This window comes from Sebastes umbrosus, chromosome 3 (genome assembly GCF_015220745.1).
Source record: "Sebastes umbrosus isolate fSebUmb1 chromosome 3, fSebUmb1.pri, whole genome shotgun sequence".
In the NCBI taxonomy this organism is placed as follows: Eukaryota; Metazoa; Chordata; class Actinopteri; order Perciformes; family Sebastidae; genus Sebastes; species Sebastes umbrosus.
In genome coordinates, this window is record NC_051271.1 from 18,139,714 (window position 1) to 18,281,796 (window position 142,083).

The window sequence follows — 142,083 nt, forward strand, 5'->3', positions numbered from 1 at the left end:
TCGAGATGCACCCTGGATTAGCCAAGCAGCATGCTACGCTAAAACAGGGAGCGCAATGCAGAAAACCCCCATGAGTATACAAGAGTGGGCCCAAAGCAAGACATTGGATACCATTTTAACCTTTGAGCTATGCATGTTAGGACTCTGAACTAGAAGGGGTTGGTGGGGGCAAAGCTTTGCCAGCAGCAGCGGTGTGTAGCAGCATTGGTGTAGCAGGGAGGAGGGAGCCATATTTAAATGGACCACCTTGCTGTGAGAATGGGCTGTGATTGGTGTGTGTCTGATTGGAAACAATGGTTCGATCAGCTGGCTGTCAGATGATAACAACTGGGGCGTATGAATCCTGTGTCCTACATGAACTAACGCGATGCTTCATGAGGGAGGGGTGGTGGATTGGTCAAACAAACACAGGACTTTCAACCAGGGGGCCGGCGTTCGCGTCCCGTGTGAAACAAAAAGGCGTACTTATTTTAACCCAAACCATGATCTTTTTTCTAACCTTAACCAAGTAGTTTGTTGCCTAAACCTAACTGCGACCGTTCACAATGTTAACCACATGTTACAAACACACGCAAACCTTCTGGGCAAAGATACTACACAAACACTGCCCCCGCTGTCATTATAGTGACGCTGGGGGCTTGTGCCCAAGCGGCAAAATATGATGAGTAGGGATGAGATCACGTAGGATCTACTGGTGGCAGTAACATACCTAAAAACACAGCAATGTGTCAGCTATATGCAGGGAAGAAGACCGCTAGCAAATAAACATGGATGTAAATAATGCCGTATAAAAACATTTCAAAACAAACAGCTTTGCAGATTCCTTTTGTGGAAATGCATTCAGCCTATTTGTTAGGCTTCAAAGACACACACACACACAGAATGTGTTTAGGTGACTTTGTTTAAAAGAAAAATCTGCAGAGCACCCTTAAGTGGCATGTTTCTTCAATCTGAGTGAAAAACGTTACTGCTCCTTGCAACCATCACTCCACAGTTGACTGAAAATGACATTGGCATGATGGATATCTCATTCATTGCTGATTGGATGGGGCAAAATAACCCCCACAGCAACCAAGCAGAGAGCGGCTAAAATGTCAGAGTGAATGATGAGGTGAAAATGAAATGGCACTGATTCTGGAGAGACACATGTGACAGATGATTTTATTAAATCCTGTGAGCACCATCAACTAAATTACATTCACCAAAATTACATGTTGGGATGGCATCAGAAAAGTCAGCGACGGTTACCTCAACATCACGGAAAATTAAACCAGAACTATCTCCATGATTAGAAACCACTTAAGGCCACGTGAGAAAATATGTTTCTTGGGTGAACCGACCTTTTAAATTCCCTCTAAGTGAAGTAAACCAGCTTGTTTTTGGCCGTATTTCTGACGACCTGGTCTCACTTTCAAAAATGTGATGAACCTTAAAAAGTTATTTCATATCTAATAGCTATATGTAAGGGATAATGTACAGCGAGCCGGTCATTGTTGTGAAAGAAACCCCGACAGGGCTATGCCAAGGTCTCTCATCGCCCTAAAGGGGATTCTTTCACAACAATGACCCATTAGCTGCACATTATCCCGCTTATTACACAGCTACTTACTTAAGAAATCAATAATTTGACAAAAAGGTCTGCCAGAGTCCGACATCAGAGCTGTGGACATATCAACGGTCCGCTATAAAGAAATAACAGACCGTAGAATGCCGTGATTGACCAATCAGATTTGAGTATTCAACAAAGCCGTGTAATAACACAGAGTTATTATGTGCAAAAGCATTCACTGTACTGTGAGTTTTAGATGTTCTGCTCCATATACACTATCTATCTCATATTCCCTGCAGATCACCTGTATGACTGACTGCACACATGAACAACTGCTGCTCCAGTACATATCTTTTCACAGACTGCAGACATTGATGGTGACATTATCCTGTAAAGACCTGATACAGTGTGTTCCTACATTAGCAAAGCAATAAGAAAGAAATAGATGAACATAGATACGTCCTGCTGGGTTATTGTCTTTAGCAGATGTCAGACACGACTGTGACTAGCAGCTCAATCACTTATGATAAGACTTGCATTTTAATGGCACACTGCTTCGATCAGAGATTCTTACTTTCTAGCCCGAGGCAAAATAACCCCGAACTCTTCCCCTGCAGGAATCACTCCATCACTTCTCCCTCCAGCTGCTTTGAAAAAGCTCAACTCATCGGTGCAAACGTCAATCCTGGATCTCCTGTGCTATCGATGATACTGATATAATACTTCACAGCGAAAGAAGGAGTGTGTAGATCAGGTCAGTTTATCCTCAAGACAAACAATGGCTTATGCAAGGGATTAACCCACACTGTCCACTGCAAACTGAATCCGGAGCTGTGTGTGTTTTTGCTGCCTGCTGACAGACGAGAAACAAAATCCTCATACTTCAGATAATCTGCAGCGTTCACAGACTGGTCATATCGGTCGTCTCATCCTCCCTCTCTCCTACCAGAGAGTAGGTTTGTGATGTTTTGATTCTGTGGTGCCCGGTGTAACAGAGAGCATCTCTGCCCAGGGTAATGATGTCTCTCTTATCAGCTGACAGACTATATATTCTGTCCCCCGAATGCCTCCTCGAAGGCAGCATGTCTATTTCCACGGCCTCGATCCTTAAAGTTAATGATCCCGCGTTCTCATTCACAGAGTGTCTCCTTGTGGGCAGGAGGTCTGCTCTTTGTATGGAGTGCTGGAGCGTGTGGAGCTGGCAGGGGAACAAGGAGCTGTCACACACGCTGGGACTGGACCGACACCAGTCTGAGATACTGTGGTCGGACCCTGCTCGGCTGTCTGAACTGTCTAAGACCTTCTGCCCCAGTCCCTGGCCTCGAGCCAAGATCAACAGCCTGGGGATTGTAACGATGGATGCAGACGCCGCCACAGCAGCAGCAATATGGTGGCGCTCAGCGGCAGTCCCTCTGCTGTCTGTAATCACCGAGGCAGGAGACGCCACCGCGGCCGAGCTGGAGAATGAGGAGGAGCCGAAGAGAGCGGCGACTTTCTGGTAGTATCGCGTCCGTATCACTTTAGCCGAGCGGTACAGATCCCCTATGAAGCAGTAACAGATGGGGTTAAGGCTGGAGTTCGTGAGGCCCAGCCACTGGGCGAACGGCCGTGTCTGCAGGAGCCAAGACGGCGGCGTTTCCTCGCAGTCGATCCAAAGGTCAACCAAGTAGAGCGGCAGCCAGGATACTGCGAACAGCAGCACCAGACACACCACCATCTTGGCGATCTTCTGCCGCGTCTTGAGGCGCGAAGCGTGCAGGGCTTCGCTGCGAGGATCGAGATCGGCGAAAGCGGATTTCCTCCCTCCCCACAGCCGCCTGCCAGTTAGGAAGCCTATGGTGAGGTTAAAGGTCACCGGCAGGCAGTAGAGCATCACAAACAGCAGCACATTGTATCTGTGGAAGAAAAGTGAAACAATTAAAAATGACACACTGATTTAATTAAACAATATTAATTATTATAAACTGAAATCAGTAATGTTTTTTTAATTAAAATGTATTATATTCATCTGTATACTCTCCATACTCCAGGATATTTTCATTACAATGATGCTCCCATTGAAGTCATCAGGAACAGGAAGCAACTGCAATAGTGTTGAAAGGGGCTCATTATAAAGTCATTGTCATTTAAATCACAATGAGCTCCTCTCAATACCATCTCCTGTTTTCATCAACAAAATACCAGAATCAATATGACAATACAGAGTGAACACAATAGAAGTCATTCTGAGGCACTTGATGAGGTAAAATCTTGCAAATGCCATTAGAAGCATTATGAGGAGGCAGATTATTGTTCTCATGCACTACTGTCAGGATATAGTGACAGTTTCATAAAAAATAACTTTTTTATCATATTTTCTCAAAGTGACTGACCGCCGCTTAAAGAACCTCACAGGTTTGAATGACAAGTGGGTCCCTATATGAGAATCTAAAGGACCCTGACACACCAAACCAAACTTTAAGAACTAGTACAGGCAAACGGCAAGTGAGTGTTCAGCTTCATCTCAAGTTCCCTCAGGTTGCAAAGACTACAACCCCAACCACACAGCCAACCTGCACGTAAGTTATGCGCCTGTTTGTGATGTGTCTGATTGTATCCTCAACACATCAGTTGAAAATATGTCTGGAAAAAGGTTGTAACTAACACAGTAAAGTTTAACTTTGCTTTGCCTGGTCTGTGGTCTTTTTTGGGGGAAAAACAGAGAAGGAAGAAAATGGTTGAAATCACCGATTCAATGGTATGTCCAGCCAATCAGAGATCTCTCTCTCATTGACGGCGTCCTCCAATTCAGCATGCTCAAATCGTCATTAATAGCGAATTACTGCCAACACAGCTGGATTCAACAAAAACTACCGGTGATGGGTGGCCATGAATCTTAACCATGGCACAACAGTAGTAGTGTTTCCATTCAATTGTCAAGCAAATTTTAAGCAAACTTTTGAAATGTTACGAAAAAAGAAAGGAAATCCATCAACTGGTTTGGAGCGAATAAACTTGGCTACAGTGTAGTTTGGTCCGAAGTTGGCGCTGTAGGCTACGTGAGGCTGTAATCTGCCAGTAAACAGAGTAGAAGAAGAATTAGAGTTTGTGAACTGGAAACAAAACAAGTTGTGTTGGCCATCTAACCATCTACAAGAGAAAAATGGAGAGAGGTCTTCAGGAATTTGTTTCAATTGGGCAAGTTTTAATTGTTCTTTCATGTCAGCTAGTATTGGCCATGTTTTAAGCTGAACGGGACAAAGACAAGCATTCACACGATATGGGGACATCTGAGAAAATGGCAAAAGCGGAAACAGCTGATCAGTCATTTGAGTTAAATGTTCACTACCTCAGAATTTATTTGGCAAAGGCGTTTCCATTATCCATTTAGCGCATCAACTCTCGACAAAGGCAAAAACCACCTCAAGCGAAAGTAAAATCTTTTTTCATGTTTTATTGAATTTTGCCGTTTCCATACAGCTTTTCTAATGTGATACTTCAAAATGCAAATAAAAACGTGAATGGAAAGGCGGCTGTCCGCTTGGTGTGTCAGGCTGCATCATGGTTGTTAAGTGGACAAAAGTTCTGAAAATGAGTTGGAGAGCAGAGGATCTGGTCCTAGACTAGATCCTACTGGTCTGTTGGAGAACCTACCCCTGTTTAAGGCGATGCTGAGGCCACTTCTCCTCACAGACCAAGATGGCAAACGTCCCAAAGCTGATCGTCCTTCGCCGGTTCATCACCGCAATAGGAGCACATATAATCGAAGAGATGGTCCACACCACGGCGACGGTCGCCAAGATTCGACGGCGGGTAAACATGGAGCGAGCTCGCAGCGGTGATCGAACGCTGTAGTAGCGATTCACACTGATCACGGTAAGCGTCAACACACTGGCTGACACTGAAACCGCCTGCGTGAAGGGCACTGCCCGACAAAGGAGGTCGCCGTAGACCCAGGCGGTGTAGATCTGGCTTCCCAGGGTGATTGGCATGCACACGCAAACCACAGCCAGGTCACACACCGCCAGGTTCACCAGGAGGCTGCGCGTGGCACTGACGCCAGCCAGCCGCCGGCTCCGCCTGTTGGTGAGGACGCGCAGGGACATTAAGTTCCCAACAAATCCCAAAATGAAAGACAGACAGTACATGATGGTCAGAGCGATGGTGCTGGGCTCGTGGAGAGTCCAGAGCAGCATGCTCTCCAGGTTGGCCAAGTCATTGGAAAAAAAAGTGGACAAGGACGAAGGAAAGGAGGAGGAGGAGGAGGGTTGGTAGATAAAGGTGGACGTTTGTCGAGAGGTTGAGGTGGTGGAGAATAGAGGGGAGGAGATGAGGGAGGAGGGCAGCAGAGAGGGCAGAGGTTGATGGAGGGAGGCGGTGGGGGAGCTGAAGGTGGAGGGCAGCATTATAGAGCTGTGGAAGCTGTAGGTGTGGTTGAGTCTTTCCTGAGAGCCGTCGTACTGCAGCAGCGAAGAGAAGCTGGGCTGGACTGAGCTCCAGTCTGATTGCTGGTCCCGGGACAGATCCATGCTGCTCTCCCGGCGGGAACAAAACCACAGCAGAGAGGTATGAAAATCTCCCGACCGTACGGATTACTGTACTGGTTTCCCTTGGTCCTCATTAAAATCCATTCATAGACTCATAGGAAAAGCAAAGAAAATCCCAAAAAGGCAGGAAATCCTTAACAAAAAACATAATTTGAGGTTCCTGTCATGTGGTCTGCAGGTCCTCCTGCTCTGAGTGGAAAAACATCTTGAAATGTAAATCATACATCCTATGAGTCAGCTGGAGTCATGATGCCATTCAGCACTGGTCCCAGTGCAGTCCTTATATAACATATGTACATTCATTCCTCCAGGGAGCGGCTGACTGAATCTGATAATCCCCCACCAGCTGTTAATAGACTTTCTCACCTTCAAGGAAGGCTAACATCATGCAGACCTCTCCCTCCTCTCCCTCCTCCTCCTCCTCCTCCTCCTCCTCCTCCTCACACCTTCAGTCCATCACAGGGAGGCAATCAGATCTGTTTAGGGGAAAAACACCAGATTTCAGAGGCTGTTTCCACCTGCAGCTGTATTAATAGCTCTGTGTAGCAGACCAAACAACAGCAAATAACACATTTCCTGGATATAAAAACACTGAAAAGCTTTTAACATCTCCTTCTGGTGTGTTTGGATCAGAGCTTCTCCCACTTAGCTGGTAGAAATATTCAGTAAGGAAGTGAGGAAGGAAATTATTTGATTTATTGTAATTTTATGAATGGTGAAGAAAATGTTTTATACGTACAACAATATCAAATTATTGCTATTTAAAAACGGGGGGCATAAGTCAAATGTTGCAATACAGAAACTTAATAATTTCCACCCCAGGCTCATCCTGCAAAAGACCTATTTGAATCCTAAATGGGTAAAAGGCAGAGAGGAGTAGCTGTTCATCAAAATAATGATCTTACCCTCAGAAGAAAGCAAATCCAGCCAAATTCCAGTGACTGTTTACTGACAGTGTGTGGATCCTCGTTGATGCTGAAAGCCTGAAGATGTTGAAAATGCAGCCAGGTGTTGACTGACTGAAGGTCTGCACCACAAAAAAAAACAGAAACAATGGCAAAGTTGCTCCTGGATTGCTTACAGCAGGAAATCACGCTTTAAATAATCCGTATACAGAGAGATTGGTTGTTGGGAGAGCTCTTTGTGTCTCCGACAGCTTTTCTTTGACACTACGGGCTCCTCAGATGTCTGTGCTCCTGCCGGCAAGAGCTGCGAGTCCATCCGCTACTGCAGGACTGAATATGAGAGGAGAGTAAAGTGAGGGAGGGAGCAGCTGCTGTACACACACACACACACACACACACACACACATACCGCCACACACTCAACGGTGCAGCACCTATGCCACTTCTTAAAACCTGTAATCAATCATAAAGTGTCTGTCACTCCACTCTGCAGGCTTTACTTCATATTTTCTGAAAGGTTGACGGCTGCCTCCTTTCTTGACACTCAAGAGAATGAGGACGACTGGATTCCCTTTGATTGATTGCGACAGCCAAATAGCTTATTGATTGTAGCTTATGTTCCTGTCGTCGTTTTCACAACAACAATGATTTCTGACAAGATCAATCATCAAATAGCCTCATCAATTATTATATTATAGTATTTAGCCGCTTTTTTTTTTCAATCTGGTAGCCTAACAGTAAACACATTCCTCTTAAAATAAATGATGAAATGCTAAAGAGCAGAAACAGAAACATTGCAGGAAAGACAAACAGAAATGTGTTGAAATGTATGCTTCGTATGTTATGTAGCCTATTACGGGAAGCGTATTACTGCCACGCCAGAAAACAGATCAGTATCATGACATAGGCTTGTTGTAACAATATACTACTGAATGTTTCATTTTATAACTTTTTGTTACAACATAAAGCGTTTCATGTTATAACTAGGGCTGTCAAAGTTAACGCGATAATAACACATTAACGCAAATTCGTTTTAACGCCACTAATTTCTTTAACGCATTCACGCAACTTGCGATTTTTAGGTTGCTGCGGGCTCAGTTTCCAGGCTAGAGTGAAGATACTGGAATCTTAACTAGAAAACCTAATGAATCCATTGGTACCAACCATGTCATACTAGCTTCACAAAGGAGGCTAAATAACGCTTCAAACTTGGAAACTAGGAAAAACTGTCATGGCCATTTTCAAAGGGGTCCCTTGACCTCTAACCTCAAGATATGTGAATGAAAATGGGTTCTATTGGTACCGGTGAGTCTCCCCTTTACAGACATGCCCTCTTTATGATAATCACATGCAGTTTGGGGCAAGTCATAGTCAAGTCAGCACACTGACACACTGACAGCTGTTGTTGCCTGTTGGGCTGCAGTTTGCCGTTTTATGATTTGAGCATATTTTTTATGCTAAATGCAGTACCTGTGAGGGTTTCTGGACAATATTTGTCATTTTTTGTGTTGCTGATTGATTTCCAATAATAAATATATACATACATTTGCATAAAGCAGCATATTTGCCCACTCCCATGTTGATAAGAGTATTAAATACTTGACAAATCTCCCTTTAAGGTACATTTTGAACAGATAAAAAATGTGATTAAATACTTTAAACGATTGACAGCCCTAAATCTTAATAATGGTTGGTTAAGGTTGGCAGAGTGATATGGTGATGAGGTGATGTATCACGTTAGTTGTGAGTGTTCAGTTGTCCGACTGTGGACATGCACATTAAAGTGGCCTTGCTTTATATGTTATGTAACCTATAATGGAAGAGTATTGCTGCGCCAAAAATAACAATAGTCTATTTATCTTGTTATAACGAGAAAAACGTTTCATGTTATAATCTGATCACTAATACAGTCGTAACATGGAACATTTCACGGAGGCACCTTCACCTCGGGCCTTTCCAAACCAACCTAAAGCCGGTTGAGGCGCACCGCCACGGAGGAAATGCGCCTCGCCGAGTTGAATCCATGGATGGAAAAGAGAACTGGATACAGCGTTGGAGGCGGGGCCCCATTCATCCCTATGAAAGTTACTCAGTGGTGAATGAAGCAAAAAAAGCTTGACTTCCGAATATAAAAGAAACCCAGATCTTCCGGCGTTCTTCCACAATCATTGGGCCCATAGAGCAGGCGCAGTAGCATTTCCTTTAACACCGCCTCCCAGCCCTCGCTCCAGCCTTGGTCTCACATGAACAGAGGAAGAAGAATAACTCCCGATTCAGCTGTTAGTGCATTTTACAACTTTTAGGACCTAATAATTTAAATAAGGGCTATTTAAGTGTTCATACTGGGAAGTTGATTCACCTAAAAAAAAATGATCCACTGAGTTACAGACGTTTCTTTCCCAACATAAGTCTATGAGAAAAAGTCTTTTTGGGCCAAATGGCGTCACGTGACGGACACAGAAGTTGTAGTACCCCTGTATGGCCACTATGATAAATTTGCTTCAAAGCCCAGCACTCTTCCTCGGGGGTTGGTTGAATCCTCCGGGTAGACTTTTGAGAAGTGTGAAAATATTTTCGTTCATTATGAATCTGTGACGGGGGTAAATAATGGTCACACTGGAGCCGTCCGTGTCCCTTGCAGCTGATCAATGAGGAATGAAGGAAACACACTTGAATAACAATTCCAAACACAATGCCGGAGTGTTTCTTCTGGCCAGCGGAGCACATCCGCTCCTTCGAAACTGAACAAAGGTGAGCTCTGACCTGCGAAGCCGGCCGGAGATAACCCCGAAACAGGAAACACATGGCTGAATTTGTCCGTCATATAGGCTTCATGGGATTGAAGTGTGATGTGACCACACCTCAACAGTTTTCAAACAGAATTCAGACAATATATGCAGATACTTTGTTGAGATGAACTGTGTGTTTTTATATCCGCTGAGATAGAGCTTTATACAAAAAAATGCATAATGCATGAAGATTTGTAATAATAATCCTGGGAGGCAAAACACACACATAAAACCACACGAACATTCATCATCTATCATTATTACAGATGATTCTTACAACCTGTTACTGAGCAATGCAGACTGTGTGAAACCACTTTCATGCTTTTAACTGCTGCTGGTATTACAGAAAATGTATTTAAATCAGTCAGAGGTGATGGAATAATTGGATAGGGCCCCAGTATTGACCATAGCACACATTCTTTTGTTAATATTGATAACCAGTGGGCACAGAGATCTCTCAGAGGCACAGACCAAAGGAACAAAAGGATCAAATAGAGAGAAATGCATTTTCTGCTAATGAACTTGGGAGGTTAAATTAAAATGGCATGGACAGGTTTCCTATTTTCAGCCCAGTATCAGTGAATTAATAATTCCCTGTCATATAGCGTTTTGATCAAATGGGCTGAGTTTATGCACATGCTGCTGTCGCTCTCTCCACAGTGGACTCACTCATTTGGTCTCAGGTCGACAGGTTGCGTCTCCATTTATAGATGATGAGTTAATGGCTCGTGGCAAAATAACCGGCTCTCACATTTTTAATGTGGGCTAAACCAAGCAGCACATTTTCTCTGGCATGTCTGAACAACAAAGATGGTAAATTTAACTTGATAGGGTTTTTCATAGGTATCGTAAAAACTTCTGCCACAGCTTTGAAACTAGATGCATAATGAAATACCAGAATTCCAACTTTCACAGCAAAGGAAAAAATGTCTTATTCATTATAATAAAGCAATGAACCACTTGGTATTTGAAGAGTTTAGCTCCATCATTAGACACCCACGATGAGAAAAAAAGAAAGAAAAAGACACCCACTCTGTAATATTAACTGCTGGCATAAAAGTTGGTGTTGAAGTTATGAGTCAGCTCAAGAGATATATATTATTTAGTTCCATTTTTATAGACTGAATCATTCATGTTTTTTTCCCCCCATATTCCCCTGGTGAATCTCTTATCTGTATCCAAACAGACAGGCCAACATTGCATTTTGTAATTAAACCTTTTGTTTTTTTCTCACACAGTTTAAAGAGGATCTATTATTCTCATTTTCAGGTTCACACTTGTATTTTGGGTTTCTACTAGAACATGTTTACATGCTTTAATGTTCTAAAAACGCTTTATTTTTCTCATACTGGCCTACTCTGTTGTGATTGGTCAACCGAACCAAACTCTTCGGACTCCGCTCCAGCTCCGCTCTATAGCTTAGTTTGAGGGTGTGCCAAACTAGTCGCTAGGAAGGTATAGAGTGCTGCAGAGATGCATGGATGTATTAAGAGAACTGGATACAGCATTGGAGGCGGGGCTCCGTTCATTCCTATGAAAGTTGCTCAGTGGCGTGTGAAGCCTAAATGGCTCGACTTCCGTCTGGAAAAGTACCCGGATCTTGAGCACATGAAACATGCACAGTAGTGTCCGCTCGGTCAAATGACTCTGTCACGGGGTCCCAACGTCACGCCGTTGTCACGGCTTGTGCTCCAGCCTCGGTCTGGGTCTCATTCACATGAATGGAGGAAGAGAAATAACTCTGGATTTAGCTGTTATTAGTAGTAATATTCTACATATCTGTGAATTTGCCGACACTGTCGCCGTTGCAAGGCAACAGCGGGTACAGAGCTTCAGAGAGCCGGGGATGAGAGAGAGCAAGTGGACAGGTGTCAGCTCCGTGCAAAGCAGCGGAACAAAAACACAGACACATCTCCGACAGTATGATAATAATGCACTTTGCGTGCCTAGTCTGATAGTCTGTAGATATGTAGCCTATAAATAAGATATATTTGGTCTAACCCCAGACCACCTCTGAATGTGGTCTGAGCGTTCAGATCTCAATGCGTCTTGAGTGCGTTCACATCTGTACTTAGAGCTTTCCACTTGTAATCCGATCACTCAGGATGCATGTTAATGCCACGTCTGTACAGGGTCTTAGGATTCATGTACCACTCTATTATGCAAATGTGTTACTTGATGACATCATCACATTACAGAACAAAAGGCAGGACTTCAATCGAGGTGTTTCAGGCAGTTCAGGGGCAGTGTTTTTGTGGGGGAGAGTAACTCCCGTTGGTGTGGACTTGGTAATTTGCAGACCTTTTACATGCACAAAAAACTTGATAACACACTAAAGGAAAGGGAAAAAGCACAAAAGCAATAGGTCCTCTTTAAATAGTTTCCGCATTCATCAACAAGATCAAATTGCCAGTCAATACTCAGGTATTTTTGGGGGTACATACCCCTCTGAAAATGATATGTTTGTAATTCACTTTGAGGACACTTTCACCTGACACTAAGACCAAAAGTTCTATAAACATATGGTTGATGTAATTAGATTAGTGTAGTTCATTTAACAATATTGTGGGTTCAAACTGTTTCCAGCTTCCTCCGTGTAGGTTTCATAAGTATTTTTTTGCCATTGAGCTGCAGGTATTCTTTCTGTAAGAGCAGAAAGCAGCAGTGTTTACTTTTACGAAGACGATGAACACATTCCTGTGGCCTTGAATTGCTGACTAATGAGAACTGTGAAAGATAAGTGTGTGCCAAGATGCTGCAGAGTAAATGCCGGTTGGACTCTCTATAGCTCTTCCGGTGATGAGAAGTATAAGCAGCAGCATTCAGAAACGCTCTTTGTGTTTCAGCCTGTAAAGAGCAGCACAACAAAAGGGCAGCAGCATTCGCCCACATCCTCATGAACACCCGTGAGCTTATGCCCACGTTACAAAAGAAACATGTTTTCTCATGTATCTCTAGTGGTATAAAATCATACGATCATTCATCATAGCTTTATGGTATGGAGCCAGTGACTAAAACTGAAATGAAAAAGAATAATAAGTTATAAGATTGTAAGTGTAAAGTGTGTTACATTCAGTCTTTATTGGAAGCTGTTTTTTATTTTTCAGTGCCAAGTTTTTTGCCAATGCCAATAAAACTTTTTTCAGTTCAGGTTTTGTTTTCAATGCCAGAAACTGACGTCCCTGTCCTGGCTCCATATTATGTGTCCAGGTTTTGATATATTTCTGCCTTCACCCCAACAATAGTTTGTTGTGAAAAATGATATTTGAAAAACAAAAACAAAAAAAACTTTCTAAATAAACAGTGTCCCCACTGAACAGTTTTCATTGAAACTACTTTAAACTGAACCAATTTTTGCAGCAAATGTTCTCACAACATGACTGTTTGTTCATTCATCGATGTCCAACAGATTTGTCATTGTATCATTATCTTCATTGTGCCTTCATTCTGCTCAGTGACGCACCGAGTGAGCTTTGGTGATCAAAAGGTATCTGTCTCCTTTTGAAATGAATTGTGTTCCCATGTACCAACGTGCTCATTGTGTAAATCGTTGCATGCAAAACATTTTTATATACTTATATACTTGTATCAATGTCTGTTCATTACTTTTTCACCATTTCCATATTTATCACTATTAGTTTGTTGTTAATATATGTTGTTGATGTATGTACGACAGGGTCCGGAGGAATAGTTTAGATACTCTGTCTCCCTCCACATGCCACTACAGATGTTTAAAGGGTTCTTGGGTATATGTCATTATGATTGTATATTGTATTTTACATTATGGGTACAGCTAAACGCAACCTCATTCACATTTTTTTTTTATTTTTCTAGGTGTGTATTCCATGTATAGGCGAGTGGGACGGGTGGGTGGACATGTTGTTTGTTTTATATGTATATTTTAGAGCTGTCAAAATCAACGGGATAATAACACATTAACGCAAATTCCTTTTAACGGCACTAATTTCCTTAACGCATTAACACAATCGATCTTTCGGAGGTTATAGTGGGCTAAGCTTTAAAGCTAGGGTGAAGATACTGGTATCATATGAAACTATAAAACCTAAGTAATCCATTGGTACCAAGCATGTCATACTAGCTTGTCGAAAAGGAGGCTGAATAATGCTCCAAACTTGCGCTAAGTTTTGGCGAGGAAAAACTGTCATGGCCATTTTCAAAGGGGACCTTTGACCTCTCACCTCAAAATATGTGAATATAAATGGGTTCTATGGGTACCCACGAGTCTCCCCTTTACAGACATGCCCACTTTATGATAATCACATGCAGTTTGGGGCAAGTCATAGTCAAGTCAGCACACTGACACACTGACAGCTGTTGTTGCTTTCCATTTCCAATAATAAATATACACATATGTTTGCATAAGCAGCATATTTGTCCACTCCCATGTTGACAAGAGTATTAAATACTTGACAAATCTCCCTTTAAGGTACATTTTGGACTGATAAAAATGGTGTGATTAATTTGTGATTAATCATGGACAATCATGTGTTAATCATTTAAATATTCTAATGTAAAAATGTAAATATTATTTTAAGTATGTTTCCACTACATACATGCATGTAGATTCACAGAACAAAAGAACACGTCAAATACCACAAATAATTGCAAAGAAAGCAATAAGCTAAAAACAAAATGTACCTTATTGGTTGACAAAGGTTCACCATCTGAGACTTGAATAGCTTCAGAGTCTGTTCTTCTAATCAACCTCTTAGATTTAAAACAGAGATAAAGTAAAACCGTCTCCAGGCATTTCCTCAAAGAGGGGAGCTGCTGCCAGAATCATCCCTAACAATGTTCAGAGCCTTCTGGTGAAGCCAAACTTTGTAAACTGAAGAGAGAGACTGGAGGAAGTGACCAGGGATTTAAAATGCAGTACATTTAGCTTACAGGTCCAGTTTAGGAACTCATTTAAAATGGATCTGACACAAGTGAATGATGGCAGTCCCCTCGTTGATATCTACTGTGTGGGTTTTGATAGTTCGGCGTCGGATTTCACCTGTTAACAGCAACACTACACAACTGAATTGTATGTTAATGGGCTGCATTGTGCTTTTTTTTCTCCACAGCAACTATGTTCACATCTTTCCCTACATTGTGATATAGTATGGCGACAATGCTACGACATATTTTCATATTTTCAACTAGAGTTACATCCAGGTATCTTCTATTTCATCTTGTCTCCCGTCCGAGGACGACCCAATGATATCAATTCCGATTAGTTGTATTATCACTCTTTTACATCCACTGCTATTGATCCCCCAACCGGTCACGGCAGATGGCCGCCCACCCAGAGCCCGGTTCTGCTCCAGGTTTCTTCCCGCTAAACGGGGAGTTTTTCCTGGCCACAGCGAGCTTGGTGGGTCTTGTTGGGTCTCTAAACTATGGTGTACGGTCTAAGACCTGCTCGATATATAAAGCGTCTCGAGATAACTTCTGTTATGATTTGACGCTATACAAAAATAAATTGAATTGAATTACTAAAATTGAGACAACCGCCGTGCAGTTTCTGTGATCAAGTCCTTTCATTCACAGCGAGCAGCAACTGCAGCGAGCAGAAGGTTTGCAGTTTTCAACATGTAGTCAAGGAAAAGATAAGAGTGGACACATATTTGCTGAGGCGAAGAAGACGCATCTGCACGAGTTGCAAATGTTTCAACTTGAGTGAAAAATCCACACCTAGGGCTGTTTGAAGCTATAGCATTACTTCAGAGCGGCACAGAAATAAGATGGAGAAGGAGAAAGATTGGAGGAAAATAACAGGAAGATGGAGTTCATGGTGAGCTCTGAGATCAGTCAGAGGCTCATCTGACACACAAACGCACACACACTCTTACCTGCAAGCTAGCTTACAACTAATGCCGAAGACAGGCTGCTGCACACTTCTGACTCTGTCTTTAACTTCCTTATTTTCTTTCTCGACAATCTCTCTATTCTCTGCTTGTAGGGAAACTTGTCAGAAACTTGGAAAGAGAAAACACAAAGCAGCAAATCACAGCTGTTGCAGTCCCTACAAGGTAGTAACGCCATAACCCCTTAATGCACACATTATGGGAACTAAAGCCCCTTTTCCATCAAATAGGTCTTGGTAATTTTAGTCCCTGGAACTCCTGTTCCAGGAACTAAAAGGTCCCTTCAGCCCACTGTCGTCTGCGTTTCCACCTCGGTCTAAAGACCTCCAAAGTTTAGGCAAATTAGTCCGTTGACGTATGAAAAAGCAACATGACATGGGACGAGGGCTGCTGGTGGTTGCGGTAAACACAATGCAGTTCAGTATGTCCGCCCGTTTCATCTAAAAAATACAGAAAAACATAAACGGAACCGCTGTGAAACAAACATAACTTTTTTTCTCTCTCTCATTCACAGCACCGCCACGCTGTCTCCCTCTTCAAACATTACTGCCCTCGCGATCTCTCTCTCCCTACATCCCTCCGTCTGTCTTTATTTCTAATGAGTCGACAGCAGAGCCTAGCTTTACTTTTAATGTTATCAAACAAAGAGACATGTTCTCCCCTCGTCCTAAAATGGACCTAAATTGATACTAGAGTACTTCCTTGTTTATGAATGAATCGTGAGCTGAAGCCGTGTGTTTGACCAATCAGCGATGGTCATCCCTGCAAACTCCACCCCGGAAGTTCTGACACTTTCAGTCAGAAAGTACTACCCCCCGACCAGGGCCTTTTTGGGGGGTAAAAAATGTCCCGGAACTTAATTTAGACTCTGGTCCCTGCATGAATGTATTAAGAGAACTGAATACAGCGTTGGAGGCGGGGCCCCGTTCATTCCTATGAGAGTTGCTCAGTGGCTCATGATGCCAAAATGGCTCAACTTCCGAATGGAAAAGTACCCGGATCTTCCGGCGATCTTCCGCATCCATTGGGCCCATGGAGCAGACGCAGTAGCGGTCACATAGCTCGGTTACGGGGTCACAAACATCACATTGTCGTCACGGCTTGCTTCCTCCGTCTCATTCACATGAACGGAGGAAAAGAAATAAATCTGGATTCATCTATTAGTGCATTTTACAAGTTTTAGGACCTAGTGATTTAATTAAGGGCTATTCAAGTGTTCATACTGGGAAGTTGATTCACCTAGAAAAAATGATCCTCTGAGTTGCAGACGTCACTTTCCAAATGTAAGTATATGAGGAAAAGTCTTTTTGAGCCCAATGGCATCACGTGACGGACACAGAAGTTGTGGTACCAGCCACTACGAAAATTGGGATCAACGACCAGCGCTCTTCCTGGGTTCTAGGGTCCCTGCTGTCGAAACACAATGAGTTCCTCTAAAGGTTCTTAGTTCCGGGATAACGTGGAAACAGGGTTTAAGAGAACCACAGATGAACCACCAACATGTGCTATGAAAACTCTTTTGAAATAGCACTGTATTATCTACGCTGACATGCACAAAAAATCTTGAAGGCCATGTTTTTCATTTGAGGCGAGAGGTGATTTATTTACTGTAAGTAAAACTGATGTGACAACTAAGCAAAAACGGGGTGACAACACGAGTTCTTAGCAGTAACTGTAACGCAGTTTGACAGTCATAATCCAGCTGAAAGCCCTCTTCATGGATGTGAAAGTGTAATTCATCGACTGACACAGTGTTCATTCTCTGCACAGCTGAAACAAGCTGTCTTGATTGCTTGAGTCAATAACTTTCACCCTAACACAAGTGTGCTGTGGGTTTCTACAAAGTGGTTAATGGGTTTTTCAGAGATACACATCCACTCATGCGGCCCCAAGGACTTATGGAAACAGACGCGATCATTTAAATGAGGCAAAAGAAGAAAGTAAAACCATCCATTTTCATTCTGAGTGGACATTTATTCTCTCCAGGGTCCACTTCAAAGACAGTGGCTGGTGTGCGAGTGCGTGTGTGTGTGTGTGAGTGTGTGTGTGTGTGTCTGACAAACTGATCCTTTACATGTGTGTGATGACCAGAATCCTTTTGTTTCTGTACGCTGGCGCTGTTAACATGAAGACGTGCTTTGAAGTTGCCAAAGTAAAGGATGTAGATGTGCACACACACACACCGACCCACCAACTCAGTATTATGCCAAAGTGTGTAATAGACCCGCCTGTCCACAAGAGAAAAGCATGTCAGCGTCACATTTTTGCTTCACCGAGGCCTGAATATTACACGCGTGTATGAAGGTGCAGTACCAGCAGGGGGCAGGTTTAAGAAAAACATCATGGTTGGGCTTAAAATAAGTACGTAGACTAAGTAGCCTACAATACATACGGAAATAACGTAACATAAGAACGGAAAACGCATCACAAACATCAATAAAAAACATGCCACTAACGTAACAAAACAAAACACCCGTCTCGAACAGCGGTTGCCTGGTTGAAAGTCCTGTGTTTGTTGGACCCATCCGATTCCCCTACTGCCCTCCATAAGCCTTCTTTCGCCCTGTTTATTCACTAGCTCTGAGCATATTTACATTTACATTGCAGTCAGTACAAACTGCATGGCGTACAAATGACACACCAAAAGCAAGAACATCGTATCTCTTATCGCACACTTTTGTCTTGAACATTATCGTATCATCCATATGCCTTTTTCATGCGACCGGGCTGAACCAGTGGATGACGTAATACAGTGTTCCCCACAGGATTTTATGAGACTGTGGTGGGTGAGCCCCAGACCTTCTAGGGGGGTCCAGGGGCATGGTGCCCCAGAAGAAAAATGTGTACATTTTAAAGTTAAATTCATCAATCTGGTGCAGTTTGACAGCAAAATTAAGAGGCTAGGTCTATGAAGAACTTTGTGCTCTAGTAAACAATTTAATCATAAACACATATGTGTCGATATCGCCACAGACCCTGATGCACTGAGGACAGTCCGCCTCAGTTAACAGTCGCACCCGCAGGGAGAGAGGGCGCACTGCTCAACAAGCACTCCACAGCCCCAGGAAGCGGCGAGGTAAATCACGGTTGAAGACCGAGCCACCCTCACCTTTCCAAGCCGACCTAGAGCCGGTCCGCTAGAGGAAATGCGATGCGATGGCCAGCCAGCAGACTGCACGGACCCCACCCGTTGAGAAGTGTAAAACTGTTTTCAGCTCATTATGAAACTGTGTCGGGCTGGATGTCAGATCACTTTGATTTTATTTGAATTAGGCTACACAATGGTTGATTATGATTGGATAAAGGTCCAACGTGTTACGCCAATTACACATTATCGCCAAGGTTCTATGACCGTAATACCTGGCTTAGACGTTACCACTTTATGACCATAGTCTACCAAGAAACGGTCATGAGCTGGTCAGAGTCTGGCCAGTGTTACAGTCTATTTTGTATTCAAGATAAGACTTTGCTTTCAAATATTCACGTATGCTAACACACATCATGCAAAATAATGAAACCTTCAGAGAATCAACATGCCAGAGTGTTTGGAAATATAAAATTGAATGGATTTTTTTATGCGGATGAAATGATTTGATGAGGAAGTGAGTAAACAAAAATATATTTCCTCCTGTTGGTTTATTCAGTCTTTCATTCCAGTGAATCTATACACTGATGCGATCCATGTGTCACACAGCACAAACCAAACATCATGGTACGGAGCGCAGACAAAACAAACTGATTGATTTTCATCTGCAGGAGGTGAACATGCTAGCAGGACGCTTCCTTACACACACACACACACACACACACGCACACACACACGCACACACACACACACTGAGTTATTGACATGATGCCTCTGTGATAATAACTGGAAACACATTACACAGAGATCTCTGAACTCTCACTGTTGGAAGTAAAACACACACTCATCCCTCCACTGCGCACCATTACTCTGATGCCAGATTTATATTCCAGTGGCCGTGCGCCTCTGCATTCTGTACGGGCACCTCTCGTGCACGCCAGACATACATACATAGTACTGCAGCATATTGCTCATAGCATGTCATTTATTTTTCTTCAATCGTTCCATATAAGTTTGGCCCAACACCACGAAGGAGTATTAGGGCAACACTGAGGGAAAAAAAAAATTGAGATTTCAAGAATAAAGTCATAATATTACGAGAAAAAAGTTGGAATTAATAAGAATAAAGTCATACTATTTCAAGAAAAAAAAGGTTGTAATATTACGAGAACAAAATCATAACTTTACGAGAAAAAAAGTAATTTCCTCCTCCACAAAAGAGGCAGCTTCCCCATCAGGTCAGTGTGGTTCTTTCTTCAGAATAAACGCAGTTTCTTGCACAATCTTTTCCAGATCCTGATACTGATGAAAATGTGATGCTGATGTGCCAAAAGATTAAATATTTTGTTATTTGTGAAAGTATAACTTCACAAGATGCTCCATGTTCCTCATTTTCACACAGCTGCTCTATTTCCCCTCTAAAATTACACGTAAATTTACTACTTTGTAATATTTTGACTTTATTCTCATAATATTACGACTTTTTTTCTCATAAACCGATGACTTTATCCTCGTAATATTATGACTTGAATCTCGAAATCTCCAATTTATTTTTTTTTCCCTCAATGTGGCCCTAATACTCCGTCGTATAACACAACTTCACGGCTGGAAAACAAATTATGGAAGCGTTAGATGATGAGGATGAACTCTTGTGCCTAGTAGTGTTGCACAGTATAACGATACAAGAAAGGCATCACGATACCCTGCCGTTAAAAACGGTACAATACCCCGTTTTATTAGTACGGACACTTTAAGAATGACCGTGTTTTAATACGAGCCGTGAGTTGCATCGATGTGCGACGGCGGGGTCGTGTGTGTGCAGCGCTCGACTTTGGAGGACGCCATTAAGATTGGGATCCAGCGCGAGCAGGCACTTCTAACTTTGCTGATCGGTTGCTAACGGGACAATTAGTTCACACAATTTATTGAAAAGACACATTTGTACGATCAACTCACATAACCGTCTGCAAACCATGTAGCAGTTGATAATTCAATAAATAAAATAAAGTGGGTGGTGCAACACAGCTAATAAGCTACAACAAGCTCCGTCTATTTTGTGTTGAACTTGACTCAAAGGATGTGCACAGATTTCCTTCGGCCCTGTGACTGATTTATTGCGGCAATGCCATTGAAATTAATTTCCAAATATCCTTGTGTTGTGCTGACCGAGTCTTAAGACAGAAGGATGGGCCGGGTTGATCAAGCAAAGAACTGAATTCATCAGATCAATTTCTCAGTGTTTTTTTCATGAATAACACATCGTCTGTTTTATATGCTGTTCACAGGTTGTTTTTATTTTCTTCGTTTTGTGTTTCTGTATGTGCATATTTGATGTCGGTTTGAATCTGTGAGCTATTAATTAAAAGATAAGATAATGGGTGAGATAAATGATGGAAAACAAATGTCTGCATAACATGTCATCACTTTGCACCATTTTCCCCCCTCAGACAGAAAAACCGAATCACTCTATTATAATGATGATAACCTTTTTGTCTTGTTCTTGTTCTGTGCAGCTGTGACATGCAGGTCGACATGTCCCTGAAAGGAAGATTAGCCTCTAGACCTCAACCAGTGACACAACCTCAGTTCACTACTCTCTCTCTCTCTCTGTTGTTCTCTCCTTTCTCTTTATCATATTTCATCTTGTGCTTCCTTTTGGGGACAGGAAGTGATTATCATAAATCATTAGAGCTTCTCTGCTTGTGGTAATGCTGGGATTCCCGCTGAAGGCACATATGAATCATGTTCGACACACGCACACACACATGCACACTGAACTGATCTAATTTCTGCTATTAATTGAATCTCTGAAAGCGTTTAACGAACCATCTCTGCCATCAGGATGTGTGTACGAGGACAATCAATTTCCAGAGGCATCACTAACCCCCTCCACACACACACACAAAAACACACACATATGAAGTACACGTATCACTCTCTCTCTCTCTCTCTCTCTCTTTATGAATACAGTCTATTTCCCTGATCTGCCTGCCTCATAATGTGACCTTTCACTGCTGCCTCTCAACCATTTCCTTTACTCGTCTCACACACACGTGTCCAACACTATTTACACCACAGCTTAAATTCAAAACCATGAAATTGGCGAGCAATACCTATTAGAGACAGCTCGAGCCCTGAAAATCCATATAACAGCACATCCCTGTACAATGGTGTCGTGACCTTTAGCATGTGCTGCCACGGCAACAACTGTCAAAGACAATGGTAAATATGTCAACATCTCAACATGTCTCACAGCTCTACAGTTGAGGCCTGGTTTTCTTTACTGAGTAACATTATACATTTTTATATTTTAGAAAAATATTTTTAAAAAAATACAATTATTTGAGGGCAGAGAGTAAATAGGCCTGAATAGCGGCTCTAGAAAAAATGTCTTTAATGAGGATGTTTTGCATGGACATAACTGTTATCAGGCTATTAAATAGGAGTTATTGTCACTTTAAATTTGATTTAAAGCCTGAAAAACATTCATCACCATGTCTGGAACTGCAAGTCAGGCAACACACTGACCGAGGTGAGTGAATTCATGAATATTCACGATAGCACCATGAATTTTGCATCATTTGCAACCGCTATATGCCCCGACTCAAGGTCTGTTTCACAGGAGATATTGGCTAATGATATTACAGTGCAAACATGCCCATTGAGTTTAGCAGCTGAGGGCAATTTGCTCTTTTTTTTGCAGAGAGAGAGGGAAGAAATAATTTATTTGTTTATATAATAACCTTATTTTTGATTTTTTTTGTCGTTTTTTTCTCGTGTATTTTCAAAAAAAAATCATTTATTTTTCATGACATCTGGTGAACAGGTAGAGAAATGGCAATGAGAGGGGAAGTGGGAATGTGGCTGAAAGGAGAGACAGAGGCAGACATCGTGACAGAGTCAGTTCAGTTTAAAGTTTGGTCCGTCCATGTACTGAACATCTCTACAGTGATAACAAACATAAAAGCATGATATGTGTTTCTCTTACACTTTATTTACTTATCTTACTTATTTACTTCTTTAGTTAGGTATCGTAGAGTAAAGGGTGGTGGGGTTCTTGTTATTCTCATCAAGATGTTGCCTGTTGAACTATTTGCTCTTACCAGACTGCTAATGACTCGGCGTCCTCAGTGTCTCACTGTTTGATCTACAATCAAAGAATCAGACATAAAACGTCCAGAAAAAAACTAAACTGAAAGAAACTGGTTAGGCGCTGATCATCCAGAGCGGGTTTTCAGGGTATATACGTCACAGATAGCTGTCATCTCATTGGTTGTGCATTGAAGGGTCGCAGATAAACAAGGTCAAAGCAGAAACTGACTGATCTATGAGCACACGAGCGAGGCATTGAAATTTGAAGGGCCTGCAATGCCCAAGGTAGCTCTGCCGCCGGGCTTAGCTCTCTTCATGGGAAAAACATGGCGTGTAGAAGGCCTTATGCAACGCTTTACAATGTTCCAAGTACATGTGAATCACAACATATTGAATATTTATAGAATAACACCACTGCACCTTATACAGTATGCCTATATGTGCTTAGCTTTACATTTTGTAGTTGGTGTTTCAGTTGTCCCCGGTGTGCTGTCGGGGTGAATGTGTGCTCAGCTCTCTGTAATTTTACATTTTCTGTCTGATTTTCTGCCTTATGAGCAAGCAAAGTGACCCGTCCTCCTCATCACAAATCCAATTTCCTGCAGGAACACCACGTAAGCCGTCTGTATCGTTGACCGGTGGAAGCGTTAGTCCAACTATGTCCGCCTGCACCCACACCGGAGCGTGTTTTTGTGCGACGTTACAGAAGAAATGCTTTTGTAATGCTCCTCAATGAGCCCGGGGCGATTCCCCGCTCCCAACCCTCTGCTTTGAATCATAAATATTTCATTCCTTCTTAAGTTATCTTTGTTCTTGCCCCCCTGCCTGTGTGCGTGGGGGAGTGTGGGAAAGGGTATGACTCTGAAATTACCTTTTCCTCGTCCTAATTGGACTACAGCTGAGAAATATTCATGTTTAAATCATTCTTCCTGTGGAATTGATATGAAGGAGTACCGTAGTGACAGCTTTTGCACTCAAGCGCTAGAGGAAAAGGAGAGTAGACAAACTTAAGATGACAGAGCCACTCGTGTCAGATTCAAAAGCCCGCGGCTGTGTACTAGGCTACGAAGTGACTATCATAAACCCAGCGCTGCATGGCAGACACGCACGCTTTGCTGTGGTAACCTGGTCATCCCTCAGTTCGGCCTTTGTCCTTCTCCCTCCAGCAGAGTCGCTCACTGTATATCTGCAGCTATAAAGCTCAAGCAACCTTTCACCTTCTCTTCACACCGTAATTTATATCCCCCCCTTATATCCTTCCTCTAACTCTCCTCACTTCTGGTCCAGTTTGAGTTCAGTTCAAGCCACAGAAACAGGATGTGGTGTGAAGATTTTGACGCAGGAAATATTGAGCAAAGCGCAACAATGGTGTCATTGAGGAAAAGCGGATATATAGAGAAGTACAATGATAGTGTAAATGTATGAGTCAAACTGCTTCAGTTTTCTCTCTGCTAGCACAGTGTAATATAAAGTATTATAATGTGACACTGCTGGGATCAATAACTCTTAAATGTTTTAGAAACAGTTTTTCATGCAATGATCAATTTTGAGATTTTGGGCTACTTTGCTTCTAACATGACTTCTTTCAGACTAGTGGAAAGAAAACATCCAAAATACACATTTAGGTGTTTATTTTACTACTTTGTCTCTACCAAACGGTCTACCAATCTCCACTTCAGTAGCACTTACATACACCAAACTTTCCAGTTTCATTCACATCTATATTCTGAAGGTTTTTACAGAGGGGGTTGTTTTGTATCATTCATAGCCTGATTTATAGAACATTTTATTCCTTAAAAAAAAATGGAGAAAATTGATTTTTTTTTATGGTTGTTGACAGTATCTTCTGATTTATTCAGTGATAAAAAAAGATATCCAATATTCCCTTTGAAAAAACCTTTGACTCTAATATGTCAACAAAATGAAACAAGAATTTTGAACCTGGCTTTATCCAATGTTCAGATTTCTGCTCTAGAAATGTATGCAAATTAGCACATATTTGTTAATAAAAACTGTGTTTCAATTACTCAGTTATGCTTTCTCTCAAGGATCCATCAGCAGACTGGGGTCTTTCTGTTTTCTGTTACAGCCTTGTCTGCCACACACATGGATTAGAGAAAAGATTGCATGGTGCCCCATTGACTCCAATCATTGCTCACCGGGTGCTAACGCTGACAAAGGCCCATGAATCAAGGCTTTAAGGACTGAGTGTGTGTTATGCTGTACAGATTGTAAAGCCCATACTGTACCTGTAGGGTGCAATCACACAGACAAGTACAGTATGTGATTTTGGGTTATATAAAGTAAATTGACTTGACCCGGCTCACAGCGCATGAGCCGTATAGAGCTCCTACCAACCTCCACCACACACTTGATGGCACCAATAGATTTGCAACTTTTCAGTTTATATTTGGGTGTCCTTCGTAGTACGTGGTAAAAATTGAGTTAATCCAAATGTTTGGTTTCCTCTTTCGTGTTCCTCTGAGCACGGGTTGTAACATGGCTAAAATCGCGATTAAATATTTTAAGCGATTGACAGTAGGGATGCTCATTTTGCAAGATGTTCTTAACCGATAACCGACCCTTGTTAACCGATTATTAACCGTTAACCGACAAGATTTGTGCCTCGTACCAGCTGCAGGAGCACAACAGATATTCGTTGACGGGAGTCCCCCGTTCACCCGTCCGGGAGTGTTAACTTAGCAGCTTAGCACTTTCCCAGTAAAAGTCTCCATCGCACATTTAGTTTAGTTTAGCAGGTTGTCAGCTGTGTGTCTGCCCGGCGTAACGATGCTTTGTCTGCCCGGCATATCTTTAGCGAGTGGCCAACAAACAGTGTGTATTTGTGCTACGTTAGCAGCTCTAGCATTGCCGGAGGCTCGCCGCAGCCGCACACGTAGTCTGCGTAACCTTAGCGAGTTTCCAACAGACCGTGTGTGTTGGCGGTGAGTGTGAGGTTGTTGGTGGCGGTATAGCTGTGAACGTAGGTGTAGCAGTGTGTGTGCAGTTTATTTCTCGGTGAATAAATGCTACGAAACAACAACTTCGCTCTCTCTCTCAGACGTATGTAGCTATATATGCTGTACATATAAAACACATGGTTGGAGAACTGTGTAGGAATGACCATAATGTTTAATGTTCAATCTTCACGCTACTTTAGTGTCCAATATTAAGCAAGTGCAGCATTGTTTTTTGCCAATTCATGTGGTCTCCTTTTTTGTGATATATTATAGCTAAAAATCTAAAACTGAAATGAATTTACGTTCAGCTTTATTTTATTTTTTATTTGTTTTTTTGAAGTTTAAAGTTTACCAAGTTTACGTCTTATGTTTGTTTGAGGTTGAGTTTTAATTTACTATAATAACCCTGCTTGGTGAGTGTCAGTATCGACTTGGAGTCGAAGTGAATATATGAATCCATTAAATTACAGGTTATAAAAATGTGAAACTGAATCATTTAAGGGAGGCTGCTATAATTAGAACTTAACCACGGGTCACATGTCATTCTGCAAGGTGACTCTTTTATATGTATCATCCTCCTTTTTCATGCTGTGCAGACACTTGCTGTGCAATAACGAGGGTAATATGGAAATACATGGAGCCTTTATTCTGTTCTTCCTCATCTCTGAATTCTACACCTCATCCTGTCCTGTAAGACAAGTTACCAACGACGTCACAGGAAAAGCACAGGCCTCTTTTATCTGTTGGCTACAGGCTATAGGTTTTTCCACACTAATTTCACCGGGCAGTTTCTGGAAGAACACTGACACAAACAGCCAGGGGGCGTTGTTACAAGCGAAAGGATGGAGGGAGGATGGAGGGAGGGGGATATAGATATGCTTGCACGTGTGTGGTGGAGGAGGAAGAGGAGGGGGGAGGCAGGACTAACAAACCGTGCCAGGGTAATTCCCCATGGCACCACAAAATGAATTTTCACTTGAGACTTTCTGTTTCACACTGACACGTCGATGAGTCCCCGTCTGTTCTCATGGAGAAGACGTGTGAGCTGCATGATGAGTAGATTACATCAGCTGCATCATTCATACACCCTCCCAGCAAGCATGTGTGACCCATCGGCTTTCTCTTTCGGTTGGATTTTCAGAGGAATAGTAATGGATTCACAAATGCCCTTCCATACATGCATTTGTCTCTGCATGAGTGTGCGTTTGCATAATGTGTGTGGGAAATAAAAAGCCTTTGAGGATTTATGTACATGAATGTGACATGCTACAGACAGAGGCTACAGCTCCATCTAGTGGGCAGAAATGCTCTGTCACATTTAAACTTCTTCTACATGTGTGAAGCAGCAGTGTTACAAGCTCCAATTACAAAAAAAAAAAGACATACCAAACTGACTTGCGTACGGAAAATATTGCCCCGGTGCATTTACATTGAGAACAGCAAGTTACAGAAATGAATACAAAAAGTGGATAAAGTCCAGTTTGGCTGAAAGTGAATCAAGATAAATAATACTTGCTGCAGATAATGACTTAAGTTCATTCACTGTAGGCACAACCCAGTCTCACTGCTAACCTGTCAAATAATTTGGTAAGTGCTCCTCGGCACCCTTTAGTGACAGTATGTGACGAACCGGGCTTTCAACTAACTCCAATGTGAACCCACCCACGGTCTGAGCAAGTGACGTAGTATTAATAGCGTGAGAGTCCGCTAAAGGTGGGCATGATGGGTGGTGGATGGGTCAAACAAACGCAAGACTTTCAACCAGGAGACCGGTGTTCATGTCCCGTGTGAAACTAAAAGTAAAGTTGACTTATTTTGTCACATCAGTTGTTAGTCACTGACTCGTCGGTATTGTCGGTCCCGTGAGTCACTTCTCAGTGAAGTCAACCACGAGCGTTTCCTAACCCTAACTAAGTGCCTAAATTTAACTTCCTGTGAAAACAGAAGTTTATATTGATAGGACACTATGCATGTAACAAGCGTATATTGACACGCCGTCCCTGGTCCGTCCAAAAGTAACGCAAGAGGGGTACCCCGTGCGTCGGTCTCTGATATCGATGAGCACTCGACTGCGATGACTCGTATTTGACGAGTTGGGAGTGAGAATGTGTTGGTGTACAATACTGCAAGAGAATAAATATGGCATATGTGTTTTTCATGTTTCACACCACCAATCTAACAAGGAGAACATACAGTATGTCTCATCTGCTGTTTGGTTTGATACAGTGACATTAAAAGAACATAAGCAGTTATTGTGTGCCAGTTCTTTGACACAGTGGCAGGTATTCTACATGCTCAATCATGTGTGTATTAAGTGATGGATTCAAATGAAATAATTTAGGAGGGATAAAATTCAAAATGTAAGTTCTCAGTATGTTTCAAACAAACTAGTTTGTATCCAACTCATTCTCACTCCCAACTTATCATCATATACCAACGCTTGGTCAGTGGCCCTACGAATCAAACTATGACACTCTAGGTACCCTTCTAGTGCGAGTTTTGTCAGTTTTTGCTCATTACATATATAGTGTCTTTTCAAAATAAACTTCCAACGTAGGTTTACAAACGTACTTGGTTAGGTTTAGGAAATGATTGTGGTTTGGGTTAAAATAAGTATGTTTGTTACGTAATTGCATACGCGGCATTTGTTAAGTACATAACAAAACTATGGTAAAACGGAACACAAACAGCTCTCCTTGTTGAAATTCCTGTGTTTGTTTGACCCATCCATCCACCCCGACCTCCTCCCTAAGCTGACTTTCTCGCTCTTTGTACTACGTCAGTTTCTCTGACCGTCTAATACTGACACGGATGGATTTACATTGGAGTTAGTTGAAAGCCCGGTGTGTCTAATACAGACACTAAAGGGTGCCTCGGCGCAGCGTCGGTATTTGGCGAGATGGGAGTGAGAACGGGTTGTTGTACAACGTTTCGTTCGACCTCGTCTAAAGGCAAAGAGGCATGATAAACTGTACAAATGGAGACAATGAAATGAAGTGATGATTGAGAATGAAATGATGAAGGGAAAAATTGGGAGAGACGTTCAAACGCTGCATACTTTCAAAACCTCTGCACACCTGTACAGGAGGTTACAGACGCTCTTAGACAGTCTTTATTTGACGCATACTGAGGCCTTTAGTGCCGGTCTAACATGCATTCAACAGCAACTTTTTAATTGGACTGTAAACAGTGTAAAGTTAAAGAAATTAGTACTTAGCTTTCGCTAGAGTTCAACTTGAATTTGGGCCATTGACCAACTTCAACACATCTTATAAGTGCTGACCTTTGGTGGGACAGAGAACCAGAGAGTCCAAAATGGAGGAAAGTGTCCACTTTAATATACCCCTGCTCTGCTGGAGTATTAACTGCTTCAGAATATGATGCAGTCGGTTGTGAGACAGGAGTGGATGGTGCTAATACATCCTGTAGTGGCCGTTTTACCATGCTCCAAGTTCCTATGCCACTTAGTCTGCAACGTATCTCAGTTACGACTCGTGTTCCAATTAATTTCAATAATTTTTTGTGAAGACCCAATTTATTCACAGGAGGCAGGGAAAAGTTGAACGAGGGTCAATTTGAGAAGCAATTACATCGTTACGGCAGGTGATTTCCATCAAAGTTACATCTCTCGGTCCACTACAGACTTGATGTTCCATCTGCTATATACGGCAGGATTAATGACAAGGTCGAAAACTTGATGCGATCCACACCTACGCAGACTTCAGACCTTGCAAATCCTTCTTTGGCCGTTGGCACTGACAAACTGCCCTAAGGCACTATATCCTGTCATAAATAATAAAATGTCTACTCTAGCTCTATAAACAGATAATGGTAAACAGCATAATCCTGCATGGTGGCTATTCAAGCTTTATGAAAACTGGTAAAAACTAGAACTTATAAAATATGTCATTCCAACATAACCAATTTTACTAAATTTAAATATGTGCATAATTGGCCCTAGACACATTCCCTTGGATTATCTAAACCTACTGTCTGATTAGCAAGCAAGAACTGTAGTCGTCACGATGTTACCGAGCTTCCAGCACCACGTATTTTGCAAGAATGCACAGATAAACTATGCTGTAACACTTTCTGTAGTCAGCGGCCCCCTATAGGCTACCTGAGCTGATTCAATTCAACAGAAATGCTGTACAAATAGCACCGCTTGTCTTATACAGTAGTCCGATAACTTGAGACTTGAAGGAGTCAGCTGGGAAAAGCATGTTGCTCTCTAAGGCCAGCTCAAATATAAAAACACAGAGTATTCCAGAGGATTGGAGCAGCTTTTGTCTACAGGGCTGTAAAGTGCCCGGGGCGAACTCCAGATATGGTCTCAGGGTCAGCTTGGATTAGTTTAATCTGACCAGAGGTTCGCCTGTAGATCTGGTCTGGTGCTCAAAGTCATCCTTTGATTGGTTTCCACTGATTCCTCTTGTCATGTTTGAGTCCTGAGGAGAGCTAAACCCATAGATGGCTTCATTTGGAGAGCTCTAGGTCTGAGGCGAGGGGTTTTTGTTTTTGGAGAAACTTTGCTTTCTTACTATAAAGGATTTTAGGGCTTAATAGACACACATTTCTGCACACATATATGCATGTGAAAATCCACAGATAGTCAATCAAACATGCACAGAATGATAAAGCAGTGCTAAAAATGATTCAACGTGTCCCCAGGGTTGTTGGCTTATCAGTGTCAGTGGAAAGTGTTGCACTGTAAGGGCAGCTTCTTTTGTGTGTGTGTGTGTGTGTGTGTGCGTGTGTGTGTGTGTGTGTGTGAGAAAGAGCTGTTCTTCTCACACTATGATGACTCATTGGTGGCACTGTTCTGGTGTATTTTGGTATCCTTGATGTGATTTGGTCTCTCTGGGAGATAACACATAGACACACACACACACACACACACACACACACACACAGTCACACTCTCACATTCACTCCCTCATGCATTAGAGGACTCTTCACATCAGGAACCCATGCGAGGATCCGAGTAACCTTGACCCCAAAGTTCAGTTTGTTTGATTAGTGTGAACACTTCGTTCCGTACTCGAGTCTCAAGTGGAAAAATGTGTTTTGTGAGGTCACAGTGACCTTGACCTTTGGCTAGGCATGTCGCGGTAGTCAGTGTTACCGGTGTTACACAGTGGTCGGGCACACACCGATTACATTACGTACCCACCGCCCCCACCGCCGTTTTGCTCTTTTCACAGAAATAAAACCCGTTTAGTTCATTTTGGTGTATCAGCGCCGTGTTATCAATACAAAGTCGGACAACAGACACTAGAAACTTGAGAGAGAGCTGACAGACAAGAAGATGCGAAGCGAAAAACCTAAGGCACCTATTTGGCAATATTTTAGATTTCAACCCAATGCTATAATGGAACCGTAACGTTAATGAGCCCATTGCCCTGTCCAGCGCACACCGGCAGCGAAAGCTCCACCGGGATGTCAGACACACAGACACCAAACGTTAAAGATCAAAGTAAGCGCTCTACATATATTGACCATCATCTTTTGTTGTAGAATGTCCGGTGTAATCGGTAACGTCTGTGTTGTCACAAGCTTATTAGCCGGTGGGAAAATTTCCTGGCCGTCACATCCCTGCCTTTGACCACCTAATTCCAATTAGTTCATCCTTGAGTCCAAGTGGACATTTGTGCCAAATTTGAAGAAACTCCCTCCAGCGGCCGAGACATGAAAATAGATTTTGCATGTAGCATCAATTTAAGGAGGAAGTAAATCAGTCGTGTACCTCCTTCTGCTATTGTAAACTACTGTATAATGATGACTGTCGTACAGTACAATACAGACGAAACAGAGTAGAATACAGATAAATGCATAGAATGGCATGTAAAGATTAAATTAGATAAAAAGCAGGAGTGTGTGTGTGACAGATGAGTAGTTAACGAGGATGTAATTGGCAGTGTGTGAGTGGAGATTTGCAGGTGTCAGACTGATGCCACACACCTCTGCTGCAGGCCTGTTTGTAGCCCGCTGATAAGATAAGACCCTGTCACCATCACATTCACACAAACTGAAAGGTGTCAGCTCCTTTCATACTGACAGATTAATGTGCTGCCATATTTGAAGAGTTATTATCGTTCACACACCAGACACACAAACATTGTCTTGTTTGGCTATGCTTGTGAGGACATTATGCTGATTTGGGTTCACCTCATTTTGTCCCGTGTGAGGTCTCAGTGGAGGAAACAGGATGGTGAATTAACTCTTCACACTGAATTCACTGATTGTCATTGTTAGTTATCAGGATTAAATAGTTATTAGGATTCATTACTACAAGAAGGTATTTTTGCAATCAGATTCCATAATCATTTTGTATGGAGCAAAATGAAAGTTTAAAATGTCTTTCTAATTGATGCCAGTGGCACTGCAGACGCTGCCGACCAGAGCTGTTTTTAAAGGATACAAATTGTGTTTTTCTGTATTTTGTTACTATCAACAAATCCCATGTAAAGATCAATTATAGCCAGCAGGGGGCGACTCCTCTGGTTGCAAAAGGAATGCTGATTGTATAGAAGTCGATGAGAAAATGACCCTACCTCTCACTTGATTTATTACCTCAGTAAACATTGTAAACATGAGTTTATGATCTCAATCACTAGTTTCAAGTCTTCTTCAATACAGCATGATGTTCATTTAGTAAATTATGGTCCCATTTAGAGTCAAATAGACCATAAAGCAGGGTATGCTTTAGGGCGTGGCTACCTTGTGATTGACAGGTCGCTACCACAGTGTTTTTGTCTTACAACTTTAACCCTTTCACAGTGTGTTTTCAGTTCATGAAAGTTAATTATAACCTTTTTGGTCGCCTGAAGATGTCTTACTCAGCATTCGGTTGTACTTAGCTCCACCCTCTCGTGTCACTTCTGGTTGCAAAAAAACAACATGGCGACGGCCTAAATGACGAACTTGAGGCTTCAAAACGGCAGTCCACAAATCAATGGGTGACGTCACGGTGACTACGTCCACTTCTTATATATAGTCTATGAGCAAAACAGTGTATATGGGATTGACTCAAGTAAATTTTATTTGTATAGCCAACTATCACAAATCACAAATTTGCCTCAGGGGCCTTAAATAAACTACAGTCAAATATCTTAAGTCACCCAGTGCAACAGCGCAGATAATGTATATGTATTTCATAGTTTCTGGACAACAGAGCTTTATGATACAGAGTAATACCGTTAGTTCTATCAGGTTTTGGCTACACAGACAATACTTAGTTAGTTAGTTAGTTAGTTAGACCAAGTCTCAAGTCCTTTAGGATAAATCCAAGTTGCATCTCAAGTCTTCACAAGAAAATTGTAAGAAACCATCGAAGTGTTTAAGGTCCTCAAATAGTGGATTTCAAAAGAAAATTCTCTCAAAGCTGTTAATGCTCGGACCAACTCTTGTCAATGCATTCAAATGAATCTTTTATAGAGTTAAATGAGTCATGCGGGAATTTTGTGCTGTAAAAAGTACTTTAGTACACTTGCTTGCTGTTTCATTTATCTAAATATTTGAGGTGAAACCATTGTGCGGCCAGCTTGGCCAATAGAACCGCAAAATGCAGGGTTACCACGCCTAGCAGATATGTCATACCAATACACAAGATAATAATATATTTAACTGCTGACTAACAAACAAAAGTTATGTTGACATTCAGTGTGTTACTCACCAAAACACACCGTGGCGATCCTTGAGGTTGGCAAACATGTTGAATGTCCTCATTAAACATTTGCAAAGATGATTTTGCTTAAAAGTTTGAAATCTGTATTGTTTACATACATGATTACTTCCCTAGCAGTCTTCTTCTTGCCTGCCTTTGTTGGCAAAATGGTGCATTTCCTGGAGCATTACCTCCACCTGTAGGTCAGTGGAATAATGTGGCAGGACCCGAACTATAACTTCAACATTTTCCCCAGATTAGGCACCAATTTTAACTCTGACTCTGAGCCTAATTTAATCATAATATAAGTCATATATGATTTATTATTGACTGTGACTCCGCAAAAGACAGATCTCAGCATTGAACACATTTTAATAATGAAGTGATGTAACTGAATGTGTTTTAGGCTTCTTCCCCAGACGTCAGGAGGCTCCAGCTGCTTGAATTATAGTTTGTTTGCAGATGCATATTTTAGTTTCATTCGTTGTCTCTGTTTTTACATACTGAGCTGGGTGATTTGTGTCGGGGAGTTTTTACAGTATTACATTTTTATAGCATGACATACTATAGATGAATATGAATCCATGTTCCCATGCAGCCACATTTACAACACACACGCTCACAGGGAGGTCACCAGTTGCCATAAGTGTCATGCGTTGCAAAATGGAAAGTCTCTTTTAGCAAGTAAAATTCAGTTCTCACACACTCTTGGGCGAGCAGACAGTTGAGCCAGATATGTATGTTTAAGATTGAATAACAGCTGTAGATTTATCACTCTGTGGAGGCAAACAAAACCTGATCGGCTGCTCCATTCCCCCCCCATCATCCTCCTCCTGTCCTCAAATGATAGACGCTGTTTCAAAGCAGAGACATCACTCTTTTACAGGCATCACTTCAATGGGGCTTTTACCTGTTTCAATTTCATATCAGCTCAGCAGATTCACTTTCCACTTTGAGACGACGACTGTGACACCGTGACGGTGCTGAGGCTCCACACACAGACCAGAGGCTCCCCTGCATTTGTCATGGCTTAGAGTTGTTTGGCTGGATTTCACAGAGCCTGAGGATGGAGTTAGAGTTTGTTGAATGTGTGAAAGTCAGTGTGTGTTGGAGGAGGTCAGGGCAGACGGTGTGGATTTCAGGGACCAGGAAAGCAGGGGTTAAGGGTGATCACTGGGGGGGAGGGGGAACAAATCAGCCGTTAGGATTCAAGGGTTGGAGGGAGAGCGCTGAGGGCAGCGTCTGGCTGAGGTGAAGGCAACAGAGTTGACGATTTTAGTTGTAAAGAAAACAAGTTTAGTCTCTTAAACCCTACTGACCAGCTGGTGGGTCATTACAAACGTATGATGTGCAGACAAACACAAAGAACTTTATTTCTAAATCTCGTGGCGGTGCAAAAGGTTTCCAAAGATGCCAACATGTGAGCTTGAATTGTAACATGCGGTCTTGGGTTTGTAATATTTCACTCGGTGTAAATATCGTAGATCAGGCTGTTCTCATACACCGTTCGTAGCTATACCAACGAAAAAGTAAATGCACTGTAATCCATATAAATGATGTCCCACAAAATCAATTTGTATGTGATCTACGTAACTGTAAACCAGGAAGTATAAAGAGCGACAAACGCCACGTATGGAGGAGGTCGGGATGGGTGGGTCAAAAAACTAGACTGGACTTTTGCCGAGGTGTTCATACCCCGTGTGAAACTAGAAGTCAACATTGATTTGTTTAAAACGTAACTTCTGTACTCAAGTTACACCACGTCCGGTGTTATTTTAACTCAAACCGTGATCTTTTCCTAAACCTAAACCATGAAGTTTTGTTGCCTAAACCTAAACAAGTCAATCTTTTCCTAAACCTAAATTGTTCTTATTTTGAAAAGACTGGAGCAGAAATTGACGCTGGACATTCGTGGGAAAACGCACGAAAAATGAGGAATAACTTTTTTTAAGAAATCATACAAACCGTTTGTATGCGGAATACGTTGTATAGCTTCAATAAAGAGTTTGAACAAGCCAATACAGGACATACAGTAAATGTAACACTGTCACAGTGTGGGGATTTTTCCAACTTTAAATCATGCTCACTTTCTGGTTGATACTTGTATTTTGGGTTTCTCCTAGAACGTATTTACATGCTTTAATGTTCAAAAAACATCGATTTTCTCATACTGTCTGCCTGAATATACCTGTATTTACCCTCTGTCTGAAACGTTCTGTTTTAGCGCCTGTTTTAGTGAGCTGCCATGCAATCCCTATGAAAAAAGCTGTGGCGGCCGCTCCCGAGCTCAATGCAGTGTGGCCGTTTTGATACTGTGGCCAAATTAAAGTTGGGAAAAGTTGAACTTTTAGGCAAAGTGCGGCCAGAGAATACCTGCAGCCAATCAGTAAACAGATCTTGTGACTCCTGTGATATGTTGACCGATGTCACAAAGAATTCCTTCCCGCCTGAAACACTTGATGACACCTCCCGGCCATAGAAAAGTGTAATTATTGCAGGCAAACTGTAAATTGCCGTTGCCTGGTGTGAATTCGGTGTGTGTCTTCCTACCGAAAAATCCCAGTCTGCTCTGATTGGCTTATAAGAAAAATACGGTGCACCTTTGCAAAGGTAGTTCTCAAGCTGTGGGTGATATATTCTAATGAGCTTGCATGTGACATAGGAAGGGGAGCCAAATCTGAATGGTTTGTTGAATCACATGTTTTCTGATCTAGACAGCCCACAAAACACTGACTGGGTTGTCTTATTTCACAGTTTGTGGATTGGTAGACACTCCAGATACCAAAATGTATGAACACAAGCACTGAAAAGGAGAGTTTTCATGATATGTCCCCTTTAAAGCTACTTAAAGGGAAATAAAAGGCAAAACCTGGATGATAAAGTGATAAACAAATATCTATCTATCTATCTATCTATTTATCTATCTATCTGTTTGTCTGTCAATCTATCTATCCTGGGAAAGTGTTTACATTTGCCACCAGACACATGAACCTCTCGCCTTTATAATCATCTGTTTTCTTTTCATTCATTTTCCCGTCACCCTTTCCCCTTTCCGTGTGTGTCTATGTGTGTGTTTCCGTACTCATGTGTGTGCAGCGATATTAATCCAGACTGATTAGATGTCTTTTGGCTCAGACCCAAATGAAACAACAGTTAATTTCCCCCTCTTCTTCCCTTCATTATTAGTCTTCTTCAGCCCTATTTGGGTCTCTCAGCCTCACTGTCACACACACACTGTGTTTCAAATTGCAATTTTTCTTTGTTTTTATCATTGTTCGGTGTTTTCATTTGTGTGTGAAGCACTTTGTAACGGTGTGTTTTAAAAGGTGCTATATAAATAAGCTTACTTACTTACTTATTAACACACACACACACACACACACACAGGGCTTTATCATGATGTCGCTGCCTTTGATGTGAGTGATAATGTAGAGTTGATGTGCAGCCTGTGGTACGATCGTGGGAGAGGTGATGGCTGGATATGAAAAAGGTGAAGAGAGAAAACCAGAAATCACATTTGACTCTCTCTGGTGTCATGTACTGCATTACAAGGTCATCAGTCTCACTAACTATTACTGTACCACGGAATGAATCAAACTTATCTGTCGCCCTTTACAACTCCACAACTACATATTTCACCCAGCGGTTCCATTTCATCAACTCCTGAGTGTCTGACAATAACTCGTTTTATTAGATCACACACACTGTTGAGAATCCTAACAGCCTCCTACGCACATTCAGAGACACACGTACCTTTAGATTTACTATACAAATCTGTCAGATCAACTTTATTTATATACTGTAGGTCAATATCACAAATTTGCCTCAAGGGGCTTTATAATCTGTACAGCATATGACATCCTCTGTCCTTTAGACCCTTGATTCAGATCAGGAAATACTCCCCCCAAAACCTCAGGAAGAGCAACTGAGGACGGATCATTCTCCCTGGACGGACGGACGGACATGCAGTAGATGTCATGTGTACAAAATAACCAACATAACATAATTATGTCTCACGGGAGGATGTATAAATACTAACATCACACGGACGCAGTTAGGTTTAGGCAAGAAAACAAACTTAGCTTCTGGCATTTATACACCTTTCCCTGCGAACGGACTGGTGTAATACACATAATGCACACAGCAGACTCATTAAAGGTGCAGTGCGTAGGATCTGGTGGCATCTAGAGGTGAGGTTGCAGATTGCAACCAACTGAAATTTCTCCCGTGTGCACAACACGTTCTCATCATAACTCGTCACATACCGCCGCTTTGTCCCGCCCCTTGGCGTCACTTAAGGTTTAGGCAAGAAAACCATTTAGTTAGGTTTAGGAAAAAACAACATGGTTGGGCTTAAAACTTGAAAATGACACTGAATGTTGTGAACACGGGACACGAACAAACAGCCGATTGTAAAGTGAAAATGAAACTTAACGCACCGGAAACAAACAGCGGTCTCCAAGAGGACAGTCCTGTGTTTGTTGGACCCATCCACCTCCATGTCCCGCCCACCCTTAATGTGTCTTTTCGCTCTTTAAACTACATTCACTCCCGGCGCACTTTTTCTGAATGCTTAATATTGACGCGGCTGGGTTTACATTGTAGTTAATGGAACGCCCGGTGCGTCTCATACTGGTGCTAAACAGTGCCTTGTGCGGCGGTACTGAACGCCATCGGCCGTGACAAGGCATAGGTTTTTGACGCCCTGGGAATGAGAACGGGCTGGCGTAACACACATAATGCACACAGCAGACTCATTAAAGGTACAGTGTGTAGGATCTGGTGGCATCTGGCTGTGAGGTTGCAGATTGCAACCAACTGAAACTTCTCCCGTTTGCCATGCGTGTTGGAGAACTACAGTGACCGACACGAAAACGCGAATGTCCCGAATGCGCCCTATCTAGAGCCGATGTTTGGTTTGTCCGTTTTGAGCTACTGTAGAAACATGGCGGCCGGCTCCGTGAAGAGGACCCGCTCCCTATGTAGATACAAACAGCTCATTCTAAGGTAACGAAAACACAACGACTCTTATTTTCAGGTGATTACACACTAACGAAAACACAATTATGAATATTATTCCATCTCTGCCAATAGATCCCCCTGAATGCTACACACTGTTCCTTTAAGTGAACTGCTGTGAAATCTTGTGATCAGGGATTCTGCGCTTCAGTTCCCCGCGGATCATACACTGTCTCCAACTCCTACACACACACAATGCAGTCAAACACATGCACACACACACACACTGGGTGGTATGTGCAGTTGCGATATCATTTAATGGACTCACATGGTCCAAGTTAATCAGCTTTACGTAAGTAGCTGCTAGGTCATCCATGAAGATTTATTCCTGTTTTAGATTCATCATATGATTATGACTCCTATTTTTTTTGTTAGTCTGGAAACTTGTGTGGCTCTGAGCGTTTTGTAATCATCATCATTATCATTATCATCATCATCATCAGCAGCAGCAGCAGCAGCAGCAGCCTCACCACACTATCATCTACACACCATGTCAGTATTATTGACATAGTTCATTATTCCAGCTGAGCTGAAACACTAATCAGATTCTTCATTAGGATGTCAACCAGCAGTAAAATCATACAAAGACCCCCCACACACAAACACACACTCACACACTCACACACACTCACACACACAGCACTAGTTTTCATTAACATATTGACTGTGCGGTATCCGTCCTTTTATCCAAAACTGAAGGGAAGTATTTTAATGAGAAGCACATGACTGTACAATCCTGGTTAAGATGACAAGACCTCTTGTTGTAGCTGCACACACACACGCACACGCACACGCACACGCACACGCACACGCACACACACACACACACACACACACACACACACACACATTCTGGAAATTGTCTAACATCCCGTATAACGAAAGGAAATTTCTCTCGTCTGTGGGTTTATTTGTTCAGGAGAAGAAGAAGGTCTCAGATAGATTAAAAACACACACTCACATATTTCACTGTTAATGCGGTCGTGATTGCTTTACAGCATGAAAACAGGCGAGTGATGTGAAACACAAGCAGCAAACGGGGAAGCCTTGGCATATGACCACACGGTCGCCTGCATCCCTCCTCCTTTGTTTCGGTGGTTCACAGTGGAAAGTACCTACCGTGGCACTGAAACAGAGAGCTGCTGAAGCACAGACGCAGGGTGAGATAATGAATGTGCTGAACTAAACTGAGTGGATGGAGAGAATTAAGAAAAGAGAGCAGGATGGATAAAAATAGAGAGAATTTAAAAAAAAAGCGCTCCATCCAGATTGTTCTCATTTGTTCTCGTCCTTGAGACTGAAACACTGTGCTTTCTGTTAAATGTTAATCGTATTCTCTTTCTCACACACACACACACACACACACACACACACTACACTAAGGCAGTGCAGGTTTTTCCTTCATCAATAAACAATGATCTCAGAGTGCGGGTGTCTGTTTGGCCCCATCTATCTGTGCTGCCTCTTTCCATGACTGTGCAGTATCTAAAGAAGATAAGTCTTAAATGAATACTCTAACAAAAATCGATATTTACTGTCGGTAGGCTGACCTTTTAGGCCGAAAGGTGACTTGGGAAAGTTTGCAGCTTGCTTTTCATGGAAGAAGGCAGCTCGGATTCACAGCAATTAATTCTAATACCACCCAAAGTCATAGCGAAAAAAACATTGCGAACCACTCCGGCAGACAATCCATCTCTCTGTTGTTGATCAATAGGTTTAATATGCTGCACTGTTTCTTGTTGTTTATCAAAAACAAAGCCAAATACATTTCTCACACATTGCCTTGGAGTAACTAAGAGATTCGATTGGAAGTGCCGTATTTAGCATTGACGATGATTGACCTTATTTAATTCCTGCCTCTAATGTGCTCCAGTGATATCAATCTTCTCCTCTAACTCTTGGCAGAAAAGCAATAATAAGTGTAGTTCACAAAAATGTCTAACTATTCCTTTAATACCACCTATTATCATGGCCTTAAGTGCATCCAACCATGTGATTCTTTAGTTTTGCATTTTTCCGATTAAAGGCCTAGACACACCAAGCCGACATCAAAGAACCAGCAGCGATGAAGGCCGACTGTTGTCTTTGTCTTGGTCAACAAGTTGCACTTAAATACACCGCAAAGACTACAGCCGGCGGCCAGTTAGCACGTACGTTCTGCGCCTGCGTGAGAGGAAATAACTCTCCACACCAGCAGGTGGTGGTAGTCTGACGGCCAACTGTCGGCTTGGTGTGTCAAGGCCTTAAGACATGGGATATGCCAATGTTATTCTGGTTTAATGAGCACTCTTTGGACATGTATACAGCGCAATCGGAATATGCGTCTCAATTGGGGTTTTTACCACAGTTTGTTGAGACACAGCCTCTTGCCTGTTTACCATCAGCTCTGTGCGTGGTACACAAACCAACTAGCCGACATTCTGCAGAGATGCAAGCTCAAAGGAAAAGCCCACATATCTCGTCGAAAGGAGAAACACACCTAGTTTATGAAAGACTTCAAATGTAAGTTATTTAAAGGGTGTAGCCGTAGGACGTACGTCATGAGGGGCATTAATCGGAGTATGCACAGCTGCATGTGAACGGGAATATTAGTGGAATATTCATTTTCATTAGCCATGTAAACAGCTTAGTAGGAATATTGTCTTTTTCAGAACTAGCGTGAAAAAAACAGAATATTTTGTGCATGTACAAAGTCGCTCCACCAGCACGGCTGAAAACCAACTGACACACAGTGCAGAGCCTCAATGGGGGTCTGAGGCTCTGAGGCAGCTGCCAGCTTTACCCGGTTGATGATTCAGCTTTGGGACTGAAACTTTGGATAAAGAGCAGAGAACAGTTTTATGTTGTTGGAGCAGTTTGAGAAGTTTCTCTAGAAGTTTTGAGAAGTTTTTCTTGATATTACTGTGGGTCTTCATTAATTACAATCCACTGTAGCTGCTGTGAATCAAAGCTGACTGCAGCTGCTGTCCTCCACACAGCAAACTAGCATCATAGCCACCTTTCAAGCCTGCTCAAAATCAAGCATTCCTTTAAGCACAAACACAGGCTCAACTACACAAGCAGATGAATTGTTTCCTGATCCTCCCTCTGAGAGAAAAGCTTTAATCAATATCACATTGTGGACCAGAATCCCCTGATATCGTGACTGATGCCACAATAGCCACAGAGCTCTGTCCCAGACTGCAACCTATCACATATCTACCTCCTCCTTGTCCTTGTCTTCCTCCTTTCCCCCCCATCCCCGATCACTTGCTCCATCCCCTCTCCCCCACCCCCCTCACCACTGCATCCTCCTCTCCTCTAGATGTGGTCTGAGAGCGATCCCTCTCTCTGGCAAGAAGAAAGGGAGAAAACATCCTTGTTGTTTGTTCTCCTTCCCACTCGCAATCACACGGTTTCTCTTTTCACGGGAATACCACATTTAAGCAGCAGTTGATCTTTGATTAATTTAAACGCGGTGATGAAAGGCACTTTTAAAACTCAAGAATGTGTAGGGGGATTTTTTTTATTGTGCAGTTTGAAGAAAGTGAGAGGAAACGGGGAAGGGAAAAGTCCCAACTTGAGGTTTGGAAAACTGTGACCTTGCACTCTGAATCCTGAAACGTATTGACGACGAGATGAAACAAGAGGAGAGAAGGGAGGGGAAACAAAGAAAGACAGGGAGAGAGAGAGAGAGAGGAGGGAGATTTGAGAAGCAGAAATCAAAGAAAGGGATTAAGCTTGGGGAAAAAACTGAGCTCGACTGTCCTTGTATGTTACTGTTGCACATATCACACACACACACAGAGAGACAAAGTGAACCATTATGCTCTAAACACAGACAAAAAGCATCACGCACGCATACACACAGCTACTGACAGCACTATAAATAGAGATTCTTCAATCCACGTCTATTCAGCAACCACAACATTCTCCAAGTGCACACTCACACACACAAACACAGCTTCAGCTCACACTGCGGCGGCGCTGATACGGTTAGAGAGGAAATTAAAGCCATCATAAAAGAGGGGAAGTTGTGTGTGAGTGTGTTTAAGTGCATGTGCAGTTCAGCTGTTGTGCGCTGCATGATCTCCAGTAGGATGAAAGTGAAGGCAGTAAGCTGCTCTTACCTTTGAAGGGACGGAAAGAATAAAGATGTTTTTCATGACAAAGACAGACAGAAGAGGACAAACAGAAGGGGAAATAATGAGAGGCCTGGCTATGCTGTCCTCCCGCTGGTTCTCTCAATATGAGTCCCTTTCTTTAAGGTATCAGCAGTGTTTCCTCTATATGTCGTACAGAAAGTTCATAATTCCAAGCAACTGTTTACACAAATCAGCAGTAGCAGGAAATCAAAGAATAAAAACACCCAGCCGATCATTGTTTGCATTAAGAAAGAACAAAACACTCCTTCACTTATATTAAATCACCACATACAAACAAAGAAATCTGGCTGAAATTTAGCTTCCAAAAAAAGGAACTAATTTAAATTAATGTAGCCTATTAACAGTAGGACTATAAAGCTAACACACCATCGCTTAAAGGTCCCATATTATAAAAAAGTGTGATTTAGGATTTCTGTCCATTCGTGATGTCACAAATATACTATATTTAGACCCTTTACAAAGATTTAAATGTAAACATTCTAAATGTGTCCCAGTTTATTCCTGGTTGCAGTGTATGTGAATGTCATCAGCTGACAGGAAGTACACATGGACCCAAGCTGTTGCCTAGCAACGCATGTCTGTTGCAATTCCGTCGAAATGCTCTTAAACGGAGCATTTCAGACAGAGGGTAAATACAGGCATATTCAGGCTGACAGTATGAGGAAAATAAAGTGTTTTTTTCTTTAACATTACAGCGTGTGAACATGTTCTAGTAGAAACACAAAATACAAGTATAATCCTGAAAATGAGCACGATATGGGACCTTTAATGTGAAATCTCTTCACGGGCTGAAACAGTGAAAATGAGTAAAACAGCAGACCTACCTCTGTTGTCTTCATGGCTTACAAAACGCCACAGAGATGATCTCATCATAGTCCAAAGAGTCACTGAGTTCCCTTTCAAAAGAGAAGAGGGCCAGCTCATATTGGCACATGAACTTGAACAGTTTCCTTTATTGAGAGCATCTGTATTATTCTCCCTGTGTCCACTAAGAGGGATGTCCTGCTTGGCACAATACAGTACAACATCCAAAATCACTTTGAGATGTTCCCCATTACTCTCGATAAATCAGTAGCACATGGTTCATTTAATTTAACACTTTCCCTGCAGTTAGGTTTGCCCTGTAGCTTTGAAACTAACCTTGTTAGGCTAACCTTCTAGTGGGCTAATGAGCCTGAAGACCCGGGCTGGGTGGACTCAGTTGATGGAGGCAATGGCGTGTCTTCTTCCTCAACTCTTGTGTTTTTTAAACAACACATTAAAGAACTTTGTTCAGCCATTCGTGTGGAGGTAACTAGCTGGCTAGCTGGCTAAAGGAAGTGGCAGCTCAGAGTGTCCTCCTGTTGATTGGACACAACCAATTAGATACGGCCAGCTGCCTTCAACAGCAACAGCCGCTGCAGCCATTTTGGACTGACCAACCGCCTCATATTTGCTTTTTTTTTTTTTATTAGACATTGATATCTCCACAGTGGCTGAATGGATTTTTACCATTCAAATTGCATTTGAAACGTCCATCTCCTTTCATTCATTTTCAATTTGAACTGTGAAGACAGCCCTTACAAATCTCTTGCAATGTTAGTTTTTATCAAGAATATAGGACCCTGGGAACATCGGGATGACCCCTGTGAAACTAATGACCAGTGGTGGATGAAGTACCTGAAAGTCACACATGCGTAAAAGTACAGATATCTAACCACAAAATGACTTTATTGAAAGTTAAAGTCACCTATTAGAATATTACTTGAGTAAAAGTCTTACAGTGTTTGATATTTACTCTACTTAAATATTAAACATAATTTTCTGATATTAAATGTAAAAGTATTGAAAGTAAAAGTCCCAAGTAAATGCTATTAATATATTAAAAAAAGTCAGCAAGTCAGAATTTTGAGATTTATGAAGTTTATGGGGTGGTCACACATGCACAAAATTAATATTTGGCTCCCATTCACTTCCATTCACCGCGAGCGAAAGCAAATTCTCATCTTTTCATTCAAAACGCAGGTCGCTTTGGTGAACTTTCAGTTCAACAATCGCCTCAGCAGGCGACGATCACTCGCCTGCATTCGCGATCGTGTGACCATGATCTTATTATTCCTCTTAACATGTAACATGTAACATGTACACCACCTTTAAAATGGAGCTTACATGCTTGAAGAAAAACGAGGTCTCCGCAACTTAAAGGATTTAAAGAGCAAAATCCAGTTTTTCAGCATGATCTGACATGCAGCTTGCCTGGACTTGAGCAGAAATCAAAACTTAACTAAGGCTTTAAGAGCACTTTATTTGCACTTGCTCATCACGTGAATGATGTAACTTGCTAACTAGGACCACTGATTCCCTAAACCTGCTTGCTTGCAATAGTAACGAAGTAACAAAGATGCTTAGGGGAAATGTATCAGAGTAAAAGTACACATTTTATTTAGGAAATGTGAAATGAAAGTGAAAGTTGACAGAAATTTAAAAACTCCAGTAAAGTACAGATACTCCCAAAAATACTTAAGTACTGTTACACCATTGCTAATGACTACTGATAATTTATGATAATTAGTTAATTTGTGGTATATAACAGAAAAAAAATGTGTCACTACAAGAAGCAGCACTGTAATCAAAAAGTAAAACAAACAAAAGTCAACTGTAAGAAAGCATTGTTAACTGCTATGGAGGTAGATGTGTGTGAATATACTTTTCCATCTTCTTTAATGTGTCTTAAAGTTCTCAGTGATCAACAGGATGATGACTAATGTTCCAGCCTGACTGATGATTAGATTGTGTGAGATAACAGTTCCCCTGACAAAACAACACATAAATGTCCGATATGTTGCACAAACGTAAGGCCAAAGATCATTGAATGTTTATTGGTTAAATTTTGAGTTTCAGTATTGAGAAGCTTTAAAGTTTTAGTCACTTGTGATACGAAATGGGAAGCATGCTGATACGCCTACTGTGTTTCCTGGTGACCTTTACTATCAGTTAAAAGAGTTCTTGGTAACATGTTGTTTATCTGAATGGTATTAAGCTACAGGATGTGAAGTCATTTCTTCATTCTACGGTATGTCGCCATACATTAGCAAAACATACACTAGCAGATACTGATTAAACATTTTAAGAATGGAAATTCATTCCTCACCTTGGAAATAGCAGTTAAATAATAAAATAATCCAAACTCAAGGTTCACTTACTGGCATTTTCCAGAGCGTTTAACCATTTCACATGATCTTCATTCAGCACATTGAGTTTGCTCACTTGTCATGGAGATGCAAACTTTTAGGCCTACTCGACCCCAACTCATGGTCTATTTACTAGCGTTTTCTTGTGTGTCGACAGGTCCCTCTCCATGACAGATATGCAACTAAAACCGCTGTTTTCTTAAAAAAAAAAAAAAAAACCTTAAACTTAATTAGATTTGTTATATACATAAAGGTACATACATAAAGTTTGACCTCTGCATTTAATCCATCCTAAGCATTAGGAGCAGTGAGCTGCTGTAAAGCTCCCGGTGAGCTACTTGGAGTTCAGCTCAAGGACACTTCGACATGCAGAGCTGGGGATCACACCTTCATCCTTGCAGTTAGAGGACGACCCGCTATACCTACTGAGCTACAGCCGCCCCACCGATTTCAAGGCCAAAAATTAACTTTCATGTTTAAAGGGACTATTTGTAACTTTCAGAAATGCTTGTTTAACAGCGACACCTGTGGCCGTGAAATCTAGGAAAGTCAGCGTCGGGCTCGCGCTTGCTCGCTCTACATAGACATGAACGAGCATCGCTCAAAACAGTGAGGCGACAGACGTCAGCTAAAACCACAATATCACTCTATATTTCACCTGCTTGGCAGTAATGTTAGCTGACCAGACGAAGGTCTCTCCATGAATCACTGCTGATCCTAGTGTTGGCTTTTCCTGCTTCAGCGCAGGCTGAGGCAGCGGGGCTCCGCTGCGAGTAACGTTGTCGTCTCCGCCCGCAGCCGGAGAGAACAGGGGAGACACCGGCACCCGTTCGGTAACGAGACGACAACGTTACTCGCTGCGGAGCCCCGTCACTTCACAAGACACGGGAAACCTCTGTTGGTCTGGAGGAGCTGCAGCATTTATTGCTGCACAAACGTCCACCGTACATTCACTAGATATTCTCAGAGCTAAACTAACTCTTCTGTAGTGTGTAGTGAGCGCGCGTTCACGTCTAGAGGTGGAGCGAGTACGCGAGAACGTATGTGAGCGCGCATGTGTCCCGACCCGATACATTTATACGCTTAAAAAGTTACAAACAGTCCCTTTAAGACAACACGGACACGTCCTCAAATTCTATGGATGCAATCAAAACTAGTAAACTAGAAAGTTTGGATTGCTTTGTCAAATTAAACATATTTTCCATCTCAGTAAAGTGCACCAGTTTTAAGGACTGGGCACGTTTGAACGCCGCTCGTACAGCATAATGCAGCCCTCCACCCTCCCAGCGATGTCCATCCTTTGGGGGTCACAGAGAGTTTCTTAAAGTGTAACATTATACTGACTTTGCTTGAGGGATCAGCACAGATTATACAGCACAGACAAACTACACATTATTAGGGAGGAAACATTCCTCAGATGGTTGGTGGATCTGGCAACCTGGCTGCTTGGCACGTCTGTCCTCTGTGTGTGTGTGTGTGTGTGTGTGTGTGTGTGTGTGTGTGTGTGTGTGTGTGTGTGTGTGTGTGTGCGTGTGTGCGTGTGTGTGTGTGCGTGTGTGTGTGTGTGTGTAGTTGGCAGCACTACACACACTCCAATGTCACGGTCGTCTTCAACATCTGTCCACTTGGAGGACAACCCGCCAGGCTCCCACACAGAGGAACTCCGGGCACACTGCTCTCCAACGAGGAAAACTGCTGCTTTCATCTTCAGCGACTCCAAACTGCTGTAATGTGCTGAGTTATATATCATACGCATTACTTTGCATATGAAATACCTGCAATAACATTCATATTTTAATCCTAGTATTATTAAGGTTGTGAGTGCATCAGCAGCAGTGAAGTAGAGGCTACTATTAACCCTGTGTTCCCTTCAAGAACCACAGTTTTCTGTGGTGTCGACTCCCTCTAATTCACTACGAGGCCTTGTAAACACAACAACACAACCAAATACAGACAGGTGCTTATTAAAGAAAAAAAAACCTGTCAAAGAAAAAAACAACATCAAAAGTGATTCAATTTTTAAAGCTAGCATATGAAATTAGAAAACCTAAGGAATCCATTTGTGTATACTATAGCTTGTCGCGAAGGAGGCTAAATAACACTCCAAATGTGCGCAACATTTTTGGCGGGGAAAAATTGTCATGGCCATTTTCAAAGGGGTCCCTTGACCTCTGACCTCAAGATATGTGAACGAAAATGGGTTCTATGGGTACCCACGAGTCTCCCCTTTACAGACATGCCCACTTTATTGGGCATATTTACTGATCTCCACATGGCTGCCAGGTCACAAGCTTTCTCATTTTACAGCTAAACAGTAGAAATAGGAGATTACAGTAACAGAATATTGATTCATATTTGATCAGCGCTGCCTAGTTTGACCGTTTGATCGGAGTCGGCGAGTGATTGACAGCTGGCAGGCTCCAGCTCGACTCTGACTGCTTGTTTTCCTCCGGTCTGTGAAATCTTGCAGATGTCATTAGGAGCACCGGAGGACACCAGAGGAACATGATTTGTTTTCAGATTACCTGTCTCATGCACTACTGTCAGGATATAGTGACCGTTTTATAAAAATAACTTTTTTAATCATATTTGCTCCAATTCTACCCACTGCTGCTTTAAAGGGACTGTTTGTAATTTCTTACACGTATAAATCAATCGCATCCACGTGCATGCGCGCACACTACACACTGCAGAAGAGTTAGTTTAGCTCTGAGAATATCTAGTGAATGTACAGTGGACGTTTGTGCAGAAATAACTGCTGCAGCTCCTCCAGACCAACAGAGGTTTTCCGTGTCTTGTGAAGTGACGGGGCTCCGCAGCGAGAAACATTATCGTCTCCGACCAAAACTCCGTCGTCTCCCCTGTTCCCTCCGGCCGCTCTCGGGAGGCTGAAGCAGGAAAAGCCAACACTAGGATCAGCAGTGATTCATGGAGAGACCTTCGTCTGGTCAGCTAACATTACTGCCAAGCAGGTGAAATATAGAGTGATATTGTAGTTTTAGTTGACGTGTGTCGTCTCACTGCTCGTTCATATCTATGTAGAGCGAGCACAAGTGCGAGCCCGACGCTGACTTTCGTTGACTTAACGGCCACAGGTGTCGCTGTTAACAAGCATTTCTGATTCTTACAAACAGTCCCTTTAAATCTCTAGGATTTATAGATTGTCTTTATAATTTCTCCATGTTTTTCTTCTTCCTACAAAGCACCATGTAAAAATGCTGCATAGTTTACAGTACATAAAGTTGGCTTGTTTGCTGCCATGTGGATGTTCATCCAGAAACTTCACCGCCTCTTTGCTGGTTAACCACGCCCACACACAGAGCGCTCAAACCGGCCACTGGTTGAACAAGACCCGGTCCCGCCCACTGGAGGAGTTAATAACTTCAGTGTGACATAAAGCAGCAGCAGCAGCAGCAGGTCATCATCATCATCCACTGGAGGACACCAGCAGGGTGGCTTCTGTTACTGGAGGCTGCACACACTGGACATGTTGTGAAACTTTACTCACTTGTTTTTTGTTTCTGTTCATGAAAGAAGCGTCACAACAATGTGGAAACCCTCCTGTGGATCAGACAGCACCTTCAGCTGCTCCGCTGCTGCTGCCGCCGCGGTCACCTGTCTGCTGGTGACCGGGATGCTGGTCGTCACTGTCGGACACCCGAGCAGCGGAGAGCCGGAGGAGCCTCCAGCTGCTGCAGCGACGAAAGTTTTCTCCGCGTATTTCAGGAAACTCACCCGGGAGAGGCGAGCGATGAGCGGCCAACCGAGGAGGAGCGCTGCCCCCGGACCGGTGGAGCATCTCTCACCGGCTGACCTGTTCATAGCGGTGAAGACCACCGGGAGATATCACCGGCAGAGACTGGAGCTCCTGCTGGACACCTGGATCTCCAGAAACATGCAACAGGTGAGCCAGTATACTATAGAGTTCATCTCATATACCTGTCACTTAGAAACACAGACCTTTTTATTTTCTATTAACGTATTTGTTTATTTAATTTATTATTACTCTCTTATATTATTTATTTATTTATTATTTATTTATTATTATTATTATTTTTATATCATTATATTATTATTATTATTATTATTATTGTTATATTACTCTCTTATATTATTATTATATTATATTATTATTATTAGTGTATTATTATTGGGGGGTTTTATTTTTATTTTATTATTGTTTCTATTCTTTCTTTTTTATTATTATTATTATTATTATTATTATTATTATTATTATTATTATTATTTTATATCATTATTATATTATTATTATTATTATTATTGTTATTATTATTATTATTGTTTTTTTTTAATTATTTATTTTTTTGTTTTGTCTTTTTAATTCTATTCTTTCTTTTTATTATTATTATTATTATTATTATTATTATTATTATTTATTTTCTTAATTTTATTTAAATTTTAAATGTTGAAGTTGTTTTCTCTAGTGTACTTAATGAGTTCGTCTATAAGCTCAACTACTTAAAAAATTGGTTTATAAACTATTGTAATAACGAAAACTGTAAATTGCATATATGAAAACAACCTCGAAAAAAGGGAAAAAATAAAGTATAAAAAAAGAAACAGAGATCAGAAGACACAAACTGACTCAATACAGTTAAAATCATAGAAATGGGACTTTAACTTAATGATAAATAAACAAAAACATGACAGCTGTTAGAAACCTGAAGAGAAGTAAGCTACATGCTGTGTTAATGCAGGTCCAAACCATTCAGGAAGTGAATATTTATTAGCCTTTATTATGTTATTTTGTGCAAATCCTATAGTCACACAATAGGAGAATAAACATGCTACCAGATAATACTTTGAATTTACTTGTAAACTTGTGTTTATGTGATTTATCAGCTGGTGAGGTGGTCACATGAAGGAACATTTGTCTTGAGTTCAAATGCACATTATCTGTTACTTTATGCAAAGTGTGATCCTTGTGTGAATAGTTCCTATATCAGGGGAAGTTGTATATGTATAATAAAGGTTTCCCTCATCTCCTGCTGCAATAAGCCAGTTCTAAATAATCCCCCTGATGTGACTGGGACCAGTAGCTCTTTGATCCAGGCTGCCGCTGGATTGTAAAACAAGAGATAGAGGCCTTTGTAATGTATGAGAGGGAGATGAGAGGGTTAACAGGTCGAACACACTGCTGCTAACGTGTTGACATTATTTATACCAGCAGGGGACATGAAGAGGAATAGAAAGTCTGTAGCACTCATATGGATGAATGAATCCTGGATTATGGTCTCGATGAGATGCAGATTTGTTTCAAGGCTGCGAATACAACAAAACATTTGTTCAGTTGTAGTTCAGACTGTCATCAACATGCAGAGAGACTCACTGTATAAAAACAGCTTCAAACACCATACAAACTGAGATGTCATGGCTTTGAAATAACAGAGAAAGTCAAGAAAGTAAGCTTCAGAGGTGGATGGAAACGACATACAAATACATTTTTAAGATACTTTCTGTTCATCTTTCTACTTCTACTACATTTAAGAATGAAATAATGTGATTTATACACCACAAGAGTTATGACACAGCTGTAGTTACTGGTTATTTTAGCGTTAAAACATATATAATATATGATTCAATGCCTATAAACTACCCAACAACAGATAAAGGAGTTAAGATGATGCTCCACCTGGACCAGTTTCAACATTAAAATGTTGTTACAACCAAGGAGCCACCCTTTAGCCTGAGTCAGACTTATAGCCTATGTGTAATTTAGTATATTTCTATTGTACCATTGTTTTACTTAAGTTAATAATCTGAATAAAGTGCTGCAGGGATGACGTATTTTTGTAGGCCAACCAGGAAGTTAGCATCGCCCGGGTTCTCTCGACAAAAAGCCAATGAGATTTTTGCATTGGGTTTGTATTATTGCAGAAAATGAACTCTGTGGCAAACAAACGTTTATGATACTTATACGTTTTGTTCAGCGAGATAATCTTCACAAATGAACACCACTTTTATGATTTTAGAAGTGTGAATGCAATCCCCAGAAGTAAAAAGCTAACGTTAGGCTATAAACGAACTACACCACGGTCGCATGATTTCACACGTCACCACCACTAAGCTGAAGGCGGACTAGTGTTGCAAGAGAGATGCAAGCTCTGTGAACATTTTTAAACAACATTTGAAAACGCATTTATTTAGCATTGCCTTTAACTAACCGTCGCTCTTCCTTTGTTTTATTCTTATCTTTTACATGTTTTATTGTTCTTATGCCTTCCTTTGTTTTATTGCTTGGTTTGCGGTGCAAACAAAATAGTTAAGGTTAGGCATTGACTTTGAATAGTTAAGGTTAGGATAGGTCGTCGGGCAGCAAAATTTTGCAGATCTCAGATCAGATTATGCAATTTGCGGGCTCCCTTCTAGACATGCCCCAAGTCCAAGCTGCCAGCCAACAGTCTAAAACCCAAAGATATTCACTTTACTACCATAAAGAAGTAAAGAAACTGGGAAATACTGACATTAAAGAAGCTGGGAACTCAGATTGAAAAACAACCCAAACAAGTAATCGATTATCAAAATAGTTACCAGTTGATTTCCGATTAATTGACCAGTCATCGCAGCTCTAAATCTGAATTCTTCTTCTGCCTCTGATCCTGTTAGAAACCATCTTTTCCTCATCATTAAACCAAGCAGCAGTCCTGTGATCTGGATGAGTCGTAACATGACTACTGGATTTGAAAGAGGGATCATGTTGAGCCTCACAGATAAATATTTGAGATCAAACGGCTACGAACAGACAGCTTTTTGGTTCTGAATCACGGTGGTGAGTGAGTCAAAGATGAATCTGTTGCTGTAAAACACATGGGGCTGTGGTGAGCTGCACCCAGCGGCTTCAAAGCTCATAATCGAAGGCAGACGCGGCTGCGGAGCGCACGGCGGTCGATCTGATTCCCATTTAAACCTCAGTGTTTGAGGAAAGGCCTCGCTCAAGTCCCATCTCATGCTGCACAGAGACTGTTGACATGTAAATAGAGACCATGTCGGGGAAATCAGCTGGTGTGTGACGCATACCTGCCTCTGCTCTCACGGCCAGGTGTAACTCTACCTGTTTCCCAGACACACCTATATACTCTGAGACTGCTGAGTAATGGAAATGCAGCAACACATTCTCACAGTGTTACCTTCACATGCCCTGGGAACAAACCAGATTTCTCATGGGAAGTTAAAAATGTGTCTGATCACAAGAGTAAACACATGCACACAGACACCACTTTCTCCCACCTCGGTGGTTGTTGTTGTCGCTGTTTCCTGTCTAAGTCCTGGCGAAACCACCGACCCCCCTTCAAATCCACATTTTCTCCTCACTCTGACCCCCCACCCTCCTCCTTGTCCTCCTATGACATAAACTGACTCAGAAGCTGACTGCTCTCTAGAGGCTTAAGAGGCTCAGAGTGGAAAAAAAACAGACTGACGGAAACTCACAGCTGGCTGGACACACAGAGATGTTTTTCTCTCTCTACCAAAGGCAGCGGTGTGATCACACAGTACCAAAGATTTATTATTGAATTTGTGCTGCATGGCAGAGTGGAAATCCCTCTGAGCCTGGTCTTCTTGTCCTCACTGGGGTTGTGAGTTCAGTGAAGACAGTAGGACACATGTTTGTTATTGTACTCCAGCACTCCAGCGATTTGAAGTGAAGCAGCGATTATGAGGTGCTGACTTTGATCTGTAATTTGAGGATGTTTACAATCAGATGAACAAATTACAGATGTTTTAGGGGACAGAAAGTAAATATATAAGTTAACGAAAACTTAAAATTAAGTAAAAACATGTTTTTTTTAGTGCTGTCAATCGATTAAAATAGTTAATCGGGATTAATCACAAATTAATCACACATTTTTTATCTGTTCAAAATGAACCTTAAAGGGAAATTTGTCAAGTATTTAATACTCTTATCAACATGGGAGTGGGCAAATATGCTTGCTTTATGCAAATGTATGTATATATTTATCACTGACAATCAGTTAACAACACAAAACAATGACAAATATTGTCCAGAAACCCTCACAGGTACTGCATTTAGCATAGAAAATATGCTCAAATCATAACATGGCAAACTCAAGCTCAACAGACAACAACAGCTGTCAGTGTGTCAGTGAGCTGACTTGAGGTCAGAGGTCAAGGGTCCCCTTTGAAAATGGCCATGCCAGTTTCTCCTCGCCAAAATTTAGCATAAGTTTGGAGCGTTATTGAGCAGATTTCGACAAGCTATTATGACATGGTTGGTAACAATGGATTCCTTATGTTTTCTAGTTTCAAATGATGCCAGTATCTTCACTCTAGCTTTAAAACTGAGCCCACTACAAACTAAAAAATCGCAAGTTGCGTTAATGTGTTAACTTTTACAGCCCTATAATGTCTGAAGGCTATAATGCACAAACCATAGACTGTATATAACAAGTGGATGTAGTCACTGTGACGTCATCCATTGGTTTGAGGACTGCTGTTTTGAAGCCTCGAAGCCTTCAGCATTTTGTCCGTCGCCATCTTGGATTTATACCCTGCTTTATGGTCTATTTGACTCTAAGTGGGACCATAATTTACAAAATGAACATCATGCTGTATTGAAGAAGACTTGAAACTAGTGATTGAGACCATAAACTCATGTTTACAATGTTTACTGAGGTAATAAATCAAGTGAGAAGTAGGCTCATTTTCTCATAGACTTCTATACAATCAGACTTCTTTCTTCAACCAGAGGAGTCGCCCCCTGCTGGCTGTTAGAAAGAATGCAGGTTTAAGGCACTTCCTCAGATCAGGTAGCTCACTGGCACAAACATAAACAGACTCTTGGCATCCTCCCTGCTGACATCCTGCCAGGCCTGCACTGCAGCAACCCATTAAATATTGATGATCTGTTGGTTTGCAGGTCAAAAGTCGACTTGGCATCGATGTGACAACATTTAAATTGCTTCATTATCTTTGCTACTTTACAACCAAAGTCAGCCCCGTTTTAACTTGGACACTTGGAAATGTTTGAGCTCCAGGGATGGCACTGAAATATCTCAACAACTATTGGATAGATTGCCATGAAACTTTGTACACACATTCACCGTCACCAGAGGATGAATTGTAGTAACTCTGGTTGGTCCTTTCACTTTTCATCTAGCTCCATCATCACGTCAAAATTTGAATTCGTCCAATACTTTGGTTCTTGACAAAAATACCTGCAAAACTAATGCAGGTATTTTATAATAGCATTATTAGTACAATAATGCTAATTATAATAACCACACCCCATATGTGATCCTTGATTTGATTGTGCTGAACTTGGCCCGTGAACACAAACATTTATAATGTATTGTTTCCTGTCTGGAGCTCAGCTGCCCTCATGCAGCCGCAGACACACCTGCAGCTGCTGATTTATCTCCTTTCTTCTGTTCCTCTCTCACACACTTTATCATGTGACTTTTGCTTTTACTCTGTAACGGATGTGAAATGTAGTGAAGTAGGTCTACAGTACTTGTGATGAATAGTAATTAGGTAAAAGTAAAATTTAAAAAAAATTCTCTGTTACAGTAACGTCAGTAGTTCAGCCTCACAGAGTGGCTAGCATGGCTGGAAATCATCATCATTACCTCTTGTTGCTTGTTTCAAGAACATTTTTGCCTTCAGTTTGATCTTCAGCGAGTGAAATTGCTTCTAAATTGGACTGAGGTTATGTGACTGACTTGGACAACAACATTACGCTGGTTGGCCATAAAAAAGACCCTCTTTGGATACGTTGTCTATACTGTATGTTCAGGATCATTGTCCTGCTGCATTATCTTAGACCTTGGGGACAAAGACAAATGTATGTATAAAAAGGACTACAAGTCCTCCATTGTTCATCCAACATGGACGTAAACAGCCTAAAATTAAAGCTGAGATTCAGAACTTTAACCTCAATGTCATCGTTTCATTTCAAATCTATTGTCCTGGAGTACAGAGCCAAAACAATATTTATACTCTGTATGTGCACCCAGGGTGTGTGTTTACTTCCTGTGGAAAGTTTAGGGGTCTACACGGCTTCCTGAGTACGCTGTGACCTACGACCCTGTCACTCATCACACACGTACACACACACACACACACACACACAGCGACAGAGCTGAGACCAGCTGCTCTGCTGCTGATAGACAAGAGGCTTACCTTTTGTCTTGGCTTCCATCCAATATCAGCAGTGCTTGCTGCTGCTGCTGTGTTTGTTGGCGTGTGTCAGTGTGTGTGTGACCGAGGAAACAGGTGGAGTCTCACCTGAGATCATAAACAGTCATCCATGAACAATGATGGTTGGAGCAGTGAGAGCGTCTGTATAATGGTGTTTTTATTTCCCTGCTGGTCACTGAAGGCCGCTGGAATAACATGAACCGTGTGTGTTTTTCCACAGATATTCGTGTTCACTGATGGAGAGGACGAGAAGCTGAGGAAGAGGATGGGTGAGCTGCACGCACACACACACGCACACACACAGCAGTTTCGCTGAGTAGCAGCAGCGTTATCTGCAGGCTGTGAGCAGGAAAGCAGGAACCAGGCTGCTGACTGAGCAATACTGTGTTTCCATGAAGTGCAGGAAATCACTTCAGTTTTATCAACAGGCCTTTCCTCATCTTACTCATGGAATTGTTTTACTTTTAAATGAGGTTTTCTTCTCACTAACGGACACATTGTACAACCCCGATGCAGAAAAATGTGTAATTAGGATATTCATTAGCAGTCGGGTTGTAATGGGATCACATTTTAAACATCTTTCTTGCTTCTGAAACGAATATTTAGTCAAAGTTGCTTCATCAAATATACATATTTCCTATTAAAGGAACAGGAACAGTGTGTAACATCCGACATGCTTGTGAAACTGCGGTAACGTGAGCCGCAGAGTGCCAAACCTTGGTAACTCCAATCGCCGTCTGACTTCTATTGCTCCTAAAGTAGTGTTATTATGGTAAGGATGGCCTCCGAGCGAGGCAAACAGCGTTACCGTGGTTTTGCACTCGGCGGCTCACGTTACTGCAGTCTTGGAAAGGGAGGAGTGAGCGGAGGGGTACTCAGTTGGTTGCAATCTGCAACCACACCACTAGATGCTGCCAAATCCTACATACTGTACCTTTAATTCCATAATAACCATTACTTACTTTGTTTGTTATTGATCACCAGGAGCTCACCTGATCAACACCAACTGCTCAGCGGCTCACAATCGTCAGGCCCTCTCCTGTAAAATGGCGCTGGAATACGACACTTTTATTAACTCTGGCAAGAAGTAAGACACAATCCAGACACACACACACACACAGTGTCATAAACACACACACACACAGAGCATGTTACTAACTCTCATCTGTTGCAGGTGGTTCTGTCACGTCGATGATGATAACTACCTGAACGTTGGCTCTCTCCTGAAGCTCTTGTCTCAGTACGGTCACACTCAGGACGTCTACATCGGCCGGCCCAGCCTGGAGCGACCAATAGAGGCCACGGAGAGCCTTGGCACCACTGAAATGGTGAAATTTAATTATATTTCGTGCTCCATAATTAAAATATTCATCTAGATCGCTCGCTTCTTAAAAACATTCTTTAAAGGGTAACTTCTGTATTTTTCAACCTGGGCCCTGTTTTCTCATGTTTTTGTGCCTAACTGACTAACAGGGACAAACATTTTTGAAACTGGTCCAGTTTTGAGGAATAACACTGTAACCGGCAGCAGGGAAACGAGCTGCAAGGGAAAGTGAGCAATGTAACGTTACGTTTACTAAAAGCGTTGTTTTTGCCACTGACAGGCTCAGATTGTTCTTATAAATGTCTGATAACATTATGGCCCCTATGGAGAAATAAAATGTTTTTCTTACCTTTCTCTTGATCCGGTCTGTTTGTTATGTCCAACTCCCGCTCAAGGAGAAGTCTCGTGGTGAAATCTGAATATCCGTAGGGTCCAGGTTGAACAATATTGAAGTTACCCTTCAAGTTGCAAAAGTTACTGAAAAAAGTTCACTCTGGTTTTCTGCTGAGCTCAGCGTGAGATCTACATCGGTTTGCCCTTCACTGATCCCTAGACTGCAGCACAACACACAGAGCTGTATAATGTATGTAAATGTGTCTTTGTGTGCAGAAGCCGGTGCGTTTCTGGTTCGCCACAGGAGGAGCAGGATTCTGTCTGAGCCGAGGCCTCGCCCTCAAGATGAAGCCCTGGGCCAGGTAAATCCTCACTGATAAATTCTGAGATCTTTTTGCGACCCGTTCAGCTTGATCATAAAACCTCCTCTCATGCTCTCTACCTCTTTCTCTGTCCAGTGATGGCAGCTTCATTGCGACAGCTGAGCACATTCACCTCCCTGACGACTGCACCGTTGGTTACATCGTGGAAGCGCTGCTGGGCGTGAGCCTCATCCGCTCAGCGTTGTTCCATTCCCACCTGGAGAACCTGGGACTGGTGTCAGACATACACAACCAGGTACACACACACACACACACACACACACACACACACACACACACACAGAAACAGACTTACTGATGTGCCAACTGTCTAAACAGCTTGTGTTTTTGTTGCTCCTCTAGGTGACTCTCAGCTACGGCACAGTGGAAAACAGCAGAAACACTGTCAACCTGAAAGGACCATTTTCAATAAATGAAGATCCTACAAGGTAAAATCTATGTTTAGCAGTTTATGACATTTATTTAGTTTCTTTGATATGCAAGAAGGAACACCGTACAAAAGAGTGCAACATCTGGGGCTGTAATTAAAGGTTGTCTGTACGATATTCAGAGCATTAATAAAGCAGCAAACAACTACTGTCTATGTAAAGATATAGAGGAGTAATGTCTACCTGAGCAGAGAATGAAGTCACTCTCCCTCTGTGTGTGTTGTAATCAGAGCTTCTCCGTGCTTTGTTGATATAGCCGGGCTGGCCGTGCGTGCTTTTAGTGCATGTGAGTGTGCCCCACTGGCCCACAGAAACCGCTCTGCACTGCGCTCATACAGCGGTAACAGCTGATAACGCTGTCAGTTGCAGAAGCATATCGCCCACCCTTCGGTTCACCCCCCAGGTTAACACTGTATAGCAAAAGCTCGACTTTTGACTGGAAAAGTACCTGGATCTTCAGGCGATTTTCTGCGTCCATTGGGCCCATGTTTGGGGGGGCCCATGTCCTTATTGCTAAATCTGATTGCAAACTATAATTTGATGAGGTCATCCACTACAGGCATAATACACGGTAAGTAGCGGCATCTGTGGTGTGATGAGGTTGTACAACCTTGCAAAGTGAAGCGACGTAGTTGGTTCCTTGACAAAGAAAACACAATTTTCTGAGGTTTTTTTTGAGTATTCAAGTTTTTTCTCGTAAATTTACAACTTTAATCTTGGAAATTCAGAGTTTTTTTGTAATAATACCCCCCTTCCCCAGCTCCGTATTTGTATTTCTTCTACCTACAAAGGCCCCAATGCGCCACCATACCTATGCTAAATGCTAATGAAGAAAATGATGAGACTTTAGTCCGTGAATGCTAGCCTGTGATGCTCAGTCTAACACAAAAGATTGTTTACAGTACAGGGTTCATGACACCTCACATGCTGACATCACAGGCCAACAAAACAATACGGAGGACAAAACACCAGCTGATCTTATCTTAACCCTTCCTGACATTAAGGGGATTTATTTTTTATTTGCCCAGCTTCCCTTCTTTCTTTCTCTCCCTTCATTGCTTCGTCCTCCAGTCAGTAATCGTGTCATTGTGTATTGAATTAGGGCTAATCGTCATTATTTCTGTAGCTTGTCAATAGACACTGATGGCAGTGTGCCTGGAGGGCTGCAGGTAATGAGATAAGCTTGTTGACCTATTGGTGGACGGGTTAATTGAAACAGATTAAATTTATTTTCAAACAATCAATAATAGATATTGTTTATTGTATTTTTTTTCATTTCAACACAGCCCTGCAGCTGTCTGAGGAAAGGCTTTAAAGCATGTGTACTACAATTCTCCTTTATGTAAACGTATGTTTTACTACTATGACAAGCTTCCTGGCTTTGTTCATTGTGTGTGTGTGAATGTATGCACACGGCTAATTGTATTCACAGTCTTATTTTGAAATCCCCAGTTGGCGGCTTCCAGGCATTGTGACAGTCATTTCCCTCTCTCTCTCAGGTTCAGGTCGGTCCATTGTCTGCTGTACCCAGACACTGCTTGGTGCCCCGGCCTCCGGCGACACTAACACCATCCAGAGAGACTGACTGGTGGTGGAGGAGGAGAAGAAGTAAATGTCTGGCTTGACTCAATGTTCTCTGATAGAGGAGGAAATCATTGCACATCCAGGAATAAAGAGAAGGAGTCTCACTGCTGCCCTCTTCTGGCGTGATGAAGAAACATTTGGACATAAATGTTTTCCTCACGTCCGACAGCAGTCTGAGTAGTAGACTGACTTTTTTTATGAGGGACTATGAGGGTTTTATTAGTTTGACACCTGAACTTTGACCCTGTGAATTGTTGTTTGGTGTCAAAAGTGCAACCAGACAAGAAGACTTAAGGTCAAAATGGAGAGACAACTTTGCTCTTTATAGATCCTGAGGGTGGCACGAGAGGAAACGTTACCTAAATCAGAAGGATTTATTCTCTGTACGCCTCAGCTCCAACAGCCCGTTCTCATTCCCAGGGCGTCAAATACCGACGCTTTGTCTCGGCCGTTGACGTGCGTTACCGATGCACAAGGCACCCCTTAGCACCGGTATGAAGCGTACCACTAACTATAATGTAAATCCATGTGTGGCAACAGTAAACGCTCTGAGAAAGTGCGCCTGGAGTGACTGTGGTGACGTATTTTAAATAGCAAAAAAAGACACTCACGGGGCGGGTCCAACAAACACAGGGCTTTCATCCAGGAAACCGCTGTTCGGGTCCCGTGCGTCATGTTACAATCAGATGTTTGTTCGTGTATCGTGTTCACAATGTTCAGTTTAATTTTCACTTTAAAAACGTAGTAGTTGTAAGCCCAACCATGTAACCTAAACCTAACTATAGTGGTTTTGTTGCCTAATCCTAAAGTGACAACAAGGGGCGTGACAAAGCAGCCATATGTGACGAGTTGGGATGAGCTCCAAACGTTATAACCTTATCTTTCCTCTTGTCTACGCTCGACATCCATCAGCCTCAGCTGCACCTCGTCACGCTCAGCTGTCTGTTTGTTAGCTTCAGCTGTACTTAATCTGCTATCATAACATGTGACATTTCATATTAAGGCTGAGATGGTCATTTTGGTCTCTTGTATCTTGTTTCTTTATTAGTTATGATAACATTGTGTGCTCAACAAAGTAACTGCTGAGATCCAAGCACAGCTACAACAACATCAGACGGGGCAAGAAACATGAGCAATCAGACAATCAGATAGTTCATGAAATTGTCTTTTTTACACTTTGTGTAGGTTTTTGTTGGGATTAAACAAACAAGATGTAACATATTTTTGTTACTGTTGGTCAGAGCCAGACTAGCTGGTTCCCCTGTTTCCAGTCTTTGTGCTAAACTAAGCTAATCAGCTGCTGGCTGTAGTTTTTATGTTTAACATAAGTATAAATATTCTCGTCCAACTTTCAACAAAAATGCGAGAAAAAAAAAGCCTATTTCTCAAAATGTTGAATTATTCCTTTAAGTCAAAGGATTTAAACCACTTTATTTGGAATTAAAACTGAAAGTATACACATTGAAATGTCAGTAATAATCCCATTGCACTGTAAAACTGTGTAAAACCTCAACAGGTTCAATCTTGCCCCACCAATACTTCTTTTTAGCGATGTTGCCACATTTCCAGGTCTCTGTAATTAATATGGTGAGAGACAATGTTATTATTACAGGATAGAAATGATGAGGAAAGACCCAAGTAAGACCCAAGTAAGCACGAAAGTAAGACCCAAATTGTAATAAAGCGCAATTATCCTAATCCTGTAATGTTGGATAAGTGGCGGTTTTGGTGTTGCTGGATGAAAAGTCAGAGAATCCCTAAAGTCACTAAAGCGCTCACCGTCTGGGAGCCATTAATGTCTGTACCAATTTATTGACAATACGCTCAATAGTTTTTTGCAATATTTCACTCTGAACCAAAGTGATGGACCGACAGACGAATTGACAGATTGAGATTATCATCCCTAGAGACTAATCTGCTGCTGTTTAATGTAGCCTGATCTGATTTTCCTCACATTTTCAGTGTCTTCTCTCCACTTTCTCGGCTGTGAATACGTTACTTACTCGGTTGCCCACAAGCTCCAGTGTTAATCAGTTTGGATTTACATGACACTGTTACAGTGAAAAGATGAAGGAACAACATTAACATTCATTATTTTATTTTGTCAGTGTTCAGTATTATCATTTCTCTGAAGTATATCATCATGACTGCACTTTGCTGTTTTATTTCTGCTGTTTGCAATTCATAATATTTTTTAAAAATACTTTTTCGACATTTTGGGGAAATACGCTAATTTGTTTTCTTGACGAGAGTCAGATAAAGTGGTAATTAATGAGCTTTAGAGGTGCTGGTAAGATTATTTGGTTTCCCTCAGACAAAAGCAGGCTAGCTGTTTCCTTCCGTTTCCAGTATTTGTGCAAAGCTAAGCTAACTGGCTGCTACCATACAGACAGGAGAGTGGTATAGATCTTTTCATCTAACTCTTGGCAAGAAAACAAATACGAAAATGAACATCTTTTAGAAACTCTGCATGAACTAATCTCATATTCTGAACTCATCCAGTGAGGCCTCGGTTACAAAGTATTCTTCCAAAGTGGCGGACATCACCTGCCTTTATGATGTAAGCCCGCTTTCTATAACGTTACACAGTGGCAGTGTAACAAAGATCTCCCCAAATGACTCATGTTGGGTCGTCTTTCTGTGCATTGAAAGCAGTTGTTACAACTGAATGAAAGTTATTAAGTTAAATTCTATCCCTTGTTAAATGAATGTATATGATGAACTGTTGCTTTTGAAGCGTGCATGCTCTCTCCAGTATCTGGACTGTATGTAGACATGTAATAAAAACAGCTTTTTTGGTCCGTAAGACGTGAATTTGTTTCTGTGATTGTGTGCTTGTAAAACTTTGGGGTGATTTTAAATGGGGTTGTAAGGGACACCGCTTCCACCTTTCACCTCTGACCTTGTTTATGAGCTGCTGGGTTCCTGTCTGGAGACCCCCGGCCCCTCCGGCATCCGACCGTAACCCCACAACAACAGCCGTCTTCTTATCTGATTGAGCCATGCACAAGACCCTGGAGAGATAAAGGCAGAACCAAAACATTAGCGGACTGCAGGCCTCTGTGTGTCATGGCCTCTCTCAGAGATGTCGGTCTGTGTGGACCACAGGGAGTACTTAGACAAATAGTGACACACAGTAGTGAATTTGTGAGGTTATTCTGAGGTTTAATATGCTTCTGAGTGACACCTGCTGGCTGCATGTGTTACTGCAAAGAGTAAAAAACTAGTTTTGGTCACTGCTGCTTGTCCTGAGTCATCGGTGTAGTGTTGCAACCAAATATAAAGGGCAGATGAGGTGGTTTGGCATCGGACAAGTTTAAAAAGGGATGTTGAAGAACCAGGATTATAAACTGGAGTAGTAGGGTGACCAGGTGTCCCACTTTACAAAAGTCAAACCACTGCAGACTCTTTTCTGGCTTTTATCCAATGGCTGTGAAGAAGGTCAGGCTCTCATGACGGGGCTGTTTGCCGTCAATCAAACTGTGCACACCTGGGTCAAGTGCAGGTTGACCTGTCACCGTCTTTGCTACGCTACGGAAAATACCACAAAGAAAAAGAAATGCAACTACAACCAAGACCTCTTATTAGTGGGTGAAACCGGTGGAAGGCGAGTTTTTTGTGAAGTTTGACAGTTATTTTTAAATTTCACACCGGCAGTAATACGACATGAAGCGACACAGTTCATGTGAGACAAGAAATGTTTGGCTCAAAAAGAGATGTGCTGATCTATGGTTGCATCCGGGCAAAGCACAGAGATGTTACAAGATAAGGGGCAGAATAGAAATGTTTATTATTTAAGTTAGATAGACATTATATCAAAATTGTAGACCACCTCTCAGCCTTGGTAACGTGTCCCACATTGTCCCACTCTTTATCCCACATTTGATTGGTCTGGTCACCCTAAGGAGTAGTGGAAAAAAAGCATTTATTGACAAAACAATTACTAAAAAAAAGGGCAAAATGAAACCCAGGAATTTATATAAAAATACATTTAAGCTGAATCAAAAGAACACAGAACTAAAGAAAGTTGCACCCTCACACCAAGCTGCCAACTCCTTTTTCCACTTCCCTTTACTCCAGTGAATGGGATTTCTCAGCCTGACCTAACTGGAAGCTACCACTTCCCCAGGTACGTAAGTATCGGGTGAGCTACACTGAACAAGCAACCAAATTCACACAGAAGAATGAACAAATCATTAATGTAAAATCTCTAAGTTACTGCTGACATCTCAATTTATCTATGGGCACCCTTCCATACCAATGAGAACACCAAATATTATAGTCTTACCTGACTCACATCATAACAGAGCCCAGCCCGTCCCTGCTCAGAGGACATAATGAGACAAACCTGTTTGCACTTCCCCTGATTGAGCAGCTGAGCAGCTAATTTACACCAACATCCCAGGTAGAACAACAAAAATCAGCTCATAAAACAAACTAAACACGCTTGTGTCGTTTATACCCCTCAATTAATAATGTATCAAATAAACTAAAACATTTGACTGAAATTAATAATTAAACAAACACAAAAACACTGTTAGTTTTGGGGAACAGGGCCTGGTGAAAAGGGAGAAAGGGAACCTTTCACAAGCAGTCAACAGACTTGCAACCCAACAATAATACTAAGTTAACGCGATAACGCTTTTAACAGCACTAATTTCTTTAACGCATTAACGCAACTCGCAATTTTTAGGTTGTATTGGGCCCAGAGACTGGCATCACATGAAACTAGAAAACCTGAGGAAAACCTGAGGAACCAACCATGTCATACTACCTCATGAAAAACGCTCCAAAGTTATGCAAAAGTTTGCCGAGGAAAAACTGGCATGGTCATTTTCAAAGGAGACATGCCCACTTTATGATAATCACATGCAGTTTTGGGGCAAGTCATAGTCAAGTCAGCACACTGACACACTGACAGCTGTTGTTGCATGTTGGGCTGCAGTTTGCCATGTTATGATTTCAGCATATATTTTTATGCTAAATGCAGTACCTGTGAGGGTTTCTGGACAATATGTGTCATTGTTTTGTGTTGTTAATTGATTTCCAATAATAAATATATACATATCTTTACATAAAGCAAGCTTATTTGCCCACTCCCATGTTGATAAGAGCATTAAATACTTGACAAATCTCCCTTTAAGGTACATGCCATTAATTTGCGATCAATTGAAAGCCCTCATTCAAACGTAAGTATTTTAAAGTTTCTCTCAGGTAAGACATCTTTGTAAAGGTCCATGGACTGTGTACACACCAGGGACAAAGACCGAAATAAGCCCAGTACTTTATCATTCTATCGCTAACAAAGTTGGATGTATTATATTTTATAAATAATTTATATTAGAATATTCTTAATGAACCAAACCAAAAACAGAGGTGGCAAGTGCATCATCAGACCTGTAACATCCCTCACATCTAAAATACATGAGCTTCATTTTCCATATTTCCATTTAACAAAAAGTCGAGTCAATTCTAGATAACATTGATCAAAGTAGTCCTCTAACTAACTGGTTTTCATATCAGCCATGTTGCTCCGCCATGTTTTCGAGAAAGAGACAAACCAAACACTGACTCTAGTAAGAGCCCTTCGCTTTTTTATGTTACCTGAAGGCCACCGTAGTTCTCAAACACGCTTGTAATCTGCGGTAACGTGAGCTGCAGAGTGTAAAACCGTGGTACCTCCAGGCACCGTCTCACCTCCGTTACTCAAAAAGTAGTGTTCTTATGGTAAGGCATAGGTACGGTGTTACCACAGTTTTGCACTCGGTGGCTCACATTACCGCAGTTTTGGAAAGAGAGGAGTGAGCGGAGGGGTACTCAGTTGGTTGCAATCTGCAACCACACCACTATATGTTGCCAAATCCTACACACTGTTCCTTTAATCTTGTCATTGACAGAGCAGTGGTTCCCAAACTTTTTCAAATCAAGGACCCAATAACTGACTTACTGAGACCCATTTGATAAGCTTTTGTCCCAGGGTGCCCCATCTGTTGTTTTTAGATGTTTTATTAACATTTGACGGAAACCTCTGCTCATTCACTCACATTAAAAAGAACCCGCAGTCTTGATCAGTACGTTAAAGTTGCTTTAATTTCTTTTTTTAAAACATTTATTCCAGGCTGAATGATATCATTACCACAGTTTTGACATGTACATCATTAATACCTTAGTTAAACCATCAGAAAATAAAAACAGCCATAGAAAACATTGTTTGTCCGTCACATCTGGACAGAGGTGTACTTGAAGTCCTGTAAATACCACATATACACACAAACATCGCCGACTCTTCAACGTGATCTTTTTTTTTTTTCTCCATCGAGACAGACTGTACCAGATTGGTTAAATCCCAGAAATCATCGCACAGGAATTCAAATACAACTTAACGTCAGGTGTGCAGACGACACTGGAATAGTTTTATTAAAACATTGCAAGACAGAGAGTCATTCACCATTAATAAGAGAGGAAAAACGCTGCTCTTGCCTTTATTCTCCTACAAAACAGCTAGCTATTATTTTATCTTTAAAGTTTGATCTTTACAAGACAGAGAAAAAAAAAATGTGATATGAAGAGTGTTGTAAGAGTTTAAAAACATTATGAAAGGCCATTAATCAGTGACTAGTCCCACAGATCTTAACACTGTTTGCATTTATGGTGCAAAAAACACTGTAAAGTACTAGACCATAGGTAGCATTGTTACCATAACATGGACATTTTCTTTCTAGTAAAATCACACATGTAAGATTGTCTCGCTAATACGAGAAGTGGTCATTGATTAATAATAAAATATTAAAATGCTGTACAGGAATGGTGCTTGAAATGTTAGGGCTCTGCTCGCTCAGCTAACTACTAGATTCCTCTCTGAAATGTGGTTTCTACCTACTACATCACCCATAATGCAAATGGTTATCAGCCGTGGGGAGGGCGTGCAGTTACTACAGCTCTAGATGTGAATGTAAACAGGACATAAGTAGGGATTTTTTTTTATAAGAAACGGTGGTGTGTGTATTGAATGTCTGTACAGCATGTATGTGTTTTAATGTATGTGTATGTGTGTGTATGAGGGGCATGCGCGGCGTCTGTGTAGAAATGACTCAGGCTAGATAGGCCGGCCCTCGCTTGATGCTGCCAGTCAGACACACCGATCACTGTACATACACGCAGTAACACTGAGATAGAGCAACAGCCAATCACGCTGCAGTGATGTCACACACACACACACGGGTTCACGGATACAGTTTTTTATACACTGTACAGAGAGTTTCAGAGCGGGAGGAGAAACCACTGGCAGTGTGTTGTATTTCTCCGTCTCGCAAAGTCACCTTGAAGAGAATTTGTGCTTGTGGGTAAAAAAAGAAAAAAAAGAAAAGAAAAAAAAAGGCCGGTGGCTAAAGGTCGATCCAAGGTCACCAGTTAACAAAATAAAAGCACAAAGCAGTATAGAAGAAGACTTGGTCACAGTATCACATCCTGAATTCAGCTCATGATAAAACATAAAAACAAAACACCCACCTTCAACACTTTTATGTAACATTATTTATCAGGGACATGATTTTTTCCAGGATTTCGGGACTTCCATTCAGAAATCATGGAAAGCTGTTTTTATTTTTTTACTGCTTGTTATATTCCTGATCACATCCCTGAATGAAAACAAAACATTAAAGTAATAAAAAAAAAAAATCCTCGGTCCCAATCGTCTTCTGGGACCTTGACTGGCGTACATAGCACCTGTCTCTGTTTCTGTCCATCGTTTTCCTTTTTCAAGTGTCTTTCCCGTTCCCTTTTTATTTACAGTCGGAGGGAAAACATTCCATGTGAGTTTCTTTTTCCCTTTTTTGAGACATGTGGAGGCAGTAGAGGACGAGAAGAGGGCAGAATCAGGCATCCAGAGTTTTTTGGCACAGGTTGAGCCTTCTTACGTCCCTCATCTCTCGCTCTGATGCCCCAAAAGTTCAAAACACAACAGGATTCCTGGCTCATGATCAAAATGCATTAATCGACACGTGTACTGCATGTGCACGTAAACAAACACAGAGAGAGACGTGGACACGCTTTTCAAGCTCACGATTCAAGTCTTAGTTAGACGACAATGTTAAGCTAAAGAGGATGTGGACGCGGTGGTGCTGTTTCTATCTAAACATGGCTTTCTAATTCACTGGCTTGTTATTTATACAGATGTGTCCGACTATGTGTGTGTGTGTGTGTGTGTGTGTGTTTGTATGAGATACAGCAAAGACTTCCATGATAAACACGCAGCACACCACATTACCAGTAATGATTCAACAGTCTACTTCTCATGAGAGTAAAGCACATGTTTACTATTTACAGGTCTGTACAGTGTGTGTGTGTGTATGTGTGTGTGTGTGTGTGTTCGTATGTATGTGTGTGCGTGTGTGTGTGCGTGTGTGCGGTCTGAATGTAAAGATGTCAGAGGATTGGGTGGTGAGAGCTGTCTCCACTGGAGGGCAGTGTACGGATCCCAGTGGAGAGAATTGAACAGTAGAAGAAGAAACTGGAGCCAAGGCGGTTTAGTTGCTGTGCATTGTGGGTATGTGGGCTAATCCGTCACAGCAGCGGTGGAACGAGCAGCTCGGTGTGTGTATGTCCACTAAGGATGGACTTCGGCTTTTTAACTTTTGGATCATTTTGTGGTGAGAAGTAGAAGTCGACGTTCAGAGTGCAGTCCTTCGCTGAGGTGCTTGGTTGATGAGTTCTGACTGTGTTGTTTCTGGTGAACCGGTCGGTGTTGGTGAAATTCAGTGGACCTTGACTAACCGGGGGGTCCTGTCGGTGCTTTAAAAACACTCCGCTCTGGTTGAGCTCTGAGTTGGATCTTCTGATTGGCTGTGAAAACTGGATTTAGGCAGTAGTGGAGGGTGGAATGATGCGGTTCTGGTCTCTAGTGGACTGAGGACTGTGGTCGGGCAGCGGGGTGAGGCCGGCTAGCCGGGTCCAATTGGTCGTTGGGAACGGAGCGTCGGTTCTGGTCCGGTCGGTTGGTGGCCAGGTACTTTGCTCTCATACTAGAGGTGTACTGAAGAGGTGGAAGACAGTAAAGGAAGGAGGGGGTGTAGAAGAAGAGTGAAGAGCGGGAAATATGTCGGGGAAGAAGACAACCAGAGGGAGAAATTGAGGTGGGAAACAATTAGAAGCAGGAGGGAAGGTAACAAGAAGAAGAAGAAGAAAACATGTTTGGATTATCATCAAGTTGTATTTAGACTCAAGAATAGAAGACGTAATGTAGAAACAGTCTCACAGTAAAAGGGACAGTGTGTAGGATTTGGCGGCCTCTAGTTTTGTGGTTGCAGTTTGCAACCAACTGAGCACCCCTCGGTTCACTCCTCCCTTTCCAAGACTGCGGTAACGTGAGCCGCCGAGTGCAAAACTGTGGTAACGCCGTTCGCCTCGCTCAGAGGCCATCCTTAGCATAATAGAGTGTTAAAGGAATGAGTCCTAAAACCCAGAAATTAATTAGCATTTTAGCACTCCCTGTTCACGTGTCTCAAAGTCAAAGGGTTTTCTGAATGGGTTTTTAATTAGATGCCTACAATATAAAATATGTCAGTAAATATCCCACTCACGAATTTTGAAGCTTTTATAAGACACAAAAAAGGCAGTTGCTAACAAGCGGCTAAATGAGACAACTAAACGTCATCACATTGACTCGTTCGCCTTTCCAGCCTCGTTGTGTATACTCGTAATCATGTGACCGTGGTGTAGTTTGTTTATAGCCTAACGTTAGCTTTTTATTTCTGCCGATTGCCTTCACACTCCAAAAATCATAAAAGTGGTGTTCAGTTGTGGAGATTATCTTGCTGTCATAAATGTGTGTTTGCCACAGAGCTTATTTTCTGCAATAATCCAAAACCCAGTGAAAACATCCCATTGGCTTTTTGTTGAGGGAACCAGGGCGATGCTAACTTCCTGGTTGGCCTCAAAGCCTGTTGAAAGAGGCTGGGTCACGCATCATCAATGCCTCATATCTTTGGGGTACAACACATGCGCGGTAAAAATGTGGTCTGCACTCGCCGAAATTGAGCCAATCGCAACGCATGTGCATGTGTTGTACCCCCTACCCCAAGACCCGTGTCTGCCCGTGTCCCAGCCTCCTTCAATAGGCCTTGGTTGGCCTACAAAAATACGTCATCCCTTCACCACTCTATAACCCTACTTTAGGAGCAATGGAAGTCAAATAGCAGCTAGCAGTACCGCAGTTTCACAAGCATGTCGGAGAACTACGGTGGCCTTCAGGTAACCTAAAAACGCTCTCACTAGAGCCAGTGTTTGTCCGTTCTGGCTTACTGTAGAAACATGGCAGAGCAACGTGGCGGACTCTGTGAAGAGGAGCTGCTCCCTATATAGATATGAAGGGCTCATTCTAAGCTAAAAAACACATTCTTAGTTTCAGGTGATTATACACTAATGAAAACATAGTTATGAATGTTATATTTCATTTCTGCTAATAGATCCCCCAAAATGCTACACACTGGCCCTTTAAATAATGTACATTAGATCAAGAAATGTGACGACAGAAAGACAGATAGAAAGACAGATAGATAGATAGATAGATAGATAGATAGATAGATAGATAGATAGATAGATAGATTGATAGATTGATAGATAAATAGATAGATAGATAGATAGATAGACAGATAGACAGATAGACAGATAGACAGATAGATAGATAGATAGATTGATAGGATTATGACGTGTGAGGCAAACAAATACAAACAGGTACAGCAGAAGTACTTTGACCAGTCATTTGGACAGCCGGGGGTTTGATTACAACAGTTATTGGTTATAGAGCAGCTGATTAAGGTTTGGATGATGTTATTGTAAATTAGCAGATGTGGTTCATTTTGTCAGTGGTTTGTAGTTAGTGCTCTAGTTCTGATGTAGTAGGTTAGCCTGGTATGAGTTAGTGGTCTATTGTGAGCAGCTAGCTAGTTACTGTTGGAGGTCTCTGGTTTCCACATCGCTGCAGACTCTGATGATGGGTGAGCACTCTGCAGACGGCGGCCCGGTCCACGGCCCTGCCTAATAAGAGTGATGAATCGTGGCCATTTTTGGTGGCTGCTACAGTTCAACAGTGGAGGTGGGAAAACGTGTGCTCCTGTTACTGTTTAATGGTGAAGGGTGAGGGGGCACAGAAACAGAGGACACATACACCTCGACAAGAAGATGCACACATAGACACACTGTGGGAACGGGAGGGGGGAAGGGAGGGGGAGCAGGAAGTTTAGAGGTTTGGGCTCAAAATGTTTCATCTTCACTGCGGGGCACGGCCAGCAAGGAATGTATCCTAAAAGTAATAATGCTAGATCCGCCACCATCGCTGTATGAGTAGGTGTGTGAATCATAGACTGTATATAAAGACGGACGACATAACAGCTCTCCAAAAGTGAAGCCAAAACATCTGGATTGCCCCCTGGTGGCTGGCTGGAGTATAGGTCATAAGTCCCGCCTCCTCCATGTTAGTGGAAGGGACATGGGTCAAACTAAAAAGTCAAAGTACACGTCAAATACATTTTATCCCAAAGATGGTTTCTGTCATTTTAGGTACAGTGGAAACCGCTTATATGGATCAAAAGTTTGGGACGGAATCATTCCTATACAAACGCTGTTTAAATCATTTTCTTACAGTAATTGAGTAGTCCGCTTACAGTGTTCATTTTTCATACATGACAACATATGGAAAAACATTTTAAAACTAAGTTAGACTAACTTTATTGAATTTTGTTTTTTTACTTTACTCCCTTGATACTTTGCCTTACGGACAATCTACTGTCCGGCTGGATACCTGAGGCTGATCCTGCGTGCACATTGATATCCTAACGGGAAAAGGAAAGTCATCTCTGACTAAAAAACAAATGTGCACGGAGAAAGCACTTGTGGTTGAAGCCGCCCTCGTCAAGTGGATTGATAATGCCTGGTAACGTAATACCCCCAAAGTGAAGCTTTGTCAATCCTCAACCAGCTCTGCAGCACGTATGCAGACCGGCGCCAGTCTCCCTCCATACCGCTACCGGGTGAGAGAACGAGGAGCCCTGGCAAAGGGGCGCCGTTCTGCATGCACGCTCGCGCTGCAGAGCTGGCCAAAAAAACGGTAATGCCTCACCCTCGGTGAGGGAAGAGGCAGGAGAATTGGCAGCGAGACAGTAAATAGCGAAGCGGTCCGTTTCATTACTTTCTATTCATGTAATAAATGTCAATTAGATGGTAATCTGCATGAGAAATGACGCACCTCAACAAAAATGCGGTTATAATAATCTCTTATAGTGATCAATGTTCAAGTGTTCATTTATCTGATCAATTTGAATTAGTTATTTGATGCTATAGAATTGGGTCTTTTGGTATTGAAGAAAAGGTTTGATGCACTACATTTCTAAATATTAAAATAAATCCCAAGAGGTTCCTGTCAATGATTACTCGTGGTCGACAAGTTCTCCTCACATGGCACTGACAGCCACAGTGAAACCAACCAGACTTTTTACATCAGAAATAGAGGACAACTTTGTGTCTAACATGACCAAACAATCACACTTATCAAAAGAGACAAGCCTCTCTTTTGATGCAAGTGCAAATCCTACTAACAACAGACTTCTTTTCAGTCTTCCAGTTATCCCAGGCTGCCAAAATGACCTTGGTAAAGACGATCCATGATCACGGTCTAGTTTGAGCACAGAGGACACTTGCAGTGGTGTAGGGATAGGGCACTACCTTCCAATATCCACACTAGCATGCTATAAAAACATCAGATACAAGTACATTTATCAACACCATGCTTCCTTCATTACACTCTACAGCTATAAAATGCCATCTCTGTGGTTTTGAATATTTCCCAGCAGCACTGTGGGTATTGGAAGATAGTGGAGGGAGAGTGTGTTCTAGAAAGTGTGCACTTACAGAGGGTGGAGGGGACTCCCTGCCAATCAGGGGGGTGTTCTCACACCGAGGGTTCTGAAAGTTTGCGTTCTGGCTCCTGCATTATAGAATAAGAGGTTACTGCATGTGGTCACCCTGCCACTGGTGCTCAGTTGTTGAACTGTTGATCTGTCATCCGTCTGTGGTCAGCTCATGATTACGACTTAAAGTGGAACTTTGGTACTTTTCAACCTGGACCCTATTTTCTCATGTTTTTATGTCTAACTGACTAACGGGGACAACAATTTTTGAAATTGGTCCAGTATTGAGGGAGTACACTGCACACGGCAGCCGCTAAACGGGCCGTAATGTAATCGCTCGGGGCAACTCCTCACCGTCAATGTACGTCCACTAAGGCCTAGTCCACATGTACACAGGTATTTTTGTAAACAAATAAGGTCCCATTGGGTCCACCCCAAGAGGCGTGACTTAGGCTCTCCATAGTGGAAGATTAACTGTACAGTAACTGTAACTGTAGCCTCACAAAGGAGCCAAAAACTGAACACTGAAAACAGAGTTTCTGAAAATCTTCAACCTGGTCAAAGTTTTACAAAAGATCAGTTTTCAGTGACCTAAAACGCCGTTTGGGTGTGGACGAAAGGACATACAGTAAATTGTGAGGAGTTGCGAGATATGATTTTTGCAGCCCGTTTAGCGGGTGCCATCTGCAGCGCTCTCCCTCAATACTGCACCAATTTCAGAAAGTCTTGTTCCCATTAGTCACTCAGACACAAAAACATGGGAAAATAGGGTCCAGGTAAGTTACCCTTTCATGACTCTCTGACAAATGGCCTCAGTAATAATTACAAGTCAGGGACTTAAGCTTGGTGGTGCCATATAGCCAGGGGTTAAACACCTCTGCCACAGTCCTACATAGTTAACATTCTTTCTTAACAAAGCACAAAAGAAAAACATTTAGTCTCACTGGCTCTGTAAAATAGTAGTGCGTACCCACAGGATTTCAGCACAAATTGTAAAAAGTATATATTGGTTATTTGTAACTATTAAAAGATTGAAAAATACTTTGTTCATTAAACTTCAAATGTCCCTTGCAAGCACAACTTAATAGCAAGCCAAATAAGGGCTATTTCCTTGATCTCACAGCACAACTGTTCACTGATGTTAACAGTCAGACACCTACAGACCTTAGGTAGATATAAATGTCTGAAAAAACTGAAGGAACATGGTTCAACTTACAGTATTATTGCAAAGAGATACGTATGGGAGAAGACTATCATTCCCACAAGGGAAATACATCAAAGTTACCTGAAACAGTCCAATACAAAATAATAATAAAATGTTTACCCAGGTAGCTTGATATTGTAATCATTGCTCTGTATTTAAAGCTCTGTTTCAGTTTAAGATCTTTATACTTAAAGGACGTTTACATGTTTTCCTATGTTTTGGTCCATTAACTGTTCATGTTTAATTTACATTGCTGCCAAAGTATAGGTCTACTGTATGTTACTGAACTGATTTCCTTGGATTATGTGAATCTGGTTCTTTGGCAGCTGACTCTTGTTCTTAAATGTCTGATTTCACAAGCACAACAAGAAAAAAAATATAGGCTCAAAACTGTATAATCATGCATTGATAGCTTAACTTTCACTAAAAGCAAATATGACCAAACATTCACTGTAAGGGATTACCTATCTCAGGCAAGAGTCAAGTCTCATAGCATTTTGGTATGGACCAAAACTGACTACGTGGAAGGGAATAAATCAGTCAAACCCAACTGTATGCTTTAAAACATCAGTATTGTTAAGCATACAGGATTTGTTAAAAGCCCAAAACATGGAAAACATGGTCCTTTAATGGTCCAAGAAACTCACTATGCCACATGACTATTTCCTTATTTCATCCTTAGCAGCAAACAACACCTAGCACTTGATAAACTCACAGCTTAAATGGATGCAAGCAGTGGCAGACTAGAGATACATATGCTTCTGTATTATTTGTTGTATTCAGAGCAAGCAGTCCTTTGGCAAACACGTAGCAAGCAGGGTGGCAATATTAACTTATACTATAGCGAGTGAATTCTCTTTTAATTGTTTTTTTGCTGACATTGTGGACTGAAACAGGCTACTGTTTACAGGCTGGCTGATACAGCAGGCAGCAATCTTTCTATGAGCATGAAGGGGAAAGCTAGCGGAGGGTTTTAACTCACTGAGAGAAATATTGACTGACAATGTGTCACGAGGGACATGCGAGCCATACAGAGCAAAACACTAGCTATTCTAACTCGCAGGCGCTGCTACGCTGCTAGTCTGGGTCACGGGGGGGGGGGCAAGCATCAGCTACTTATGGCAGGCAGTGTATTGATCCTGCTAGGCTCTAGCTAGCGGTGGGTGCTAACTCACATGTATTCAGTGACGGGGGCATTGCTGACAGTGTGGGCCGTAGCGGGCAGGCTAGCTTCGCTACCGTAGCTGGAGCCACAGCTGTAGAGACTGGGCATGTGAACGCGGTACAGGTTATCGTGCACACCGGCCCGCGAGGCACCCGACTCGTCCTCTCCGTCTTCCTCATCCGTCCTTCAATTGGTCAAGGTAAGGGCAGGGCACGAGAGGTTATGATGGATAGGAGGGGAGAAGGTAGAGGGGAGGGAGATCCGAGAGAGACAACAGAGTGTAAACAAGTGGTTGAAGAGGAGGTTAGGAGAGGGGAAGGTGTACTTGTACTACGTGGAGTCCCCTGATACAAAAGACTGGGTGAGGCCATGCCTTCAGCACCAAAGCAGCTGAACAAGAAGAAAAGGAACATGGGCAGCATACATCTACAAGTACAGTGGGGTCTAATATTACTACACAGCCCAGAGTGGACCCATGAAGCTGTTTTTTTTGTTGCTGTGTGTGGTTACATAATATTAAAGATAGCAGACTCTTCGATTTTCTCTTAATACGTAGAAACATGCAGTCATTTTCTTCATGCACTCATACTCTATTGACATAGAGGATACGCTCCTGACAATTACCGTCCATTTCAAATTGTCCAAATTTCAAAAATCCATTTTCTTTAAAGTACTTCATGCATCACTAAGTGCTTCATGGAACTTAAAGATAAAAAAAATTAAAAAAAACATCAGGAAAAAAAAGAGATAACATGGCTGGTTGGGGCAAACCATTTTCAGACATAAAATGGTCAAAAATGTAAAACGGCCAGCAACGTAACAGAATGAGGCATCAAATAAGATATGTGCTGATTTGGAAGTTGGATCTCTGGCTACAGAAATGTGCTGGCTTGGTCAACCACAAAATACATGTACATGTGAATATGTGGACCTTATTATCAAGACTATTTTTTTTCTTCTTTGTTGTTTTTTTGGGAAGTCTATACCATCATATCATCAGGCTGGTAATGTTTCATAGTAAAGAGGGAGGGAGCTGTATGAAGAACATATCCAGCAGAGCCCTACAGTATGTTAAACCTGCATTAGGCAGAATATTTTTGGCATCATTGGGCAAAAATTCCACAATAACCTTTCAGCATATTGTAATTCAAGTGTTCTGAAAGAAAACTAGACTTCTGCACCTCCTCATGGCTCTGTTTTCAGGCTTTAGAAAATCTAGCCCGTGACAGGAGACTTTAGCCAATCACAGGTCATTTCAGAGAGAGAAGCGTTCCTATTGGCTGTTCATTCAACGGAGCCAGCTGTCAATAACTCGCGAACTCCGTTCAAACGGTCAAACTAGGCAGCGCTGATCAAATATGAATCAATATTCTGTAACTGTAATGGCTATTTCTCGCCTCAAAAGTTTCAGAAACATCTTGTAGTGTGCTGTTTAGCTGTAAAATGAAAAAGTTTGCTCCGGTTGGTGGGCGGTGCTTGGTATTTCTTCATCTGATCTCAACATTTACAGCTAAACAGTACACTACAAGATGTTTCTGAAAACATTTTATACTAGATTTAGTCATTACAGTAACAATATTGATTCATATTTGATCAGCGCTGCCTAGTTTGACCGTTTGATCTGAGTTTGTGAGTGATTGACAGCTGCTCAGAGACAGCAGACTCCAGCTCGGCTCTGATTGGTTGTTTTCCTCCGGTCTATGAAATCTTGCAGATGTCATTAGGAGCACCGGAGGACACAGAGGCACATGATTTTTTTCAGATTACTTGTCTCATGCACTACTGACAGGATATAGTGATATAGTTTTATGCAAATAACTTGTTTTAATCATATTTGCTCCAATCTGCCTACTCCAGCTTTAACAGAGACATGAGGCACAACAGCAGCTACTGCATTAACTGGCCACCAGATGGAGGTGTTTCACTCAGGCAACCAAAAAAGAGCTCAGCCCATCAAACAGACTCAGCAGTTGCAGCACAGTCAGTCTAATATGCAACCAACCCCATGAGCAGTTATTCTTCTGGGACATTATGGATTATTGTTAAATACCTGCTGGGCCATGCATTAGCATTGCTGGTAATATTCACACCCAACAAACAAGCATAAAAACATCGCTGTTGTGGCACAGCTGTGCTTCATAATACAAATCGTTCACCAGAGTGAAACCTGCATGTATAGTCTAGAGCTCGTTGCGCTAATTTGACCAAATAATCATTTGTTTGTTTGAATGGCTACTTGAACGGGCCGTTTTATCGGACCGTTTAATTCCCTTGATATCCACCATCATTCGCTGAAGCCCAAAGCATTTCCAAATCAGGACAGGGAGAGAGGAGGAAGGGACGGAACAGAAGGAGGAAGTGGGGCACAGAAAAAAAAAAAAAAAAAAGTGGTGATACACAATCTAACACAACACTGGTGCTCCGAGTCCACAGCGGAGAAAAGAAAAATGAGAGATAAGTACAAACATAGAAACAAACAATCAGCCAGACTGGCAGTGCTGACGGCAAACAAATAAAATAAACTTGCAGAGAAAACTGGATGGATGCAAAGACAAGCAGGAAGACGTACGGGAGGATACAACAGCTCAGGAGGCAAAAAACACTTAAAGAATGACATGCATGGAGTAGATTCTTTATGGGTCTTTCCACTGTTTTCAGGTCATAAGATGAACTTAGTTAAACAAGTTAGAACTAGTAACATGTTAGCTGTTAGTGTACAGATTAACTGAAGAGATAGGAATGTGCGAGTCTGGTGTGTGTTTGTGAGAGAGACTGTATGTGTGTGTGTTACCTCTTGCCAGGCCAGGTATGTGGCACGCTGCAAACAATGGAGGAGAACATCAGAGCAGTGACAAAGGAGAAGAGAACCAGGTAGATGACGCCTTCCACGCCGTCATAACACAGCCCAGTCAATGCCTGAACGTAGTCCTGCATGGAGAGGAGAGGAGAGAGTTGTTAAGAAAGTCCAGGATGTGAGGAATTTTCTCTTCTAACACACAACAGTGACTCACCATGTGTAGGCTGCGACAGTCGACCAGAGCAGTCAGCTGGTGAAGACCGACCTCAGTGGAGTTCAGCACGGACTGGATTTGCTCCAGACTCCCCTGCACACAAGAAGCAAAGGTTACACATGTGCGCTCAAATATAGACATTCGCCTTCATGTAAATCCTCACACACCAGATAAAACACGTGGCACTTTTGTAACTGCAACTTTCGTTACGCTCCCACTGACGCAAATCCACTCATCCGTGCAAATCAAGACCTACAGATCATTGCACACACACACACACACACACACACCTTGGTGTTGGCATAATCACGTGTCGCTGATCTCAGTAGCTCTGCCACGTCATCCTGCATCTCCACCAATGCTTTGTGACTCCCTGACAGCCTCTATAAAAACATAAAGAGACACAAACAAAAAAGGTTTAAAGGTACAACATGCAGCACTTTCCTAAAAAACAATGTATACATTGATACAAAAATAATCCCTCTCAATCATCACTGTTGACCCACTAGAAGTGTGTGGTGGTGTCTGTATCTACAGAGACTCTGCAGCCCTCTGCCTGTATTTTCTCTTTTCTTATTATTTTGCTGTGTTCGGGGTGTTTCTGGGCGTCAGCAAACAGCTTTTGGGCAACATGTGGGGGTGTAACCTCCAGCCAATAATATAGTGCGCAGGGTGTGCAGCTCGCTCAGGCTGCCAAATGACGCTGCTTTGTCACGCCCCTCGGCTTCTGATACCAAGGCACAAGGCACCCTTAAGTCTGGTCCACACTCAAAGATTTTTCAAATCTTAACAGATGTTGAAAATGTGAGAGACCCCACATATAACGACATGTTGTGTTCAATTTAACAGTTTTGTTCCTATATTGTGTAGAGAGCAACGATTTGGCCAAAACAGCACACCACACACTAACAAGACTCCATTCACGAACAACAAGAGTCCCGACTCTTAAAACTGGTAATCTCGGAAAATCTCTCGCAATCAAACTTTAGTGTAAACAAACATGGCGGACGACGGGGCAGGAAGAATTAGCGATGTTAGTTTTTGCACTACTTTATGCTGAAAATCTGGCGCCTTCGCACAGGGTTGTGCGGAGGTGTGGTCGTGTTCATTTGCGCTTTGGAATGCAACCGCCGTGAAACAATCAGAAAATATTATTTTATTTCTCTGATTCACTGCTTTGTTCTCACTAACACCGCTCCCTCTCTTCATTCACTCTTTCCAGCTCGCTTGACCGCCACCGCCCTCTCTTCAAATAATGCACCAACACTTTACCCACAGTGATTTGTTTATTAATTATCTATTATTGTAGGATTTGTTATTATTGTTATATGTATATAACAATAAACTTGATCTGAACTGAGGAGGGGCCAACTTTGAATGCTGCATGTTTATAAACATCAACTGACAATGCTACATAGTACCTTTAAGCAGGTAAATCACATGAAATGAAGGAAATGTATTAGAATCAAAAGAATAACTCCAACAAGAGGGTGAAGTTACCTGCTGGAAGGGGTTAATTTGGCCAGGGCTGCACCTCAGGTAATACTGCAGGATATCTGGGAATGAACCATTACATACACATCAATAGAATAATAATACATACATTTAAAATATACAGTTTAATGAACGAAAGGCAAACTCCATCACTGTACAGTATGTATCAAGAATTTCTAAGCCCTGAATCTCTCTATGGAGGCTTGTTAGCGGTATTACTCAGGCATAAATCTGTGTGTGTCTGTGTGTGTGTCTGTGTGTGTGTGTGTGTTATATGTGTGTGTTACAGAGGCAACATCTGTGCTCTACAGAGCGGAAACAACTGACAGACAACAGAACTCATTAGATGAGTGCAAAGAGGGAAATGAGGGAGGGAGAGGAAGAAAGGGAGCAATCGAGAGGTAAAGAGGGATATAAAAGGATGAAGAGAGAGAACAAATCAGATAATGATCCTAAGTGAAAAAGCCAAAATGTGCTCTGAAGATTTTTTTTTTTTTACATTCGGGACAGGCAGGAGGAAGAGCTAGTGGTGGGGAAAGGGGAAGTGTGCAGGGTTGCTGATGCATTGCAGTCAGCAGAGAGAGAGTAAGAGCTTTTTAGATACCAGAGTGTCAGTCAAACACAATCCCCTTAGATACACACATAAACACACACACTAGCGTCTTAAAATAGCAGCAACATGTCAGGGTGAGACTCAACTGTCATTGTGAATACTGAAGTCTATTCAAGATGTTTCTGCTTATTTGTCAACACACAGTATCTGCCTATGAGCAGCAGACCAAATTATCTTTTCTTCCTTCCTTTTTCAATTTCCAGCCTTATAATTAACACTACTAATTATAAAATGTGTTGTCTTTCTACAGCAGTGGAGAGCCTCAGTCATCCCCTGTTGTCATAAATATGAGCAGGAATAGTATACAGAAATCTTTTTTCTTATGAAATACTGGATTGTTTCATCTCTTCAAGCCTCTAAAAATATTCAAATAAAACAATCGGATAAGGAAAAAATAGTCTTTGGTTGAAGTGCTCACAACAAATTAACATATTTTTTTTACGATTCACAAGCCTAAAAGTCTTGGAAGTGTCTTCACGCACAAAAACCTTAAAAACGGCTGCTACCAGTTCACTTGTTCTGCAGTTTCTTGTCTGCATACCTTGGTTGATGACAGCGTTTTCCTCGGTTACCCTGGTGACGTAGGTATCCGGGGAAACGCAGAAGTCGCTGGCTGACTGTAAGAGGGTAAGCACACATGACACATCAGGCTACAGTAACATCCACGCTCAACACACTCGCTCGAGCAGTGAGGAAAAAAAAAAAGATTACATCATTGCAGAGCCAGAGAGCTCGGCGGTGTTGCCATGGTTACACTTACAGCAGCGACAGCCAGTTCCATGCCGAGAGACCCCCAGCTGATTATCAGAGTCAAAACACCCAGCAGACACACTCTGAAGGACACAAAAGATTTTTAAAGTCAAGTTTTAGCTTAACAACATGACATGCATTTCACTGTTTTAACAGACACAGAGTGTAGGGAGGATTTGAGCTCGTCCAATAGGAGCAACTCTTGGGGTATGATGTGTAGCAGCTTACCCAATCAGAGTGCCTCTAGAGTTGCGTATCAGGCCGAAGAGCACCAGAAGACAAATGAGCACATCAAACAGCAGCAAGCTAAGGTACCCCAGCCACCTGTAAACAAACACATTTACCACAGTGTTTCATAAAAGATATTACACAACACACAGAAGCAAAACACATCAGCCACAACGTAGAAGGTGAGCTAATTAATCCTTTAACATACACCATGTAGGACATTTCACATATACCAGGGTCAATCAGTTCACTTGTCACACTTTGTCTCTCTGTCCCTTCCCTCCAGCTACATTTCTTGTTCCCCAATCCTTAAGCATAGACCATACTTTATGAAAGTAGGAAAGGAGATAATGCTGTCCCACAATTCCTTGCAGCAGCAACATTCAAAGCGACGCACCATTTGGTCAACATAGCCGTTGCTGTTTAATTGTATACTATGGATAAATTGAAAACATCTTTCTTAGGAGGACAGTGTTTGACAGGAATCCTTCCTTGAACTTGACTCATTTTCTATGTGTTGTAAATAAAGTTGCTTTAAAGGGAAACTTTGCTGATTTTCAACCGGCTCTGTGGTACTGCAGCGGGGGTCAGTACATGCAGATAACGGCGCCTGGAGCCCCCCATCGGCAAAAGTCCGGCGGTCGTTTCGCGTCACCTATCCGGCAGTCTTTTGTCAATCGTGACACAGACAGCCGGCTGATAATCGCCAGTTTCCCTTTAAATTAATAAATAAATCCACCATAGCAAGGGCAGTCAGATTCTCTGAGCACCGCGGTTGTTGTCTTTTCCTAAAACTTCGGTTATACTTTCCGCAAGGATGGCTGCACGGACATGAGCTGATGTGAAATCCGGACAAGGAAACTTTTGTATCTCATATAGTCCATGCGGGTTTCTCCTCGCGGCAAACCAACATTCTTAAAGCTCCTTAAAGTTCTCAATTTTCGCCACCCATCCATGTCTGCATAGTTATAAAAATGTGGATGTGCGCGGACGGGCGAAAACCTGCTGCACAGAATTCTCCTTCACATGTTTCCATTTCATGCGGTTTTCCATCGAGGTAGGAAGGAAAAGTGATTAGGTAAAGACATAGGACGTAATTTGTTTTTTTTTACTATTGACTGCAGCCGCGGACCTTTGATTCTCTACCTAACCCTTTTTGGATTTGTTTGCCTGTTTGGACTGCCTCCCTGGTTTCAACCTCTGCATTTGGACTTTGGATTCCCTTTCCTGCCCCTCGTCGGCTTTGTTTGCCTGTATGGACTGCTTCCCGGTGTCGCCTGCTCATGATTCTGTAAACTCTTGTACCCTTCTCCTAGTTTTCCAATAAAGCTCTGAACTGTATCCGTCTGCGTAGTAGTCTGCATTAAGGTCTTATCCCTTGTTACCCTGCTTACACCAGACGTGACATAACTAGCTAATTTTTCCTAAAGGTTTTGAAGTCAGAATCACAAGGTTATAAAACATAAAGTGGCCATTAGTTTATTCACTTTCAGCATTGTTGCCATGGTTGGTTAACAATGTTATGGTCAGGCCAGAGTGGTTTTAATTTTAATGGTTTTAACTTGCACCCTCCAGCCAGTCTGAGAGGAATATTTGTAATGTAAAAACATCATACCATAACTTTGTTGATTCCCTCTGCACAGATCAGTTTTGATCCGGCAAATACTTTTTGCATTACAAAACACATACCAGTACTGACCTGTAAAAATCAAAAGTCTCCGTCTTGCGGGCCAAGTCCTCCAGGGAAATGTCCGTATTGGACCAGAAGGGAATATCCACCATCAGCCTCACCAGCTCGTCCAGCTGTCCCTGCAGCTTTTGGACAATGGACACATAGTCTGTCTGGTCCTGGAAGGCCGTCTCCAACTGGACCAAGCTCTCCTCCACTGTCTGGTTTAAGGCTAGGGCGCTGTCTGACACCTGGGAAAGAGAAATTAACCTTAAAACTGCCACCAATCACATGTTTTATTCTTTTTATTGGTTCATGTTGACAGAAAAGAACATGGATACATATACAGATATAGTTCCAATTAACCTTAAATTGATTCATGGTATACTGTGCATGTACATAACATTACCTAGCATGCAAATAATAATATAGAAACATGCATACACATGACCTAAGTGTGTTGTTTTATTCTTTATTAGTTTTGTATTGGATCATGATAAGTGTAGGGATACAGCAGGTAACTCACCAGTTTCTCCACCCCGGACACGGTGCGGTTGGCATGACGGAGGGAGTACGCCAAACGATTAGCTCCATCACTGGACTCCCCATTTCCGTAGAATCCTACAGCAATGCCAGCGCTGGGAGGGCAGAAAACAGGAAGTGCCAAGTGTTAACACAATGACTAGAGCCGTCTATACATGGTCAACAGAAAATCACTCTGCGCTGGCTGTGCCATTGTTTTCCTGAGGAGAACGGCTTTGCCCGCCTGGCAGAAGCGCTAACCTTGGCCTGGCGCACTGCTCGAAATCGCCACAGAGCACTGCGATCAACGTTCTAATTATTTCAACTTTGACCTTGGTTGCTGCTGACTTTTCAAAGCGCAACCAATGAGAACAGCTGCAACTGTTGCCTAGAAACAGTGAATGGCGTTCCTTGCGCTCTTTTTGGGGGAGATATTTTACCTGCTGCCTCTGCAAGGCTCTGCGGTGAGTGAAGAGCAAATTTCTTATCATGTGAAGGCAGCTTTACTCAACCACAGTCAACTCACAGTCATACATGCAACAAAACTGAAGCAAAGAAGGTGAAGTTATTAAGTGCAGTTCCTCTGTTAACCACCAACAGGCGACGCTGAGCTCTTTGTACTGTGATTTGGTGTCACCCTAAGGCCTTGGGCAGGCACAGGACTACCAGGAATGATTCACACACAAGCACGTACACGCACACACACAGACTCTACACAATAATTGGGTCACCAGACCGCACATAATATGATCCTTCTGCAGCTCTGCATCCACATTCACACATGACACATGTTACAATATCTGAGGTTCCTGGCCCCAACACCCTTTCTTCAAAAAGCCTTGTACTCCTTAAACATGTTCACACCACAACTAACCCCTCGCCCACGCAACACCACCACCACCACCACCAAAGAAATCCCCTCTCTACTCTCTATTTCTTCACATCTAACCCTCTTTCCCCACAAAGCCCCTCCTCACTATGCTCTTATTTTCACACTCACCCTCTTTTCTCTTTGTGTACTGTATGTGTGCATGTGTGTGTGTGTATGACTGCACTCTTTGTATTGATGATGTCGCTGTCTGCACACTAACAACCGACAGATTTGTAGAGGGGAATTTACGGCCATTGTTAAGGCAATTCATTCTAGCCCATTAGATCTTGAGTAGCCCCGTGTTACAGCCGGTTTACACACACGCCTTTGTGTGAGTGTGTGTGTGTGTTTCAGAGCTTTACGATGGACTTTATGTGTACATAAAACAACAAATAAAAGAGGGAAGCAGACTTGACAAGAGAAGATGAATAAAGGCGTGGAGGCATATTAATGTACTCTGTTAATGTAAGTATCTTCTCTGTCCATTTCCCCACCCATTCCGGCCTCCCACCATCTTACTCCATCCTCCGTGTCATCTCAGTTTTCTAACACTAAATCATCACTCCTGTTTACTCATCCTCTCCTTTCTCTCTCCATGTCCCTTCATCTTTCCTCTCTCCATGGGGTTTATCTTGCTGGTTTAATACCTGCTGCCCCTATCAGGGGATTTCATGACTTTATTAACCAGCAGCTTAGGTTATGAGACATAAAAGGAGGGGCAAAAGTTCAGAAGTCAAGCAATTGACAGCAAACATTGGCCAGCTTGGCTCTGATTAAAAAAAGCTCCCACATAGAAAAACACATACGTCACTAAGACATCATTCTTTCTTGGAGAAACAGCAGCCTGTTCTGAGTGAGGCTAACTTTAGTGTCTGATTCAGTCCATTTTCAGCTGAAATGGACTGACATCATAACGCTAAAAATGCTTTGCCGTGCCTAAATGAGCACACTAAAAGGCACGCAGCTGGAGCTCAGCTCAGTAGATGAGACAGTAAATGTAGTCAGTCAGAATTGGGTCCATGATGAGTTCAAGTCCAAACCAAACTGATTCACCGGAATCCAAAATAAATGCATCCAATTAGTGGTACAGCCAAATCATGTCTTATTTTATTCTCAGTGCTGACCTCCTGAATACATGAACTGCTATTCCGTGTAAACAGTTGATAACATACAGACCAGTGGGCAAACTCGCTAACATTTCAGCGTTGGGTTGTAGCTCCACCCTTCTGGTTGCAAAAAAACAATAGACAAATAGAACAAATAGAGAAAAACGCCCATCATAGATTTCCAGAGCCCAAAGTGACAACAATCTAAAACCCAAAGATATTCAATGTATTCTTCAGAAACTGGAACCAGCAAATGTTTGGGATTCTGTCTTAATAACTGACTTAAAAATGCATTGATAATTATTTTTTTAAATACATTTTCTGTTGATCGAATAATCCATTAATCAACTAATCCTTTCAGCACCATGTGTAAGTAGCACAATGATAAACAACCTAATACAAGACACAGCATCTGCACACAAATGGAGGAAGTCCACATGTGGTTAGTGTTGTGCCAAAAATAGAGAATGATGTCATATTAAATGGTGGACAAAGAATCGCATGAGCACACCCGCACACACACACACACACTCAGATCCATATCAAATATTCAATAAGAAATATCATAGCTAATCATAAAATATTAAAAAGCTGCAAAAAAAACACTTTTCAGCACTGAGTCACGCGAACACACACACACACACACACACACACACAGACACACACACACACACAGACATAGCTCCCCCTGACTGTATAATTCATTTCTCGTCTCTGCATCAAATCTGCTTCTGTCTCCATGGCAACCTTTCTAGGCCAGGGAGAAGGCCGATCAGAGAGAAATAATAAATAACGGAGGGGGGACTAACAGAGATGAAGAAAAGGGGGAGAGGGAGAGAAAGTGTCTGGAGTGGGGGAGTAGACAAGTGATGAGGGAGTAAATGAAAGAGGAATAGTTTGTATGTTTGTGTGTGCTGGGAAGAGCAGAGTCCACACAGCCCCAGTATCTGTGGTGGGAATACTGTCTAGCCTGCTGCTGGGTCGATTGGGTGAAAGATCTCAGAGTGTACACAGCTTTCAGAGTCAGATAAACAGAAACAGTGGAGTGTAACCACCTGTCTGGCTCCCAGCAACAATTCATGGGCTTTTTTTGCTTCGACAATGTAGGTAGATTTACAGCCATTATGTACAGTACATATCACTGCTGTTCAGTGAAAAGCTTGTATCTCCGAAATGTTGGCTTGGCAAGAAGAGGGAAAAGCAGCCGTGTTTTCTGCTTGATTGCAATTTATTTTTTACATTATCAAACCGTTTTTAAAGGGTTTCCTCAGACTGCCCTCCCTCTACTTCTGTTTATCATCCCTTATTCTCTCTAAACTCACAGAAGAGCACATCTCCTTTTTTACTGAATTAAAGATATAATGATTTCACACCACAACTGCAATACGCAGTTTACTGTCAGTCAGGCACTTTAGGTATGTTTCCATTAAAGCTAGCGTTGGTAATGTTGAGAAACTAGCAAGAGTACGCTAGATTAAAAAAAGTAATCAACCGAAAATGTTGCCAACTCTTTTCCAATGAAAGTAGCTAGCAGCACTAGCTCCAAAAAGTCCCTAAATCTAGCGAGAAAGTCTGCAACACTGACAGTCCGTCGCTTCAGGCGTCCCTCCAAAGCCACAACAAACATGGCTACTGTTAGTACTCACAGCTGTCAAGCTAGCAGCTCGTGGAAGACTTCAATGATGCGCAATGAGGGCACGGGCAAAGTGCATGCAGGAAGACAGGTAGATAGTTAGGCAGGTAGCCCGTCCAATCATTTAATTCAGGCTGAATTAAATGATTGGACGGGTTTATTACAGTCCTGCGACAGCCACAGATACCGGATTTTTTTTTTTTTTTTTTCAGTATTTGATTTATTGATTGCTGTCGGGATGTAATGAGAATTTCAACTAATATAACGAAAATGTTTTTGAAGAACATTACCAACCCTACCTTTAAAATGTTTTGAGCAGATGTCTGAAATATCTGCATAATAAAATGTGAATCAGTGCATGTTTCCATGAATTAGAGAACAAAGCAAGATGGGGCAAATAACTGAGCGCCAGTATCTCTTATATATTATGGCATTTCATTGTTGTTTCCAAACTAGGATGGCATTTCCTTTTCAAGAATGGATTTTTTCTGTTATAATCCAGCTTTACGATGCAGCCTACGGTGATACAGACGGGAGTGACATGCAACAATGGCCCCTGTCTGGACTCGAACCTGGGAATGTGCATCCTTGACACTCCCGTTATTTTTTCTTTTCTATCTTTTGGGCTTATTGGTGGACTGGAAGCATGTACACTAAAGTGAATGATTTGTCTGCAGCAGAAGAAGCAGGCTGTTCTCATCAGATTCTATTGTAACTTTTCAAGCTTAGCCAATCATAAAAAAGCTTTTTTGAGATATTAACTATTTTTTGCATTTCTGGCATTTCCCCACAGTTTTTTATGTGCACATTTAAAATGTGCATAAAACAGTTGGAAGGAAACATAACTATAATTAATGCAAGGAAATTGACCGTACCGTGAGTACACACAATCAGGCCTGTGACGATAATTACGTTATCGACTTATCGAACAATATATGGACATGACCTCAATCGTTTTTGCTGACCTCGATATTGCCTGTTGTGTTTACATGCATGTTTGTTTACATCAAAATGTCACTAACATTTTAGTCAACATGATGCTGGAATAAACAGCAGGATTTACCTACCATTATAAGTCTTGGGCATTGAGCAGACATTGCACATTTTTTTAAACAGAGCCCAGGGGTCTGTTTTATTTATTGTTTTGGTTGTGTGGTTTTATTTTATTTATGTTTTATGTAAGGGATAGTGTACAGCGAGCCGGTCATTGTTGTGAAAGAAAGCCTAGCGGTGGGGTCTCTCATCGCCCTGAAGGGATTTCTTTGCAACAATGACCCGCTAGCTGTACACTATTCCGCTTATTACACGGCTACTTACTGAAGAAATCAATAACTTGACACAAAACGGTCCGCCAGAGTCTGACATCAGAACTGCGCCCATAGCAACAGTCTGCTATACAGAAATAACAGACCGCAGAACGCCGTGATTAACCAATCAGAATTGAGTATTCAACAACAACTAAATAATTATGTTGAATATTTTAATATTCTTTTCACATTCCAATTCCAATGAATGTTCTTAAGACTTGCTATTATATTATTATTATATCATGGGCAATAAAATTGTCTTAAAATGAAAACAAAATAGTTTATCACAATTTTATCAGTATATTTACAGTATATCTAAAACATAGTATCTGTCTTGTGCAGTTTTAGTGATATGGTCTATACAGCTGTACAGCAGCAGGCTGTATTATACAGAGCCAGGCCTCCCATCAATCCCCAGAGAAAAGTTACAAACTCCACTCAAGGCTACAGGGCGATTCCTTTAATTGGTTGGAATGATTAAATATATCAACCTTTACTCACTCAACCCTTCTTAATAAAACTAATATTGTTGTAGCGGTTGCAGGGGAAAAGGGGGTTAAACACTTAAGAATACACACAACTTCATTATCCATGTATAGACGGATAACCTCTCACCTGCAGACGAGCGTGGCGATGATGACGCACCAGGCGGTGCAGCAGCAGTCGGCGCTGGGCTGCTGGGAGTGCGTATGGGAGTGCGAGGAGTCGTCACTCTTGCGCCGCCGGCAGCAAAGCCAGAATGAGTAGAAGAGGAGGAAGAGGAGGTCCAGGCCCAAACACAGCAACGCCACAGCCCCAAGCAGCAAAATGGACTGGAGAGAAGAGGGATTGAGAAAAAAAAAAAAACAATTAGTGGCATAAAAAATACAGTATATGATGTCATAATAAAGTTTTTCTGTCAGACTTTGAGCTTGATTCATTCAGTCCTTATCACAGGGAACAATTTAGGAAGTGGGTTAAATATACAGGAAGCAAACTAGCTGATATGAGCAGAAACCAGATACAAAGACAGACCACATGATTTAGTTTTTCCTGTGTTGACAGACACAGATACACAAAGTGTGCTCCCCTCTCTCTCTCTCTCTCTCTCTCTCTCTCTCTCTATCTCCAGCTATTTGAGACCAGAAAATAGTGTCTGTTAAATGGGTGTTTGATGGATACCATGAAAAACACATTTGCACACCATCAAACAGGCACACCTCCATGGAGTGAGCGGAAGCAATGCAGTTGGGGAGCTGTGTGCGCTAGAGACCCACCACACAGATCACACACCCTCTAAAAGCTTTGAAGTGTAAAAGAAGGAAGGGGTGGTGGGGGCAGACAGAAGGAGAAGTGTGGAGGGGGTATATTTGGAACCAAAAAAAAGAGGCTGCAGAGACAGAAAAGGAAGAAGATGTGAAAGAAGATGACTGAACTGAACACTAAAAAGGGAGAAATGGGTAAAGACAGAGATGAGGGCTGCTACAACAATTTGTCTGGAACTGATGAAATCTTTTTTTATCACACACACACACACACACACACACACACACTGCAATGTTTTTCTTTCCCCTCTGGGAGTGTCTGGAAAAGTCATTGTACTGCAGGACTGTGGAGAGACAAAGGCACGTTTCTGGAAAACCAAAATCTCCACCTGCTAGACGACTTACAGTAGTAGACAAAGGAACTGTGCCACAGTTGTGCTAGAAACAGCAACAGTGGGATTCTGGGGAGTCCTCCATGGTTGATAACAAAATCGGAGGATCTCCAAGATCTTCACAGACTTCCTGGCTTCCCAGGCTTCTTAACTGCTGGTTTTTGTGCTGACCTCAATTTTTCCTCACTGCCAGCCAGCCATTTCCTCACCCTGCGGCAATGTATGCACCTCTACTGTAAATTTGCGCCTGCATTGGATGAGTGTATATGTGCCAAAATATACGTCATAGTCAAGAATGCATTAAATATAATGTTTTGTTTCTTAAAATGTTGCATCTTGGCAATGTAAAGCATAATATTCTGGAGCAGGGGTTCCCAACCTGGAGGTCTGGACACCAAAAAGATAAATCTGAGGGGTCGCAAGATGATTAACAGCAGAAAACATATTTTTGGCTCACAAAATCATTTAGATTTTTTTTCAGATTTTCCTTTAATCCATGCATTTTTTCAAAGTTAACTACTGGATCATTTTACCTCTTAAGGCCTCGAAAAATGATTAACTAAACAAGAGAAACAAGTAAACAGATCTGGTGAACTGGTCAAAATCAGTAAACATATACAACCATTGATGAGGGCTTGTAACAAGACTTTATTTCATTTTGATGGGTCACAAGCCAAAAGGTTTCTATGTTTGTATACTAATATACATTATATACTTTAATTGCCATTCCTTTTTAAGTTGTGTTGACGCATTAAAACGGTTTACACTTGAATTGTAATTCCTAAATAAATAACAATTTAATACATTCATATCTATGTATTTCTTTGTTCCATTTGTTTTACAAAGTTCTCCCCGTGTTAGCGTGGGTTTTCTCCGGGTTCTCCGGTTTCCTCCCACAGTCCAAAGACATGCAGGTTAGGTTAATCGTTGACTCTAAATTGCCCGTAGGTGTGAATGTGAGCGTGAATGGTTGTCTGTCTCTATGTGTCAGCCCTGTGTTAGTCTGGCCACCTGTCCAGGGTGTACCCCGCCTTCGCCCAATGTCAGCTGGGATCGGCTCCAGTCCCCCCGCGACTAAGGATAGGATAAGCGGTTACAGATAATGGGTGGATGGTATCGGTACTCGTTATTGGCTGAGCCCAAAGCCCAGATATCACTATCGTATCGGACTGAAATAGTCAGATCAGTGCATCCCTAACCCAGAGCTTTCCGATCTGTCCCACAGACTTAACTGGCTTCACCCTTTCTGTCCAAGGACGGGACAAAATCAGGTTGAAAAGTCAGCCAATCTGACACAGACAAATGGAGCAGTAAAGCTACTTTGAGGGATTTACAAGATCCATTTATCTTTTTCTCTTGGCTGTAGGCTTTTAGTTAGAGACCTCAGACAATAGAAGTACTTTGATGCCTCAGCAGGGAGTGACTGAGGGTTGTGGACGCAACATGTGAACGCCCACTTAGGCCCTGTTCAGACCTGGTATTAACATGCGTCCTCAGTGATCGGATCACAAGTGGACAGCTCTAAGTACAGGTGTGAACGCACTCAAGGCGCATTGAGGACGCACCGAGATCGGATCATTCAGACCACATTCAGAGGTGGTCTGGGCCACATATGGTCACATTCTTTTAGTAGTGTGTACTCGAATGTGTCCTGGACCACATTGAAGGACCGCCTATCAACTGACGTCCCGCTGGGATCCGCGGGTCTTTGCGCTCCTCAGGTGAATAATACAGGCAGACACGGGCACTTGTCAGCATGGAAACAGCCTCTGTGCTCTACTGTATTCTGTCGGTACAACTGTATTTTATTAAAATATATCTTGTTTATAGGCTACATATCTACAGACTATCAGAAAAGGCACGCAAAGTGCATTATTATCATATTGTCGGAGATGTGTCTGTGTTTTTGTTCCGCTGCTTTGCATGGACCTGACACCCGACCGCCCGCCTCTCCGCCTGTTCTCTCTCCTCCCCGGCTCTCTGGAGCTATGTGCCCCGCTGTTATCTGGACTGCCGGTACAATAACCTTTTATTTTGATGTTGATACAATATACCAGAATTCCTGAATATGTAGGATATTACTACTGACATTCATGTAATATTACGTCACAACGGCTGCTGTATTGGCCGTGTGTTTACTACGTGTTTATTTGCATATAGAGCGAGGAAGTGAGATCGAATCACAAGTGGCCACTCAAGACGCATGTGGAGACGCATCCTAATGCCAGGTGTGAACAGACGTACTTAAAGCTGTCCACTTGTGATCGGATCACTCAGAACGCATGTTGCCAGGTCTGAACAGGGCCTTAGAGTCTACAGTCATGCTTGCAGATGTACACAGCATGAGCTAAATGCTAACTTCAACTTGCTTACATGCTCAAAATGCTAAAATGGGGATGTTTAGCAGGTATAATGTTTACCATATTCACCATCGTAGTTTAGCGTGTCAGAATGCTAATATATCATGAATGTCTGTATACAACTTCCTGGCTATCCATCTAATAATTGTTGAGATATGGCAGACCGTGGACCGACCAACCAATTGACCCATGTTGCTACATGGCTAAAAACACTGACATCTCCATTAAGAATAAAATAGGATTTTTAATTCAAAATGTGATCTGTTGCTTATCTGAAAGTTGGCTTGTTATCTCTGGAGCCTGATTTGGCGTGCTAATTTTCCTAGGGAAATTCCTTCAGAAAACAACACAGAACTGCTCAGACTAACCAGTCCCACCAGAGCCAGCTGAAATGCTGTCACTCACTAGCTAATCTTCGAAGACACAAATCTCTTTTCACATTGAGAAACAATGCAGCCTCATAAGGTCAGCGTTTCCAAGAACAGTGTGAGCAGACGTATAACCGGGCCAGCCAATCCAGCCAGGCTACTGGGTCACTAACACTACAGTAGAGAGGATATAATATGATATATAATAGGATGTGACCTGCAGTGGTGTAATGTCACATCTTAAGGGAGAGATGAGGGCTATTCTTCGAACAGCAGTCCAAACCACAAACCTCAGTCACTCCCTGCTGAGGCCTCAAAGTACTTCTATTGTCTGAGGTCTCTAACTACAGGTCAACAGCCAGAAGATATTAATTACAAGCATTCAAATTAAACTTTAAATGTTCACACTACTCAGGTGGTGGAGAAAAGCCTTAGCTTAAAAAAATGTACCTTCATTTTAACCCTTAGCTCAAATTAGGGCTGTCAAAGTTGACACAATACTAACGCTTTAACACAAATTCATTTTAACGCCACTAATTTCTTTAACGCATTAACGCAACTTGTAACATCGATCTTTCGGAGGTTGAAGCTCGATTTTAAAGCTAGAGTGAAGATACTGATATCAAACTAGAAAACCTAAGGAATCCATTGGTACCAACCATGTCATACTAGCTTGTCGAGAAGGAGGCTAAATAACGCTCCAAACTTACACAAGCTAAAGATATGTGAATGAAAATGGGTTCTATGGGTACCCACGAGTCTCCCCTTTACAGACATGCCCACTTTATGATAATCACATGCAGTTTGGGGCAAGTCATAGTCAAGTCAGCACACTGACACACTGACAGCTGTTGTTGCCTGTTGGGCTGCAGTTTGCCATGTTATGATTTCAGCATATATTTTTATGCTAAATGCAGTACCTGTGAGGGTTTCTGGACAATATTTGTGGTTGTTTTGTGTTGTTAATTGATTTCCATTAATAAATATATACATACATTTGTATAAAGCAAAAACATATTTGCCCACTCCCATGTTGATAAGAGTATTAAATACTTGACAAATCTCCCTTTAAGGTACATTTTGAACAGATAAAAAATGTATAATTCATTTGCAATTAATTGCGATTAACAATTGTGATTATTCGCGATTAAATATTTGAATCGATTGACAGCCCTAGTTTAAATATTATAAAGTGATTGTGGCTCTATCGCCTTTACAACTTGAGTTACACAATCACCCGTAAGGAATAGCCTGCATTTATGTGTCAATTCTGTGTTTCTGTCATTACCACGTTATTACTTTCTCATGGGAAAGCAGTTGGTAAAGCCGGGCTGAGTGAGAGGAACGCAGTTGATTGCTTTTTCCCAGACTGCTTTTCTCCAACAGGTTAAAAGTAGATGAGCGGAGGATGGGAGGAAAGGATCCTGATGGGAGAGGCAGGGGAGATAAGCTCTGTAGATTCTCTGGTATTATGCTCTGTTATTATCTATAGGCTTAGTGCTATGGTTAAGGCCTACTGTGCTCCACTAATGCATTGTTTGATCTCTTGTGTCTTTAAAATCGACGACAGGGATTAATACCATATACCATATAGGGTTAAATGCATTAAGCTTTGCAGAATGAGAATCAAACCATGGATGTTTCCATGACATCCATCCATCATAAATCATGCTACAAGAATGACACAGATACAGTGACATAGAGGAAAGTAATATGATAGAGAAAGTGTATAATTTCTAGGGCTGTCAATCGATTAAAATATTTAATCCGATTAATTGTATGATTGTCCATAGTTAATCGTGATTAATCGCAAATTAATCGCACATTTTTTATCTGTTCAAAATGTACCTTAAAGGGAGGTTTGTCGAGTATTTAATACTCTTATCAACATGGGAGTGGGCAAATATGCTGCTTTATATAAATGTATGTATATATTTATTATTGGAAATCAATTAACAACACAAAACAATGACAAATATGGTCCAGAAACCCTCACAGGTACTGCATTTAGCATAAAATAAATGGTCAAATCATAACATGGCAAACTGCAGCCCAACAGGCAACAACAGCTGTCAGTATGTCAGTGTGCTGACTTGACTATAACTTGGCCCAAACTGCATGTGATTATCATAAAGTGGGCATGTCTATAAAGGGGAGACTCGTGGGTACCCATAGAACCCATTTTCATTCACATATCTTGAGGTCAGAGGTCAAGGTACGCCTTTGAAAATGGCCATGACAGTTTTTCCTCACCAAAATTTAGCGCAAGTTTGGAGCGTTATTTAGGCTCCTTCCCTAGCTTTAAAACTGAACAACCTAAAAATCGCAAGATGCGTTAATGTGTTAAAAAAAAATGAGTGCCGTTAAAACTAATTTGCGTTAAGGCGTTATTATTATCACGTTAACTTTGACAGCTCTAGTCTAAAGATTAGAAATATGCCACACAGGTCATCAAAGGCCTTTGCGTATTTTGCCTCTATTGTTTTGGTTGCTCTTTGACCCGGCTGTGCAGGTGAATAACAGCAGAGTGAACTGGAGGTCAGTCAGCGCCTCAGGAAAGAAGCTGAGAGGATAGTAGGCAAGGCCCGACTACAGAGTAACACACAGGCATGGAGAGTGCAAGGACAACTCACCGAGGTGGAAGTGATTGATCCTGTCAGCTCAAACACACACGCGCATTCACAGGCGTGCACACACACACACACACACACTTAAATGGACAGATTGAAAGTAGATCACTGTGCCTGGGCGTTTAAAATGTAGCCCCTCCTCCAGCCTGCAAGCTGATCTCCAGTAGCAGAGATGTGCACACACACACACACACACACACACATGCAGACCCAAGATCACCACGCTTATTAGTAGCTAATTGATCCATGCTTAATCTGCTCTGACGGTTTGTCAGCCTGACAGTTAATCTAGCGGCCATCATACGCAGTGAGAGCAAGTGGCTGCAGAGATCTGGTCCTCAGTCAGAGTACACGTGTTACTTTAAGCCCATACACATCAACAGCCCTGGATCAGTTGCTGTTGATTTATATAAAGACACAGTTTTTACTCCCCAACATTTAGCGCAAAAGTTTGGAGCTTTATTTAACCTCCTTCGCAACAAGCTATGACATGGTTAGTACCAATGGATTCCTTAGGTTTTCTAGTTTCATATGACGTCAGTATCTTCACTTCTAGCTTCAAAACTGAGCCCGTTGCAACCTCCGTTAAAGAAATGAGTGGCGTTAAAACAAATTTAAACGTTATTATCGACTTAACTTTGACAGCCCTAATAAATATATACATACAACTGCATAAAGCAAGCATATTTGCCAACTCCCATGTTGATAAGAGTATTAAATACTTGACAAATCTCCCTTTAAGATACATTTTAAACAGATAAAAAATGTGAATTAATCGCAATTAACTATGGACAATCATGCGATTGATCGCGATTAAATATTTGAATCAATTGACAGCCCTACTTTAAATACAAAAAAAAGATTCAAGAGTGGCGCCTTTTGCCGTTTGATCCACTTTGATCCTTTTCAAAATGCCGTGAGATAACTTCTTCCACTGTGCAAACTGTAGCATACTATTCAAAATACCAATTACAGACTTACTTTCCACAGCTGGGAATATGTGTTATTACAGGTCACATGACTCCTCTGTAATGTTCTGCAGCTGTTTGACTGTGGCTGGTAGCTGACTCTGCGATTCTGCCATAATACAAACAGACGAACGCACGCACTCACACACAGATAGACACACAAGCTATCCCAATGCCTTGCAGAACCTCAGCATAAGAGCTCCTATTTCAGGCACCCGGGGAAAAAAATAAAACAGTTTTCTTGCAAAAAGCCACGGAGTCAGCATCCTGAATAAAGTCAAAGTCATCAGAGACCGACTGCTCTTGTGAATGAATGCTAAACAGTTTTTTTTTTTATTGTGTTTAAGAGTGGGAAAAAAAACGTCTGCATGCATAGGATAGAACGAGAGTGAGTGACATTGTGTGAGAAGAAAGTTTTTGAGCAGCTTCGGAGCTGAATACAAATGAACCTGAGCCAAATCACATCAGAAAGAAAAACACTACACAGAAGAATCTCTCTCTCTATTGTGTGTGTTGTGGTGACGGACTCGGTGCACTGAAGGACACTGTGTAGTGGACCTTGTTTGTGTGTGTGTGTGTGTGCGCGTTTCTCAGCTGGATGAGTGGATGCATGAAAGCCTTTGAGACAGATATACTGAGCCAATCTAAAGACGGGCTTCAGTGAAAGAGTGAAAGAAAGAAAGAGAGCATTCTTTCACAACAGACTACAGCCCTCCCCTTCCCACTCTCTCCCCCCCCCCTCCGCCCCCCACCCTTCCCTCCCTCCTCACTCCCTCCCCCAATCCAATTCAACCTCCCTCTTCTTGTTCTTCTCACCCTCTATCCCTACCTCCCCCCGTCTAGCCAGAATTAATGATTTCACCCTGAATAGGACCCCTATATTCACACACTCACACACACAATAACACACACACACACACACACAGATACACAACCCCTGAGGGAGATCTATGACCTCACCTCGACAAACAACACTAAGTGCTAAATACGCACTGACACAGAAATTGAACATACTGTATGCGGAGTAATATACATGCAGTATATACAGTATATAATATGCACAACTGCAAATAAGGTACAAGGAAAACATAATGATCATACTGCAGGATGCTCAGTGACATAGAAACAGCCCCGTCTGCTAAAATATGTCAGGATGTAATTAGACTAAAAAGGGGGTCCTTAAAATTCCAGTGGTCACACACACTGACACACACACTCACAAAGGCCCTTAGAGAAACACTGAATAGCTCGCAGGAAGTGGCTATTTGGCAATTTAGAAGCACCTCCCATGGCTCATCGAGTCTTCTCTCTCTCTCTCCTCTCGCCTCCACTCCTCCTCTCCCCAGTTCCCATCTCCCTCCCTCGTCCATGGCCGTGGGTGCCTTCCCACGCTCGGCTCTTGAACTTGCACGCCCTCCCTCCCCTCTTCTCCCCCCTGTACGTACATGTCAGCAAACTACATTGAGGGGTGACTGCGGCCCATGAAATGTGGGATTCTAAACGATGCGTCTCGGCTTTATGTGGGTTCGCAGGGCTGTGTTTTCTGGTGCAGAGACCTGGAAGTCACCTTGTTTGAGGATTCAAATGAAATGCAGCAAAACTGGGCCAAAGCCCCTCTCTGAGATAGAGCTGCTCTCTGAGGCGGCGCTGCACACTCGGTCAGTGTTTTATCACACAATGACTGCCAGTAGTTTTATGCTTTTAATTAATTCTAATGACTGTTTTTCCTTCCTGGTTATTGTTCTCAATTAATCGATTAATCGTAGGGATGCACCGATACCGGATCAGATATCAGGCAGATACTGACTCAAATAGCTGGATCGGGTAGCGTTGAGAATTGGGCTGATCAATTCAATTCAATTCTGTTTGTATACTATATACAGTATATACTGGAATTTGAATTCCTGTGTAAGTTTTGACCAATTTGTTTTTGCCTTAAAAAGATTTACACTTGAAATGTAATTCCTGTTCATTTTGAAGTTTTTTTACCAAGTTGCTTTATTTTAATAATGAATAACAATTTAGTATATTTATATCTATGTATTTATTTGTTACATTTTGTTTTACAAAGTTAGGAAGGTAATGTTTAAGTCAAGTCTGATGTTGCCTTACACATAAAGGAATGAGCCCAGTCATTTCCACACAGTGAGTCATACAGCTTATTAATTAAACACTTGTATCGGTTTGGTACTCGGTATCGGCCGATACCCAAGCCCAGGGATCGCCAACTGAAAAGGTTGGATCGGTACATCCCTAATTAATCGTTAATACAATAAGTCAGAAAATAGTAAAAAACAGTCCAAAGCCCATAGGTTTTAAATCTACAATGATATACAAGCAGAAAATCCTCATATTTAAGAAACCGGAACCAGAAAATTGGAATTGGAAAATTACTTAAAGTCCCAGTAAAACAAAAGTAAGAGCGTCTTTAGCTTCTGTACTGTGAGTATTCCCCAGTGAAACTGAATATTTGAGCGGTGTACAGTTACAAGAGAGATTTAAATCAATTCTTTCACATTTGATTAGACCGCTAAAAAGTGGGTGGGCTTAGAATGTAGAGCAACAGAGGACTATGGCTCCACAACAAGCTCCCAGGAAGAGCGCCTGGCTTTGACGCAAATTTCCGTAGTGGCCAAATGGCGGTACTACAACTTCCATGTCCATCATGTGATGGGCCCAAAAATACCTTTTCCCATAGACTTACATTGGGAAAGAGACGTCTGTAACTCATCGGATAATTTTTTTTTAGGCAAATCATCTTCCCAGTACGAACACTCTAATAGCCCTTATTTAAATCATTAGGTCCTAAAAGTTGTTTAATGTACTAATAGCTGAATCCAGAGTTATTTCCCTTCCTCCGTTCATGTGAATGAGCCCCAGACCGAGGCTGGACCGAGGGCTGGGAGGCGGGGTTATAGGAAACGCTACTGCGCCTGCTCTATGAGCCCAATGGATGCAGAAGATCGCTGGATGATCCAGGTAATTTTATCGAATTTTATACTCGGAAGTCAAGCTTCCTTTGCTTCATGCGCTACTAAGCAACAGTCATGGTCATGAACGGGGCCTCGCCTCTAACGCTGTATCCAGTTCTCTTTATACATCCATGCTCCACACATACCTCCCTTGTCGCCATCACTGTTATGGAGCACATGTCATATTTTGGGAAGAAAAGATACAGGAAGAAAAGATGATTGGATTTTGATATGGAAATATGAAGAAATCAAGTGTTTTGCACTTTTTTTGCATAATTGTTAAATAAGTGTACAATATGAACGGGGATGTCATAACCCCAGGTTGATAACCACCTGACTATCGATTAACCAACTAATAAATTCTGCACTGCATATATCCATAACAATGATGGAGCAGGTAGAGTGTCTTGATTCAAGGACATTTCTCTCCCTCTCTCTCTCACACACACACACACACACACACACACACACAAAGCATTGATCGATGTAGGGAGGAGACCCACAACAGTACAGCCTCGGTCACCACTCGGCCACTCTCCTGTGAAATTATACAGTGTGGGCAGGAGGTGGGATGATAAGGTGATGCTGCATGATGAAGGGGATGATGAATTCCGAGTGGGAGGTAATTATTCGTCTTACCTTCTGGTACTCAGAGTCCTCCGGTCTGAAGTCGCTGCTCACAAGCTGGAATTCGATGTTGAAATGAGGCATCCGGTGGAGCAGATTCACCCACCAAGGCGGAGAGTAGTTCACCACGGCCGCCATCCTGATTTAGCTACCTGCCGGCTGTCACTTCACTCTCTGAACTGATTCCTCACGCGGACACTGTAGAGAAATTTACGACCGTTGTGGGTTAACGGGGCACATAAATGACTTCATGCACAATTCAAACCCCCTGTCATGACAGGCAGAGCTAGAAAACGGCTAATAACGGTGTCATTTCACCAAACATATTAGTAAGATGAAGGTTCAGTAGCCACAGTCCTTGCTGCTTATACCGTTTACCACAACTGGAGGAATTACTGATGTCTGACATTATTATAAAGCCAACTTGATGAGTTATCTGTGATTAGTCACGAACACGAGTGGGACAAACTTGCCAAACAACATCAACATGCCAATATATTACACACACTCTTTTGCCATTTGTTAAGGATTCACTTGCACACAGTGTCCTACACATTTCACATAGTAATTTGCTTTTAGGGATGCACCGATCCGACTTTTTCAGTCCCGATAAAATACCAGTATATGATGTATATAGTATTTAAACATGGAATTGAATGTAATAGATTGGCCCCATTGTCACTGCTACCTGATCCAGCTTTTGAGTCAGTATCGGCCCGATATCGGTGCATCCCTACTGTTTACCATCAAAACCTGCTTTCATCAACTGTAGTAATGACATTATTATAAAGGTCAATGTGATGAGTTATCTGTGATTAGTCACGAACAGGAGTGGGACAGACATGCCAATCAACATTTACATTAGTACTTTTGTTTTGCTTTTTGCACTGTGTTGTATCTTGATTTTTGTTTTTACTGCTGCTTCTTGTTTCTGCACTATCCCCTCTTTGCTGCTGTACACTGCAAATAATCAAATTTCCGCACTGTGGGACTAATAAAGGAATATCTTAACATTAACATGCCAAAACATTGCACATACTCTTTTTTGCCATTTGTTAATCACGATACACAGTTTTAATAAAATGTCCTATAAATTGAACATAGCTTTTCTGTTAATTTGCACCGATTGAAAAGGTGCAACACATCCCCCTATTTCTTCTGTCTTTTGTATGTCTTTGCCTATCAATGACACACTTGTATATGCTGCTGTGAGTGGTTAAAAAAGGCTAAAACACTGCAGTATGACATACTACTTCATTTCACTTTTCTTTAAAAATTCCGTTATTCACAATGACTTGGATCAATATGATTATTTTGCCATTTATGGGCTGTTTTCCTTCCCTGGGTTAATATAGGTAATATAATGATAACTGTGGGCAATATACAACAGCTCATCTGTTATTGCCACTCTAATCAACAACAAGCCATTACATGTATTGATATGATGATGTCATAAAATGTCATTTTAAATAGTAACATTAAACCTATCAATGACACACTTGTATATGCTGCTGTGAGTGGTTAAAAAGGCTAAAACACTGCAATATGACATATTACTTCATTTCTTTAAAATGCTGTTATTCACAATGACTTGGATCAATATGATCTTTTTGCCATTTATTGGCTGTTTTCCTTCACTGGGTTAATATAGGTAATATAATGTGCCTGTATCATGATAACTCTGGGCAATATAGCCTACAACAGCTCATTTGTTATTGCCACTCTAATCAACAACAAGCCATTATGATGATGTCCTAAAATGTCATTGTAAATAGTAATAAAGGAATATCTTATCTTATCTTATCTTATCTTAACATCAACATGCCAAAAACATTGCACACACTCTTTTGCCATTTGTTAATCATGATACACAGTTTTCATAAAAATGTCCTATAAATTGAACAAAATGATTTGCTTTTCTGTTAATTTGCACCAATTGGAAAGGTGCAACACGTCTGTCTTTTGTATGTCTTCTCCCATCAATGACACACTTGTATATGCTGCTGTGAGTGGTTAAAAAGGCTAAAACACTGCAATATGACATATTACTTCATTTCTTTAAAATGCTGTTATTCACAATGACTTGGATCAATATGATTATTTTGCCATTTATTGGCTGTTTTCCTTCACTGGGTTAATATAGGTAATATAATGTGCCTGTATCATGATAACTCTGGGCAATATAGCCTACAACAGCTCATTTGTTATTGCCACTCTAATCAACAACAAGCCATTACATGTATTGATATGATGATGTCCTAAAATGTCATTGTAAATAGTAATAAAGGAATATCTTATCTTATCTTATCTTATCTTATCTTATCTTATCTTATCTTAACATCAACATGCCAAAAACATTGCACACACTCTTTTGCCATTTGTTAATCATGATACACAGTTTTCATAAAAATGTCCTATAAATTGAACAAAATGATTTGCTTTTCTGTTAATTTGCACCAATTGGAAAGGTGCAACACGTCTGTCTTTTGTATGTCTTCTCCCATCAATGACACACTTGTATATGCTGCTGTGAGTGGTTAAAAAGGGCTAAAACACTGCAATATGACATATACTACTTAATTTTCTTTAAAATGCTGTTATTCATAATGGATCAATATGATTTTTTTTGCCATTTAAGGGCTGTTTTCCTTCACAGTTCCTGGTGTATTGTGGGTTAATAGGTAATATAATGTATCATGATAACTGTGGGCAATACACAACAGCTCATCTGTTATTGCCACTCTAATCAACAACAAGCCATTAAAATGTATTGATATGATGATGTCCACAATAGCAACATTAACCCTATGAGGTCACACTGTAATTGAACATACTGTACATGAATTATAGCATGACAATAGCCTGACAGCTGCCTCACATCACCCACTGTACGCCCATACAGCAGAAACACACACGGGCTCATCGTGAGAGCTGTAACGGTGTTGTGGACGGTGACGGTGAAATGGCCGTTGTATATCAAACCTCAACCACACACACACACACACACACACACACACACAGCCACGACTCTTTCTATTACACTCACGTTACTGTACCGACGCATGTAGGTCAACTCAGTCGAGGGTATCCTCACATATTCAAGCCCTCAAGCCTTATTTATCTATTCTTAATGCGTTGTTAGCTAAAAGATGAGCTAGTTTTAAATCCCCGCTTTGTCCGCTGAAACTACCGCAGTCTCGCGGAGTCGTCAAGGCAACCGAGGAAGGAAGAACCCAGCAGGAACCATGGTTACTACCTATATCCATGGTTACTACCTTAATACATCCATGGTTACTACCTTACCTAGTGAAGCCGAAGCGGATGTAGACTCTCGTTTGGTGTCGTCTTGGTGAGTCCAGTATATATTTCACCTATTGTCTTCCCAGATCCGGTGGTGAATGTGAACACCACAGCCGTGTCCGCTGCTGCTGCTGCATCAACGCGGCTGTACCGAGCTAGCTGCTGCTGCTGCAGTCCCAACAACCACATTGAAAACACCGAGCCGGTCCGCTCTCATTTCACCGAGACAAGCTCCTTGTTTCTGACTCCCCGAGAGAGCAACAATGCCAGACTGGCAGATTAGGGGTTAAACTCGTTGACCCGCTAACTCTATCTTTCTTTCTTTCTTTCTTCCTACACCATTAACGGCTCGCTGTTGTTCTTGTTCCCACGATGACCCGTCGGTCGGTCGGTCGGTCGGTTCAGTGCGTTAAAGCGCTGCTGCGGCGGCTCTTCTTCAATTGGATGATATTGTTGGAGCGTGAAGCCAACACGGTGTTTAAAAAGCCCTGGAGGACGGGGCTTTGCGGCAGCTCCAGCTCTGTGAATGTGTGTGTGTGATAGAGTGATAAAGAGAGAGAGAGAGAGAGAGAGAGAGAGAGAGAGAGAGAGAGAGTGTTTATGAGTGCGCAAAGAGGTCGCCTCCTAACGTTGAAATGATGGTAGTACATGTTACAGTCAATCAGTGGTGAGTATACATCCATACATCAGTACATCCATGGAGTACCACTCCAGTGATTTTTTAAGATTAAAGGTCCCTGAAATTAATGAAATCAAAATATGCCAAAGAGCTCTTTATATTACTTGAAAGTTATCTGACCCAATCACTGTCTGTGTAAATGTTTTATGTCCTTTTGTGATATCTGCTCAGTTTTGAGGTTGATAACTTTATTGTATGTATGAATTGTATACAATGTATGTATGTGCATACTGTATGTGTGTATGTGTGTGCGTGTATGTAGTTATGTGTATATATATATGTATATATACATACTGTATATGTGTGTATATATATATATATGTATACACACTGTATACAGTGTGTGTGTGTGTGTGTGTATGTTTTTTTTCTTTTGCATGGTTGTGTAGATGTCTTAAATATCTTTCCCATATTGTAAAAAGTGTCATTTTTATTGCTTTTATATTATAAAGCAGGTTTAAGTTCTATATAAATACTGTGAAAGTATCGAGACGCTCCACAGAGAAATACACACAGCACTGTATTCAGAAACTAAGGTTTTGAAACAAGCCGTCAGGATTTCTGCCCATTCTTGATGTCACGAATATACAATATATATTTAGACCATTTCACAGTTTTAAACGTAAACATTCTAAATGTGTCACAGTTTATTTCCTGTTGCAGTGTATGTGACATCAGCTGACAGGAAGTAAACATGGACCCAAGCTGTTGCCTAGCAACGCAATTCCGTTGCCATTCCGTTGAAATGCGCTGAAACGGAGCTTTTCAGACAGAGGGTGAATACAGGTATATTCAAGCAGACAGCATGAGGAAAATAAAGTTTTTTTTAAACATTAAAGGATGTAAACATGTTCTGGTAGAACCCAAAATACAAGTTTGAACCTGAAAATGAGCACAATATGTCCCCTTTAAAATCTGTATTTGTCATATATGTCATATTTTTGTTAATCTTACTGACCAGTCCTTTATACATAATGTTTGGTTTGATTACCTTTTGTTTACCTGTATTCACTGTTGTAATACTGATTGTATGTCTAGATGTCTTCGGTTCAAATAATAATAAAAAATAAAAAATGTTATCACAAAAAAAATACTGAAGCAAAGTATAGTACCTGAGTAATTACACTTGGATACTGCTTTTCAGACAAGAACGACATTAGAAATGAGAGGTTTCATTATAAAAACAGCATTTTATTGAATGTCTCAGAAATGAAGTTACACACATCATATGGGGGAAACTGCAGTCATCCATTCTCTCCGTCGACCTCTTATAGGTTATCACTATTATCATTATTGATATTAGACGTACTCCCTGTGTATCCTCCACTGTCCTGACTGTGTGTTTATATTGCAGCAGACTGATCTATAATTTATTCACAGTTTGACTAAATAGTGCATCAGTTGAGAATCATCCCTCAGTCATACCTCAGAATCAGACATAATTTATTAAGCACACACGATAGATAAGCGTAATGTGTGTTACAAATCAGGCATGTCAAAATATGATTCATTAATTATTTCAAGCCTGTGAAATCCAGAGGAATTTAAAGTGATGTGGTCAGGTTAAGAGAGATGAACACATTTATTACTGTAATTTTTATTTGAATAACCATGCAGTAGGCACTTTGGCAAACAAAACAACTACTGAATACATAAGACTCATTGAAAAGGGCTATTTGGCTCAAATGAAACAAAAATGTCATGACAAGTGCTTTCTCCTGCACTAAAAGAGAATATCCTATAGCCTCACATCAACGCTGGGATGCATCGACATATTGTATGTTGACAGTATCCTAAATAAGAGCAAAGTGAGGTGTTTATGTGCCTCTTAACTTCATGTGAAATACCATAGACTGTATATAAAGATGGACGACATGACAGCTCCCCCAAAGTGAAGCCAAAACATCTGGATCGCCCCCTGGTGGCTGGCTGCAGTACATGTCATAAACCCTGCCTCCTCCATGTTAGCTGATGTTAAATGGGACAAACTAAAAAGTCAAAGTACACGTCAATACATTTTTCCCAAAGATGTAATTTTACGTTTTTTTCATATTTGATATATTTTGGCTTCACTTCTGTACAGTGGGAGGAAGTGGAGACACGTCGTCCATCTCTATATACAGTCTATGTCCTAAACCTGCATCTAACGTCCCAGAATATTCTGGTTATTACTGTAGAGAAAAAAAGCGCTTTGCAGACAGCAATCATTGTGTATGTTCAATGTTATCCTGACTAATATTGGAATATTCCAGCTCTCATTTGCAGGTTCAATAAGAACCCAAACAATAAAGAGTTGGTACTGTATGACTGCGCGCGTCTCTGACATACAGGCTCTGAGTAGAAACAATTCTTCCTGCAGACACTCTCTCATACACACACACACACACACACACACACACACACACACACACACACACACACACACACACAGACACACACACACACACAACCTAGAAGGTCTATAACATTAAGACTTCTCTGCTTCTCAGAGGACGTGACGGAGATACGATGATGTCATCTGAATCGTCAGAATCAACTGCAGCGGCTCCACCAGACTCAGCTGAGCAGTGAAGCTCTGTTTGGACTGCAGGAGATAGACAGGTATAATTATAATAAGTATGATATAATAATCCACAGGGCATCAATTTATTAAGTGCTTTTAACCTAAACAGCTTTAAATAAAACAACATGAATACATGACTCTAAATGGGACCATAATTTACTGAATGAATATCATGCTGTATTGAAGAAGACTTGAAACTAGCGATTGAGACCATAAACTCATGTTTACAATGTTTACTGAGGTAATAAATCAAGTGAGAAGTAGGCTCAGTTTCTCATAGACTTCTATACAATCAGACTTATTTTTGCAACCAGAGGAGTCGCCCCCTGCTGGCTGTTAGAAAGAATGCAAGTTTAAGGCACTTCCTCATTGGCTTCACTTTTCAGAAGGTAGCCCACTGTGTGCCGCTTATGATTTTTTCCAGGAGTGTGGCCACAGACATCCAGTTTGTAATACTGCAAAAGCAAGGGCTTTCAACAGTGGGCCATAGGCTCATTGTGTTACCTCATTCAGCGATAGATAGTGACTTAACAGACATTTATTTCAATGAAAATCTTTGAGAATATTACTTTAAGTATATATAAATTCAAAACTGTGGTTGACCCAAAGATCTTGGGTGCCTTTAACAGTACCACAAACACAAAAAGGATCTGTCCTGTCTCTCTAACCTGTTGTGGGCGTCATCCTGGAAGAGTGAGTGCTAGAGACAAGCGAGTGGTCTCCTTTCTCTCCCTGATTTTCACCGTCTCTATGGGGAGATGCAGCACCTTGGCAACAAAGCAACACATACAACGTAATTCAGACGCATCCTACAAAAATATATGGATGGATAAATGAGGTAGCTAGTTATTTTTAACAGGATGAATATATGGACCATGCCATGTCATGCTTGAATGAAAGTTTTCTTTATTCCACATACAATAACATTGTGCAATGTAAATAATTGCATGTTTTTAAGAAAATCGCAACAAAACTGACACCCTATGTGTGCTTAAGAGATCAGATCAGTTACGCAAGTTAAAACTGGTGCAGTCCAAAATCTGTCAGTGAAGCCCGTTGCACATCAAATGCAGGGGCAGTCTGGTAAGCATGCAGGAAAAAAACGCTGACATTGCTGCTCTGCTCTATGCACCCATCTGCTGTCAACCTATAAGAAAGGGAGACGGAGGGGGAAGCGATGGGGAGGCTGATGGAGTCGAACAGGGCCATTTAGGTAAGGAAGGAGCTGAGGACAAGGCTCTTGAACAGTGGAAACTTTAGATCTATAAGGGGTCAGGTGAGGTAGTCGCATTAGTATTCCACAGGGCTGCTGGGGCTCCTCGTTTGACAGGGAGGCTGTAAAAGCTCCGTCTGGTGCAGAGGAGACAGGCACCAAGGAATTAGATCAGTGTGCAGGCAAGATTCATCACAGCCAGGGGCTGCCCCCTCTTAGTCGATTAATTGATTAATCTGTCGTTTTGGTCTTGATTGACTAAGATTTATTTAGTCGATTAGTCGTGTTTTATGCTTTTTTCATGCTGAATGACTTATTTCCAAGGAACTTATGAACACATCTCTGGTAAACACAAGTTTTAAAGGAACAGTATGTAACATTTCAGGGGATCATCAGAAGAAATGGAAAATAATATTCATAACTGTTTTCATTAGTGTATAATCACCTGAAACTAAGAATCGACGTGTTTTCGTTAGCTTAGAATGAGCCCTTCATATCTACATAGGGAGTGGGTTCTCTTCATGGAGAACCCCATGTAGCTCCACAATGTTTCTACAGTAGCCCAGAACAGACAAACCAAACACTGGCTATAGACAGAGCCTTTCACAATTTATATTACCTGAAGGCCACCGTAGTTCTCTGACACGCCTGTGAAACTGCGGTAACGTGAGCAGCAGAGTGCTAAACCGCGTTACCGCCAGCCACCGTCTGACTTACGCTGCTCCTAAAGTAGTGTTATTATGGTAAGGATGGCCTCTGAGCGAGGCGAACAGCGTTACCACGGTCTTGCACTCGGCAGCTCACATTACCACAGTCTTGGAAAGGGAGGAGTGAGCTTCCTTTGTTTGAAGTTTCTTTGTGGGCGATGCTTTGTACCTTATGGTTAGTCTGAGTCACTTACTTTTTTTTCGTGTGTTTGTTAATATATAACATAAATATAGAAATGAATCACATAAAAAGTATATATGTGAACCTCACCTGTTCTGCTGGGTGCGTGTGATGAGCGAGCTCTTCTTGGTACCAGTGTGGGCAAATTGTTTCCCATTAGAGAAGACATAGAGAACCCCGAGCTAATGAACACACACACACACACACACACAAACACACACACACACACACACACACACACACACACACACACACACACACACACACACACACACACACACATATAAAGCTGTAAAATGCACTGTATGCTTGACTGGATCTGTTAAAATTTTTTCTGTGTAAACATGAGTCACCTCTCTATTGCATGGCTACAGCGAGCCAAGTGTCCCCTGAATGCAGACTGTACCATTGTCAAGGCAACCACATCCAGCCCTCCTTCTACGGAGGATGCAACATCGCGGCTACTGTTTTTTGCCTCTACGGCCTGAAAAGAGGAGATGAGGAAGAAAGACAGAGCAAAAGAGACCAAGAAATAGGAGTACGGGAGGGGATAAGGGATGTTCAGTGGGGGAGACAGAGACAGGAAGTCATGTATGTGGTGAGACAGAGGGAGAAACTCCTAGAAAATGCTTTTTAGAGCCAACTAGTGGTAATTTGACTAAACTGCAACTCTTATTTATTTCAGCACAAGTCTGTCCATAATGATGTCTAGTAGCATTGTCCCAGGCTGAGACAAGAGCACACATGAAACTTGATGAATTAGTCATCATTTCAACACCCTTCCCTCTCAGGGCTTGAGAAAGCTGGTGCCGTTAGATGCCGTGACGCTGCATCCTGTGACACACATCGTGATTACCGTGAGATACATCAAACACTACTGCCCTCGACTTGATTCTATTACGCAGGACAGTGGTTTCTACCCGGACTGTTTCTCCTGTCTGTGATGGCAGATCACTTTCTTAGAAATTTGAGGCGACACTAGCCCGTATATTTGTCTATATGTTTACAATCTTATCTATAAATTTGTCATCGTGATTGTCCACACTGTAATTTTACTATGTTGATCTATTCTCTAATACAAATTTGTGATTTGCAATATTGAGCTTTAGAAATAAAATTTGATTTGACTCTTTGATTTCTTCACTCTTGATACCAAAATCACAACATTGCTGACATAGTACAAAGAAATGAACATTGTGAGGACTATAGTGCAAAGTAGGGCTGCACAATTAATCAAAGTTTTATCGAAATCACTATCGCTATTGCATTATCAGTCAAAATAATCACAATTAGATATTTTCACAAAATCATGCAGCCTTACTGCAAACTGTAGTGTAATACTGTACTGTGAAAATAAAACCTAGAATTATAGACTGGTAAAAGTGTGAAGAATAACTTGAGTATACACTAAACATAAAGTCTTTATATTTTATTACAGTGGCCAATAGTTTTTTAAAAGTAACTATGATATTGATACTAAGAGAGATACATTGATTCTGAAGTGTAATGTGTGTCTATCACTCTACCACACTATTAAGTTTGCCAGAAAAAGATTAAGTATGTCCCAGTACATAGTATGTCAAATGCAGTATGCCAAAAATGCCAGGATGTTCTACCACATCCGGTCACATTTAGCAGTATGCAAGCCAGCATGCTTTTCTGGCTATTCTGACCCACAATCCTCTGTGCAGTGGATATATGAGCAAGAGGGTCAAGCATACTGTATGCAACAGTGTGTACTTTGTAAGGGCAGCTGCAGTATGTACTAAAAGTAAAGAAAGTATGCGATTTGGAACGTACCCAGAGTGACTGTGAGTCTGTATGGAAGTGTTTGTGAGTGGGTGAAACCTTATTCTGTGCATCTTTCAGCAGGTCCTTGAGCTGTGACTCTCTGAGGAGATGACCTCTTAACGCAGACTGCAACATCACAATGTCCTTAAGACAGAATGCAGAGAGGAGGGAGATGAAAAGACAAATCTGGGATAAAAGTGTCAGGACATTTTTGTATTTATATAATATTTCTCTGACACATCAATGACTTCTTTTACATAATTGTGGTGTGTTACATACCCTGTTTCTGTGCTTCCTCCACTTTGTCTGGATGACCAACGTTGCTTTCTCTCTCTCTTTATTCTCTGCATCTGTACCCAGTTTTTCATCTCCTTCCCCCTCCTTCTCTTCTTCACCTCCAGTGTCCCTCTCTTCTCCCTCCTCCAGACCTGCACCAGTCTGAAAGTCCTCATGAATCTCCAGTGATGAGAGAGAGGAGAGCTCCGCTTGTGCAGGTTTACTTCTGTCTTCCAGAGTTTGGATCCTCGCGCACAACTGGTCCAGCTCCTGTCTGGGAAACACAAATGCACCCGCGTAAATAATACATAAACAAAAACTAGCAGGCATAGTGTACGTCCTCTAATAGTTAGCAATTAGTTAGCTGAGGCTTACTTTGGTTTTGAGCTAAATATACATTTTATTTTCTGAGAGGTTTTGGACAGGGAACCTATTATGTCACACATACATCAGATCAAGTAGAGATGTTCTGATACCATTTTTTATTTTTTATGCTAAATGCAGTACCTGTGAGGGTTTCTGGACAATATTTGTCATTGTTTTGTGTTGTTAATTGATTTCCAGTAATAAATATATACATACATTTGCATAAAGCAAACATATTTGCCCACTCCCATGTTGATAAGAGTATTAAATACTTGACAAATCTCCCTTTAAGGTACATTTTGAACAGATACAAAATTTGCTTAATTTGCAATTAATCAAGATTAACTATGGACAATCATGTGATTGATCGCGATTAAATATTTTAATCAATTGACAGCCCTATATATAAATTAGCATTATTTTTTAACAGCTGTATACTACCAACCCTGTAGGGATTCGCTATCATTGTTGTATGGCCTGGCTCAGGTTAAACCCTTTGTAAAACATGAATAAATACATACAGAGAGTGAATGTCATAGAACTTTCTATTATTATCTAGTTTGACAAATTTTCCAGGGTAAAATATTGCCAAACTTCAGACATTTTGCCTGCTCTGGCTGCCCTTACACTCTCCGCTAGCACCTGCCCAATCGGTACTGCGCATGTGCAGCCGTCAACAGAGATGAGAAAGAAGCGAGTTGGGCAGGATGTACGGATCGGGTAGCGAGTGACACATGTTGTTGTTGGTTGTCTAGAAGGTAACCCACACATTGTGAAACTCTCGCAAGATTCTTATGTTTAGGTATTGACAGTGTAACTGTAACAGTGGGCAACCTCCGTGTCTGAAAAGTGAAGTCAATGCTGAGGTGCCTTAAACTTGCATTCTTTCTAATAGCCAGCAGGGGGCGACTCCTCTGGTTGCAAAAAGAAGTCTGATTGTATAGAAGTCTATGAGAAAATGAGCCTACTTCTCACTTGATTTATTACCTCAGTAAACATTGTAAACGTGAGTTTATGGTCTCAATCACTAATTTCAGGTCTTCTTCTTCCATACAGCATGATGTTCGTTTAGTAAATTATGGTCCCGTTAGAGTCAAATAGACCATAAAGCAAAAGTATGCTTTAGGGCTAGTTTGTTTAAGTTAAACAAACTGTAAAAGTGACTCTTTCCAGCTGAAAGTACTGGCAGAGTAGGTAAACTGCATCCGTAAACAACTCTTCTTTATCATTTCTTTATAATATTGATCTGACCATCTCCCACACTGCCACATCTCTTTCTCTCATCTCCTTGTCTTGCCTGGCTGTTCTATATTTAGACATTATTTGCATACAGACAATTCTGCAGTGGATCTTTATAATGATGCCAACTGTGTTTGCTGGGCCATTTTTGAAGTAACTACAAAGTATCTGTGTGACAGAGGCACCAGCTGTGATCTGTGGGATGGGCGGAAGTAGATTTCCCCATAAAATCACTGTTTCAAATGTAAATCCAACAGCAGTCTGTGACAGTTCTCTTAAATTCCACCACACATTCAAAGAAAATGTATGTTTTGATTTTAAAAACAAGCAGAACTTTAGAAATCTTACTGTAGCAGAGCTATTGAGATGTTACATACATAGTGTGGCAGGTTGAGTCAAATGACACATCATTAATCATATTAATGGCACATCACAACTAAAACATACTTGTGCTGCTGTCTCTCTTTGTCCCGCTCATTTGTCTGCTCAGCTTTCCATCGTTCTGTCTCCGTCTCCAATTCTTCTCTTTCCGTCCTAAAATGTCTCAATTCATCACTGAAAACACCAACACAACACAGATTCAGCCTCAAGAACTAAATTCAGGGGCTTTATAAACTCTACTTATAGTCTGATGAACCACCTTGAATTCTCCCTCTGGTGTATATGATGAGTTTAGATTATTAACATATAATAAAATTAACATTTATTATGGCTTAAATAGATGGATACACTGTATATCATATATAAAAGCAGTCTCAGGTTGCTGCTCACTCACTCTTTACTTGACAGCGTCTCTTGAAGCTCCACCCTCTCCTTCTCCAGTTGCCCGAGGCATTCTCTCAGATCACAAACCTCCTCCCTTTTCTCAGTGATCGTTCCCACGGAGACCCCTGCCTCTGTTGCCATGGTAAACCCCAGAATCTCCGTGAGCGCGGCCTGGACCTCCTGGTCCAATCGGCCTCTGCGTTTGGCTGACTGGGCGTGTCTTCTGCTGTCGTCCAGCCTCTGATTAGAGGAGAGAGGAGTCGGTCTGTGATGAATCTGTCACAGGTGACTGCATGTGTTTACATGGACAACTAGTTACAGCTTCCTCTCACCTTCTCCACCTCCAACAGCCTTCTCAACAGTCTCTGTTTACTCCACTCTCTGTAACCTAGGACACACACACACAAACACACACCTGTTTCATTAGCATTACAGTGCAGAATACAACAATCTTTAAAAGACACCAATGACCTGATATTTTGCTACTTTTGTTTGCAGGACTGTTGATTAATAGATAGTCATTATGTTTTATTATTTTATGTTTTGTTACATTTAATTTACATTACATTTTTGATGGCTGTTTGCACGTTCTCCCCGTGTTACTGTGGGTTTTCTCCGGGTTCTCCGGCTTCTTCCCACAGTCCAAAGACATGCAGGTTAATTGTTGACTCTAAATTGCCCGTAGGTGTGAATGTGAGCGTGAATGGTTGTCTGTCTCTATGTGTCAGCCCTGTGATAGTCTGCCAATCTGTCCAGGGTGTACCCCGCTTTAGCCCAATGTCAGCTGGGATCGGCTTCAGCTCCCCCTGCGACCCTGAATAGGAAAAGCAGTTACAGATAATGGATGGATGGATGGTTTGTACTCCACTGTATTTGTACCAAAGATACTCTATAACAAAGATGACGCATTATGAGCTCCGCCAATGGTTTGAAATGGTATACAATTCCTGTCTCCTAAGTGGGCGTGGTCATGGCGTGTGGATGGATGAAAGCAGATTGGATTATATTTGCATAATGTATTTTTATTTTCTTTAACATTAGATATTTACACAGCTAACGGACATATTTAGCTAGGACGTTAGCAAACGTTATTTGCCCGATGTTGCTGAGACAGAGAAAGGTCTCGAACAAAGTTAATTTTCTCCTGATTTGTCCGTCTGAAAAGTGCCATTTTAGTGTCAGAATGTTTGGGAGATATATGGCGACTGTGACTCAGAGGGTAAGACAGGTCGTCCACCAAACAGAGGGTTGGTGGTTCGATCCCCAGCTGCTCATATCACATGTCGATGTGTCCTCGAGCAAGACACTTAACCCCAAATTGCTCCCGAAGGCATGTTTAAAGGAGGTACAGCAAAAGTAAAGCTAGAAATTGATAAAAGGAACAAATGAAGTAAATGTGTTTTAGTCTGGTTGGTTTTGGAGGCACTGGGCCGAGGGTGTCAGTGTGGTTTAGTGTGTGAGGAAAGACCTTTGATTCCTCCTGCAGGACTGTCGGTGTCGAGCTCCTGTCTGAGCGCCGCATTCTCCTGTTGGAGCTGCTTCAGGTTCTCAGACAGACGATGAACCGTGGTGCTTAAAACTTTCAGCTGCCTCTGGGAGCATTTACTGTCTGCTCGATTACTGCAGACACAAAGAGAGGGATTTACATTCAACATTCATCACAAATCCTGCAACAATATCCTTTGATCTGTGTGGCCATCGTTTACACCCAGGGTTCCCTCAGCCTTTCTAAATGCTGGTGAAGGGGAAGGAAAGTGACTGATTTGATCTTTCGAGTGTGTTTGAGATCTGAAAAAGTGAAATCTGCAATATTTACACTGCAATGAACAATATCTTAATAGGATTTCTTTTGCTTACTTGGCAGCTTCATGAGAAGTTAATGCAACAACCAGCACGCCGCCAATAGGCTACAATCATGTTCAAATATCCAGGAGATAAAGAACAGCAGAGGGCATGAAGTCACAGCCAAAATCACTAAAAAGGTTACAGCAATCCTATTGTTGGACCAGATACACGTGTTCTTTAGTGAAGATTATTTTGCTGAACAAAACGTGCAAGTAACATAAACGTGTGTTTGCCACAGAGCTTATTTTCTGCAAAACCCAATTGAAAAATCCCATCGGCTTTTTGTCGAGGGAACCAGGGTGATGTTAACTTCCTGGTTGGCCTACAAAAATACGTCATCCCGTATCGGGCTGAAAGGGGTGAAATTGAGCAGATGCATACCTTTTCTCTGCAGCTGCTAGAAGGATCCTCAGCCTCTGGATCTGAAACACGATGCACACAAACATAAACTTCACAAGCTAGGTGGAGATTTCCTTTTCCTCAGCTGAACTCACACTCTGCAACCAAAGTAAATGTGATGATAACATCGTCTCTCACACCAAGGAAACATACCAGAAGGTTTTTTACTTCAACATTCAGGAGGAAAAGTAACAACAAGCCGTCATGTTACCTCGTCATAATAGCTTTCTAGTGTGATCTTCAGCTCCTCCAGGTTGGTGGTCCTCAGCTCACTTTGTAGTTTACTGGGAGAAAAAGTGAATAAACTGAGCATTATGCCGCTTCACATATTAACCAAATAGACTTTTGCAAAGGTGGGAGCTTTTTTTTTTTTTACCTCAGGGCATTTTCTTTCTCTCTACACTGCTGCTCCAGCTTCAGGATCCTCTGTTTCAGCCCATTGAGAACCTTCATGGATACAATCAATTTTCCAAAATCTGTGTAAAATCAATCCTACAAATAATCTCTGATATGTTCATCAACAGACTGGGCATACTCACCACACTCCCTTCTTTTTTCTTATCCACAAAACTACGAGTATATTCAGATCCCTATAGAAAAAAAAAAACATGTTTTTAAAATGTGTCTGTTGTTCAAAGTTTCTATGACAAAAATATTAATTTCGAGACCATACTTTAGTGGGATCCAACAGTTCTTCTATCTGTCTCTCTCTTTTAGCGTTATCTTCCTCCAGGCGGCGTAGTTTGGCTTTCAGTTGCTGGTTGTCAGACTTCTGTGCCTGGAGAATCTGCAGAAAACATCACGAGTGATTAATCACACAAAAAGGAAAGTTCAACATAAAAAGAGAGGGAGATACGGTCAAAATCTTCTATCACGGTAACGATATACGTATATCACAATACAGTGATTGTTCTGCAAATCTAATTAAGAAATGGTTTGAAATAAGTAACCATACCTTGCTTCATTACACTTGAGTACTTTCTCTTTTACTTGGAATTACCATACAAACAGAAACAACAGCCTCTCATGAGACAATACTGGAGTTGAAAACAAAAGACTCTAAACGGTTGGGCTGCATCCGAAATAACACACTATGTACTACATACCCAATATGTGTACTATCGTTCAACATACTTTTGTGTGAATAAACAGTACTATGTATCTTTTCAGACACAGCCTCCTTGCCGGTCGGAGACGAGTAACCACGGTAACCCGTGCCAACCTCATGTGACCAAAACAACAGTTTGTGAATATCAAATTCTGAATTAATTCAAAATATATATTACGCCTAGCAAATTATACTTCCAGTAAAATCTACCATCGCACAGTATATACGTTCATATCGCCCAACCATATATAGAGTGCAATAAAAGTTAACTACAGAATAGCACACTGGAGCTGGTAGCATTTCAGCAGACTAGCAAGGTACACATCATGTTACACTGAACTCTCCTGCAGAAGAAGAAACTCCCACCTTGCTACCACTAATGCACAATGTGTTCTAACAGTGTGTGTGCGTGTGCGTGTGTGTGTGTGTGTGTGTGTGTGTGTGTTTTCTTCCTGAATGCATGAACAAGCTGAATACACCACATTCATTTTGTAACTCTTTACCTTCTTGAGGCGAATAATCTCATCATACATGTCCTCCTTCTCTCTGTAGTCACCTGGGCTGAGGGTGGAGCCTGCAACGTATAGAGACAAATGGGGAGATGGTCCACAATCACACACACACACTCTCACCTTACAGTTATATAACACCTCCAGTCTGTTTTCTGGTACTGTCTCCTCTCCTCAGTTAACTCATCTGACCTTCAGTTTCGCCCGTCTCTACTTTCCCTCACTCTGACACACCCACACATTCTCTCACCGTTGGATCCAGAGAGATGTTTGTGTTTCCTCATGCTCAACGTCTGTCTGAGGAGCTCTGGTGTGACATCACACTCTGATCTCAGCGTCTGGGACAAATCTGAAGAAGAGGTAGACAGAGAGAGGTTCAAGATATGTCCCTACACAAGTCAATGCCCCACCTGACTCATGCATTTAACATTTTGTAGTTTGAGCACTGCCTCAAACTCCACCAATCCAATTTTTCTATATAACAAAGGATCAATTAACAAGTATGCACAATGCAATAAAGTACAGAGATCATGAAGTCATGATGTCATAGAGAATCTGCAACTCTACAGAGCTTTTTTAGCCTGTTTTAACTCTTTCTTTTGGTTGTATAGCCTGCTAAGTCTGCTCTCAATGACTCAGCAACAACAACAAAATACACTGATAAACAAACTGCGGTGTTTCTATAACTTTGTCCAGCCCATTTATATAAGGGAGGGAAATAACAGAAATACCTCTCTGTGTAATGCAAGTTCAACAGCACCACATCCTCTGATGATCATAAAGTTGAATCAACGCCTCTAAAACAGTATCAACAAATACTGCACATGATAACCATCATCATTTATTGCAGGACTGTTGCATTAGACTGCACTAGTTTTAGCTAGGTGGTCCTAATAAACTGGCAACTGAGTGTATTTACTAAATGTTAGACGTAACAACTTTGTTAACTGAAAAAATGCTAGACTCAGTGTTTTTCAGGTTGTTGTGGAGTTATTTTGGCCCCATGTGGCCAGAAAAAAATCAATTAACAAAGTGCGGAGAAGCTCGGATTACAACACACACAGAGGGAGAGTGACTTCATTCTCTGCTCAGGTAGGCATTACTCCTCTATACCTTTACATTGCAAATAGTTGTTTGCTGATATATTAATGATCTGGATATGGTAGAGAACCTTTAAGGTATAGAAGTGATTTTCTATTAGTGAAAGGAAATCCCAGATAGATCAAGCCAAATTGAGTATTGTTGTAACACTTGCAGAGTTGCTTATCATCAGTTTCACAAAGACATCAGTACTGAGCAGGACACCTACGAAGTCAGACAACCAGCTGAACAAACTGAGTCTCTCACTTCTCGCTCCGTTCATCTCTCTTTCCATGTGAGCCTCAGCAGCCACTCCTCCCACCATCCCTCCTGAGGAGAGACACCGTGTGTGTGTGTGTGTGTGTGTGTGTGTGTGTGTGCCTGTATCTACCATGGCCGTTGCTGAGGGATGTGAGGCGAGCTGAGCCACTCTCCACAGGAGTGTCCCCTCTGGTGTCCCCAAGGGAGGCTCTCGGCAGTCTCCAGGCTGCCACTGCTGCTCTTCTGGGTTTCACACTCATACTGGAGAGGTATGGAGACCCTACACACACACACATATATTATTATTATTATTATAAATAATAATAATAATAACTCTATTTATATAGCCCTTTTCAAAAACAAGTTACAAAGATAAATTAACAGGTAGTAATAAATAAAACTAGAGTTGATACAGTAAAAATAAAAAGCAAGGAATGAAGTACTAAAACACAGTTAAAGCAATTACAATAAAAGCAGAAGAATAAACAATTAGGAGAAAGCAATTCTGAAAAAGTGTGTTTTTAAAAGAGATTTGAAAGACAAAGCAGAGCCAGCCTGCCTGATCTCCTCCAGCAAGTCGTTCCAGAGTCGTGGTTTCATGACTCCAAAGGCTCGGTCTCCTCTGGTTTTTGCCTTTACTTATAGGAATAACTAAAAGACCTCTGCCGGAGGATCTCAGGCTGCATTAAGGCTCGTAAAGGATTAGTAAGTCAGTGATATAATCAGGGGCCAACCCCAACCGTGCTTTAAAAGTAATCATTCCAATTTTAAAATCAATTCTAAAATGTACAGGTAACCAATGTAGAGATGTTAAACAGGTGTCATGTGGAGTCTTCTGTTGGATTTTGTGAGTAGTAGTTTAAGTTTTGAGAGGTTTGTGTTGGGTGAGACAAGGATGCAGTGAGTTACAGTAGTCTAAACGGGATATAATGAAAGCGTGGATGACAGTTTCTAGATTCTTAGGAGATAAAAAAAAATCAAATTTTCCAGATATTACAAAGCTACAGAAAGCACGATTGAATGACAGACTTCACCTGTTGGTCAAAGTTTGTTATCAACAATAACGCCTAGATTTCTGCACTGGTTTTTGATTCAGCAGGACAGAGAACCAATTGAGAGTAGAAGTGCTCGCTATAGGAGTCTGGACCTATGATAATGGCTTCAGATTTATCTGAGTTTAACTGAAGAAAGTTTGGAGATGCTGCATATAAACAATCATGGCATTTGTAAAGTGGGTTTGTTACAGTATTAAACCCCCCCCACAGAGCAGCTGAGCGGTTCTTACTTGGAGAAGGAGGAGGCTTGCTAGAAGGTCTCTTCCTCCTTGTTCTCTGCTAATGAACAAATACAAGGCGTTAAAGCAGAGGGGAGGTGTGTTAATCAAACAAAGATGAAATTCTCATCATTAACACTTCATTTGTTTACCTTTTCCAAAAAATCAGCAGAGAAAGAGAACCCATCCACAACCTACGTTGGACACAGAATTGACAGTCAGAAGAAAGACAGACAAAGAGAGAAAGCATTAATCTGTAATAATAATAATAATAATAATAATAATAATAATAATAATAATAATGATGATGATGCAGGTTCCTGCTTAAAATGTTTAGACTATTTTTAGTTTACGTCAGTCAAATTAAGCCTCATAAACTAGTGGTTCCCAACCTGAGGATTTGGATTTATGATTAAATGGATAAAACAGATACAAAATACTTCTGTTACACAAAATATTCGATTTACATTAAAGGTCCCATATTATAAAAAAGTCAGATTTTCATGTTTTTTTATTATAAAGCAGGCTTAAGTCCTATATAAATATGGTGAGAGTATCGAAACACTCAATCCACAAGGAAATACACAAAGCCCATATTCAGAAACTCTCCATTTGAAACAAGCTGTCTGTATTTCTTCCCATTTGTGATGTCACAAATATACAATATTTAGACCCTTGACACAGATTTAAACATAACATTCTAAATGTGTCCCAGTTTATTTCCTGGTTGCAGTGTATGTGAATGTCATCAGCTGACAGGAAGTACACATGGACCCAAGCTGTTGCCTAGCAACGCAATTCTGTTGCAATTCCGTCAAAATGTGCTAAAACGGAGCGTTTAAGACAGAGGCAGGCATATTCAGGCTGACAGTATCAGGAAAATAAAGATTTTTTTGAACATGACAGCATGTAAACATGTTCTAGTAGAAACACAAAATACAGGTATGAACCTGAAAATGAGCATAATATGGGACCTTTAAGTAATTTTTTGATTTATCTCTAATGTTTGCTCTTTTCTTGTAAAATGCTGCACACTTTAACCTCAAGATAACTCTAAAAGTCCTTCAAATGAGACAATTGACAAACAAACAAGAAGGATTTGCTTGAATTACTCAACACATCTTCAAATGATGGCATCACAAGTAGACATCACTGAAGACTGAAGCTGTCACAAGCTAAACGTGTTGGGGAATAACTGCCATAAACTATAGTTGTGTACAGGCTAAGACACAAGGGTCATGCATGGCACAACTACAGGCTTTAAATATGTAAACTAGCCAGCTAAAGACTGGGACAAAGTCAGTTGACCTAAACCAAAGCTAAGGACTCACCAGCTCCTCACAGTCTTCATCACTCTCCTCCAGAGACATCTTAGCAGTAGATCTAAACATAGCTGGTGAGCAAAACAGTCACGTTAAGTTGGAGAACTTGACTTTCTCCGTGTGTTCGTTAACCTTCTCATCGTTTCTTAACGAGTCAAACAGCGCTATACCAGGTCTCCTCTCTTGCTAGTTAACGTTAGTAAAAACATGGAGCAACAAAAGAGACGTTAGCTAAACTACTACTCGGATATTTCGTCCACATTAACACTACGTATTCTCCAAGTGAACGAGCCGGTGATGCTGTGATACACGCTGGTGATCATATCTTCATGAATATCCGTTAAAATGTTGTTTTCTTTCCGCGCAGAGGTGACTGTTTTCACATCAGTGTTGCAGATTGTAGTCGTCTAGCAACCAGGCAGCTGTTAATGACCTGCGTCAAACTAGCTAGAGAACGTCACAGTGGTACCGGAAACTACGTAAGTATGCCTTCAAAATAAAAGTCAAACAGGATAAAACATTCATTTCAATTCAATTCAAATCATTTTATTTGTCCACGAGGGGGAATTGTAGAGGCTCGTAGAGTGGTACAATTAACAACACAATACAGGAAATTTTTAAAACATCTTGAAAGTTAAAAAAAAATAATGATATTAATGTAGTACTAATACTAGTAAAATACTTAAAGGGACTATTTGTAACTTTGTACGTGCATAAATGTAGCGGGTCGTCACACATGCGCGCTCGCATATGTGCGTTCGCGTGTGGCCGCTGTACCCTCCTCCTCTGCCTGCTCGCCTTCACTCAGACAGCTCAGCTCGCTCCATCTCTAGACGTGAACGCGCGCTCCCTCCACACTGCAGAAGAGTTAGTTTAGCTCTGAGAATATCTAGTGAATGTACAGGGGACGTTTGTGCAGAAATAACTGCTGCAGCTCCTCCAGACCAACAGAGGTTTTCCGTGTCTTGTGAAGTGACGGAGCTCTACAGAGATTTACGTTGTCTTCTCGTTACCGACCGGGTGCCGGTGTCTCCTCTGCTGTCTCCGGCTGCGGGCGGAGAGACCAGGGAGACACGCTGGAGAGCCCCGCTGCCTCAGCCTGCACTTAGGCAGGAAAAGCCAACACTAGGATCAGATCTAAATCATGTTCATGGAGAGACCTTCGTCTGGTCAGCTAACATTACTGCCAAGCAGCTGAAATATAGAGTGATATTGTGGTTTTAGCTGACTTGTGTCGCCTCACTGTTTTGAGTGATGCTCGTTCAGGTATATTGAGAGCGAGCAAGCGCGAGCCCGACGCTGACTTTCGTTGATTTCACGGCCACAGGTGTCGCTGTTAAGAAGCATTTCTGAAAGTTACAAATAGTCCCTTTAAAATTGTGCAAAATAGTGCAGTATACACAGTATACGGTACATATGGATATAAAAAACGGATGAATGAAAAAGCAGTCCAGGGCCGAAGCCATGTGCAAGTCTGTGGCTGCGTTCCAAATCGCATACTTTTTCTTTTTACTTTTAGTACATACTGCAGCTGCCCATACAAAGTACATACTACTGTTGCCTGCAGTATGCATTGCACCTTGAACTTTGACCCTCTTGCTCATATATCTGCTGTGCAGAGGATTGTGGGTCAGAATAGCCAGAAAAAGTATTGCATTTGACATACTATGTTTTGGGATATACCAAATCTTTTCTGGCATACTAAATAGTATGGTAGTATGAGTATTGGAGCGCACAGCCGGTCGCATTGGGGACAAAGGTTGTCCTTCTCCTCTGTGTCCTGCCGCCTGGGCAGCGAATCCGGCGTCCTGAGGGGAGCCACTCAAATGCTTGTGTCAAACTAAGTTTAATATGATATATTTAGCATTAACTATGGATTAATTATCACATATACTTTTAAATATGGCACATTTTTGTAATATTTTAAATAAAATGGTAACATGATTTTCCAATAAGAGGCTTATTTTGAAAATTTAAACCGGATGTATATTTTCAGCTTTGTTTAGCTTGATAGAGTTAATAACTGAAACCACAGCCCAGGGCTAAGTGTCAATAGTTTTCTTATCCCTCCTTGCTTTTGACTCATTTTCCTCACGTTGCCCATTGGTGGAGAGGTGCTACAATGGAGGGACTTAAAGTGTTTTCCTCCAATAGCAGGAGAGAAGGAGACTGGGAAGGTGAAAGTGACTTTTTTGAGACTGATCCAGTGTGATCCACAGCAAGTCAACATGGGACTCCCATGTTGTACAATATATACAGTTTTACATATACAGACCATTGCTGCATATAAAAAAACATATAAAAAAAACTTATATAACGTTGCTTTTATACGTAGATGACAACAAATCAAAGACAGTATCCTCACAGTAGCTTTAAAGGTCCCATATTGTAAAAAGTAAGATTTTCATGTCTTTTATATTATACAGCAGGTTTAAGTCCTATATAAATATTGTGAAAGTATCGAAGCTCTCAATATACAGAGAAATACACACAGCCCGTATTCAGAAATTGTGCGTTTGAAACAAGCCGTCTGGATTTCTGTCCATTTGTGATGTCACAAATCTACAATATTTAGACCATTACACGGTTTTAAACATAAACATTATAAATGTGTCCCAGTTTATTTCCTGTTGCAGTGTATGTGAACGACATCAGCTGACAGGAAGTAAACATGGACCCAAGTTGTTACCTAGCAACGCAATTACCTTGAAATGCACTAAAACGGAGCATTTCAGACAGGAGGTGAATACAGGTTTATTCAGGCAGACAGTATGAGGAAAATAAAGTTTTTTTTAACATTACAGCATGTAAACATGTTCTAGTAGAAACACAAAATACAAGTATGGACCTGAAAATGAGCACGATATGGGACCTTTAACACTTACATCTTCCTGCAACTTTATGTCCTTATTTTATATTTTTTGTTGGCCTATTTTAAATATATTCTGAAACATGCACGAAATGCAGAATCTTCTTCGACATATTGTAATAGTTATGACTATATTTTTTTCAGCAAAACTTGGGAATGCAATCAAATTTCCAGCAGCATCCTGTCAGTCAAATATATTTGCTTTTGAATCAATTTTCCCTCCTGCGTATTAATTATCTTTGCATCTCACGAGACATTCCCATTCCTACCCTTTCTTCCTCCTGATTATCTGCTACTTCATGTGAATCTTCATTTCTCATTAATTTCTTGCTTTCCTTGTAACCTGCCATTTTGGGAATGCATTTTTCCTCTTTCACCTCTTTCCCCATCACTCCATCATCCTCTTGGTCAGCAGCATAATACAACTGATAAGAGAAGTTCAAGGAATGATTGACAAAAGTTAACATTGTCTTTACTCTGTATGTCTCAACTGCATGCCACCATCTCTTGACCTATAAACCAGGCTATTGGCATAAGGTAGGAGCTCCCTTTAAACAGGACAGACAAGGGAAAGCAGGCAGAGAATGCACCTAATCTGTCTAATCAGCACAGGTAAGGTCTGCAATGCTGGATGCATTTGGCCATGTGCGGTATATGTGGAAGAACAGAAATGTATGAGCCATTTCCTCCTTTTGCATTGTTCTTCACACTCTCTTCTCTCAAACTCTGCAGAGAACACACTGGCCTCTTGTTATTGTATCGTATTCTCGTACACACTGTTTATACAGGTGGTGGACCCCCAGAGCCACACAGCCAGGCAGGCCAGCATACTTTTGTTCAGGGCAAACAAACCCATTGCTAAAGTTGTCTGTTTTCTTACAAAAGAGTTAAACTGGTTCAAAGAAATGTTTTTTGTGTGGAGCCCAGGAAAACTACCTCCTGACTCTGTAGGTAACAAACGAGCACACTGAATGCTGTAGCTGCATTTACTGGACTTGTAATTCAAAACACAGGCTGTGTCCAGAGTGAAGAAAACCCATCATCCATTTTAACCGTCTGCAGAGATGATGGGGATATAACACTAAACAGACATGATTTCATCACGTAGTTTTTTAATTCTAAATTAACTTGTCATTAAATAAATACATACATTTAAAAATAAATATAAAATAAATAAAAATAAATGCAAAAATAAATAAATACATTTAAAAATATATATATATATAAATAAATAAAAGGGAAAATTAAACAGAAGATTAAATAAATAAGGGAATTAATACAAAGGTAAATAAATAGAGAAGCAAATTAAAACAGAAATTTCAATTTATATCACATTTTATCAATTATTTATTTATTATTTTTAATATTATTTTTGCTAAATTTATTTATTTATTTTGGCAGGTTCCGTCTCCATACTGTACATGCTGTCGTTGCTGTGTTAGATCCACTCACCTACTGACAAACAGTCCCTGCATCAGAGCAAACAACACTCCTATTAACGCTTGTGTTTCCAGTCATTACTGCAAAATCAACACCTAATAATGTGGAAAATGTGCGGTGCAGTGTGAGTGTCAGTTGTATTGTGGATGTTGTTTCTATATTTCTGACCTAACTTTGAAAAATCAAACAAGCGTTCAGTGCAAACAACCCCAATCACCTCACAGACAAAACCCTCCTATATACTGTACTGCATATATATATATATGTATGCAGATCCATGTCCATGCTGTTGTTCTCTAAATGCCCAGACGGTGGCGATGTGGTCTGAGCTGAATGGTCTCCTGCATGTCTACCACCAGATTCCCAAGCAGAGGCCAAGTCCTGCTCCCAGCCCCTTGTCCTGTTCAGAGCTCTGGCCTGTTTATATTGTCAGAAACGCACTCAATATCAAAGTGACCTTTAACATAAATCGAACATCAAAAGTGGTTTATTTTTGTTCATAAATTTATTAAAATATTTGAATTAAATTTATTCAAAACTTCTTTTATTTTAAAAAGCAATTTTATTGTTGTTTTTTTATGTATAATTTGCATGTTTGTTTTGATTTTGAAGTTAACAATGCAGCTAAATTAAATTCAAATATATAGATTTTTTTTATGTGTAAAAAGTAGCATTTGGTCAAAAAACAAGATTTTGCATATGGGCCCCCAAAGAGCTAGAACTGGCCCCGCTAGCTGGTGCGTCCTTAAGTTGGAGGAGCTGCTGGACAAGATGCTCCTGGGGAGAGGAGCAGCATGTTGCCACGGACAAAATGCAATGGAGAAGATCTCATTGCATCCTTATTACCCATAGTTGATGAAAAGAGGAGTAAGTAAGTAAATAAGTTATTTATAATAATAATAATAATAATAAGTTAACATTAGTAACTGGATTTGATCTGTAGTTGCAGAGTTTTGACTCCTCATAACGTAACGTTATCATTGTTCTAGTCAGATATAGATCATCTTGTTCTAATTAAACTTCAACTCAATGTCTTCATAAGCCAGCACGCACACACGCAGCCCTGGAGACAAACACTGGTCTGTCAGAGACTGAATGGATCTATCCATGTGGAACTGAGGCTGAGCACATCTCAATTAGAGGGTGGGAAAGTATGGGGAACATGGATTAGTGTACTACTGAGTAGATTAACAGTATAGTGCGGCATCCTATATATTTTTTTAATGTAGAGTAACTAGTAATACTAAATACATGTAGTGAGGTACAATATTCCCCCCAGAGATGTAGTGGAGTTGTAGTAAGTATAAAGTACCATGTAATGGAAATACTCAAGTAAAATACAACTATGTCAATATTCTACTTAAGTACAGTATACTTGAGTAAATATATTTATTAAATTCCACCACTGCCAGAACTTTTACTTTTGATACTCACTTAGTACATTTTGCTAATAATTGAATGTACTTGGAACAGAGTATTTTTGGTACTGGTACTTTTGAATACTTCTTCTACCACAGAGTAAAAGTAGAGGGAACATGGATTAGTGTGCTACTGGGTAGATTAGCAGTATAGTACGGCATCATATATGTTTTTTTATGTAAAAAGTAACTAGTAACTATTAGTATCAAATAAATGTAGTGAAGTACAATATTCCCCCCAGAGATGTAGTGGAGTAGTAGTAAGTATAAAGTACCATGTAATGGAAATACTCAAGTAAAATACAACTACGTCAATATTCTACTTAAAGGGACTGTTTATAACTTTTTACACGTATAAATCTACCAGGTCGGTTTCCCATGCGCGCTCGCATGTGCGCTCGCGTGTGGCTACGCTGTTCAGACTCCCTGTGGACACGTACCATCAGACTCCAACACAAACTACACTGAAGCACCAAAACCTCAAAGTTGTATCTAGTGAAGCCCGTCTTGCTAAACAGTGTTGGTCGCCGTCGGAGGACGCGGGGGAGACCGTAGCTTTGGTCTCCAGGGCCGGAGTCTCTGCTGTACTCTGCTCCTCTGCCTGCCTGCTTGCCTTCAATCAGCTCGCTCCACCTCACGTGCATGCGCGCACACTACACACTGCAGAAGACTTCGTAGCTCTGACAATATCTAGTAAATGTACGGTGGACGTTTATGCAGAAATAAATGCTGCAGCTCCTCCAGACCAACAGAGGTTTCCCGTGTCTTGTGAAGTGACGGGGCTTCGCAGCGAGAAACGTTATCGTCTCTGACCGGGTGCCGGTGTCTCCCCTGTTACGTCCGACCGCAGTCGGAGACGATAACGTTTCTCTTCCTGCTTCAGCCTCCGGGGCGTAAGCAGGAAAAGCCAACACTAGGATCAGCATTGATTCATGGAGAGACCTTCGTCTGGTCAGCTAACATTACTGCCAAGCAGCTGAAATATAGAGTGATATTGTGCTTTTAGCTGACGTGTGTCGCCTCAATGTTTTGACCGATGCTCGTTCATGTCTATGTAGAGCGAGCAAGCGCGAGTACTTACAAACAGTCCCTTTAACTATTTTTTTTTTGCAAAACATATGTGATACTGAACAGGCTGTATGTATGTATGAACAAGGGTGGGGTGGTTTTCCCAAACTGCAGTAATCTCCCTCCAGCTCTTCTGCCTGTATATCTTGGGGCGTGTACTGCTGTTAGAAAAAAAACCCCAGTCTTGCAACTCCTGCAGCTCTCAGTCTGGATTTGCAGTCAGGGGACACTCATCATCCTCCTCCTCATCCTCCTCCTCTTCATCCTCCTCCTCCTCCTCATCATCATCAGCAGCAGCAGAGAGCCTCTCTCTCTCTGTGTCCCTCCCTCAGACACCCCCACATCCTCTCTCTCTCTCTCTCTCTCTCTCTCTGTCTGTCCGTCTCTCTGAACCTCAGAACACCTCTTTTCTTTCTCTTCTCTCCTCCTCACACACCATCATGTCCTCTAACGGCGCCGCCGGCGACGTGCTGCAGATCCCTCTGGGTCTCATCAACAGCGAGGGGAAGTATCTGACCGCGGAGACGTTCGGCTTCAAGATCAACGCGTCGGCCAGCAGCCTGAAGAAGAAGCAGACGTGGACCCTGGAGCAGACCGCAGAGGACGACAGCAGCGCGGTGTTCCTGCGCTCCCACCTGGGCCGCTACCTCGCCACGGACAAAGACGGCAACGTGACGGCGGACAGCGAGACGCGCGGCGGGAGCGGCGGTACCGGACGCGACTGCCGCTTCGTCATCACCGCGCACGAAGACGGGCGGTGGTCTCTGCAGTCCGAGCCCTACGGCCGCTACCTGAGCGGCAGCGAGGACCGCATCACCTGCTTTGCGCAAAGTAGTGCGCCACCATCAGAGAAGTGGAGCGTGCACCTGGCCGTGCACCCGCAGGTCAACCTGTACAGCTTCGCGCGAAAACGCTTCGCCCACCTGAGCGCGCGGCAGGACGAGGTGTCCATAGACCGGGATGTCCCCTGGGGGGTGGACTCGCTGGTGACTCTGGTGTACCGGGACCAGCGCTACCACCTGGAGACGTCAGACAACCGCTTCCTGCGTAATGACGGCACCTTGGCCACCAAACCGGACCAGGACACCGGCTACATGCTGGAGTTCCGCTCCGGTAAAGTGGCGTTCCGTGACGTCACCGGCCGCTACCTGGCGCCCTCTGGACCCACCGGTACCATGAAGTCTGGGAAAGGGACCCGGGTCGGGAAGGACGAGATGTTTGGCCTCGAGCGCAGCCACGCGCAGGTCGTGCTGACCGCCGGCAACGAGAGGAACGTGTCCACGAGGCAAGGTGAGGCTCTGTCTGCAGACACTCAGAGCCACAAAGCACATCTCACTGCATACTGATGATGGAGTCACTGCAGAACTGGGCTCACCACACATGCAGCTGTTGCATGGTTTTCATGTGTGTGTGTGTGTGTGTGTGTGAGAGAGAGAGAGAGAGAGAGAGAGAGAGAGAGAATTAGGCTGTATTCTTATGCAAGGTGAGGCTCTGCAGCCACTCAGAGACACAAAATCACATCTTACAGTATACTGATTCAAGATTCAAGAGTTTTATTTGCCATTTGCACCTATAAGTACATTGTAATTCTGAGCAGTTTACACCGAGTCAGCTTTAAAGGGACTGTTTGTAAGAATCAGAAATGCTTGTTAACAGCGACACCTGTGGCCGTTAAGTCAACGAAAGTCAGCGTCGGGCTCGCGCTTGTGCTCGCTCTACATAGACATGAACGAGCATCGCTCAAAACAGTGAGGCGACACACGTCAGCTAAAACCACAATATCACTCTATATTTCACCTGCTTGGCAGTAATGTTAGCTGACCAGACGAAGGTCTCTCCATGAATCAATGCTGATCCTAGTGTTGGCTTTTCCTGCTTACGCCCCGCTGCCTCAGCCTCTGGGGCTCCGCAGCGAGAACCGTTATAGTCTCCGCCCGCAGCCGGAGTGAACAGTGGCGACACCGGCACCCGGTCGGAGACGATAATGTTACTCGCTGCGGAGCACTTCACAAGACACGGAAAACCTCTGTTGGTCTGGAGGAGCTGCAGCAGTTATTTCTGCACAAACGTCCACTGTACATTTACTAGATATTCTCAGAGCTACGAAGTCTTCTGCAGTGTGTAGTGTGAGCGCATGCACGTGAGGTGGAGCGAGAACATGCGCGTTGTGTGAGCGAAGGCAAGCAGGCAGAGGAGCGGTCTGAACAGCATAGCCACACGCGAGCACGCATGGGACACCAACCCGGTAGATTTATACCTGTAAAAAGTTACAAACAGTCCCTTTAAGAAAAGAAAAAAGGTAGAAAAGGCACAAGGTAATTACAGTACAAAATAAGTAGCACATTCAACTCAACACAATAAATAAATAAATTATTAAAATATAAAACGCCCTCAGTGTAGTCAATAAATAAACTAAACTACCCTCTGCATAGGAACGATACCCCCAGAATACAAATATACAGTATATATGCTCAGCAGCATTACAGTCCATTCAGTTCAGGTGTACTGTGTGTCAATAATGGTATGGAGGTGAGGTGTGGGGTATTTGTGTCCCTCTTTAACGTCCTTTGCCAACAGTCTTATTGTAGCTGGGAAGAAGCTGTTGTGAAAGCAGAGGTGCTCTGTGAGTGTAGATGCTCTCTGGCCTGTGGTGCCTCAGGTTGTGTCCTGATTCCCTCCAGTCACTGCATAACTGGGCACACCACACGTGCAGCTGTTGCATGATTTAATGTGTGTGTGAGAGAGAGAATTAGAGACTCCTGTTACTTCATTTTCCTCACACCATGTGTTTTTCATTATCATGCCCTCCCTCCTCTCCTCCTCTCCTTCCCTCCCTCCTATTGGCCCTGCCTCTGCCTAGCTTAACATTTTTCTGCAGTAATTCTACCCCTGCATTGTGGCTGGCTGCTGGTTCAGGGTCAGCCTACAGTTATCCATCATTCTTTATCTCAGAATAGACTGAGAATAAAGACAGAAAACGAGGGAGGAGACAAAAGGGATAAAATGGAGGAGAGTGCAGAGAAAACAAAAGGGAGGTGTGACTCTCAGACGGTCCTGAATGTGGATCTTTGTACAACCTCTTTGTGTTGTCGCCACTCAGTCTCACTCTGTGCTGCCGTGCACATGGGACTGATCACTGACAGCAGTTCATCCAGGCAGTCAATATGCTTTAATTCATGCTGACGTGTGTGTGTGTGTGTGTGTGTGTGTGTGTGTGTGCGTGTGTGTGTGTGTGTGTGTGTGTGTGTGTGTGTGCGTGCGTGTTTGTGTGTGTGTGTGTGTGTATGTGTGCATTCCAGGAGAGATGGATTGCAGAAGACGAAAGATAATCATGTTTGAATGAGGTCAGTGCAGGGCAGTGACCTGTGACCTGGTCGTTCATTGAAGTATAGTAACATTATTTCTAACCTGTGCTTCTGCATCTGGAGTGCAATAACTCCTAATGGGGTGCTATATAGGCTCAGTGTGGGCATGCACAGACATTTTGTTAGCCGGCGGCTCAACGGTAAAAATTAGGTTTTTGTGTCAAGTCTCTTAATGAAGAGCGAGAGCTTTTTTCGGAACGCTTCTGTGGCGAAGAGATTCACAGCCATTTGAGATAACGTTTCAAGTCTTTATGAGCAACTTGAAGGTCAAGATTCAAGTCTCTCCTGTCTCTGATTTCAACATTTTTCTCTCGAAGCTGCACTAACAAGTGGTTTCATATTAAAGGTACAGTGTGTAGGATTTGGCGGCATCTAGTGGTGTGGTTGCAGATTGCAACCAACTGAGTACCCCTCCGCTCACTCTCCCTTTCCAAGACTGCGGTAACGCGAGCCGCCGAGTTCAAAACCGTGGTGACGCCGTTGGCCTCGCTCAGAGGCCATCCTCACCATAATAACACTACTTTAGTACCAGCGGAAATCAGACGGCGGCTGGCGGTACCACGGTTTTTGCACTCTGCGGCTCACGTTACCGTAGTTTCACAAGCATGTCGGAGCCAGTGTTTGATTTGTCCGTTCTGGGCTACTGTAGAAACATGGCGGACTTCCTGAAGAGGATCCGCTCCTGCTGTAGATATTAACGACTCATTCTAAGCTAACGAAAACACAACGATTCTTAGTTTCAGGTGATTATACACTAATGAAAACATAGTTATGAATATAATATTCAATTTCTGCTAATAGATTCCCTGAAATGTTGCACACTGTTCCTTTAACAATGGGTAAAATTGCAACCTGTAATGTGAAAGGTGTTGCTCGTAGTGATGAACCAGCAGAGGATTATCACCTGACTGCAGTTCCCTTCAGCCCTACGGAGCGTCTTAGCATCTGATTGTTTTTTTTTGTTTTTACGACCCAACATAATTTTCATCAGCGTCGTCTTCAGACGCAGCAGGCAGCGATAAACCAGCTGTGCACTACCCGCCCAGCACCAGTAGACAACTGCAAGTAGCAACTAGCTGGTGAACATAGTGGAGCATTTAGCAGCTAAAGAGCCATATTATATATATTATATATTTCCCTTAGGGGTTGGTGGAGACCAAAATAGAGCTTTAAGAGCGTGAATATTGGAATGGATTCATCAGTTGACCAGAAACACAACTCCAAACTAGTGTAGGCCTACTTACATAACAGAGACCTAGTCTCAGATTGAGACCATAGTCACAGTTATGTACAGAGACTAGATCACTAGCAGGTCACTAGAAGTGTTTAATACATGGACCTAATAAGTATTTAAAGCGTTTGGCCATGCAAGGCGTGCCCGTTTTTACCAGCTGTGACAGTGTGTGGCTGGTATTGTGAATATGTGTGTGTGTGTGTCATCATGGCAAAATGTGGTCCTGGAGACACCTGCTGTTGCGGGAACTACCACAGAAGTGGTTTTGAGTACTTTGCTTGGTGGTGATCACTGTGATAGCGTCACAACCATGCACGATGCTGTCACAGGGCGAAATTTGGGCGTTACAGTTGCTCTTGTATAAACATAAGAAGTGTAAGAAAATAGAAATAAAGGAGTATTTAACATGTAAATTGTGCTACAATGTGTACATAATACATAATGTGTGTAGTTGAGATCAAAATGAAGACAGAGTTTGAAGATGGGTGTGGTCCAAGCCAGGGCGCCGGAAGTAGAGGGGTAGGAAGTAGGGAAGGGACCATTGCCCCCTTGACTTGAATGGTTTTGCTTTCAAATCACATGTCAAGTCTTCTCAAGTCTTCATTTTTGGGACTAACAGTATGTGTTTTGAATTCATGTCTCATGTGTACAGTTTAGATATTCACCATGGGAGAAGCAGAGATATTTATCCACAGTAACCTCACTAGACCAGAAAGCTGTCACAAGACATATTTGGCATTTCTTACTGATAGGCTAATTGCAACTCTCAATTTTCTTATTTGGAAAAAAATATTTTTGCTGTTCAGCTATCATTTTCACCATCACTCCCCTCCTCTTACTTAGTCCCTTACAGGACTGGCTCATACCCGTGTGGCCACACCTTTGACAGCTGGGCACAGAGAGTTCAGGATGTTCTGTCCCTTTAAGAGTCTATCTGGGGAACTTGATGGATTAGAGGGAAGAAGAGTTTCAGACGAGGAGAAAAACCTCCAGAGACGAATGAAATCTGACAACAGACTGCTCCACTTTCCTAGGCATGGACCTGTCAGCCAATCAGGACGAAGAAGGGGACCAGGAAGTCTTCCAGTTGGAGATGAGCCGTGAGGACAGGAAGTGTGCCTTCAGAACCGCTTCTGGAAAATACTGGGCTCTGACAGCCAGTGGAGGACTGCAGTGCACTGCCTCCGACAAGTAACCACACACACACACACACACACACACACACAAACACACTGCATCATGTTGAATATCACACACTTTAGTTCACACATACACGCTCATTGAGTTTGTTAACGTGTGTGTCACAGGTCGGGCAACAGTTACTTTGAACTGGAATGGCGTGACGGTCGTGTGTGTGTGCGTGCAGCTAACAACAAATATGTGATCGCTAAGAGGAACGGGCAACTAGCTGCTACTATTGACAACGCAGGTCAGTCACGTTTCTGATGTTTCTGAATTGCTCTCGATGATGTAACCAAGTAATTTTCATGTACTTTACTTGAATGCGTTGTAAACATGTTCATTTTACTTTAAAGTTACTACAAGGAACTTTAAACTGGTTATGAAACAGTCTCAATTCTACAGCGTAGAAGCAAAGAGACGAAACGCCGATGTTTTTTTTAACAAACACCATTTTGGACTGAAAATGTTTATTATATCTATAATATTTTATTGTTCAACACAGGCCATTTTGGTAGAATATGATATTTTTGACTATATTTATATAGTTTTACTTTTGTAAAAAACATTTTACTGGCGTCTAGTAGTCGCTTTCAGTCCAAAATGGTGGAAGCCTAGCTTTGCTGCTGGGCGCTGATGTTGCAATGGAACAAACAATTGACTTTCACTTCTTGGTAATAAACTTCTATGCCCTGCTGCCGTAAAATGAGAGGTTTTCTAAAGGGACTCTGATGCTCAGAAACACTAATGCTTTTTCTCCACAGGGACCGCCAATGTCAACACAAAATGAAAGTTCCTTGTAGTAGCTTTCAGTTACGGAAGAATTGTTTTTAAGTCAAGTGTCATTACTTCTCCTCAGCTATGCTATCATAGCACTCTCTCCATCCCTAAAGAGAACAAATATCACACCAGGCATCCTGTTTCCCAAAAGCACATTCAGGTTTAGATCATCTTGGTACCCTTGTATGACGATGGGCTGTGATTATCTTAGCTTCAAGATGCTTTTGGGCAAACAAACCCAGATCTGTTTGACACACCCCTGATCAACTGTCTCTTCAGGGGAGGCTGAACAATTCCTGATGAAGCTGATCAACCGTCCAATCATCGTCCTTCGTGGGGAGCACGGTTTCATTGGGGCTCGTAAAGCCGGAATACCGACTCTGGACTCCAACCGAGCATCATATGACGTTTTCCAGCTGGAGTTTCACAACGGAGCTTATTCCCTTAAAGGTAAGCAGTTACCAAGTATGAAGCAGCATTCATTTAAAGTCATGTTTCTGTTCATCTGCTGTATGTAAATCCAATAATCACTCTCCTTTTAGCTCTGGTTTTGGTCTCCACCAACTCCTGAGGGAAATATCTGGCTCTTTCGCTGCTAAATGCTCCACTAGGTGGCTCACGTTACCACGGTTTCACAAGCGTGTTGGAGAACTGGTGGCCTTTAGATAACGTATAAACGAGAAAGGCTCTCTCTAGAGCCAGTGTTTGGTTTGTTGTGTTTGGTATCGTACTGTAGAAATATGGCGGAGCAACATGGCGGACTCCGTCAAGAGGACCCGCTCCCTATGTAGATATGAGGGGCTCATTCTAATCTAACAAAAACACAACTATTCTTAGTTTCAGGTGATTATACACTAATGAAAACATAGTTATGAATAATATATTCCATTTCTGCTACTAGATCCCCAAAAATGTTACACACTGTTCTTTTAAATGCAGCGAGCATCAACTTGATTATTTAACACGTCACTTTGAATTCGTAAACATGTCACCCAGCATCTATATGTGCTGTGTGTGAGTCCGGCCTCATTAAGTGTGTGTTGTTGTTTGTCCAGACTCCCAGGGGAAGTACTGGTGCGTTGGAGACGACACAGCGGTGGCGTGCAGCAGCTCCACACCTGTCCAGTTCCTGTTTGAGTTCTGTGACCTCAACAAGATGGCCATCCGTGCTCTAGGGGGGAAGTACCTTAAAGGAGACCATGCTGGAGGGCTCAAGGCCAGCGTCGACTCCCTGGACAGCGCCACCCGCTGGGAATACTGAGAAAGCAAAGCCTGACTTCTCCTCTATTTGACACAATGCTTCAAACTATTGATACTGTAGGTAGCTGTTTTTTTTGCATATGTGTGTGTGTGTAATTGTGAATTTGTCTGGATGGATGTGTGGTGGAAACTGAAGCTGATAAACTGGAAGTCACGGCACCAAAGCACTACAGGTGTTTTATTTTTTACCCTTTTTCTTTCTCGATCATTATCTCTTCTTACTGGGCTTTTTACTGGAGATTTGGATGTACGATGGACTTGTTGTTTAATGAATGAATCATAGTGTTGTTTCACTTCCAGTCACATTTACACAAGCTGTACCTGATAAATGTCAGGACGATTGCTGTCATTAGTTGTGTGCCTATCTGTGGTAACTACTGGTATAAACAAACATATGGAATGCTATAAACTCATAACTTACACTATCTAGCCATCTCCTGTTAAATGTCCTGCTGGCTCTATTGCGCTGCTTTCTTTCAAATTAAAGCACAACACACATCAGAAAAACGGATGTTACTGATTTACATGTTTCTGCTGTAAATAAGGCTTTATTTGTCACTGAATGCTTCAAAAACATAGTAACCATGGAAACTTTAAGTGCACAAGTGTGTCGAGGGTGTAAAGAAAGAAATGAGATCCGGCCTGATCTGACACGCTCTTCGGCTGTATGCTGCACCTCTCACTTTTATGGTACATGTCCACAGGGGCGTTTCTTATCGCGAGGGATCGTCTCGCTTCCCAGCATTGGACACTTGATGGGCTACTAGACACAAGGCACTAGGCACCTGATTGGATGAACGCTTTCCCTCGTGGGCTGCTGCTCCCAGCTTTCAAACCAGAACCAACATGGTGGCTCGTTTGGAAACTTTCTTCTCTTATATTATGAAAATAATTCACAAAAATGTGTTTCTGAAAACAATTAATGTGAGAAATAAGCGATGCAGTTGGTAAATCTTTCTTTTTTAGATTGACAAAAGGTTTCCAAGTTTCTAGGGAGTGTCCAGAGGCAGCGAGTCGCACCGGACGTCCCTGATGTGCATAAAGTACCCTAAACCTCAACCTTATGCAAATGAGGAGTGGCCAACGTGATGCCCCATCTCTTGAAACGTGCCGCCACGCTACCAGAATGCATTGCACAGCTGCTTACATTGACAATGAATGGGAAGCTGGGAAAAGAGGGAGGCTGTGGACATGTACCATCAGATGTGCAGGCAGACAAAATCTGTATATAGACAGACGCATCTATAGTAAATAGTCAGTAGTCCAAGGTTTCCCTTAAAGACTATAATCCTCTCCTCTGATTCGTGTAAGGTTTTCGATTATACTTAAGGAGGAACCAAATGAATGAGCTCACTCATTGACTGGAGGAGCCTTCTTAGTGAGAATGATCATCCTTTCTGTTAAAAGGAGTGAAGGACCTAGTTACTACACACTCAAATGCACATTATGCAGTCATATTAGATACATTATACTAGGACTCAAAATCTGCACGATAATGTCCAACTGCAAGACGTGAAAAGCACATGTTTGTTATAGATTGGGTGCTGCTGCTGCTTCTGGTGTGTAAACACAACGAAAGAGTCTCTCTGGCTATTATTGTGGATGTGCCTTCCATTGAGCATTTCAGTCTATTTCATGTTCTTACATTTGAACTGAATGAAGTAAAAAATAACAATAAAGTTTTCCCTCTGTGGACCTTTTCCTTGATTTTTGTTGTTGTTTTTTTATTTGTCCATTTTCTGATATATGGATCTGAACAGCTTTCATTGGAGCTTCTTTCTACCAAATAAGTAGTCTCTAAGAAAACTGCTAAAGGTAGAATGTGTAGGATTTGGCGGCATCTAGTGGTGTGGTTGCAGATTGCAACCAACTGAGTACCCTTCTGCTCACTCCTCCCTTTCCAAGACTGCGGTAACGTCAGCCGCCAAGTGCAAAACTGTGGTAACGCCGTTCGCCGCGCTCAGAGGCTATCCTTACCATAATAACACTACTTTAAGAGCAACGGAAGTCAGACGATGTCTGGCGGTACTACGGTTTTGCACTCTGTGGCTCATGTTACCGCAGTTTCACAAGCGTGTCGGGGAACTACGGTGGCCTTCAGGTAACATAAAAAAATGCGAAAAGCTCTCTCTAGAGCCAGTGTTTGGTCTGTCCGTTCTGGGCTACTGCTTATTTTCAGGTACATACTTGTATTTTGGGGTTTCTACTAGAACATGTTTACATGCTTCAATGTTCAAAAAACGCTGTACTTTTCTCATACTGGCTGTGCTGCAGCAGCTTTTTTTACCTCTGTTTGAACTCCTGCCCCAACGATGAATTGATTCTGTTGCATCTTCAACTTATTATATTGTAGCTTATTTCTCTGTGTCATAGAGCTCCATCATTTAAGCCACACAGTTTAACTGGGTGTCATGTTCCTTCGCTTTAATAAAAAATGGGCCATCTTGGCCTCAATTTCGTGACCTATCTCGGTTTATCCAATGTAACAACCATCTTGTGCTGATAAAAAAAATCCATTGTCATGATTTTTGCAAATGCTGTTGTGTGTGGGAGAAGGATGAAAGCGCCTGAATCGTGTCCCCTTGAGATTTCACTGAGCCAAAACTGTGCAAGAGAGAGGAAGGCGAGGGTGGAGGGTGGAGGGTGGAGGGAGGGGGCGGGGGGGGTAACCTACTCTACTTTCTCCGTCCTTCTGCAGAGGAAACTCAGCTCTGCTCCTCTTTAAACAGTCATGCTAATGTGTGCCAAAGTTTTCATGTGTGTTCTGATACAGGCAGAGACGGGAACCGACCAACGAGCATCCTTCACTGCAGGGTCTCTGCATGTTGCCATGGTAACAGGTAATGGCAGGGATGGGGCTTGAGGAGGATGAATAGTTGGAGATGTAACAGACAGACATAGATCAATAATCTCAATAATAAACCTCGTAATACTCATAGACAATAACTGCGGATACAGTTTCTGAGGCACTTCAGATACTCAGTGAGTGAAAGAGGCCTTTGTTAATAAAAACCTCAAGATAAGCACAGACATGTGATAGGCCTTAAATTAATTGGAGCTTTCACATGTGCTCACACTAATACAATAACACTCCCATTCCCTGCATCCTTTCAGTCGGTCTGTTTGTATGCCTTGTGTGTAAAACATCTAAGAGAAAACGTGGAAAAAGCTAATATGGCCCTTGAGTGGAGGAAGGAAAGACTAATAAACAGAGGGGAAGACAAAGCAGGAAATTTATGAGGTTATTCAATCTGTTCATGTGGCAGAAAAATATTATATAGGAAAACCATGTAGAGTATGCCTCGCGAGATTTGTTGCTTTTGTATTTTTCAGATAAACTGAAGGATTAAATGTTTCTTCATGAGTTGAGAAAATCCTTCTTCTTAGTATAATAGAAACCATTTAAAGGTGCAGTGTGTTTGTAGGATCTGGCGACATCTAGCGGTGAGGTTGCAGATTGCAACCAACTGAAACTTCCATGTGTCAAGCGTGTCGGAGAACTATGAAAGTTGCTCAGTGGTGCATGAAGCCAAAATGGCACGACTGCCGAGGGATAAAGTACCAGGATCATCTGGAAGATCTTCCACATCCATTGGGCCCACAGAGCAGGCACAGTAGCGTTCCCTTTAACTCCACCTAACTGAAGCTGCCGTCGTGTGTTGTGATTGGCTCAATTTCGGCGAGTGCAGACCAGATTTTACTGCGTATGTGTTTGTACCCCAAAGATATGACGCGTTAATGACATGTGACCCAGCCTTCTTCAATAGGCCTTGGTTGAAGCCCATGACCAAAGTCACATGACATAATTCCTGTGACATCACATGGGGGTGTGTGGTCAGCATCAAACAGGAAGTTGACCCCAAAAAGCAAGAGGTGAGAGAAATGGATTTTAATATAAGGTTATACAAATGATATACAAACATGTATGATGTAATAGTATACCAAAATAAACATATATTGATTTGAATTTATGCTTAGATTTTAAATTAGGACATTTTCGGAATGAAAACGTGCTGTTTGTCCGTTCTGGGCTACTGTAGGAACATGACGGAGCAACATGGTGGACTCTGTGAAGAGGATCTGCTACCTATGAAGATATAAACGGCTCATTCTAAGGTTACGAAAACACAACAATTCTTATTTTCAGGTGATTATACACTAATGAAAACATACTTATTAATAATATATTCCATTTCTGCCAATAGATCCCCCTAAATGCACAGCAGTTCTTTGAGCTGACTAACATCAGCATTCTGACATATTCACAAAGACAATGCTCACCTGCTGATGCTTAACAGCTATAATGTTTACCATGTTCACTTAGCGTGTTAGCTTGCAAAAATGTGCTTGTTAGCACTTAACACCAGTTTTGCAGGTATTTGGTCTTTAACCAAACTATTTGACAAATTTACATTTTAAAGTTCATCCTGAGGGGGACATGAATATCTGTATACATCCAATAGTTGTAGAGATATTTCACTTAAAACCACAGCTGTCAACCTCATGGTGGCGCTAGAGGAAACAGTCAGAAGATTACCAAAGTCATTACGATACATCCTCTTTGGACCACGAATGTCTAGGACAATCCAAGTGGTAGAAGATTTAAAAATATCTTACTGGATAGGTGAAAACTTTTAGCTTCTGGTGGCACTGGAAACAGAGAGAGAGAGAGACACAATAAAGACCACACATCTCATAGTCTTCATCAGTGGAGGGAGTTTGCTCAGATTGTAAGTGGTTGGAATCTCTGAGAAAAAGCTAGTAAAGCCAGTTTTTTTCAAAATACTAAATTATTTCAAATGTCAAGCATGAGCTTTTGTGACCAAAACAGTTTGATTAATATTTTTATGAGGCAGTCAACTCATAACACGTGTAAATGTGAAGTTTCTTTGTGTTTGTGCGTTTGTGAGTCTACAGTTATGACACCAGTGATTTTCCAGTGTATGCATAACTTCTTAACTCTCTTCTCAACCTGACTGTAATGAGTCTACTGCTGCCATCTAGTGTGCATGATGTGAAGATGATTTTGATTTCACTATGGCCGAAAGTATGTGGACATCTCTGCTCTTCACAGTTTAGGCTAGACCATCCATCCATTATCTTTAACCGCTTACCCTGGAGCCGATCCTAGCTGACATTGGGCGAAGGCGAGGTACACCCTGGACAGGTCTCCAGACAATCACAGGGCTGACAGACAGAGACAGACAACCATTCACGCTCACATTCACACATACGGGCAATTTAGTGTCGATTTAGGCTAGTTCCTGTTAGAAATGTTATTACCACAGCATTACATTTTAGTGTGCCTGTAACTTTGTTTGGTTATTTCCCAAAAAATGAGTGGCAGAGCAGGAAAATTAAGAAATTGTTTTTATCAGTTTTGTTGTTTACAAAATTTATAAGAAATAAATGGGGTTTTTTTTTGTAACTTTAAATTGTTCACTTTATTCAAAACAGTTTATTCTTCAATAGAGTTCTTGCATAAATTGGATAGGGGGGATATTATTTCAGCAAATAACCTGTTATTGTCACAGCTATCTATCCCCAGCAAGTGTTACAACCGCCACCCAGTATAGTGGGGTAGGTTGTAACAAGAGAACTCTTTGCATTTGGCATTCACTCACATAATGTGTGTTTGTGAAGTATAGACGTCCAAGTGAGTTTTATTTGTAGTAGAGAAATATGGGTACCGTGTATCAAAGTTTGAGAGACCTAGCACAAACAACCACTGAGTTACTGAAGCTGAACAAAAGGTGAATCATCCCCGGTCTCCCCTATCATACTGACAGTGGTCGTTTTGCATTACAAGCACTTTTAATACTTTTACAGTATATTTTGCAGCTAATACTTCTATGCTTTTTTCTCAATTAGGTAAAATTGTAAAAGCAGAACTTTTACTGATGGAGTAGACTATTTTAACCCTGTGGTATTACTTCTACTTTAATAATACTCTTACACTCAGTCAAAGTTTTTAAGCTTAAGGTGCAGTGCATTGAAATGTATGAAACAGCAAACAAAAGTCACAACAAATATTTTATTCACTCATTCAAGATAAAAAAATAAATAAAAAAGGTGTCTTTAACACATAAAGTGCATCCCTAATTTTTTTGAATTTTTTTTTATTTGCACATATATATAAAACTGCAAAAAATCCAATCAATGAAAAAAACAAAACAAGAAATGTGTCAGGAGAGGTCAAGAAGCCACAGGCTTATACAAAGGACCTCAACCACAGGAGAAAAAAACAATAACAAAAAAGGGAAGAAAGATCTAAACTAACATAATTTTAAAAATACAACAAAAGTTAAACAACAACAAGAAGTACACAAAATGTGCAGAAACAACCCCTAACCAATTAGTGGAAAACAATCCAACAAAAACAATGAAATATATACAAACAACAGTACAGAAGAATGTACTACTGTTGAGACTTCCAGAGACAGTAAAGTTTCATAATAGTTCATGGGGGACCTTTCCCTCCGACTTTCCACCTCTGGACCAACCAAGTATTGAGTATACTGTGATGACCAGCAACACCTGAGCACGAGCAGTC

The 142,083-nt window shown here is 41.7% G+C and overlaps 6 protein-coding genes and 1 long non-coding RNA gene across 10 annotated transcripts in view; 3 read left to right on the top strand and 4 right to left on the bottom strand.

Moving 5' to 3' along the window:
- Window positions 1–1,654: 1,654 nt before the first annotated feature.
- Window positions 1,655–7,874, bottom strand: LOC119484471 (neuropeptide Y receptor type 2-like). Its single transcript, XM_037763290.1, has 3 exons — window positions 6,981–7,874; window positions 5,183–6,551; window positions 1,655–3,444 (listed from the first exon to the last, which is right to left on the bottom strand). Exons 2-3 carry the CDS (start codon window positions 6,055–6,057, stop codon window positions 2,451–2,453), a joined length of 1,869 nt encoding a protein of 622 aa, XP_037619218.1. The 5' UTR covers window positions 6,058–6,551; window positions 6,981–7,874; the 3' UTR covers window positions 1,655–2,450.
- Window positions 7,875–49,106: 41,232 nt separating this feature from the next.
- Window positions 49,107–62,805, top strand: LOC119485655 (beta-1,3-N-acetylglucosaminyltransferase lunatic fringe-like). Its single transcript, XM_037765385.1, has 8 exons — window positions 49,107–49,680; window positions 56,173–56,221; window positions 56,937–57,039; window positions 57,127–57,280; window positions 57,886–57,971; window positions 58,068–58,227; window positions 58,335–58,420; window positions 59,920–62,805. Exons 1-8 carry the CDS (start codon window positions 49,324–49,326, stop codon window positions 59,984–59,986), a joined length of 1,062 nt encoding a protein of 353 aa, XP_037621313.1. The 5' UTR covers window positions 49,107–49,323; the 3' UTR covers window positions 59,987–62,805.
- Window positions 62,806–66,072: 3,267 nt separating this feature from the next.
- LOC119484717 (protein tweety homolog 3-like) lies at window positions 66,073–103,863 on the bottom strand. Of its 2 annotated transcripts, none has more exons than XM_037763758.1 (15): window positions 103,344–103,863; window positions 100,053–100,238; window positions 89,095–89,291; window positions 83,567–83,678; window positions 83,071–83,291; window positions 81,372–81,467; window positions 81,154–81,226; window positions 80,935–81,010; window positions 79,787–79,842; window positions 78,577–78,669; window positions 78,287–78,379; window positions 78,067–78,203; window positions 75,286–75,459; window positions 72,908–72,983; window positions 66,073–69,035 (listed from the first exon to the last, which is right to left on the bottom strand). In XM_037763758.1, exons 2-15 carry the CDS (start codon window positions 100,176–100,178, stop codon window positions 68,901–68,903), a joined length of 1,665 nt encoding a protein of 554 aa, XP_037619686.1. In that variant the 5' UTR covers window positions 100,179–100,238; window positions 103,344–103,863; the 3' UTR covers window positions 66,073–68,900. The 2 variants fall into 2 exon arrangements, with proteins under 2 accessions (XP_037619686.1, XP_037619688.1); XM_037763760.1 differs by lacking the exon at window positions 103,344–103,863 and adding an exon at window positions 103,087–103,106.
- Window positions 103,252–110,189, top strand: LOC119484718. The gene is made up of 3 exons (XR_005206105.1): window positions 103,252–103,389; window positions 106,509–106,620; window positions 109,369–110,189. It is a non-coding gene; the product is annotated as an uncharacterized LOC119484718 (long non-coding RNA).
- iqce (IQ motif containing E) lies at window positions 106,199–121,361 on the bottom strand. 3 transcript variants are annotated; one of them, XM_037763756.1, is made up of 22 exons: window positions 120,927–121,360; window positions 119,748–119,789; window positions 119,608–119,656; window positions 118,453–118,602; window positions 117,232–117,330; window positions 116,976–117,046; window positions 116,038–116,151; window positions 115,904–115,954; window positions 115,741–115,811; window positions 115,576–115,648; window positions 115,347–115,387; window positions 114,589–114,740; window positions 113,453–113,508; window positions 113,131–113,360; window positions 112,803–112,910; window positions 110,754–111,024; window positions 110,532–110,618; window positions 109,037–109,167; window positions 108,774–108,865; window positions 107,251–107,349; window positions 106,468–106,603; window positions 106,199–106,421 (listed from the first exon to the last, which is right to left on the bottom strand). In XM_037763756.1, the coding sequence occupies exons 1-21, from the start codon at window positions 120,984–120,986 to the stop codon at window positions 106,479–106,481; spliced, it is 2,172 nt and encodes a 723-aa protein (XP_037619684.1). In that variant the 5' UTR covers window positions 120,987–121,360; the 3' UTR covers window positions 106,199–106,421; window positions 106,468–106,478. The 3 variants fall into 3 exon arrangements, with proteins under 3 accessions (XP_037619684.1, XP_037619685.1, XP_037619683.1); XM_037763757.1 differs by having other exon boundaries at window positions 106,199–106,603; window positions 119,608–119,653; window positions 120,927–121,361; XM_037763755.1 differs by having other exon boundaries at window positions 106,199–106,603.
- Window positions 121,362–128,041: 6,680 nt separating this feature from the next.
- On the top strand, window positions 128,042–137,237 carry LOC119485607 (fascin-like). Its single transcript, XM_037765309.1, has 5 exons — window positions 128,042–129,002; window positions 133,346–133,502; window positions 133,619–133,740; window positions 134,550–134,720; window positions 135,326–137,237. Exons 1-5 carry the CDS (start codon window positions 128,153–128,155, stop codon window positions 135,529–135,531), a joined length of 1,506 nt encoding a protein of 501 aa, XP_037621237.1. The 5' UTR covers window positions 128,042–128,152; the 3' UTR covers window positions 135,532–137,237.
- A 4,567-nt stretch (window positions 137,238–141,804) lies between these two features.
- LOC119485391 (GTP-binding protein Rhes-like) overlaps window positions 141,805–142,083 on the bottom strand; it is a 1,172-nt gene continuing 893 nt past the window's right edge. Inside the window, exon 1 of the mRNA XM_037764969.1 lies at window positions 141,805–142,083. This exon is cut by the window's right edge and continues 893 nt beyond it. The gene's annotated coding sequence lies outside the window, so the exon portion shown is untranslated.

Excerpts from the sequence above, each read along its gene's own strand:
- LOC119485607 (XM_037765309.1), top strand. The coding sequence starts at position 128,153 with ATGTCCTCTAACGGCGCCGCCGGCGACGTGCTGCAGATCCCTCTGGGT. Across the intron at positions 133,503-133,618 it reads CAGTGCACTGCCTCCGACAA|GTCGGGCAACAGTTACTTTG; the intron begins GTAACCACACAC and ends TGTGTGTCACAG. Across the intron at positions 133,741-134,549 it reads TGCTACTATTGACAACGCAG|GGGAGGCTGAACAATTCCTG; the intron begins GTCAGTCACGTT and ends CTGTCTCTTCAG.
- LOC119484717 (XM_037763758.1), bottom strand. The coding sequence starts at position 100,178 with ATGGCGGCCGTGGTGAACTACTCTCCGCCTTGGTGGGTGAATCTGCTC. Across the intron at positions 83,292-83,566 it reads TGTCCGGGGTGGAGAAACTG|GTGTCAGACAGCGCCCTAGC; the intron begins GTGAGTTACCTG and ends TCTCTTTCCCAG. Across the intron at positions 78,380-78,576 it reads GTGATTATGCCAACACCAAG|GGGAGTCTGGAGCAAATCCA; the intron begins GTGTGTGTGTGT and ends TCTTGTGTGCAG.
- iqce (XM_037763756.1), bottom strand. The coding sequence starts at position 120,986 with ATGTTTAGATCTACTGCTAAGATGTCTCTGGAGGAGAGTGATGAAGAC. Across the intron at positions 115,388-115,575 it reads TAGAAAGCTATTATGACGAG|ATCCAGAGGCTGAGGATCCT; the intron begins GTAACATGACGG and ends ATCGTGTTTCAG. Across the intron at positions 106,604-107,250 it reads CAGGATGACGCCCACAACAG|TCCAAACAGAGCTTCACTGC; the intron begins GTTAGAGAGACA and ends TATCTCCTGCAG.
- LOC119484471 (XM_037763290.1), bottom strand. The coding sequence starts at position 6,057 with ATGGATCTGTCCCGGGACCAGCAATCAGACTGGAGCTCAGTCCAGCCC. Across the intron at positions 3,445-5,182 it reads CAGCATCGCCTTAAACAGGG|ATACAATGTGCTGCTGTTTG; the intron begins GTAGGTTCTCCA and ends TTTCTTCCACAG.
- LOC119485655 (XM_037765385.1), top strand. The coding sequence starts at position 49,324 with ATGTGGAAACCCTCCTGTGGATCAGACAGCACCTTCAGCTGCTCCGCT. Across the intron at positions 57,040-57,126 it reads TTTATTAACTCTGGCAAGAA|GTGGTTCTGTCACGTCGATG; the intron begins GTAAGACACAAT and ends CATCTGTTGCAG. Across the intron at positions 57,972-58,067 it reads AAGATGAAGCCCTGGGCCAG|TGATGGCAGCTTCATTGCGA; the intron begins GTAAATCCTCAC and ends TTCTCTGTCCAG.